The 144,179-nt window shown below is 37.5% G+C and overlaps 2 protein-coding genes across 5 annotated transcripts in view; both read left to right on the top strand.

Annotated features, from left to right (window-relative positions):
* Nucleotides 1-7,870, top strand: part of LOC113995224 (nuclear receptor subfamily 0 group B member 2-like) — a 10,918-nt gene extending 3,048 nt beyond the window's left edge. Inside the window, 4 exon segments of the mRNA XM_039379123.1 lie at nucleotides 2,391-2,442; nucleotides 2,577-2,693; nucleotides 2,696-3,154; nucleotides 7,617-7,870. Of these exon segments, the coding sequence (XP_039235057.1) occupies nucleotides 2,391-2,442; nucleotides 2,577-2,693; nucleotides 2,696-3,154; nucleotides 7,617-7,870 (882 nt within the window).
* A 17,645-nt stretch (nucleotides 7,871-25,515) lies between these two features.
* BCKDHB (branched chain keto acid dehydrogenase E1 subunit beta) lies at nucleotides 25,516-142,912 on the top strand. 4 transcript variants are annotated; one of them, XM_027734991.2, is made up of 11 exons: nucleotides 25,518-25,652; nucleotides 28,329-28,406; nucleotides 30,960-31,025; nucleotides 47,392-47,525; nucleotides 48,218-48,373; nucleotides 52,377-52,485; nucleotides 58,399-58,496; nucleotides 61,696-61,806; nucleotides 89,950-90,036; nucleotides 134,426-134,578; nucleotides 141,143-142,912. In XM_027734991.2, exons 2-10 carry the CDS (start codon nucleotides 28,343-28,345, stop codon nucleotides 134,564-134,566), a joined length of 966 nt encoding a protein of 321 aa, XP_027590792.1. In that variant the 5' UTR covers nucleotides 25,518-25,652; nucleotides 28,329-28,342; the 3' UTR covers nucleotides 134,567-134,578; nucleotides 141,143-142,912. The 4 variants fall into 4 exon arrangements, with proteins under 4 accessions (XP_039235061.1, XP_027590794.2, XP_027590792.1 ...); XM_027734996.2 differs by having other exon boundaries at nucleotides 30,957-31,025; XM_039379127.1 differs by lacking the exons at nucleotides 134,426-134,578; nucleotides 141,143-142,912 and adding an exon at nucleotides 96,130-96,195 and having other exon boundaries at nucleotides 25,516-25,652; nucleotides 30,957-31,025.
* The last annotated feature ends 1,267 nt before the right edge of the window (nucleotides 142,913-144,179 follow it).

The raw sequence follows: 144,179 nt of genomic DNA, 5'->3' as shown, positions 1-144,179 counted from the left end.
GGTGCTTTTTTTTCCTTGGATTACAGGAGCTGGGTTTCTCGGAAGTCACTTTCCGACCTAGATTGCTGAAACACCACCATGCTCACTGGCAGTTAGAAGACAGAGCTTCTTTTCACAAGCAAATGCTATGTAAGAATGATTTTTGCAAGCTCAGTCTCTCTGTCTAGTACAGCCATCAGGCAATCTATGTAATTCATGCTGAACCTCAGACGACATTAGCCCTGCAACTGGAGTTCATTCCACTGAACCTCAGGCCAGCTTGAATTTTACATCAAGAATAAGAGGGATAGGGCTATCTGGGGACTCCTCTACTGCCATGCCATTTAACCTAAAGAACTCTTCGATACCCCAGCAATGGACAACAGGGAGCTATTGAATGGATGGAGAGGTGGACAAGCAAATCCCACCAGTGGTGCTCTGCGTGCCCTGACCTTCACTGCAGTTAGTGGTAGCTGTACCTCAGCAGCACTATACTCCTAGATTGCTCAACTTTGAAGCAGCCATCTCTTCCTCCACTTTTTATCTCAGAAGGGGAAAACTTTGCAAGATAAGGTAAATATGGAAAGGAAAATAAAAATGGAAAGGTAAATAAATGAAAAGTTTAAAATGGCCCAGCGTGGAAAAAACAAAATTTGTGGCAAAACACAAATTTGTATCTATGCATCTGATGGGAGGGCCTCTAGCCAAAGGCTTGGAGATCTGGCAGATGAAGACCTTTGAGCTGTTGTTTCTTGTGGGAGTCTAGGAAACTAACATGATCCCAGTTGGAGGCAGAATCTGGAATCCTTTATTGGACATACAGGCTGATATTTTAAGGGTCTGGGGTCTACATATTCATAGGGGGGTGAGGTACTACGAACAGGGAGTTTTACAAGGAAAAACCCATGTTACACCTTTTGAGTTTAGCACTTACATCATGGGGAAAACCCACTTATCTTAGGATTACATTTTTGGGGATTTACATGGGGGAGAGATATTCAAATTCACAGAATACACAGGATACACAGGGAGGGAGAAAACAACAATGGATTTTGTGCAGAGGCTTGCTAAAATCAGAGTACAGTCTCTCTGGGTCTGGGCAGGACATTCCAAACCAGTGATATCTTGTCTGGTCCTCAAACCGAGGTTTTTCCCCCAGCTTTCGTAGCCCAAGGCCTTTTGCTGAGACCGCTCAGACTCCATTCTGCAGGTATTTGATTTTGGGATCCTACAGTTTTTAATGCTCATTTTTTGTTAAGATGTGTTAATAGCTCAGATGGTAGGAATACATAAACATTATGCTTGATGAAAAAAACTTAGTACCTCTTCCCCTATATAAAAGCAAGCAAGAGAGCGTGAAGTAACAAAAACTTGAAGTATCAATTTCTTCTCGTCTAGGCTGAGTTCCTTTTGTTCCTGCTGCTTAATGTCCCCTGATGTTTACTGAAGAGTCCTGACAATTCAGTCATTCAGCTCTCGCTTTGCTACAGAAGTTCACACATGCAACAGTACAAAATGCCATTTTTTCTTCATTGGTTTGTGTGAGGAATATTTAATTACACAGTAAGTTGGGGAGAAGTATTCTGAAGTAAAGGAGGAAACTGTACTGGATGCCTTGCATTGTCTTATTCTACATCGATGCCAGATGCCCAGGCTGCTCAGGGAAGTGGTTGGGTCACCATTCCTGGAGGTACTCAAAAGACATGTAAATGTGGTGCTCAAAGACATGATTTAGTGGTGGACTTGGCAGTGCTGGGTTAATGTTTGGACTCGATGATCTTAAAGATCTTTTCCAAACCAATTGATTCTATGATTCTAAGTCCACAAGTTCTGTGTTTGAAATTATAATTTTTGAAATGCAAGAGATAACGTCATGAGCTATAGCAGCTGACCTTCTCTGAAGTTTCTCTCAAATCTCACAGAAACATGAAATAATTCCTAAACATGGGATTTCCATCCCTGGGACACAGGTGTCACACATCCTGTTAGTTACGGTGTAAAGAATGAACACTGTTAAGTGCTCTATGAAAAATAATGGTAAACATCCACATCTTCAGGTGGCTCCTTTAAACAAGAAACAGAAGTGCCTGGTGACACAGCATCATTTGTAAGTATAAATGCATTCCTGTGCCCTCAGGAGCATTAGTTAGTGGGCAATGTCAGTGTACCAATAAAAACATAGACAACTTGCTCCTTCTTTACTTTTGGTGTCACAGTTTTTCCCAGGCTTCCCCTCAGGGGCAGGTTGTATGTGTTATAGAGCTGGCCTTTGGCAAAAGGCCACTGCCTGGTGGCAGCAGGCCAGGCACAGTCTGCCTGCACTGGGGCACCGTGGTAAGCGATGCCTGTGCCCTCGGCAGGTGTGAGCCCTTCTGCTGGCCCAGGGTTATGGCAGCCCAGTGTGATACCAGCAGCCGGCAGCCCCGCCTCATTCGAAACAGACTGGTGCAAATAAAGTTCAAGGTAACTTCACAGATCAGGTCATATTACTTTTCAACTGCCTGTGTATATAAAAACATGCACTGCCTCACTGTGTGGCAGAAATGCTCTCTCCTGCTGTTGATGCATAGCTCCCCACATGCTGTTTCCTGTCACAGGGAACTCTGGCTCTATGGCTACCAAGATCCCAAATAAGAAATTTAGGAAATGTCAGTGTGAGACACACCATACTAAGAGCATCCTGTGTCAGATCCTTAACAAAGATCATGGAGGTGAGACCAGCAGCATCACAGTCCCCACTACTCCACAGGAATCAAGGACTGCTCTTGCTTGGACAGGAGAAGAGTTGTCCTGAAAACACCAGAAGCCATGTGCAGAAGAGCTTCTGGAGTGCTCTTGAAGACTTCAATTTTTATTAGAAACTTACCTTCTTTTTATCACATGCCTTTGGATGATCAGCTTGTTCTCATACAGCAGAACTGGGCCCCTCTTTTTGTCCTGGGCATGGCACAAGAAGGGGTGGATTTTGATCTGAGAGAGACTTCAGTCCCTAGTTTATTGAAAAAAATCCTCCTCAATCAGTCTTTGACAGCTAACAATGATCTGGGCAGCTCATCACCAGGAGCATCTTTGACAAAAGTTCAGAAGATGAAGAATCTCTTGTGGAAATGCTGGGACCTGGACATAAGTGCAAAAGAACATGCCTGTCTTAAAGGAATTATTCTTTTTAATTCTGGTGAGTCCTCCTGGAAACTACATAGATGATTATGGGCTTAGAAAGACATTTGGCATTTTCATTTGTATATAGACAAATGTTTAGTTTTACTCTTGCCTATGAATACAGCTAAATTTCTCAAAAATCCATATTCCACAATTTAATGACTTTTCTGCTTGAAGTGGTTTATTTCAGTACCTTGGCTGTGTGCAGTAGGTCACCCACTGTAAGCCAAAACAGCTTCTATTAGACAAATTTTAAGTCATAAATAATTAACAGTGTCACTTCAAACTGATTTTCAGTTCAAAGATAATACAGCAGCCTCATCCATGGTACTGCAAAGGAGAGATGGTACATGGGTATACAATGTGAGTACTGGAGGTATTTTAACAAAGACTTCCTCTGTAACTCTGGAGAAGATAAAATAATCCTTATCAATTGATTTTCATCAATGAGGCAAAAGGATGCTGTGTTGATGTTACACAGCTTTTATTTGTTTATATTATTTATTTATATAATTTAATATCACTACACTCAAAGCCTGCAACAGCAATCATGGAGCAAACTAAAACTAGTGGTTGCATCCTCTCATTTCAGATGCCAAGTTCAGGCTCTTTAGGAAGGAAGGTTTCCTCAGTCAGCACCATGGAGTGCATGAGTCATTAAAAGCTCAGCTCTAAGTACACTAAAGTAAATGGAAAGACTTACTGACTCCAGCCTGCTCTGGCTCAGATCCTCGGCTCCTTCCACAGCAATCACTGCTGTTGGCTGCACTGTCAGCAGTGTGCTGTACTTCAGACTGCACCAAAAGGATACATGAATGCTTCAGTTATTCCATTATATTTCTTGTGGTGAATGGTTTATAGGCTGCTCAAAAGCTGTATGACTTTATATTTGTTTCCAATGGGATTCAGATTCTGACTCTTGAGGTGTAATGTCATCCAGATGTTTGGTATTGCCTTGTGTGTCTGTGCTGCAGCATCGAATCAGTGGAGTTTGTTTCAGTGCAAGTTATTTTGTTGTTTTTTTCACAGTAAAATCAGGCTAAACGAAACCTCCAGTTATATCTAGGGGGATGCTAAGAAGAGAAATGCCTCATCTGCAGCAGCTTACACAGTTTAACTAGTAGGCATTTTTATTATCTCCGTGGGTAAAATGAGATTTTCACTTGAGGAGAAAGCAGCAGAAGCAGGGTTATGTTCTGGATTTCTGCCTTCTAAGGCCTGGTGCTTCTCTAGGGTGCTGCATGAGAGGGCCAGCAGCCTTGAGGCTGTCTGCAGACACATTCCAGTGTTTCAGGAATGTCGCCTAGCTCATAGGTGGGATGAACCTGTTCTCTGGAATATTTCCCCACAAGCTGACGAAGGCAGCCTAGAGAACTTCTGGTGAGCCAAGACTGACTCCAGATTAAACAGTTACAGTCTAACTCTGAGTTGAAACGGGTACTCAGGGCTTATGCACAGCCCCAAACTGCCCTTTGCTGCAAACAAATCTGTACAGCTGTTATTTCACAATTACTATTTTTAAAAGCTTTTTAATACTTTCCACCAAACTCAGAAAATATTTTCTACATACATGCAGCACATTTTCAAACTTTTCAAGTTTTGGTGTGATGTTTGGCAAAATGTTAAAATTCTACAGGCCTCAGTTCTAAGAGGATTTCAGGGAGCCACCAGCAGTGACAGTGGTAAACCCTTTCTTGGATTCTGAAGTACCTCATGAGGGCTCCCACCCTGAATGTTTTACTTCTGTTAGGACCACCAAAACTGATTGAGGCAATGGGGAAGGGCCAGGTACAGAGCAGCTCAGAGCTGGGTTATGAGTTGGAGTTCAACAGGGCATCCAGGCATGCAGCTGTAGCAGCCATCACTTGGATAAGAAGTGTGACAGGTACGACAAAGCTTTGCTTGTGCTCTGGCTGATCTCTTGTGTTACAGATATTGTGCTTACTATCATTAAAAAAATTCCTTTGTTGAGAGAGTGGCAGGTAGCATGATGGAATGTAGGTTCTACACTAGAATGGTTGGGGTTGGAAAAGACCTTAAAAATCATCTAGTCCAACCTCCCTGCCATAAGCAGGGCCACCTTCCACTAGATCAGGTTGCTCAAAGCCCCATCTTGGCCTTCTGGTCAACTTCCAGGGTTGTGGCATTCACAACATCTCTGGGCAAGCCGTTCCAGTGCCTCACCACTCTCATAGCAAAGAATTTCTGCCTAATACCTAATCTAAACCTCCTCACCTTCTTTCAGTTCAAGGCCATTACCCTAGTCCTATCACTCCATGCCTTGTAAAAAGTCCCTCTCCAGCTTTCTTGTAAAGCCCCTTTAGGTACAGGAGGGCTGCTATAAGGTCTTCCCGAAGCCTTCTCCTCTCCAGTATGAATGATCCCAACTCTCTCAGCCTGTCGTCATAGGAGAGGTGCACCAGCCCTCTGATCATCTTTAGGGCCCTCCTCTGGGCTTGCTCCAGCAGGTCCACATCCTTCCTATGTTGAGGGCCCCAGAGATGGAAATAAAAGCAGACTGTGCAGCACCTCTCTGCAGGAGGCTCTGGCTGGGTTACTAACTGGCCTCATGTGGGCCTGCAAGAACCTGTAAAGAAGAAAGCGTGCGTCCAGCCCCTGAGGAGAAACAGGCACATTGCATCAATGGAATCCAGACTCTCCAGAACATATTGGCATCCCTGCTTTTCCCAGGGGAAAAGCTAGGTGGCTTCAAAGAGGTCACAGTTTCTGTGGGTGAAAGGTCCAGCTGCAAGGCTTTCTCTACTAGGACACAGGCAATAAGTCAAAGGAAGAAGCAGGTATGACTGTTCTGCCACACAGGAACAGCTCAGAGTGAGGTGAAAATGTTCTTGTGCTTTTGCAAATTGTCTGAAAAGCTATTGGAACTGCACAGTGAAGGGACAGGAACTGTGAAAAACAATGTTTCTAATTAATCAGTGCCATATATAGACGTATTTTTGGAGTGTTTTCTATACATATATATATATTAAAACTCCATCAAGGCTATGACAGGACTTCTGTTAAAAAGGATACTCTTAAGAGGTTTATAGTTCAGCTGGAAACATGTGTTTGACTGAGTATTATTACAACAGATCTCAGAACAAGAAGTGTCTCATTATATGTAAATTAAACCCAGTGTTTCATTACACAGAAAAGAATACCAAATAGGGAAATGAAGCATATTTGAAGGGATATAAACAATTGCAATTTCATTGTGAATATACAAAGTCCTGGCAATTTCCTCTCCATGAAAAATCTAACACTTGGAACCATCCTCACAGCTTGCAGCTGCTGGTAATCCCAGAGGAGATGACGACTTTTCCAAAGTCTCCATTTCTGGCTAGCCTTGTTTCAAGTTTGGCTGAGACTTCCTCTCCTCTGGCAGTGATATTTAGCAAGAGAGCTGCTGAAGGCCAGCAAAGAGCAGCCAGTTACAGGTTGAAGAAAACTCAACCAGGTTGGTTTTGCCCTAGTAGAGGGCACTAGGCAAGGAGCAGAACCTCCCATACTTAAATGAATGATCTTGTGTGAAACGCTCCCTGTTGTAAGCTATTCAGATCCCATCCCAGGGAGGTATGGAGTCAGTCACTGTAAAAGATGCCAAATAGGCCTAGAGTGTGTGCTACCTCTGTCCAGGCTGCAGCAATTCTAGGAAAGAAAAGATGTTGTTGTCCTTAGGTGGTGAGAACAGGGGGCAACAGATCACTGATAGCTACATGACAAGGCAGTCCCTCCAGAGGCAAAGGATAAACACAGGGTGTTCTTTGAACTGAGCCCTGGCACGCACAGATGCCCTTGAGCCAGCAGGTCACATGCTATGGGAGGTATGTGAGGCTCAAGACAATGACTCCATAGGACAGAGACTTCTCTTCTTGCAGAAATGGCTGAGGAAAGGGAAAACAAAACCAGTTACCACTCCTGTGGGTCGTGATGCATCTCACAGAGAATCTTTATTCTCTTTTTAGACTGTAAATGAAAGTGTCTACATAGCATGGTGAACCATAGTTCCCCAGCTTAGTCTAGTAACCAGAGGCAACAACAGGGTGGAGATGGGGCTAGGTAGACTGGAGAACCATGTTTTCAGGCTTCAAGCCTGCTCTCTGCTCCAAACCACCATCTCTATCTTCCTGATGTTACCTACCTACTGTAGATTAGAGCTGGAATTTTTCCACCTACTCAGACTTTGGTGGGTAGACAACACAATAAAGCTTCTTCTCCATCTGTACCGAGTCATTTACCTGCTGGTACTATTGCAAAGCTGGATTTTAATGTAACAGGCCAGATTCCTATGTGCTTACAATGCTGCTCAATGCTCCTTCAAATTATTGAACGACATGTATCTTCTTTTATGAAAAAGTGTATTTAGGAACTGTTTATTTTTCTATAGAGAAAGTAGTTCTATAAGCCAGAAATCCATTGAAGGGCTTAGAACAGAAATGTATACTCAAGATTTGCTATTTTACTTTTTGTTTTGACAGGATGCTGTGTCCTAAAGTGTCCCCCATATGTACAAACACTGCAGCAGGAAGCCCAGCAAGCCTTGATGGAGTTTGTCTCAACAATGTTCCATGGAAACCTGGGCAGGTTTGCTTCGATTCTTCAGCTGATCGCCTCTCTTCGAGACATTGATGCAGATGCTATCGAAGAGCTCTTCTTCAGGCCCATTATAGGAGAGGCCATCCTAAACGTATTACTTCCAGAAACACTACATATCAAGCCAGACTGCCTTTGAAAACAGATGACATCTGAGCTCTCAAATACCTATTTTTGAAGAGATGAGAGGTTATTATGAACTAAATAAACACATTTCAAAACAATCATTGATGCATTTTTGTAAGCCATATTTTTTTTTTGTACGAAGTATTTTTTTAACATTTTAGAAATAAAGCAGAGAAATCTAAGCATTTCATGATTCTGTGTGCTTTCAGAAATCCTTAGTTTAAAGTAGTCAAAGACTGTCTAGGAGCACCAGCATACTTTCCAGTTGTGCTAGGTTCAACCATATTTTTTCTAGTGAGCATTTTTACAGCTGTTTATACTATATGCTTTTGGCTTTCCAGACGTTTTGGCTTTCAGGAGCAGGGGCAATGGTAAATTTTATTCAGTTGATGTTGAATAGATACATAAAAGGTTGGTCAATGGTAAAATCAGTAAAAATCCTTCCTTTTCTTGGGATGTCAGTCCCTGATCCCAATTCCCTTTTTGTTCCACTGAGAACTCTAGTCCCTTGGCTGTAATTGCTTGATGGACCTCCCCCTTACTAACTGCTTTTTATATGTTCTTTTCTAAGTCTTGCAGTAAACTGTGGGCATTAAATCCCTCTCCCATTATTTACAAAGTTCTTCCCTAAGTAGGAAACTGAACACCATGAATAAAAAATTTGTTGACTAGACAAAAGCCGTTGCTCAGGATTGTTTCCAGGATAGCAATAACAAAGGCTGAAAGTTAGTGTGTCATGCCATAAACAGCAAATCTAATGTAGCCTAGTTTCCTACATATTTAAGACCTTTTTCCTTTAGCCCTCCCTGCATCCTTTTATAATTACCTTCACTTCTCTTCAAACAGATGTCAGATGTTCCTTGGACAGCAGAAATGCTAAAATATCATTTCCTACAGATGTGTACAATCTGTTCCTCCACCTCTCACTGCAAGAGTTCCACGTCTCCACCTCCAAGTACAGTACAGCATTCCCCTTAACATCTCGCTGTCGCCCATCCATCTGGCTGGGGAAGAGACAGCACGTGTGTGCTGACTTGTCATCTGTCAGGATAAAAAAACCATTAAGCTTAAACGTAATGGAAGGTATTTGAATCCCTTACCTGTCCCATTCCTCTGCATATGGTTTCCATGAAACTTAGAGGAATTAATTTCTGAATTTTTTCAGTAGTAGATCCAATTTAGTTTTGTTTGGCAAGGGGTGTCAAATTCACCAAATGGGTACTGACAGGCAGGTAGACAGACAAGAGGACCAAGAGTATGATAGCTTAATGCACACTGCCTTAGAATGTCAAGCTAAAATCATAAGAGAACTCTATTTATATATATGTATATATATACAAATGGACATCAACAGAGATGGATGTTCAAAGGACTTTCTTTTAAAGTCAACCAAGGAAAAAAGAAGTTAAAAAAATAATAAGAGTTTACTACCTACCAGTTTTGACAAAAGGCTACACATTTTCCCCCCACTTTGGTAATCGAGGAGTAAATTGTAGAAATAAGGGGAAAAAAGCAAACCCCAAACAATATAAACCAAGTCCCTGGGTACTTGTGATCATGGAAGTAACAACCTCTACAGTCAACAAAACTCACCTTCTTATATTACAAGCTAACCATACCTTTCAGAAGTGAAGCTTTTTGGACAGATATTTTCCATGGAAAGCCCTCAGAGTAGAAGTTTTCAGCAGAGTTTTTTGTTAAAATGGCTCAATAGTATTGCCACAGACCAACTGGTGTATCATAACAGGATATTCCATGTTTAGTTATTTATGATACTGAATTTAAACATTAGTTCCAGACATTTGATTTTTGTCTGTTCTTAAAATTTAACCAAGCAGTATACATCCAAAAGTGGTATTTGTACATTTGGTATCAACAATATCATTTGGCAGTAGACACACAAATTTCTCTCTCTCAAACACCTCCCAAGTCCTAACAGCTTCTACCTCTACAACAGATGCTCCACTTGCACAATGAAAGTGCAGTGCAGGTCCGGGTGGAAGGAGCAGGACCCAGCTAGCCTTGCACATGCAGCAGCTTCTGCAATGGGAATGAGAAGAGGATCTCTGCTCTGATCTCAGTGCTCCCATTGCTATTGTGAAGAGAGCAGAGAGGGAAAGAAATACCCTCAGCTCAGTGGGAAGAGTGAGGAATTTTAGACAGAGGTATAAAACACAGAAAACATGCAACATGAGAAACAGTCATGGGGGCTTAGAGAGAGGAACAGCAAGGGAGATCAAAAAAGGCAGGAGGGGGGACAGAAGTAGCTTATTAATAGAGCTCATTTCTGTGTAGAGTCCAGCTTACTTTCATAAGCCAAAGTCCTGCTTAGTGACTCACCAACAACCTGAATCCAGGACAGGGTTCATGGTTCAGTAGGCTGAATTTCAGACTACTGAGAACATACCAGACAGTCTCTGTTCACAACTTTGCTTCTTATCAAAATCTACTGCAAGGTCTTTGACTTTATCTGTAAGATATACAATGGCTTCAATTCAACTCTCCTTGAATTGGAGGGCACAATGCCAACAAGTTCCCATGGCTTGGCTCAACTGGAAGATAGTGCTGTATTTGCTGATGGCTCTTAGCCTAGTGTGTGTCTATGTAACCAGTTGTCTGAAAAGAATGCCTAGCACTCCACAGTAAAGATCACAGTCAACAGCTTGGGTTTTCAAGATGATTTGACCTTCTACCGTGAAGGCAAACACTAGGCTTCAGAGGGAACTCCCACAAGATCTGATACTCATGGACCTCACCTCACTATTTTCTGAATACGAGATTCAGTCCTTCAACATGTCTTCAACAAATCACATCTTTAGTCCTTATGCAATGAAAAAGCTCAACAACCTTGAGCTAATGCTCTATGTAGGCGAACATTCCCCATCTCACAGACCTGATCACAGAGGGAGCATGAATTGTAATAATCGTTTGCTTGGTATCCTGTTCAAAGAGGCTGAGATAGTACTGTCTTGCTGAGGACAGTAAGAATCTGTATCTACTGTAAATAAACTGCGTATAAAGGTGGAGGCTATGCAGGTACAAGAAACAGGCAGGAACAGGAGAGAAGAGGGATCATGAGCAGAGGTTAGGAGCAAAAGCAGGAGCTCTCCCTGGAAGGTGGAAAGGCACAGCACAAGATAGCCTTTAGAAGTCAATGGAAATAATGCATTGGAATGAAGAAGCAGAGACAGAAACGAACAGAAGGCAAAAGGAAGACAAGGGAAAATCCTTGCTTCCCCCTCCCCCAGCAAAAAAAAAAAAAAAAAAAGAGAGAAAGAGAGAGGGAGAGAGAAACAATGAGGAAAGAAAGGCTTGTCACCACTTATTTTAGCTTCTGGAGTTGAAACCAGAAGCACTGTTTCTCCAGCTGTGGAATCCACCAACAAAGTATGTGTATCCATCTCCCTCTAGCGCCCAGGAGACGACAGTATCACCATCACTTAGAGTGTGAGTTTAGCTGATGGAAACCTGCCAAATAAAGTACCTAGTGCTGTTGATGACCCAGGCAGAGCTTTCACTCAGAGACATCTTTCCCAGTTGCTGACTTGTTCAAAATAGTGTACAATATTTGTAAATTGTTAGAAGAAATCTACATTTGCAAAATCAAGAATGAAAAATTAAATTCAATTTACTTGTGAAATCTTACTCCATACTTCTTCTGAATATTATCATAAGCTCTTTTAGTGACCTGATTACAAACTGCTGTGGTTTTCCCTCAGGACTCCTTGCCTTACTTGGAGCAAAGAATGGCCTGTTCTGGTGGAATTTGTTATGACTGCAATGGAGGAGGCTGCTGTCGCCTAAGGCTCAGCTGCTTTTTTTGCAGCACTAACATTGCAGAATATGGATTAAAATGGATCTACAGTGACAGAAGCAATGCTCCTACAGTTAAATTGGACAAATGACACCTTATAGAGTGTGGGCCAGCCAATTGAATTCAGGTGGCATTATTCCAGAGTGATACTGTCCCAGAAAAAGGCTGTAACTAACAGCGTTAATTGGAGTAAAAGTTTTTTGTTTTTCACAGTGGCAAACACAAGGTGTGGGAAATGGTGGTTTGCAGAAGTCACTAGCGTCTCACAGTTGCAATCCAGGTCCCAATAGGCTGTGTTTCACACTTCCAAAATAATGTATAGTGCTGTAAGCACTGAAAAATCAGTCTGTGCACACTCGAAGTTCAGGGAAGCTTTCAACAACTCTAATCTTGACACTTTCATTCCTCTTTTGTAAAAGGAAGTGGGTGTAATATTACCTTTTTTTGTGACACATCTTTGAAGACAATAATCGATGTTTGTAAAGAGCTAACAAATACTGTACTTGAGCACATTAAAAAGTCACACTGAAAATTAATAAATTCAGTATTCTATGCTATATTCAACAGCACAGACTAAAATAATGCAGAGGCTTATGCATTACAGGGAAAGGATAAAAAGAGAAGATACTGAAGAGTAAGATTCAGTAAGCACCGAGTAAAAATAACATATCATTTGCTATGGTGGCACCCACCTTGCGAGCAAGTCACTTGCACTCTCCCTAGAGCACAGAGAGAGGGGCATGCTCTGAGGGAGGTATGCCTCCCTTCTCTCGTACCTACCTTAATTTTGGATGAACCACACTACTAATTGTTTTACCTCTGCCTATTGATACAGCTAAGGAACCCACCTGACTCTTTGTGATTCATCGTCTAACTTTCAGATGGTAAAAGTGAGATTAATCCCACCTCTACAACGTACACAGAAATGATCTGGATCTGGTTTGCACCTGCAATATTAACTTCAGCATTTTCTAATTAACATTAGAAGCATGCTTGGATTTGCAGTCCCTAAACGTGTATTTCTAATTAATGAAACCTGATATAGGCTTGGAAAGAAAAATAGTTCTCTAATTTTATTCACCTGCCCAGAAATCACTAAAAAGACACATATAGGTCATTCTTAAATCTATGTCCTATCTATATCTGTATCAATATTTCTATACTTCTTCTTTTTGTTTGTTTTTTGTTTTTCCAGTGGAATGCCTTTTTTACCTCTTTTGTAGAAACAAAGCTATTTCATTCAAACCTAAAATTTCACTTTTGTTAGAAAGCACTTGTAAGTCATACTTTTAGTCTTAGACACAATTTAATTTGCAGACAAGCCACTATTGTACGTGAAAAATGCAGTTCTGTACTTCATATTAATATAGGCACACATGGAAATAAACATATGTCCCATTTCTACCACAGGTCTGTTGATAAAAGCAGTCTAACTCAGGGAAAAAAAATGGAGACAAGTTTCTATAATAAATTTATAGTCTAAAGAAGCTTCAGTTCCTTTAATGACAAAAAAAGGATCTCATTGAAGCCAGTGTTACCATTTGTACAGAAATCCTCAATCTTTCCCAGTAGGCCAGGAGAGAGGAGGGTGAGTCAGTAGTTCAGTTTTGCTTGGGCTTGTTATCAGCTGTTGTCCTTACGAGGTTGTGATTTGGAAAGTACAAGTTGTCATTCTTACTGTGTTCTCTCTCTCTCTCTCTTTCTCTGCCTGGGGGGGTAGCAGAAATGTTGCAAGACAAAGCACTCCACACCTCAGCTAAGATAAGAACATCTTCATCAAAGGAAGACATGGCCACAGCTATCTGCTAGCAGATAATCTCAGGAGCCAAGAATGCAAAACTTCAAGTAGCGTGGGAATGGTCCCATTTCAGTCGCAGCGGAAACAGCCCGACACACACACGCTCACAAACCATAGATTTTTCCTAGGAGGGCAAAATGGAAATTTAGTGTGAAAAATAAATGTCTTGTTTATGCAAATGACCACACAGTGAAGGGTCTAATAATCTTTCCCTATCAGGATCTTATTAGCAATTAAAAATAATCTGTCATATGCCTATAATAGACAAACATTTGCTTCCAAATATACAAGCATCCGTCAGTGCATTGGAATATGATGCAGTAGATGGCTGTGATCACTGCAGCATGAGCAGGGGGAGCACGACGTGAAGTATGACAGACAAGGAAAGGATACTCTAATCAGAACCATCTCCACCGTGCAGTGTTGTCTAGGAACTCAGCACAGCTGAGGGGAGGGCAATCAAAGGTGTAAGAGTAAGGTGCCACCACTGGTGACATGCTACACAATGTTGGTGTATCAGACTAGTCTGCCTCCAAACATCACATTGCATACAGGAGTAACCACAGAGATTTTACGTGCAGCTCCTGAGCATGCTGCTGGATGGCAGATGTTGCTACTACATTTCTTCCAAGATCTTGAGTCCCCTCAACCCAGCTACAGTCCCTGCACCTCTAATCTAAGTAGTTTTCACACTCCTCTGAGGCACTGAACATGTGAGCCCTGCACAGCCTTCTGAGGGTGTATGGATAGGTGGGGACTCCCTCGCCCACACCCCAAGTTAGGCAAAAGCAAGCCAGTTCAGATCTGAAAGTCATGTATTTGCACAGATTTAACAACTTGGGTACAGCCCTGGGCCACTCCAGATACACAGATTCCAGAGGTGGGTGGCATCCAATTGGCTTGGAAAGTGAGTGAGGCAAATATGTGTCTGTCTGCACCTGTCCTGGTCAATATATATGAGTCAATAGCATCATTATTAGGAAAATAAGATCAGGGCAGGGACTAGGAAGGTCCTCCTACAACATCCAATCTGGTCTCACTCATCATGGATATTGATCTTGTACATGATTGCATCCCAAAATTTATCAAGCTCCACCTGATGATAATCTAGGATGTATTTGCATAGCCTATACATAATGGGACAAAACCTCCTGATCTGATGGTTAGGAACTTTCTAATTCCAGAACTTTCTAATTCCAATTCTACGTTATTAACAGCTATTATATGCACATTCTTTCTTGTACCAACATCAATTCAAATAGCTTTTCTCACTCAATGTGTTCATCCAAGATATTTATAGACAACAGTTTTGTCCCATATCCATCCGCCTCTGTCAGCCCCTCCTGCCATCCGTACTCTGATAGTTTTCAACCTCTGGTCACATCTCATTCTCATTTTTGACTGATGATCTAATATTATGCTCACTTGACCTGCTTGAGTGAGAGGATGAATCTCTCTGTTACAGAAGCGAATCTCAGATTTGCTCCCATCTGTTCTCTCTTTCACCTGGAGGTCATTTTGTTTCCTGTTCTATGTCAGTATCATATAAGGCTTCATTGCTCTGTCTGAGACTCCACCTCTTAACTATCTCTATCATATCTTCCTCTCCTCTGTTGCAACTGGCTTCCCTAATTTTCTCTTTTGCCATTCCATCATCTACCTGCTTTTTCACATCACTTTCCATTAGCGAAAATTCGCAATTAGTTTCTCAAATTATTCTTCTTTATCAGTTAGTCTTTTTATTTTGTTCTGCAGCTTCATCCTTCTTCCTCTCTTACCTTTCAGGTTAGTTTGCTAAATTCCAGCCTTAAAGAAAAGATGAAAATTCTCAGACCTCCTCCTACAAATTGCTACACAAGCCACCCTAGCTGTTGTTTGTTTTGGGCAAGTAGAGCACTGCTTGCAAGAGTAATTTTTCCTTTGGTCTTGCCTGTAACAGTCTTTCACAAGAAGCTGAATGTGTGCAGTCGTAGGCAGTAGCTTTAACAATACATATGAAACCATCAGTAGGTCTTGTACCACCTCTTGGCACATTTGAAGGAAAACAACCCTAGGCATTCTTCTACTGCAACGTAAATCTTGCAGACCAGAGCAAAACCACTCCTGTTTTCTATCTCATCCTACTTCTTGTTATCCTCTTCTCAGCATGCTAGGGAAAGTGTACTAAGAAAGCATACTTTTTCCTTTCCACTAATCTCACTTCTGGGTGATGTGACAAGCCTAGCAGAGAAGATAGAGTAAGATGTTAGAGAGCATGAGTCTTCACAAATTCATCATATGCCTAGGAAATACACTTTGTTCTGCTGATCTCCTGAATGTTTAGACTTTTCCAACTCACCTGCTTCTACTGTCCTGCTTGAGATCTCCCTTTCAAAGGAAACTGTTTTCATTCATTACTCTGAGTTAGTTCAGACCAAGGGTTTTCCTCCTATTTTACAGTGAAGTATTATCCCTTCTTTGCATTCTGAAATATATTTAAGTTACTGAAGGATCCTCAAAAGAAAGCACTGGAGAGTACAAATTTACAGTTTATTGCATAGACATTTCAAGAAAAACAAAACCAAACTGTTTGATGCTTTCTGTAAAAAGGAGATGATGCAGAATAGAAATAATTTTTTTTTTTTGTGCTGAGGCCGATAATTTTTCAAGTTCTTGTCTTTATTACATCCACCTCAGAAATTAGATGGAAGAAAGAAAATCCTGAAAAGGGTGCTGAACTTTGTCCTTGTGGACACAGCTCAGGAGAAATCAAAGAATTGTTTGTGTCCATTCTTGCAAACAACTGTAAATTCTAAGGGGGATACAGGAAGACCGAATCTTGCTTAGGTCCTTGCATTCTTAAAATATGACAATATCTCAGAATGTGTGTATCTTCTTCTGGGGCAGACTTTCACATCTGATTGTAAAACAATGAAAGGATCAAAGGTACAAATGGAAATCTTCGGGATATGGGCCCAGCTGAGTACACAGCTCTTGACATTTCTGATAAAACTGTGAAGAACATAAGGGAAACAGACTGATAACAGATAAATAGTGTTTCCTAGCTTCAGGCATGTGGTAACCCACATTTGAATTATGCAGACTGGCAAGATCTTTCCTTTCTGAAGATCCAAATACTTCATGATACTTACCTGTGGTTTTAAAAATATAAGGCATGATAAGTGATCAACTTCATCTTTATGGTTGTTCCTTCCTTTCCCACAAAGATAAATAAATCACCTCTGCCCCAGACTGAACCAACAGCATTAACCAATGTACTGTTAGGCACTGTGAAAGCACAGCAGCAGTATTAGTGTGTGCAAGCAAAGATCATTGCATGTGCAATCCACTCCAAGGCTCACAGTGTGCTGAGGACTCCAGGGGTAAATTGTACTGTGCACACAGCTTGCATTGCATGGCACTGCACGGCACCCACCTGTTCACGGCAGAGAGCCTGCACAGCTCCACTGAACACAATCCTCTCTGAGAAACACACTTGTTTAGTGACTCCCACTTCTCATCAAAGGCAGTAATTTTTTACTTTTGAGCGGCTCACAGTGCATCAGAAAAAATATTGCTTGTTTGGTTTCACACGGGATCCAAGCTCAACCTTCTAACACACTGCAGCCCCTCTCCCGTGATCTCCAGGGCTATGTTGCATCTTTCCTGGGAGATCCATGATCTACACAGTTAAATGGTAGAAACAGGGTAGGGTGATCTATAGATTGATTGCTGGCTTATCCATTTGAAGATGACCTACCTTTCATATTGACAGCCATGGTGGCCATGGGACTATGATATGCATGGGCATGGAGTATTTATATTTCAAAGGAATCTGATTTTCTGCAATCCAAGTTAATAGAATCTGTTGCTTAAGTCATCTTGCAGTACCATCATTATTATTGGGTTTGGCATTTTTAACCATAGAAGATTCATGTTCAGATACAGAGTTTCCCACAAGATTGCCTATGTCTGAACTGTGTGGATACAACACAATGACTAAAATTCAAAGACTACAATACTGAATTCTAATTCAAGCAGACATGTAGACTTCATAAATACTGGGTTTACAACCTGTGTACTTTCTGTCAGTGTTCTCAGGCAGTGCCAGGACTGCACTGGGGGAACAAAGGGCTCCTTGCTTCCAGAGGCAATTGCCTGGCACAAAAGACACACAATGTAAGTGTTCTGTGAGTTGCTACCACACATTTTTCCATGAATAATGAATTTCAGTCTCTCTACTGTCACTCACGAAGTCACATTAAAACTGCATTGAGCTGAATTTCTCTGCATATCAGACTAATCAATAACAAATGAAGAAAATGTCCCTCCTGTGCTTTTCCTCCTTTCAAGTGTTAATTTAACAAGTGGGAATGGCAAACTGCAGCTGTATAATATTTTCTGGAATTGTTACTTCTTTCTCTGGCATGAGTTTATTACATAAACATATGGAAAAATCTGCTCTGGGACTTTCCATTTAAGCACATGTGACAGTATGGCACTGTTCCTACTGACAACACCAGAAAAGTTTGAGGGAATATGAATAAATCTCTTAGGGGCTACTCTTCCAAGGGACTTAATTCCATGTCTCTGAGAAATGCTGAGCATGGGTTTCCTTATCTCCTACAGAGTCACTAGTAGTGCAATTAACTTCCCATACATCAATCATACAGTGAGTTATTAAGCAGACAAGTCTTGCCCTGTGATTCTTGCCACCAACACTTTCACCAGTGACATCCACTGCAGTTCTAATACCAGTAACCACCTGGATTTAGAGAAACAAAAGTTGCTGGCAGTATAAATTCCCTATCTTTTTACATGAACCCATGTGTCTGTCAGACTGGGTATTTAACCCTTGTCAGTTCAATCTTGTACCTATGCTATGTAAAAAGTCTCTATTTATAGCTGGACCTAGACAAAAGCCTAGCCCTTACAACTAGTTTAGAATCAAGGTTCCCAAAAGAATAATAAACTTTTTTGCCTTCCCCAATGCCCACTAAATTGGACTAGCCTGGGGGCTAATTTCAGCAGTCAGATTTAGCCTCACCAGAAGCAGAACTAAAAGTTAGAAGTAGTGATACAACTGTGGTGATATTTAATTTGTAAAGAACTCCCAGTGAGATGAATATGCCTTGGTTTTTTTTCTCATTTCACAAAAGGATTTCACAGAAGTGAAATCTGAAGCAGTTTGATGAAAGCTATGAGCCCTGTTGGTAAGTCATTTAATAATTAACTAAACAAAGCTCTTGACAGTTCACAGTAGGAAATCTGATTCAAAAAGGGTGGAGAGAACAATCTGATAGATCTGTATTTCAAAATACGTATCTCATCAAATAAATCTTTATTGTTCCCTGCCACCTAATGGTATACATGAAAAATTACGAATCAGTAAGACAACACCCAATTTATGCTATTTCTAGTAGACTTTGATATATTTATTTAAATATGGAGAAAGATGAAGGTTAGAGATAAAAATGCAAATTACTGTTACTGGCTTTTTGTAAGATCCAGGCTGCCTAATTTAGTCTAAATCCTGGTGAAGCTGTATTTCTATATTAAATGCCCGCGCTGCCTATGGGTGCCACTGAAAACCTGTTACGAGATATTCCATTCATCTAAATTAAATTTAGGCAGAAGTTTGTCATATACTTATTTGAAACAATCTTTTATATGAAAATTACAAAATATCAATGTATAGCATTGCCACAACCTAGTTGTTTTTCTGAATGAGGCATAGAAATGTTGAATGGGTCTTGGATTTCCGCAGGGCCATATGAATTGCATGAGTATTAAGCATTCCTGCTTTTACTGGTGACCAAAAGAATTTGCAGGTACTCTGTGGTGATGAAAATCTTTAGTCAAAAGAGAATATAGAAAGATACACTCTTTTTATGTTAAAATTATAATGCACCTAGACATTTTTTGCTGGGACGAAGAAAATTGATTGGGTGAAGGAAAAGAAAATTAATAATATGTAGTACAACCAGCTGCTTTATTTAAAGGTGGCTGCAGGTGGGTGGTTGCCTTGGTGCAGACACCAGTGCCACACTGAGAGCAGCATTAGAATCTGAATATGACCTGAAACCTTTTTAAATTAGCCTACGAAAAAATACCTAGAACATCCTCTAACTGCACAGATGGTCAAACTAAAAGAAAAGTTATGTAGAAGGAAAAAACCCTACCATTTGGATTAAATTTAAGTGAACTGACAGCCTGAGTATGGGGTTTTTTGCTTTTATAAAATTAGTAGCACAGGTGTCCCTAGAGTATGATCTATTTTTGGGTAGCTTTGAATATTCACACCCTGAATACAGTTGTCTTCAACCTTCTCACGTTTGACAGCAATGAAATGTGGGTCTGGATACTGCACTGACTTGTGCAATACTGCTTCTCTGGCTATGGATACTAGTTCAACAGATGGACAGGTGAAGCAAAGGAATTGATGTCTCCATACTTAATGGCACACTTTACAATTGTATAGCAGGAATAGGACTTTCACTTGTTCACTCGCTGGTGGAGTACCAATTCTGTAAGTTTAATTTACAGAAATTATTATTAACATTATAGGGTGAGATTTGTTACTTCTGTAAATAATCACAGCTCCCACTTCTATCAGCAGCTCAAGGTCAGCTTGTGGCAAGGAGAACAGAATCTCATACACTGATTGAAACCTGTCAAACATGTTGCTTGGCACATATTTATCTCTAGGGCAGCACCTGCCAGCAGCAGGCAGAACACTGTGGAAATCTGTTGGGAACTCATGAAATCCAAAGGTGACTTCTTTAAATCACATGACTGTTACTTAAAGCCACCTAAACTGAATAAAACCGTATCTTCTGACAAAAGATAATTCATGGACAGTGCATTTTTCTTTCTATCTCCTTTTGTAGCACATTTCTAACTGTATATGTGATAGCTTTATGGGTTATTATAATTTAAATCAGAGCTGATTCTATTAGTCAGTAAAATAACCAGATAGTGATCTAATAAAAATCATAGCAGAAAGATACGGAATTATGCTTACCTATAGAGGATGAAACAGGTAGCTCACTTAAAAAGACATGGGAACTACACGGTGCTCTAGGGGAATGAATGACTATGGGGAAGCAGCAAGGTTTTGGCTCAGTATGTCCTGACATAAGTTGATCAACCACAAGTTTTTAACTTCACTGAACATGGCTATACTATAAGCAGACACCAAAATTGACCGCTGTACTGTACTATATTATCAAAATATGTATGATCTGAGGAGTGGATATGTTGTATCCTAAAAATCCTGAATACAGGACTTCTGTATATTTGCTTTTTGAACAATATATATGAAGAAACCATCACTCCACTTGTTTCTGAATCTGAATAAGATTTATTGGTGTACCTTCCTGATTGGTCAAATAGGAATTCTTTTTTGTTACTGAACAACAACAGATATTTTAGAACTGCAAGGTATTAATAAGATTATTTTAGTATGACTTCACCCAGTAGTTTTGCTATCAAGATCATAACTTTTGTTTGAGCTACAGTACATCTCCTACAAAGAAATCTAGTTATTACTTGAAGAATGAAAGCAATGAGAATTCAGAATGCTCTCAGGTAAATTGTTCTTATATTTAACTATCCCCAGGATAGAAATGTGAACCTTATTGCTTGTGAAAATTGGACTTCATTATGACTTTTTTTGCATTAGAATTATGAGCTGTCAAGTATTAGAAATCATTTCCCTGGACAGGTATTTCTTGATTGAGTCACAGTAGAAAATAGAGTTAAATATGCTCCGTGGTTTCGAGGCAATTAAAACTGATTGAATTAAATAGCGGAGAATGGGATTCTCTTCCCGTAATTATGAAACACTGAAATGTCTTATTAAAAAAACTGAATAACATCTCTATGGATAAACACTACTGTTTCTATCCTTGATTCACTTAATTTTATGAATTTCTCGTGTAATTTTAAAATAGGACTGTCTTCAACTTGAGTGCGATCATTCTGGTGCAGCGTCTAAAAATGTAAAAAGCAACTGGGGATAAAAGCCACAGTTACTATTCTAGACTGAGTGGGATGCACTCTCTTACCACAGACGTGGGTCATATGTCACAAGTAACTGGATGATTTCTGGCCTGGCATGCAAATGAGTACAAAACTACTCCATTAAAGCTTCTTTTCCTTTTTTTCCCTGCTCTCTGCCAGACTACAGCTTGGCTGGACCAATGCTTCTGGTCTGCTTTTTATGAAAGTGTAAAATAATTTCTCTGCTAAACTGCAAAAGGTTCCCTGGCATGTATAAAACCTAAGATGAAACCATTTACCTCTAAGTTCCATTGATCAAAACCATTATTGCTCTGCTCTTGTGCAGTTTGTCTTACTTGTTCTTAGGGGTAAGACAATCCTTTCTGTTCACAGGTCTAATCCGTACAGGACTGACAATAAAGCCAGCCAAGTCAAATGTTACAACTTCTTCTTTTCACGTATCCAAGAAAGAGATGACTGTCCCTAACCAGCAAAGTAATCCATTTGTCTAAGGAAGTAAGGATGGGAGAAAGCGGCTCCAAAGTACCAGTAAACTACAGAAAAAGAAGGACGAAGCAGATAATAGTGTAGAAGTAAGATAGAGGACAGCAAACAAAGCAAGAAAACAGGTGTAGTGCCAAAACATAGGGTTAGCATGACAAGAGTGCTTACTAGCAGCTCCTATAAGAGAGGGTGAATCAGCTAATCAACTGTTGGGGTGGAAACATGCTACAAAATTCTTTTAATGAACCACAGAGCAGTGAGGAAAACTTACAGCAACACTATAGCATGCCAGGCAGAATTGACAGAAAAACAACTATGCTTGAAGGAATGCAACATAAATCACCTGGATGCTTCCTCATCTACAGCAATGTAATTTAAATAAAGCAACATCCAGTGGGAAATGTGACAAGTTGAAGGTTCAGCTGCAAGCTATGTAAAAATTTTGAGAGATTTTGGAACAGAATAGTAGACATGAAGCCATATGTTTATGTCAAAATCCAATACATGCAGTTTGCTCACAATTAGATTCATGTCAATCACAGGCAAAAACATGGACTTCAAAGGAGTTACATCTGATTGATGCTGGCATAAACATGGGCATAATCTGGTCCATGTCAATGCGATCTGTGATCATCATCAGATCCTCATTAATTGCTCTGCATGATTATTCAGAACTAATAGTAATCACTGTCAGAGTTTTTAATGGTTGTCAACAACATTCAGAGTGTGCACGATGACTAATACACAGGTGGGGAATGTAGCTGATTTCAGCTCTTAAATGTCTGGTGTATAGATTTAACAGAAGTGACCCCAAGTGACTGAACAGCTTCCAAATGAGAAAGCTGACTTCAAAATGTAATTAAAGTTGCTTGAATATCATAACATATATCAGCAACAACATGGATATAATTATTACCCTATCAGAGCTGGAAAGACATGAATGCTAGGACTTATCTTTGCTAACATATTGGTCGGCCAAAGTACATTTGGATAAACCTCTTTGCCCATTTCTCTTTTTAGTACCAGTGCAAATGCCCAAGGCCATGTGGACAAATCATCTTTTGTACTCAAAAGACAATAATAATTTAGGTGTTAGTATCTCCAGATACTTTCTTCTCTTTCACCTAGGTCTGACTAGCAGGTGAACATATCTTATTTCTGTCCATCCTTCCATCACAAATGCTATAACTTCCCCTGTAAGATACTGGGCCATATGACCATTCTTTTCCTTTTCAAGTTCCATATATCACCAGGTGTAGGAGACAACAGTCACTTCAATCAGACATGAAGGAATATCCTTTATCTGCCTGTGCTGAAAACTGAAGCATCTCCTGGAATATTTGACCAGGTCATTGCTACATTTTATAAATAACACAGCATAGCAAACACTAACTGTACATAAACCGAATATATCTTACAGTTTATAGTGTGATCTTAGCAATTCACAGACAACTGACATATTAGTAATAGATTACAGACCTACATGTACAGTAATTACTTTCTATACTATTATTCTCCATTTGTAAATTTTGCAGATCTGGCCACAGCAATGTGCAATAAAGCTAAACTCCTCCTCAAATACACTGCCTTCTGAAAGAAGCACAATATTTCAAATAGTATATTTGGATATTTGTGATCTCTTCCACTATTATCCATACAAATAAATGGTTATATATCATTTGATGGTTATGGTGGTTGCTAAACTTTTTCAAAGATCTATGTTTTGCCTTCAAGTGAAGCTGGAAGCAATCTCAATATTTGATATTTATACTCCTCTTTCATTGCAAAGATTGCTTTTCTATTGCTTATTAGAATTCTCACCCCCTTTAGAAACTTAAATTGTATCTTTGTCTAATGGAATATACTGGTATATGTTAGAATTTGTTTGATCTCATGATCCTGAGTACTTTCTCAGCAGTCTTTAAGGATAAGGGGCATGTTAAACTGCAAGTGAATGGTCTACTCATTTAGCAGCAGGATTAAGCCTTTCATTTTGCACAAATCTCAATGATTAAGAAATTCTAAATACAAACAAAAAATATTTTTTCACAAAATACATAATAAAACAATAGTCTTCACTGAAGTGGCCCTGTGGTCATTACAGGGATACAGGGATATTCAGTAATGTCTTGGGACTCAGATAGAAAAAAAAGAATATCTAATTCTGACAGTAATACATATTTCATGTTAGATATGAAATCTTGTATTCCAGTATTTAAAGCAAGGCCATATTCAGGCAGGGTTGAGCCCTGTCATTTGAAAGAGGTGATGCCATATACACATCATTTGAGTTTCTAGTTTCTTTCTCTGAGGCCAGGTTTAGAGTTCTTGGAGCAAGTAAAAATTTAAGCAGTATGGTTGGTCGTATAGATAACAACACAGACAACTCAAAGGGACCTGTCATGTGTTGGAGGCTGTATGAAAGGGGTTGATGAAGAGGCATGTGTATGGACAAGATGTGAAGCGCCGACAAAAGAGAAAGGATTGATGTGGAGGCAACTAAAAGATGTCCATGATGGATATAAGGAGAAAGAACGGCTGCAGAAGTAGAGCAAGAAGATTCACCTGGATGATGGGAGCATCTGGAGAAGGAATGTGAGGTGGTCACTTTGGTAAGGAGAAAATGAGAAAGAATGCTTTTATAAAACCTGTCAAGGAAAATATGTACATATGAAAGACCATAATGTCAGTAAAATAAATAAATTCACTAAGAAAATGTAATGAAGGTATTAGCAAGAGTGTTTGGAAAATAAGTCCTTGGAAAAAATTAAAAATAAGACAGAGAGCCAGGCTGGATGTGCAGTTGAGGGAGGTTTTGAGAGACAGAGTGGAACGAGTAATATCTGCAGGTCTATGAATTCTTTTTCTCCTTCCGGGCCACCTGCTGGGGCAGAATTTGAGGATTTCAGATATTTGTGAAGGGAGCCTAGAAGAGAAATGGAGAGAGTCTATTTACAGGAGTATGCAGCGACAGGAAAAGACAGAACGGATTCAAACTGAGAGTAGTATTAGATTAGATACCAGGAAAAAATTCTTTACTGTGAGGGTGGTGAGGCACTGAAACAGGTTGCCCAGAGAAGCTGTAGATGCCCCCATCCCTGGCAGTGTTCAGGACCAGGCTGGATGGGGCTCTGAGCAACCCGGTCTAACGCAAGGTGTCCCTGCCCACGGTAAGAGGGTTGGAACTACTTGATCTTTAAGGTCCCTCCCAACTCAAACCATTCTACGATTTCTCGATTCTGGGATGGCGACGCGACAACCCCAGCGGAACGAAGGAAAAGCGTTTAAAGGGAGAGGCGAAGCCTTTGGTTTCAGCCGCAGCTGCGGCAGCACCAAAAGGGCAGCGACGCACGGCAGCGGCACCGCTCACCGCCTCCATTCCGCCTGCGCGGCGCACGCGCAGTGAAACCGCCGTGCCTCTCCCTCCCCCCTCCACCCACCGCGAGGCGGCCTCTGATTGGTCCGTCCCCCGCCCGCCGTGGCCAATCGGAAGGCCGTCCCGGGACCCCGCCTCTTTAGAACGTGCGGCGGTGGCGGCGGCCCCGGAGAGCGGCGCTGGGATGGCGGCGGCGGGGTGGGCGCTGCGCGGGGCGCTCCCCTCGAGGCTCTGGGGCCGCCTGTCCCCGCTGCCGGGCGCGCCCCGCCGGGCCGCTGCTCACTTCGCGTTCCAGCCGGACCCGGCACCCAGCGAGTACGGTGAGAGGGGACTGGGCCGGGGTCCATCCCACGGGCCGCCCTCAACCTCGCTCTGCCACCGGGTCCGCCCCGCCGCCTCCTTGGGGGACGCCTCCGCCCGGCCGCGACAGAGCGAAGGGAGGGAGGGAGGGAGAGAGAGACGAGTGGGAGCTCCCCGCCTCCGCCCCCCTTAGGCCGTGTGACCCCGCTGTGACCTCGGCGCTTCCAGCCCTCGGGTTTTCCGCGGAAATCCTGGGCTGTGGGTGGGAAGGCCCTCGGGGGCCGCTGGTGCCTCGGGTGGTGAAATGTTTCGGACGGTCAGTGCCAGAGCTGCGCCAGGCCGGCCCCTCGTCTGCTCAGACCTGCGAGGCCTTCCCCGGCCCCTCTCCCAGCGGCAACGCATCTGGCAGTAACCTACTCACTGACATCCCCCCCGAGCTTTGTATTGCCTGCTTAGGTCATGACTGTGATAATAAACCTGCGGTGAATAAAGGCTGCTGTCCGATGAAAAGTTCGAGGTCATCCCTGTGGTCACATGGTGGAGAGTAAACACAGATCACTTGGAAATGAACAGGGTGATGAAAGTTGCTGTTTTGACTTAACTTTTGAGATGCACCCCTGCAAATGACCAGTGCCATGTTCACCTGGAAGCAGCTTGGCTGCTGCAGAATAGCTGTTTCTCTCACATGAATGTCACTATCCTCTAGGTGTTACTCAGTTGGACATGGTGTTGCAGCTTCATTGTGACTAACAGAGGTGGCTGAGAGTTTTCTCGGCTTTTTCTATTAGTGATGACGAGGTACAGGTCTCCAAGGTGTCACAGCAGAAAGCTTGTGTGCTGCAGGTCGCTGCTTGAGATGATGGTGAAGAAACTCTAGTGGGGTGGACCAGTTGCTGCCATTTACTAATGGAAAACTAGTTCCCTGTGAGTTAAAATGCACTTTGAAATTGTGTGAAAAGTAGTGAAAGTGAAACAAAATTTTGCCAATACTGAACCTGATATTGCTGAGATAATACCTTTCCAACTTCACAGTTCAAATCTGAAGGGCACAATTAGTTCCCCCTTCCCTGCAAGGGCTGATACGAAAGCCTGTTTTATAAGCAGAAGAAGAAAGTCAGAACTATCTGTGTGAGAAGCTCCTGACAGTTGCTTAAATAATAAGCATTTATTTATATCAAATACTGGAAGGAATGTATCTTGTGGAAAAGGTGACCTAAGCACTGATGTGGATGACTTCAGTGATGTGGTGACTTCCCACTGATGTGGGAAAGGGAGAAACAGCTGCTGTTCCCCAGCTTTCCTACCCTTGAATTTGTAAATTTTATTTGTAGCTTTCATGTAATTTCAACAGTTCCCATAACAATTTTTTTTTACATTTTCCTCTTAAAGGGCCAGGTAAAGTGTAACGAGTTCAAGAAGCATTTGGACAATGCTTTCAGGCACATGATGTGACTCTTGGGGATGGTCCTGTGCAGGGCTGAGAGTTGGACTTGATGATCCTTGTAGGTCCCTTCCAACTCAACATATTCTGTGATTCTGTGAAGTGAAGTTACCAAGCACAGGAATGTGTAGGAATGCAGCTACTCAGCCCTGGTTTGGCATGACATGAGTCTTTTAACAAAAAATACTAATGTTAATTAACAATTTAGGAGAAAGGGAAGCTGAATGTTTGATGAGAGGTACTGTAGCTACTGGAAGAAGTATGTAGTTCTCGTTTCTGAATTCTAACACCTGTTATGTTTATCTGGAATCTTCGCCAAACCATCTTTTTTTTTTTTTATTCATTCTTTACATGCTGTGTGTGTTGATAGATAGCATTCTCCTGGGCTGTGGCTTCTGGTCATGACTTAGAGGCCTTGCTGGTTAAGAGTTACCAAAAGTCAGCCACGCAATTTCTTATTCAGTTTCTTCTAAGGCATTATTTTATTTGCTTGGAGAATGAGTTGGTCACAGTAGTGGGGACTGGCCTATTTTGTGGTCCATCTTTGCTTTCAGGCCCATTTGTTTTTCCCTGCAGTGCTGGAATGAAGAAAGGCACTCCAGTAGCCTTTCTTGGTTTGAAGGTTTTCTTTCAATTTCAGTTAAAATTCAAAGATTTGAATACAGCAGTCTAATGCATTTGCTTATTTTGGCACCAGGTTGTCTTTCTTTGAAGTATGGATTTGATGCTTCTGACACTTTCTAACTGCAGTGCAGAGAGCAGGCCAGTGGTGTAAAAAACTTGATAATGATACATGTCTGTAAATGGGAAAGGCTGGTGCTTTAAAAAATGTAACTAAAGCATGATGAAATAAGCTTAATGAGATCTGGTGAATCTTAACAGAAAGGATCCCAGTCCTCAGAACAATACTTTGAAAAGTTTCTTCCTTTGAAAAAACTGTTGTATTAGTCATTGTTCCTGGTGTTTGACTGAGCATTGCAAAGCTGCATTTTCTCTAGCTAAGAGCATAATTTTTTTAAAAAATGGTTGCATGCAGTGTAGTAGAATTATAGTCCTTGGGATTGCAAAGTATACCATACTCAATCTTGTCTATCCCATAATTTAAGTTTATTTGGGAAACGAATCTTGAGTACTCCTAACAGGGATCTTGTTTTTGATGGTTAACTAAAGTTTTTAGTCATGTTTGCACCAGTGTTTTCTAATGTACTTTGTGTTTTGAACCAAATTAAATTGCTAAATGATCACTTTCACACAGGGCAAACTCAGAAGATGAACCTCTTCCAGTCTATAACAAGTGCCTTGGACAATGCTTTAGCCAAAGATCCAACTGCAGGTATCCTATACTTGTTAGTGTGTTTTGCTTTGTATAAACTGTGTTTTGGTTTGCCTATTTGTGTACAATACTTAATGCATTTTTTATGGCCTTTAAAGTTTTCTAATAAGTTATTTCTAGATTTTGATCTCCAAAAAAAAATCTTAAAAATGTGTTGCTTTAACAGATTACTAATGGATTGTGTGATCTGAGATGCAGTTGTGTCTTCTCTTATTAGCTCTGTGCATTTTGCTTGAAAGCCAGGACAGAAAGATACATCATTTAACATACTTCTGGTACTACTGATGTGAACTGTACTTAGGGGCAACTTGAGTCCCACCAGTAGAAGGAGTTTTAAAAATGTAAATATTACTTTTAAATTTCTTAAACTTTCTGTTCTCTAAAACTGATATATATTTTTAGAGACCGTATATTCCTTGCTCTGTCCATTCTCCATTCCCTTCTTCCCCACCCTCCAAAATTAATTAAAAACTTTACTGATTTCAGTTCATCATTATGCATAAGCAATGTAAGATTTGCAAGGCTTTTTGTGGTCTGGATAACCTATAACTTTAAAGATTATGGTTCATTATAGCTGGATTAAAAGGCTTATTCTAAACTCTTGCATAAAAGTATTTATTCCACTTTTAATTTGTATACATAAGAGGAGGTCTTTTGCTTCTGTTGTCCTAACAAAGGCATGATGATTGCCAGATATCTGAAAAAGATGTTTTATGTCATGGACACAGCTGTGAAAGCTGCACCATCTTGTGTAATTTTAGTTTTTCTTTTTAGTATTTTAGTAACTCCTTTTGGCACTGCTTGAAGCACTGCTCAACCTAAAGTCTGACTGGTCGTCTAATCTGTTGGGACAAATTTTATGTTGTCTGCCCAGTACTATGCCTGTATACATTCTCTCTCAATCTACAGCTGTGTTATATTCACCTTGATTATATTAAACTTAGACAACTGAGGGTTAATTAGTGCCAAGGACAGATTTTAGATTTTAGAATCAGCCATACAGGCGTAAGTAGAATGTTAGCCCAGCAGGAACCTAGAGTCATATATAATCTTCAGCCTTTAGAGAACCAGTTACTCCAAGGTTCCAGTCTTGCTGCTCAGCTTTGCAGAGCTGGATCTTTGTAAAGCTCTTTGCAAGACCATGTTGGAGTTCTGCAGTCCAGACTGTACAGTCCAGTGAACTGTCGCTACCACTGCACTTACTGAATTAATTAGGACTCGCAATACAGAACATATCCCTCATATGTTTTTAGTTGTATGGGAATTGAGCAACTGTTGTTTAAGTAGTGGAAATTCTCATACTTGTGTTGATGAGAATTAGAATCTGTCCAGGAAAATATGTTTTAGTGACTGAACGAAATGAGTAAAGCCACACAAGTTTGTGGATACCAGCATTAAATGGGATTTTATTTTTTTTTATATGCCAACTGACTGAAAAGTGAATAGCCATATGGTAACAGAAAGGCCTTACAAAGATTTTAAGTACATAAAATCTCCCCCAAATTATTCTTAAAAATTAATTAGAGAAATAATCTGGGGACATACTTCAATCATATACTCCATGACTGCATTCATTTTACATCATTATTGAAGTTATTTTTCTTTAAATGGTCATTGATGTGACTGTCAGAAGTGTGTTAATCCCCTTTAGTGCTTCCAATCAGAAATTTATTTTATTTAATTTAAACAAGAAGGTTAACTTGTTATTTTGCATCTTTTAGAATATGGAGAGTATTGAGGAATTTGGGAATTATCAGAACTGACCCTAGTTCATGCAAGCTGCTATTGGTGGTACTGCTGCACATCTTACACGCTTAAAAAATTGAAATGGGCAATACTTATTTCTGCGAAATAAATAACAAAACTGTTTTAAGAAAAATTAGACATCATTGTTCCATAAATGCAATGGAAAACCCCCCAGATTAGCTGGTACAAAGCAAAGTTTTAAAGGCAAATACTTTTAGTGATAAAACTTTACTGACTGCAAAGATAGTAGTGTTGAATACTGAGATTTGTCCTAGTTATTAGATATTCATATTTTCTGTAGAGGAATTCCTTTGAAGTCACTCTCCAGGGATCTGGCAAGTAGGTTTGGAGAAGGTTGAAAATTTCGTGTTGGATCGGTATTTCGAAGACAACTTCAATTTGATAGTTTTCAAAACACTATATTTACTGAAATCTGTGGATGAAGAATGCAAATGGTTACCATTTGAAGCAGAAGGCCCAACTTCAGTGACTCTGTAGTGACTGAATGTAATTGCTTTTTAGAATTTTATTTATTTAGTTTTAGGTATTGTGATATTATAGGATATTTCAGAAAAATAAGTAGATTGTTTAATGAAAGCCTAACTGAATCAGTTTCATGAATTCTGTTGGTTCTTCCTTTGTTATAGTGCATGAGAGATGCTTAGGTCTAGATAAATCTTGTAGTGAAATGAAATGTAAGGTGTTACTCATGTTAGTGTCTCATATAAAAACTTTTGAAACTTGTTCATTAAAAGTAAGATACATTAGAGTAATATTACCCTCCTGTGCTGTCCTTATTTTCAGTAGTGTTTGGTGAAGATGTGGCCTTTGGTGGAGTCTTCAGATGTACAGTTGGCTTACGAGACAAATATGGTAAGTTAACTTATAAATCTGACATCAATTTCATTTAACATCTCTGCTCTTTTTTACCCCTCTGTGTTTTTTAGGAGAAGAAGACGTAGGAGAGAAGCCTTGTAAATATACTGTTTTCCTTTCTGTTGTTCTTGGAAATAGAAAAAGCTGTGAATGTGTTACCATTTCTGTAAGCTTTTCAAGCTTTTGACACTTGCTGATGTAATTTCAGGAGTCTTCTATTTCTTCAACTACCTTTATCAATGTAACTTCATTTTTTTGAATTGCTTTCCGACTGGATATTTAATATTGTGGCCCTATTACTGTAATCAGTTATAGCTTAGCAACAATACATGGTGATGTTTTTTCATCCTATCTGTTAAGAACCATAAAGAAATTACATTAAAATGGATTTAAACTCTTTGTTAAATAGTTTTTCCCCTAGCATGGCCTGGAAAGACAGTAGAGAAATTATATAGCTAGGCTTGTCCTTCATCTAGAATGTGATTGGTTTACTTATTTGGGAGACTTATGGGAAAGCATTCAGAGAAATGCTACGACCTTGTCTCAAAGAGTCTTAGAAGTAGCCTTTACACTGTAGAGAAAAAAGAGGTTTACAAAAGTATATGAAAAAATAAGATGGTACCTAAGTATCTAATATTTCAGACTGTGGAGGTGAGTTCAATGGAAGAGGAAAAATAATTAATTGCAGGAATTTTTTCTTAAAAACGTATTTTTTCTAAGTAAGCTTTAAATAGGAGATTCCTTTAAAACTTGCAGGAACTTTTAAAATTTTTTAAAATTTTAAATTTTTTTTGTGTGATTTGTGATTTAAATTAATTCATATATTGTGTTCATTTTGGAAGAAACTTGGTTCTTCCGTTTCTGTGGGACAGTCTCCTACAGCTGAGTTTCAGTGGCTTCCAAGGATGGGGGGGAAGGAAAGGACTTTAAGATCCTATATTGTTGCACAAGCATATAAGTGTTACATTCACAGTTCTTGATGGATAGAATGTAACCACTGAGTTCTGACACCTGGTTGGCAAATCTAAAGGACTTTTCCAAATCCTTCACTGCTCTTCCAATTAAGTTTCTTCTTTGGTTATCCATTTGGTGTGGTGCTATCAAAACCTGGCCATGCAAACCCAAAACACAGGAAAAATAAATGATCTTTATGCTGCTGCTGAGGTGCTGATAAGCAAACAAAGACAAGTTTGGACAGAAAGAGAAGTCTGAAGATAAAGTGAATTTGGGGCTCATTTACAAAATGATAATTTAACTTTATAAGGCAGGTAAGATGACACAGATAACTTGGCTTCTTTCTTCACTAGTAGTGAAATTCAGTAGAAAATAGGCCGTGACTGAAGAGGGAATGGCAAAGATGAACTAGAGGATGTACTGAAAATATAGTTACAGTGCTGAGGAGAACCAGGAAAGACTAAAAGTGCAAAAATTAAGGGAATCCAATATTTTGAGGGGTGTGTCTGTCTATCAGTGTTGTCTTAGAGATTAAATAAGTTCTAGGTGGAACGCTTGTTTTATGCAAAGGCTAGTCCTTGTAAAATAAGGAGGAGTTTCAGGTGGAACTGACAAAAAAAGAGCTTCATGGATCTTACCTGTAAGAGGAAGTTTACATACACTTACTGACTTTTTTTCTCCATTTTCCTCCTGCACTTATTATCAACATAATAATAGGTGATACAAGTAATATAATATGAGGTTGTTTTTATATGTTGATGTAAAATATGAAGGAATTAATGCTTTTTTCTCCTATTCTGGAAGAGAGAAGCTGATTTTTTGTTTAGTTTCTTTTTCCTTGCAGGTAATCAAAATCACTAGGTGGCAGTCTATGCCTGTAAGTAGTTATTTTGATACAAATTAATAGTTTCTTTTTAAGCACTTTATAAAGGTCAAGGTCTAAATATCACCTAAGATTATAGTAGGGAGAATTTAGTATACTAATACTCAGTAGTAGTATTATACAGATGTTGGCTGCTATCCAGAATGTCTCTCTGGAGAGACAAAAAAGAGAAAAAATAATTCTTTTAGAATAAATCTGTCATTAAATATAAAAGCTGCATTTTTTTTTTCCAGAAGAACCATCAAACCTGTGCACAGTGTAATGTGGTAGTATAAACACAGCTAGAGGCCTGTACTATTAAGTGAAAGAAGACAAGCGCATTAACTTTGTAAGGAAATAAATCCAACCTTTTGATCAGATGAATTTTTAACATGCTACCGAGAATTTTGTTTGAAAATGTTTAATTAAGGAATCATAGGTAAAGAAGGCAGAACGAAGTTTCTTTTCCATGATATCTGTGACTTATGGTGCTATGTTTGTTCCTATACATCTTATGTCAAGATCTGAAACACAATTCCAGTTTTCTGGCATCGAACTGAATACTTAGAAATCTTTTTCAGTATAATCCTCCATCCTGAAAATGAGTAGACTTTCTGAAATATTTATGTAGAGTGTTTTCCTTTCAGATAAGGGAAGGGAAATAAGTATTGTACAGTTTTTTTTCCTTTGTCCCTTCCCTCTGGTCGTGTGCAGTGGAAGGCATATTAATGTTATATTTCTTATCTGCTTTCCCACCACCCTCTGACAGGTTTTTGGTTGTCACCATTTTGCAGAGGTTACATCCTCTAACCTCTGGAGTATCTTTATTGAAATAAGGAATATGTGCTGTTTTATAGTCCTGCTGTGTGGAGATGTGTCCTATCTTTAAAGCAATGTGATGTTATCTGCCTACTGTGTTTTTATAGCCTAGGTAATGTGTGCAAACATTTTTTAAATTTTATTTTCTTAAGGGTAAGTACATTATTATTTCCATCTTTTAGAGGAAATGCTATGCAAATGAAATAACTGTACATTTGTCTTTGAGTTCTGCAAATGGATTTGAAACAATGATCTTGGATTGGGAATACATGTGTCCCATTGCTCTATCTGAAGCATGAAATAAAGTTGCAGCATGTATAGATCAGTACTATCCACATGACAGAAATACAGAGGAGATCAGAGGTAGGAATTAGATGATAGGAGGTAAAGAAATGGGAGGGAAAAACAGAAGATAAAGTAAAAATGGAGAAAGTGGACAGATGTGAAGACTGAGAAACAAGAAAGATGAAATAGTGATTGACAAGATATGCCACTCAGAAGAATGCCAGGGCAGGTTTTTTTGAGGTAACTCCAAAAAAAGAGACGTATTATTCTACTGTAGTCAAAAAACGAAGGTCTTAAGATTGTATAAACAGTGGAAGTGAAGTATATATATAATACTTTCCTTGAATGCTCCCTCTGCTGTCCTCCAAACACCTTCAGCTTGAGGGCTTCCTTATCTAAAAGTGCCTCTGTGTAGTCATTAGCCTCTGTAGCAATTTGTCTTTCATACCATTTTGGCCTGCACTTGAAGGGAGTCTGTAGTGTGCACTTACTGCCATGTCAAAAGACCGTCCTTAGTGAGGGTAAAGGTCAAGAGCTTTGTGACTATTTCAGAGCTCGATATTCTGAGAATGTGGAATGGGGTCAGTCTTTTCTCAGAACCCTGGGAATCCAACAGAAAAAAGATGGGCTTGACAGGTCTTTCCCTACAGCAGTGCTTTGGAGGAGGCTGATTTTTTTCGTGTTTATATGTTCACTTTTATAGATGACTTACTGAGATTCTGCTCAATCCCCTATTACACAGCAATCTACAATTCTCTTCCATGGAATGTCCTTCTGTTTGCCATCAAGGGAGTCTAGGTGACTGTAAATTAGATTCCCAATATTTGCAGGCCTGAATAGGTGATATTCTAAGTTTTTGAGCTATTGAAAATTATTTTTGAACTTAAAGAGTAGTGTAAATGAGTTTTTTACTTTTCAGGAGGGAAATCTTGAACAATGGTATTTCTGTTCACTTACAACTATTTGCAAATGCAGGTAGAATGTGAATACTTTGAATGGAAATTTTTATTTCAAAGATTATCTCAGTTCCTGGAGAGTGGCACTTTGGTGTATCCCATCACAAGTGAGTGCTTGCCTAGGATAGAAGAGACTTGGCCTTAGTGCTGTCCCTCAGGAGTTCTGAACTTACTCCACAGATGGTTGACTGAAATACCAAAGCTGATCTTTGTGGAGATACAGCAAAAATGGTTTTGTCAGCAGTTGTTCTTTTGAAATATTTTGGAATTATTTTGTCTTTTGCTCACGTGATTCATTAGTCACTGTTTGGGATCCTCTGTGTGGATAGCAGAGTGAACAAGAGGAAGATAGGTTTCTTCCTTTCTGAATTGATGTACTGTCGCTGATTGGAGAGTATTTCACTCATGGTTTTTATTTTTGTTCATTCTGGTTTCTTTTAGGTGTTCTGTTTGGTCTCTGTTATTGCTGTTCCCCTCTTTTTGTTTGCCCGTGCACACAGAGATGTACTGCCCACAAAAGCTTATTGTGCCCTCATACAGAGTCAATTAGAACAAAATGCTTTTCATAGGTTTCTGTGTAACATTGCTGATATGTTCTAGAGTGATATTTGCTGCCTTTATTAGCAATGCAGTGTTGACTGTCAGTTTGTGGCCTGATTTAGTCCCCAAGTCCTTTCTAATCTACTGCTTTGCAGTCACTAATTGTTTTTTTTTTCTGGGGGGACACTTGATAAAATGGAACTTGGTAGGAACAACTGTGTGTCACTCCTGTACAAAACAAAATCAATCTCAGATTATTTCCTTTCAGGTAATTCTGAGTTACATACGTGGCTAGAGACATTAATACATGCAGACAGTAGTAAATGAGGAATATGCAGCTTCAATTTTTTTTTTCTCCTTACTCATTTTTCACAGCTAAAATAAATTCCCTCTCGTGGAGCGAAAGGGTGCAATAAGTACACACATGTAACTTGAAATTTAAGTATCTTTTTTCCCTAAATATTTTCAAGCATATAGGATTGTTTAATAAATAATCCTTCCCATGCTTTATTATTTTGATGCAGCTAGAAGTGTAGGTAAAGTTGGTAGGATTTTTTTCTTTCAAACCCTATTTAAAAAAAAGGGTGAAATAGGTGGGGAGCAGATTATAAACAGTAATTACTGTCTGTTCAGTCAGTCCAGGATATTTTCTTGCAAATTGGAAAATCGCAGAACAAAAAGGAAAATCAAAAGAAGAAATAACACTTGTATTGAATCCCGTGAGAATGGGGGGAACTGAATCAAAAATTTCCCCTGTGGAAAATTTCAAACACATCAAAAAGCAAGTCACTAAACTACATATGAAACCACAGTTATAGTTGTAGCAAGAAAATAGCATCCTTATGTCAGGATGACTTAGCCACATTAGCAATCAGCTGGATGCTTTAAAAATGATTTTATTTATCACTTCCATATTTGTTTTGTTTTCGTTTCCTTTCTGCCTGCCTTACAGAATTTGGTCTCTGAAGAACAGGGTATGTTTTGGGACAGATCAACTGGCAAAAGCTGTTTTTAGCCTTCAGTGGTGGAGATTCACTGGCTTTCCTGCACACATGATGCCAGTGCAGGATTATTCTTATGGTTTGAAGCTTTTCCTTATTGATCAGTTTTCTCTGAGCTCTGGCTGCTGCAGCTGGAGGATATAAGCCATCCAAAACTGGATACTTTACTCTGTATCTTCCTGAGTAAAACCTGCTTCCTTACAGCTCTCTGTTGTTACATTTCATGATGATGCTAGTTTGTCTTGCAGCAATAATGTTTATTTACAATATCTGATCCGCTGTAATCCCTGGTTGTTATTATGTAGACTTGTGTCTAAGGTGTAAACATCTGTGTGAGTTTTCAGGGAACACTTCATTCTCAGTAAATGAACCATTTGTTTATAGTCCAGTAAAATAATTCAGGAGTTTTTGTTTATTTGGCCAGGAGATGGCTGTGCTTAACCATGCCCAAGGGACACCAGCCTTTCTAAAATAATGGTAGTCATTCTTTGAAGATAAGTATTTACTTGAGCATGATATTATTTTATGAGCTTGAGCTGTAGAAAACTCCTGAAGGCAAGTTCTCTGCTTTAGTGAAAAGCCTATGAGGGTAAACATGGGTGAGAAGATAAGAGTTGTCCCTAGGTTGTTACAGTATTTGGTGAAGCTTCTTGGCTAAAGTTTGGATATACTTGCAAAAATTGCTTAACATACTGATGGCTTTTAGTAGCATGAAATAATGGGAGCATCTTTTGAAGCTGAGCTAGTAGAAGTATATAAAATGTAGGGTTTTTTTAAAGAAAATTCTGATAGTTTGCCTCCAAAATCGATTCAATACTTTAAAATGTTTATATTGTAAATATTTTTTGCTAGTGATTTCAGGAAATTGTTTATTATCTAGACTTCACTGCATGCTACTGGTGAGGGAGCAGAGATCTGTCAATGGAGATTCTGGGTTGTTCTGGTTGTTCTTGTGTTGCCAAACAGGAACAGTGCAAAGGCAAGAAGTACAGGAACACAGTTTGGATGGGCTGTAATGCAGTATATTACGGTACTATGCTGCCTCCCAGAAGCTACTAGTTGTTGAGTATTAATTCAACTGGTGGGAAGACACTCTGGGGTTTTATGTGGGGTTTTTTAATCAATAATTATGGGGTCTTTTACTTTTTTTTAGAACATAATATGCTATTATAGGGAGGAGGAAAAACTCAGCCTAAAGTAGCATGGGTGTTAGGGGTTTATTGTATAAACAGGAAGATAGAAAATGTTATGTTGATGCTTCAGAAGCAGACTGCAAGCTTGTTGGAGAAGCACAGTGCTTCTTTCACGTAGGTGCTGGTCCTTCCTACCACACTGCATGTGGTAGAAGAAAGTACTTCAGAATTTTTGACGTGGTGGACTTAAGCTGAGAGTGGAACATTTTATTCAGTGTTAAAAATGACTAGTTGTATAGATTGAGTAAAACCCAAGTAGTCTGGGGTTTGGTTATCCTTGTTTCTTTGTGGATGGATTTAAGTGGAGAATTCTGCAGCTTACTTGCCTGGTTCTTCCAGAGCAGTTTGGCAAGACCTGGATTTTGTTCTGATTTATATAAATGCCTTTGAACAGTAACATCTGGAGAATGTGTTCCAGACTCATTACACAATAGTACATTTTGTTCGTTTTCATGTTAAATAGCCAATTCTTTTTTTAAGATTTACAGTTAGAAAAAAAGGAAAAAGTTATTTGAGAACTTGCTAAAATGTAATATGTCTCTTTACACTGTTTGTATCTGTGGGATAATGATATAAATCAGTCTGTGTCAGAGCTAAATAACTTTTATTTTAGTTTTGTTTTTATTTTTTTTAAATTGTTCTGATAGTGTGCCTGGTGTGAAAGCAGTATTTTATTTGTTTGGGAATTACTAATATTTCTTAAGTTTCTTTTTATATGTTGTAGACCTGTTTGAGGGAAGGATAAAGAATATACTTTTTAATATAGAACTTCATACTCAGTGCAGAGCTTAAGAAAGTTGTTCTAACACATTTTTAAGATATTTCAAGATACATTGCTGGGCAAAAAAAGTATGTGCTGCTGAGCTTCATAAAAATGGAATTTTCCACTTTAGAAAATACTTGCAGTGAAACATAGAAAAATAATATTTTAATAATATCGTATCAATGAGTTTAAAACTTTATGTATTAAAGACACAAGATGGAATTGATGAGCATAACTAGTCTTTGCAGTCTGTAATAATACTAGATCTGCAAGGACTTTTTAAGTACCTTGTTTTAGATGTCTGTCTTTATGCCTTTCCTATTCCTTAGGTAGAATTAAATGATTGGTTAGAATTAATTAATTAATTAATTAATTAATTAATTAATTTAATTAATTAAATGATTGGTTAGAATTAAATGATTGGCAAATCTGCCACTTAGATGTGAGCTGCTTATTGAATGTTTTGTAACAGTATGGAGCTGATCACCCACATACAAATGAACATCACTTTGAACAGCAGGGTAATCTTAATTTAGCTTGATTCAGAGCCATCTAACTTGATTCAGAGCTGTCTTCTGGTGACCAGGCTGACATAACATGCTAGTCATTATTATAAAAGATCTCCTTTCTTTTTAATTTGTAGAAACATTAAATCCTCAAAACCTGGTAAGGAGTTTTCACACTTACATGGAAACACCAAATATAGATCAATTTATTGATTTTTCTCATGCTCATGCTTTGCATGATAAAGGGACAGGAGTGGTTGCAAGTGAGATTTGTGAGATGGTTTTCGTTACTGCAGATTACTGGTCATTCAGCCCTTTGCTCCTGAGTACTTCTTGAGCAGCATGAAATCCTTGCTCTTGTGTTGGGAATAGTTGCTTTACAATTCAAGGTAGATCCAGCATGCTTTCCCATTTACTATAAAGTACTTCTACACTGCTGATACCGAGGAACGTGAGAGAGCATAACGTGTATTTGACAGTTTTGCTTATTCCCTTATTTGTCATCCAGATGCTGTACCCAGCTTATTACAGCAGAATTTTCATTAACATGTTGTAATACTTAGCTTTGGTAACTGTTCTGTGTTTCCTGTTGGATCTCTCTGTCATGTGATGTTGCAGATAGTGTGAAAATGCATGGAGCTGACCTAAGCCTCTTAAATTAAGCTGATATATTGTCCTTTGGTTATACCCACATATAAGTGTTTGGTAGATGTCAATTTTTGGGCATATTTTTGCAAGTAAGCATTCTGTCATCTGGTAGAGCTTCTCATGTCACACTTAATAGTCAGTTATGCTTTTCTGCAAGTGTGCTTCTCACACAGCAAAATTTTTTTGTGGCTGAGCAAGGAATGTTATTAGTCACAGCTGGAGGAACACTCCAATCCCTTGTATAATTAGGCATCACACTTTTTTTATTTAGGATACAACTGGGTATGTGAGCCAGATGATGATGAGGAATTCAGTGTGGTGTGGGCAACCTGCATGAATGTTTGAACTAGCAGTTCTAGCTCAGAGTGTTCTCAAAAAGTCATAGTCTTACTCAAGACGATGCATTTTTCTTCCAAGAGCTCGTTAGATCACAACTACACTTTCATCTCCTCTCCCCCAGGATTCCCTTAGGAGAAAAGTAAAAAGAAATTCTGGTGAGCAAATCTGCCACTTAGATGTGAGCTGCTTATTGAATGTTTTGTAACAGTGTGGAACTGAATCAGTACTATTTTATCAATGCCATTAAGTGCTTCCATCAACGGGACAGGTACAGGCATAAAGAGTTTGGGTAGTGAGCATGTAGCTTTGCTTGAGGCTGTCATTGAATCATAAAATATGAAAGGCTGAAAGGAAAAGACCTAGAAAGTTATCTGCTCCAAAGCAGGACTCAGAGTCAGTTTAGGTTTCCTGTGTTTTGTCCAGCTGAGTTTTGAACATGTCCAAGGCAGGAGCTTGTACAACCTCTCAGGTTTGTTCCAGCAGTTTGTTCCAGCATTTCACTACTGTCATAGTGAGGTTTTTTCCTCTTAGATAATTAGTTTCCCCTTTTGTAAGTCTTCACTATTTGCTTTAGGAAGGCAGAGCTGTTCATAAATTAGTTTCTTTGAGTCTTCCCTCATCCAGAGGGCAGTAAGCCTGACAAGTAAGTTCTCAATGTTAGAGTCATGCTGTGAACTTTTAGAATTTACTAAGTTTTACTAGAGAGTTTTCCTTCCAAACCTGAAATGTGGTAACTGTGCAGATTGTAAGAATTTGTAGGTAATTGAGGAGATTGCCCCCTGTCTGTGGTAACCTTTTCTTTGTACTTCAGCAGTTTTCCTGATTCTGATATTGTTTGTGATCTTTGAGAGTAAGGGTTAAATGAAATGCAATAGATATGCTTTCTCCTAAGGAGATCTTGGGGGGAGAGGAGGTGAAAGCGTAGTTGTGATCTAATGAGCTCTTGGAAGAAAAATGCATTGTCTTGAATAAGAGAATGACTTGTTGAGAACATTTTGAGCTAGAACTGCTAGTTCAAATATTCATATTTCTTCCAATGTATGATTGCCTTGGAATTAGTGACTGGGAGAGACTTAAAAGGAAGTTGTTCTTCACTTCCAGTTTACCTGAACTACTCCTCAGAAGTGTTGGTTATGTCAATGGCATGTATGATAAAACTGAAGAATTCCTGTTCTTATCAGTTGCTGAGCAAAACAGATGACCTTTACTACGGGCAACACTGTGGTGATTGGTGCTTCAGAAGGATACATTGTTTTGGTGTGATTTTTTTTTCCCTCTCAAATGAAGTATAATTAAGACTCCTGTAAACACGTGAAACTGAATAAGAGACGTATCTGTCATTTGACCTTTAAAACTTCTGTCTAGAATAAGAAGGCAGCTCCTTTGTTGCAGAGTAGAGCGTGATAGTGAATTTTGCAACAGCAGTATAGGAGGAAGCTAATTTAGTTTAGTGTATGCAAATCTCTTTTCTGACCATGTTGTCGGTTGCTCACAGATTTCTGTAGTATGTTTTTTTACTCGCTCCTGTATCTTACTGCTATAAGTTGACTTTCTGGAATATTTATGGAAAAAGTGATGGGAATGCCATGTAATTAGTTGCTAAGTGGTCAAAATTGGAATGACTTTTTCATTCAAAGGAACTAAATGTTGAAATTCTTTTGAAGGTATAGGCAGTGTATACACAGTGATTTGTGACTGTGTGTGGATATATATGTTTCTCCTGTAACAGACCCAACTCACTGCACTTGACTTGAGACTTTACGTTGACTTGACTGGGGGCTGAGACCTGACCACTCAGCCATGGAGTTGGCTGAGCTGTGCCAGAGGCATGGTTGGGTCCTTGAAGCCTGCTGTGAATGTCTGGGCACACAAATGTTCTTGGCTCTTGTGGGATACAGATTTGGGGAAGAAAAGGAGAGGAATATAGCTCAATTCTGTAAATTGTATTATTCTCTGTGCAATAGATAAAAGTCATCTTAAGAAGTTGTAAGCTAGTTGCATATGAAATCTTTTTCATTTCATATAGTTACTTTTCATCTGTTAGGTGGATGAAATAATGTATTTTAACATGAACAGCTGTGGAAAAAGCAGCTATTTGATGACATGGCATGTTAGTGTGCAGGAATTCAAGACTGAGAGGTGAACCATCTCTGTGTCTGTGAAACTGAGGGCCTGCTTTTGAGAAGTAGGTTTGAAATTTCTATATTCAGCTGTAAAGCTAATGTGCTTTTACTGATATCCCCTGTAGAGGAATAGGGCCCATTGCGCACCTTTTTTTTTAAAGCTTTAGAAATGTGACTAGGATGTCAGTAAACCAAAATGATTAAAATTAATCAGAAATTACTAGAGCTCTTTTGTGTTCACCCAGGAGCTCTAAAAGAGCTGAGTATAAATTTACTTAACTGCTTGCTGTTATGCCTGTCCTCTCACATAGTATCAGAGAAATGGAAGATAATAAGTGTCACCAGTTATAAAATGAGGATTAAAATGGATGGTGGGACCAAGAAAGTTTGACTGCTGGATAGACTGTCTTAATTATGTTATGAAATACAGTTAGTAGACTTATGTAGATGTATATCTGTGAAAAATCCTAGATATTCTAGGGTTACAAAAGGTCTTCAAAGGCAGGACTGATTTGAAATCAGTCACTTCTATTTGCACTTTCTACAGGAAGTCCCTGGTGAGTAGCAAAGAAGCTAATCTGCTGGGACTTCCTTTTCTTTCCAGTTATTTCTGAATGTGCAGCCCCGACTGCTGCATTTGATGTCAAAATTAGCTTCTTACACTCTTCTATTTGACTTCTAGTGGATGTTTTAAGGGGAAGTCGATGGGATCATGGAGAGGAATAAAATACTCTCCAGGTATATTGTTAATAGTCCTCCGTACTGACATTTTTTAAGATGCCTTTTTTTAACACCAGTATCTTAAAAACAAAACACAGTTCTCCTTTGACTAACTTGCCATGAGTACTCCTTAAACCACTCAAATGGTCCAGACTCTTGCAGAGTGATATGAAATTACTCAGAACCAGGGCATTGGGTGGTGTGTTAACATTTTAGGAGATTTGATATTGTTTGACCATCTCATTTTTGAAGTTACATTAAGACAGGAACATGACTCATTACAGATACTGAAATCTGAAATACTTTTTTCCTGGTGTCTTGGAACAAATAAAGATGAAGCAGGCCAAAACATTAATGCACAATAATCGACTACGTCTGTCTGTAAACATGCTCTGTTAGGTTGCTATGAAACTATTCTTGGCAGACAAGAAGATGTCTTTGAGAGTGCCTTAAAGCTGTTGTCTCTTAGACAGAGGGTCAGTGGTAACTTGAACATTTGTGGGGTAGTCTTTGTTCTGAAAATCACAAAAATCAATCTTTTTTTATTTAAGTAAAAATAGATCTGGGCAGGATGAAGTTGTTGTTTGAAAATTGAATCAGGTATTGCTTTTTTTCCTTAGTGTAGTAATTTCAGATTTTCCTTATTAAAGAACACTTCTAGAGTGTTTATTCACTTCCTTAACAGGCATCTAGTCTTACTCCTGAGTTGTTGGGATTGAGAGATGAGAATCATAGAATCAGCTGGGTTGGAAAGGACCTCCAGAATCATCAAGTCCAAACCTTGATCCACTACCGCCATGGTTTCTAGACCATGGCACTAAGTGCCACATCCAGTCTCATCTTAAAAACCTCCAGGGACGGAGAATCCTCCACTTCCCTGGGCAGCCCATTCCAATGCCTGATTACCCTCTCTGTAAAGAATTTCCGTCTAATATCCAACCTAAACCTCCCCTGGCACAGCTTAAGACCATGCCCTCTTGTCTTGCTGATAGTTGCCTGGGAGAAGAAACCAACCCCCACCTGGCTACAACCTCCTTTCAGGGAGTTGTAGAGAGTGATGAGGTCTCCCCTGAGCCTCCTCTTCTCCAGGCTGAACAACCCCAACTCCCTCAGCCTCTCCTCATAGGACTTGTGCTTGAGCCCCTTCACCAGCCTTGTTGCTCTTCTCTGGACCTGCTCCAGCACCTCAGTATCCTTCCTGAAGAATCATCATCTTCTTTTTTCACATAGCCCTGTTTGCCATATTGCTTCCTTCACTACTTGGCAAATGGCACTGACCTGTTCAGGTGGCTGAAACGAGGGATGTTTATAGAGCTAGGCAGGTTAATTGAAATGGACACCAGCATAATGTCTTTCTTCAGAGGCTGATGCACCTGGCTCGGATAATGTAGAGGTACTGCTTTACCTGGAATGATAAGAGCTTGCAGAGTTTGTGCTAGCTTGTTTTGAGCTGTGTAGCTGACACAAATCATAGGAGAAGAGTACATTTTAGGAAATGTTTCTTCATTGGTAAGGAAATGAAATATGGAAAGACAACATATCTCTGGGTTATTTGTCTTCTTCAGTCATATTTCAGCTGAAATCTGACTCAGCTGGTTTGCAAAAGATGGTGTAAATGGCTGTTTATCAAAGTCACTTCCTTTTCACGTTTAAAAAAAATGTGAAAAATAAAAACCGGTGAAATAAAATAGATAAAAATACATAGGCTTAATGCATTTAAATGTTAAGAGTTGAAATATTTTGTGTTAGTTTTTAGTAATGATTTTCATACTACATCAATAAAAGTAGGAGGTTAAAGCTATACCATACAATTTTTAATATTCAGGTAAATAAATTGAATTTGTTTTATCCTAATGATGTGTATATCTTTTTGTCTTAAAAGGCTAGATTTTATAAAGAAAACCTTACCCCTTGAAACTCTACCCAAGCTTGTTTTCCCATCTAATGAACAGTAAAGTACTTTAGGATTTACTTTTAAGGGATCAGTATTATTGTTTTAATGGAACAGTCAAAACCATTCCTGAGTAATAAATCTCATTAATTGAATTCCCTCGCTCAGTCTTTACTGTTTTAAGCCTTGGTACTTCAGAATTGTGCCTTTAGTCCTGAAAGTCCAAATTAGGTGCTTCAGGCTGATCACATTACAGCTGTCATGTTACATTTCACTTTTGCTTCATTAATTTTCACTTCATTTATTTCATCATACTCCATTGATGGCAGCATGTTGCCTCTAATTTAATATCTCAATGGTATTTCAGCAGTTTTAATAGGATGTATTTTATATTTTGAATTATAGAGTGACATACTAGTGTGGTAGAGCTAACACACTTTTAAATTCGTTCACCTACCCCAAATTGATATTAAAGAACTAACTTTCAAGTGTGTAGCAATTATTATTTAAAAGCTCATTTTACAGGGTTGTTCAAATACATTTCAATTTTTGTGTGATGATATAAAATTATTTGTGGAACCTGTGCATTAGGCTATTTCGGTGTACTCTGAAAAAATCTGTTAATAAAGAATACGGTTAGGTAAGCTATAAGTCTTGTATCAAAATATCCTGTAAGCAAGTGAAGTGAAATATATTGATCTGCCAGTGGACTTTTAAGAAGTAGGAAAGAAAATTACCAACATTACCATATTCCTTCATAAAGTTAATAAATTTTTAAAATGAGATCTGTTTTAAATTAAAATTTTATATGCATCATTGAAAGAGAAGGGAAACAAGATGTCTTACTCATGGTACGCTAGATAAATAAAAAGGAGGGAAGATGTTTGCTAAGTGTTGGTAGTGTTGCAAATGGATACGAGTACAGGGACAGCTCTTGTGGTTGTATCTAAAGCAGGGCTTCCACACTATCACAATTGGCAATAAGACCTGGGGCAACTACAAGTTTGCATGGGGAGTTTATGTTCCTCTTTCTTTGACCATGATGCCTGTCAGGGGAGAGTGCACCAGAGGATGCTATATAGGAATGGAGATTATAACTATCTCAGAAATGAGAACAATTTACACAGTATACAGTCTCTTTAGGTGAAAAAATAATCTTTCATTCTTTGTTTCCACTGTCTTGTATGAAAAATTGTGGAGTGTCCTGCAATTGTGGTAGCTCTTTGTAGTTGGTGTTGGCTTGTGTAGCCTCACTGACATCACCAACATTGAAGTATCATTTGATGGCATGTTTTTTTTACTTGCTTTAAATGAATGGTGTCTTAGTCTTGTTCCTAGTGGAGGGAGAAAAAAAAGGAAAGGAGAGAGGAGAGCCAAAAATTTATATATATATAAAATATGTCCCCCCCAATAAACAAACAAAACCCCCAAAACAAATCAACCGTTGAAGTAGAAAACTGAAAACACCAGGTAAAGCACAAAGACAGGGTACAAGGAGTGACAATGCTGTGCAGGGTGATGTGTGAAGATGAAAGATATGTACTTTAAAGATCTGTAAAACTTGCCTCCCTTTCGTGTATGGTAAATACAGCCTTGGGTAATGGTTTCTCCCTAATCATCCGTTTCTGAAAACTTACGTTAGCTTTCCTGTTTCTAATTTAACTTACAGCTATTGAAATTAGGAATCTTCATAGTAACAACTTTCTGACTTATTGGTTTAGTCTCTTTTTTTTTGGTTAGTTATTTCATGATTAGTTATTGTTTAATTTATTTCATAGCCACTGGTGTGCACGTTTTTTTCCATCCAGTTTGAAGTCTTGGCATTTTCCTGCATGATGGACTCTTATACAGTCTATTTCCCAACGTTCTAAAGGGAATATTTAATAGCATACGGAGATTCTTCTATTGTACTCCCTTGGCAGAAAAGTACTGCTGGCAAATATTGTAAACATATCTTAGAGGATATTGTAGTGGTGTTTCATCTCTCTCCCACTCCTTTTTTATAATTTCATGAACTGAACAATTTTGTCTTTAACCATCTATTAGATTTATGCATATTTGGGATCTGAAATTACTGTAGCACAGAAATATGTCAGGCCTAATATAACCTTTTGCATTTCCACATGGAAGATACAAAATCAAATATTTTAGGTTTGCAACATTTTTTTCTCTTGCCTTGGAGACAAGGCAAATTCTTTAAATGTGGCTTTACCTTGTGAGAGAAGACTGATAAGAATGGGCACTGCTGATGGGGAGTGTGGCAAGAGGCAGTATGCTTTCATACAGACTTGTAGAACTGTGTGCCTTTGGGTAGGGGCACTTATTTTTGACTGCCTGGAAAAAATGGAAGAAACAACACTTATCTTTATTGTAAGCTTTTTAAAATGCTTATAAGTATTCTTTGCTCCCAGGTAACCATGAAGGCTATGCATGCTTAACTGTATATACATCAGAAAAGATTATTTTCCTTGAAGTGTTAAGAACACTGTAAATTACAGAAATTGTTCTTATCTTTCATTTAGTTTCTCCTTCTCTTCCTCTGAGTTGTTACAAGTTAGATTGAAAGTATCTGTACCTGCAATGGATGGTTATTGTTTCTATACCTAAAAAAAAGCACATCTAAAGCACAATATGTTTAATTGCATGTGACTTGTTTATAAGTCAAATATTTCTGGGGCAATATTTTCCACTTAGAACTAGTGTATTAAAGAAATTGTGTGTTGAAGTCTTTTTGTCCTTTTCATTTTTTTTTTAAATACATAGGTAAAGATAGAGTTTTCAACACCCCTTTGTGTGAACAAGGAATCGTTGGCTTTGGTATTGGAATTGCTGTTGCAGGTGCTACAGCCATTGCAGAAATTCAGTTTGCAGATTACATTTTTCCAGCTTTTGATCAGGTTAGTATAAATAAATTTGAAAGAGGTTAAAAGAAATCTTATGACTGTTTAAATTATTCTTCTGTTAGCATTAGTACTTGGTTTGATTATGTAATTTTTGCAAATATATCCACAGTTGCATTACTAATGTTTATGCATGCTTTAAGTAAACAGGAGTAAACTGCAAACAGTATCAGTACTGTACTGTAAACAGTAAACTGTACCAAGACCAGTTTGAAGGCTTAATAAGTAATGGAAATTAAAGATGTTGTTTGAAGCAAATGCCTCTCTGTTTGTTTTGATTTTTGGTTTTGTGACTGTGTTGGCTTCAGCAGCCTTAAATTCATCAGCTGTGTCTTCCCAACACAATTTCTCATTTCTACATTCAGCTGCAGCTGGCCATGTATCCACAGGACAAACTACAGATTTGAACTGGGGTGACTGACAGTATGCAATGAGGAAACAATAAGGCTACCCTTAGGAAACAATAAGGCTTAGACATCTAACTTGAATGCAGTAAATTATTGTTTCATTTGCCTTGAAAAATTTTTGTCTTTGCACTGGCTTACACTATTTCTTTGCTTCTAATTTGGTCCTCTGAATCCCGTGTGTGGTGCAGATGATGTGGTTACATCCCATGTATTGAAGTGACTTAATGATGCATAACTAAAGGTATTGGACTGAATGTTACTTTTGTATATAAATCTTCCCAGATTGTTAATGAAGCAGCAAAATACCGTTACCGCTCTGGAGATCTATTTAATTGTGGAAACCTCACCATCAGAGCACCCTGGGGCTGTGTGGGTCATGGTGCACTATATCACTCTCAAAGTCCAGAAGCCTTTTTTGCTCACTGTCCAGGAATAAAGGTACAGTAACTCTTATTTTATGAAGATGAATTTTATTTGTTTGTTTTGTAATGGACTGGACTAACAAAGAGTCTAGATGCAGGCAGGGGAAGAAAGGATGTCAACAAAATATCTGAATATGTTAATTAAAAACTATTAGAAGTTTTCAGTTTATAAAACTTAAACTGTGTTAAGTGTTTGAGAATTTTTAGCCATTATTGAAGCAATCTTAGGTAGACATAGCGTTTTTTACTTGTCTGCTTTTTGCACTAAAAACATACATTTTACACTGTTGTGTGTCCAGTATAGTACAGAACCTAAGAACTTTAATAAGTAGTACTTTCTTTTTTTTTTCCTTTCTGTATCTATCTTAAGTGCATTATTGAATTAATTTATATAAATGACAGTGCCAGGCAGTGGGCACAAACTGAAACACAGGAGGTTCTGTCTGAACATGAGGAAGCAGTAGCACAACTTGCCCAGAGAGATTGAGGAGTCTCCATTCTTGGAGGCATTCAGAAGTTGTCTGCACATGGTTCTAGGCAACTGGCTCTGGATGGCTCTGCTTGAGCAAGGGTGTTGAACCAAATGATCTCTGGAAGTCCCTGCCAACCTCAACTGGTTGGTGATTCTCTGGGTGATAACTTTAGGCAAGCTTTCCACATGAGGTGGTGGCATTCCTTGAAGCTAAATTTGCTAATGATTAGAGAAGAGGGAGCTGCAGGATCTAGTCATCTCAGATTAAGAGAGCACTTTTTGCCAGCTCTCCATTTTTTTCTGAGTAAACTTTTGTCTATAAACTTGTACTTCTGGGTTAGCTGGCATCCAGACCATTGAGCAATGACTCATAGCTGATTAATGTGGAAGACTTAAGCAGAACTGGTTTTTGCATGCTAAAGACACATGTTCATTGTTTATCTGTTGTTTAAACTGTTGACCATGTATGATTTTGGTATTCTAAATCTTCAGATATAACTCATCAACAGAGAGACCATAGCCATTTCTCCTTCTTGTTTGTCTTTACTTAAATACAATCCTTTATATTGTTCACATTTTATTTCATGATATTTGAGGAATGAGGATACATTTTTGTCTCTGGGTGTTCTTTATGATATTTGAGGTGTTCCTATTCTGAACTTGAAAGTATTTCCTAATACAGGCAAAAGCAATCTCCAAAATCTTTTGCGAGGTAATTGAATCAAATGGTTTCTTGATCTTGTTTATAAACTAAAGTAGTTTCTTATCATATGAAAGCACAAGATGACTTACATGATTAAAATACTGATGCCAGGTCTATATTTCTACTGATCTTGTTGGTCGATCTCAAATTTTTATATACTGAACCAAGTGCTGAAGTTTAGTGGTCCACTCAGGTGATTAAAGCTCTTTCTAATTCTGGTACTACCTAGACCGGTGCATAGTCTTCTCAATAAGTTAGTAAGTCAAAATTTTATTTAGTCATGCTCCCACCTCTGATATTTCTTCTTATTGGTTTTTCACTTCCTTTCACTTCCTTTCACTTTTCCTTGGGTAAAGTGCTAAAATAGATTGCTACCACTAAGAGCTGTCATCTCAGTTGAAGATAAAGGGCACATTAATTGGGTGGAACTGATGGAACAATATACTAGTTTCTGGTGCACAGAGAAGTATTTTAGACTCCATCTTTTGAATATTGTTGCTTTGTGAAAACAGTGTTGTCCCTTTAATATTTTTTGCAAAGCTGTTTGTAAATGCAATTATAATATTTCAAGATTGCAGATATTTTTGAATGAAACCAAACCTAGCCTTTAACATGGGAATCAAGAAGTGCACATGAACTTGTGGTTCAGATGCATTCTCAAACATCCTGTGTCTATGCGTATTTTCTCCATTATTACAGAAGGAAAGGCGATGTCTTACAAGCTGAGAAGGGTAGGATTTGACCTTTGGGAGAGTAGTCTTCATAACCATCCTCTTACTGAACTCTGTGGAAGGTTTTTGCCCTTCTATTTTGTGTTTTTCTTAAGTGGTAGGTGAGATTTGGATTTCTCAAGCCAACGGGAGTTTGTACAACTTTGGCTATTCAGGGGAAGAACTGCAGTCATTGGTACTTAGCGCAAGTCTTATTGAGGCGACAGGACACTACTGAATGGTTGTATCTTTTGTCTGCTGTTGTGAGGATGTACTTCTTAATGGATGGAAGATAATATTGATTCTCTGCATTCCATTGTAAGAATATTTGCTGTCGTGGCTAGAAGCTTTCTTTTAATTTCCAGCCTAAATTTGTTCCTGACTAACTTATAAGTTTAACGTATCTCTTCTTCACCTTCCGTTTCGTATACTAAAACAGTTGTATTCTCTTTAGTCTTCCTTTTGTTAGACTAAACAAATCAAACTACTGAAGTAATGTTAACAATTTCTGGAGCTCTTTTGACATCTGTTTCATTAATTTTTTTTTCCAAAGGGTTAATATAGTTTAAAGTATTCCAGTCATAAAGTATTCCAGTTAAGTTTCTAGCACTGATTTTTGCAATAGCAAGAAAAGTTCCTTGGCTATGTTATTATGTACTGCATAGTGTCCTCGTTATGCTTTGAGCAGATAATAAATTCAGATCTGAATTTCTGCTGCTGAGTTCTAAATTTATAACAAAAATGTGGTCGTTAAACATGACTTTTCAGTATGTATTTTTCTGTTTGCTATTGTCAGTCATGTCCTCAATGTGAACTGGGTCTTTTTGGTATCATCCTCTGTAGTGGTAGTGACTCCCAGCTTTGGAATAGTTTTCACTACTATGTTCTGACTTAACATCATTAGTGAATAAGGTAAATAAAGTCTGTCCTAAAAATGATCCCTAATGAGCTGTACTAGTAACATCCATGGTTAATTTCCCATGTGTCTGTTACCAAATGCTTTGGTGAAATATGATAGACTGCTTCTCCCTTGTTTAGAAAAATCACTTATCAAGTTAATTTGATGTAATAACAGATTTAGATTGTGTTTTGACTCTTTTCTATTACTTTAATATAAATAAATGTTATTACTCTCAAAACATATTTGAAGCCTTGGAAACTCCTGTAGGCAGTAAGTTAACATGACTAGTAAACATGGATTACTTTTTTTTTTTTAACAAGTGCTACAACTAATGTTTTCAGTCAGAGGGGGCCACTTCTGACTCCACAGCTATAAAAATGTAGACTTCATGCAGCATGTGCCAGTTCTTTGAAGTCTCTGGGATGTAAATTAGTTGGTTCTTCTGATTTGAGGGAGTTGAACTCTTGAGTTCTACTTTTGTTTAAACTGTGATAATTTGCTAATTTTCTCTTCGTAACTAGCATTCTCTTAGATCATCCAAAATTAACTCTTCTGTTGGCAAATATGTTATACTTTTTTCTTCTGAATATTCAGATTACATTTGGAGACTTTGCTTAGTTTTCTGTGCTTGATATTTAAGGTATGTATTAGTGTTTGTTCATTTCCAAAACGAACACATTTCAGGCTTCCATCATAAACAAAGAAAGTCAACTTTAAATAGCTGTTTCCTTTTTCAGTCTTCAAAACTTACTGGACTAAGTCTGAAAATCTTCTAGGTCTGTTCTGATCAATCTTTGCCCAAGAAACCGAGGATCACTCAGCTGAATTTTTTTAAACATCTACATTAATTTTACTAAGTTTATATATATGTGAATATATATATGAAGTATTATATATATTTTATATATATTTTAATCTGACTGACTTTCTTCCGTTCCTTTTACCCCAAATGTTGTTGTTAAGATGTTAGTTCTACCTTATCTGAGAGGAGTCCCTTAGTGTTTAAATCAAGATCTAGAGGGGAGCTTTTAAAGCCTCATCAATGAAAAAAATGAAATTAAAAATTTAGAATGTGTGTTAACATCAGTGCTGCATTACTAATTCGGTTTGTAAGAACTGCTCAATCTGTACATAGATTCATTTAAAGCAAATAATTGCTTAGTTTTAAGTGGTATTGAGGAAGTTTCTAGCAGAATTTCAATATAAATAAATTATATAAAAATGTTTTTACAGGTTGTTATTCCAAGGAGTCCTCTTCAGGCCAAAGGATTGCTGCTGTCATGCATAGAGGACAAAAATCCATGCATATTTTTTGAACCTAAAATACTTTACAGAGCTGCAGGTAAAGTTTTGTGTATTTTCCAATAAAACTACTTTTTTTTTTTTGCACATATATGTTGATAGTCACTGCTAAAACAATATTTCAGCAGAAGTCTTAACTTGTTTGGTCTCTAGCTATGTTGGGCCTTGGGTTTTTAGAGGAATTGTGAAAATCGGATGAGATATCTAAATCTGACTGCAAGGATAAGTGAACATTTACAGTCTGATTCATGCTCAATTAACTTTGGAAGTGGAATGCTTTATACAGTCTTGGGTTAAAAAAAAGAAGAAATAGAACTAAGTGGCATTATTCCTTATCAAACTGCAGTATAAATTTGACAGAAATTAAAGTACTTTCTTGTGATAACTCTAGATACTAAAATAAGTTTCCAGATCAAAGTTTGTTTCCAAAAGAACTGAACCCCACCATCACCATTTTCGCAAAGTATAGAATTTCTTTGAAATGTGTAATTTCTAAAAATCTTGAAAATCTTCCCACATAGATTTTAATCTTATTTGAAAGGAAATGAGATTGCCATTTCTTTTTTCATTTGTTTTAGTCATAGTGAACGTTTTGGTTCAAAGAAGCTTTCACAGCTGTCTTATGTGTAACTTATTGGAACATAGTAAGTTGAAGATGATGGTGTTTGAGTTGGTTCTAAAAATTAGCTGGTATTTCTTTAGATCAGAGAAATTGGACTGAGAACAGAAGATGGATGAAAAATTTTGCATGTGGCAGGGTAATTGGGTGAGCAACCGAGAAAATAGAACTCAAGCCATCACTTTAGTGTTTCTGTGTCCTATAACTTTATATGCAAAGTATGCTGGGATCCATCTATCTAATTTATAAGTTGACTCTGTGTGGCCTGAAGTTGAGTGAAGGACAAAGTGTTTGTATTTTTCTTTTAGCAGCACTTTTCTGTCAGTACATCCATTTTGTTAGTAAATTTATCCTCTTCTTAGAGAAGAGAGACAAAGGATACCAAGGGAAAGATTTAGAAAGCAAACATCAAAGCTACAAAAAAATAGCAATATAGCTTGGGAACAAATAGGATATTTACTGGTGAAACTGCTTATTTGCTTTATATTTTAAAAAAAGACTCAGAAATCTGATTAGCAATATAAATTTAAAAGTGCAGCTATTTTTAGTGTGGTGGGGTGTGATACACTCAAAGGGTGTTGCATTCCTTAAGTTCGGTGTGTTTTGAGAGCTTACTAAAATTTAGCAGAAAGATTTCTGCCCATTCAATTTAGAGTATTTAATTTGAAAAATGAACTTGAGTCTGAGTTCTGTTAAGCAAAGAAAAAAAATTGTCTTTAAAACAACCCTTTATTTCTTCCCCTTTCTACCAGTATTTACAAGTCAAAAATACAGACTGTAGAGTTAATAAAATACTTGCTTTCATACTGGCATGAATGGCTGCACATCAATATCACGCAGCTTTTGAGAATAGAGGGAGGTTTTTCTGTTTGAGGAAATGACTTGTAAAGCAATTGCTGGATCATCTAGTGAACATAAATCAGTCTTGTGATTGAAATCTTGAGTAAAGAATGTGGTGAAATACTGGTTAATGTGATTTATGTGCTGGTCAATAACCAACTGCAGCGTTGGTGTTGTGGTAGTTTTCTGAAAGACTGTGATTTCTTCCTAAATTCTGGCCTGATTTTCAGAGACATTACCTACGTATTTTTTGTCTTAAAATTTCTAAGAACATCAGTTTAACTATGTAGGCTGAAATTTATAGTACACTTGTGTCAACATGTGACAGGGATGATTTTAAGAGGTAACTTCTTTTGTATACATGGACATTTTATTGTTTCTACAATGTAAAGTATGAACATTTTATTACGTGAAATGGTTTTTATGTTCCTTTTATTTTCATTGCGAACCTCTCCCTCGGTTTCATAAGTTCATCATCCCAACTGTTAAGCTCTCCTTTTTGGGTCAGCTTGAACTGGAAGGTGACTGGATCTTAAACTTTGCCTGGGTATCTGTTAACAGTAAATTTTAGAAGTTACAGAAGAGCACTATTTTGTTTGAATGAAATACAATTGATAAGTTTCATATTATGCATTAGCTCTAGTGTGCAAACAAGTTGAAATAGTCCCCATATACAGATGCATGATTTTATGTATAGGTGTATATATATTGTTATCTATGTGAGTATATGTATAAGTAGCTATATGTGTATGTAAGACTTATATCACAAAGCAGTAGCTAGATCAGAAAAGAAAAAGAAGTATATTTACCTTGCATAGTTTTAGCTAGTAACTGCAGATTTGTACTTCCCATACTGTGAAGCAGGACAGTGCTGCATTTGTGGTTAAACCCATATGCCTATTTCTCTAACACAGTCACCCACTTTGCTAGCAGTTTGTTTAGCAGAGGACTTGCTGTTCCTCAGTGTCCCTGGGCTCTTTGGAGTGCTCATTGTTACTCTTTGTTGACTTCCCTGGACAGATATGGCAGTGTCTTTAGCTTTCAAAACTCTTGAGTGAAGGATCTTAGCCAGTCTAGCAGCCCTTTGTGGTTCCCACAGGACCTGGTAACTCGTGTTTGGGCCACATGTTATTCCCAGCAGCTGGTGGCCAGGGCCCCTACTGGCTCCTGTTGGTCACACCACAGGCTCAGGGTTTCTGCACCCTGGTTTGTTTCCACTTGCTGGCCCAGTGTCTTGTCTTCTCATATTTGTCTCACCAGCAGCTGCTACTTAGTCCTTGCAGCACACTGTCCTTGCACTGGACAGGATTTCCAAAGAAGCTGGGACTGACCACCATGATGAGGCACAGGGCTCAGTCAGGCAAATGTGCTGACCAGCCCTGTTTTATGTGCAATTGACCCCTTCTATAACCCTTTCTGTTTCTTCCCCATTTTGCTCCTTGTCAACCCCATTCACCTTCTTATGCCCTCATCAGCTGGTCTAGTTCCACACTTGCTCCAATTCCCTGGACCCTCAGGTTTGCATGCTTATCAGTTGCAAGTTCCTGGTATGCCCATTGTTTCTCGATAGTCCTTCACTGAGTGTTCCTGACCAAATTTATTTCTTGTCTTTGCTGTGTTTATTTTCAAGTTTGTGTCTTTATATTTTGTTTAGAGCTTCTTCTTTTTCTTTATCATCCTGTTTGGCAAGGTCCTCATAAGATAGTTTTACTGAAAGAAACACTCCCATATTCCTCATACCCTTATCAGTAAGTGGGACTGAGCAGGTTTGGCTCTCCTAACTGCCACCCTCATCCTTTGGTGGTTAGGTTTGTGTCCCTGTGTGTTCTTCCTTATGGCTTCTTCCTCTTCCTCTATACCCTTTTGCATTAAAAAGTTCCTTGTCCAGACACCCTTAAAGGAGCAGATGCTATCTTCTTCCACATCACCATACAAGTGTTCTTCAGAAGTTTTGTGTATGTTAGTTGTCCTTCAATAATATTAGAAAGGAGAAAAGAAACGTAAGCCTTTCTGGGTAAAAATAGAGAGTTAAGTATGCAAGTACACATATATAGAGAGAATTCTGTTGCTATTTAACTTACGACATAATGATGTTATTGAAAGTGCTGTAGTGACGTCCCCGTAAATGTCAGAGATACTAAGAAAATATCTGAATTAAAAAGAAAAAGGAGGCTTTGATTTATGAAAAGTAGTTAACAGCCTGTGCAGTGTCAAGAGCACATAATGGTTGTGAATCAAAGGAGAAGATGAGTCACCTTGACATTATCAGGTTTAGACATCTTGTGGAGAACCTACTCTAATGTTTTTTGACCTTTTCAGTTTCATTTAATTGTACTATATATGACATTGGTGGTGTAGAAATAAATACGACTTGCATCACTGGTTGTTATAGAGACAAGACAGGTAAGATGAGAAAATGTGTTTTCTTTTGCTGTTCAGACTGCTCCTTTAGAAAAACCAACAGATGTTGGAGCCTCTTAAAATTAATGTGATGGCCCTTTTTTGCTGATAATTACAACTTTTTATTAGTTGCTCTATTTGAAACATGACTTAAAATACTTTATTTCTTCAGTAATAGGTGATTGGACTGCTTTGTATGTAAACATTGTCATCCTGGTTTAGATAGTTATTATGAAAGAATATTCATAGAATAGTTTCATATGCTACTTTTCATCATTATTAGTGGGGAGAGGAGTTTTTGCAAAGGCATATAAAGAAAATCCTGCCAAATCTGGACCTCCCTATAAATTTTTGACTAAGCTGAATTTTGCATTTAAAATTGTCAGGAATTATAGGTGAGCTCATCTAATGGACATCTTGTTGCAGAACGGTTTAGCTATCATAAGAAACTCGTTAATTTGTGTAATTTTATGTTATATTTAATTTTCCTGAGTGGGTAGAACCATTACACAGAGAAAAAGCTCTTTTTTGTATCATGTACACCTTCCAATTCTTCCTCTTGTGCATCCCACTGACTTCAAAACCTTCTCCTTCATGTCAGTTGCCTGGGTTTCCATTCGAGGGTCCCATCGCATATTTTTAAGTTTCTTGTTCTCCAGGTTTCATGTAGATGACCATCTCATGACAAAGACAGTTATGCAAAGCCAATTAGTACAGTTGTGGGTTTTGTTATCTTTCAGAACCTCTTTCTTTTGCCTGGGGTTTTACCATGTGCAAAATCCATAGAAACCTGGTTTGCTTTACTGTCAACCAGTAAAATGCAGTGAGCAAGGGCTTCTCTTTCTTTCCCAGCCCTATATTCATTTAACCACTTGTTATTCAAAGAAATTAATGCAGAAAGACACTGATATTTTAGTACATTAAAATTGTTTGCAAATAGATCTGTTTTTTTGCTATATTGAAAAGCACCTTGTGTTTAAAATACATTTTAAATTTTTTTTTCTTTGATTAAATGAACATATGTTGTTGAATTATGCTGAAAAAGAATTTCCTGTTATATTTTTAGAAAGATTGATTTAGTTAGTATGTATGTCCCTTCTGTGCCTGTTCAGGTAAAGTGAGATATCTCTAACGTAAGCATAGACAAAAACATTTTTACTGTGAGGGTGATCAAATACAGGACCAGGCTGCCCAGAGAAGATGTGGAGTCTCTGACCATGGAAATACTCAAAACCTAACTGGACATGGCCCTGAATGACCGGTGCCGTTGCTCTGAGCAGAGGGCTTGGCCTAGGTGATCTCCAGAGGTCACTTGGTACCTCAGCCCTTCTGTGCTTCTCTGAAATATGTGATATTTATATATCATTACTGACAAGGAAAAAAAAATCATCTGCTGTAATTAAAAAAAAAAATAATTCCTATTTCATAGAGAAGACAAGATGCCTAATTTTTGTCTACTCTCTCTAATTTTGGTCTATTTTTGGTGAATAGATAACCTGTTTTTAAAGCAAAAATGTTTTGACTAATTTAAAATTGCTATAATGAGAAGTTTTTGCTGACCCTTTATGTGTAGGTTCTGAAAATTTTTCCCTAAATTTAAACTTAAAAATGTGGAGCATTGTTCTTGGCAGATATCAGAAGGGTGCTGGCACAGCTGTTCCTTTGTTCCTCCTTGTCTGAGTATTGAAGCATAATTTCAAGACTGTCTTGATGATTATTAGAATTTACCACACTGGTTATTTGACATTTTTTTATCAAAAGTAGCAGTGTCCATCTCCAAATCTGATGCTGATATTTTGACTTGTTATACACCAGGACTTATTACTGTCTTTTGTATGTGTATATATGCGTCTTATTGTGGTATATAACATGAATTAAACTCTACAGTGAATGTATTTTTAACAGTGTAATTAAAAATTATTTGAATTACAGCTAAACCTTTGAAATGAATGCTAATACTTAATGTTATTTTGATCTATTTTTTTAGATGGCAGTAACACTGAAGAAAATTTTTAGTGTATGTTTTTATGGGGTAATATTGAACACTAGAGGAATCTAATGCTTATTTTCCTCTTCTTTAAAAAATTTATTCAGTGGAACAAGTTCCTGTGGAGCCCTACAACATTCCACTGTCTCAAGCTGAGGTGCTGCAGACGGGCAGTGATGTGACAATGGTTGCTTGGGGCACACAGGTTGGTAACGCTCTTACAAGCTATTTGTCACCCAGCAAAGCCTAGGCCATGGGTCAGGTGATGTTTGAATTCAAGCTCACCTGCCAGCTAATAAACTGCATGCGTCTTCCATCACTATATGCTTGAATAAACGTTTATCAGTGTTTGTAGTTATATGAAACCTGCTTTTTATTGTGCAAGTTATTAGTCATTTTTGCTTGAAGATGCCTCTGGAAATGTGGAAGAGAGCCTGTGCAGGAGGTTAATGATTTGTCTATGATTATGAAAGTGACAGATCTAAGAATGGGGCAGTGAGATGTGACTCTGAGGAAGGTGGTGGGAAAGGAAAGTTCAAAATAGTATGCCGAAAGAAAAGTATAGATTTTTACTGCAAGATTGAAAAAAGTGCAGTCTGGGGTTCCCTTTACACAGAGTTAAAAATTCACTGAACCTGTAATACAAATAGGGATTGCTATAGTTTTGATTCTAACAGTTACATTTCAAAGCTGTTCAGGAACATGATTGGACTCATACAAACATTGCCAAATTAAGATGTGCAAATATTGAAAAATCTGGTAAGAAAATACACCTTCATTTTCCAGAAATATAGAAAAGAGAAACTTCAGTATAGTTTGGAATTTCTAGAATTTGCTGTTTTCTTGGCCTGATTGTATTTGAGAAGCTTTTAGAGGTGAGAGCGTTAAACTTTCATCACAAGAATATTGAATTGATCTCTGGGGTTGTGCCTCCTTGTTGTCAGTTTCTTTGTTGTTTGGTTTTTGTTTGACTTTTGTTTGAAATTTGTAATCTTCCGTGCTTTTCTGTGGTAGTTTCCTTGTCCTCAGACTACTTGATCTTCTTTATATCTGTGGTTATTCCTATTAGCTTCTGATACTTTGCACTAGTATTAAATTGTGGACTTCTTAAATATCTTTACTTGTAGCATTTCTCTCAATTGGATATTGATGAAGTAGTGGTTTGGAAGCTGGCTGTGGAGATTTAATAATATCCTTGATTTACACCATAGGCAGTAGTGCAGAGAGGACTTGGAATAACACCCTTCAAGAAACCTCTGTACTTTGGTGCTTGGAAAAAGATAAGACAGGCATTTCTTTTGATGTGAATAGTAATAGGGCAGATGTGCAGCCCTAATACAGATTTAGGAGCTGACCAAACCATGGGTGTGGCTGTGTAATACAGCTTGGGGACAGAGGTTTCACACATATGCAGTAAATCCATCTTGTTCTGGATGTGCCAGGGTTATGCAGGTCAAATATGTTCAGTGAGTTTGTGCAGAGAATGTTTGTGGGTTGTGTACCTAAACTTTGATTGCTAATTGTGCTACCAATCCTACACTTACAGTCAGTAGGCAGAGTGATTGCACATACTCACTGGTAACTTCTCGTATGTTTTTGAACATAAGGGTGTTGCTTGGCTGCTGCTCCAGTGGGGTTCCCTTATGCAAACTTTCCTGGGTGATGCTAATGAAGGACAGCAAAGGCTTTTAGTTCCTCTCCAGTTATGCTCAGTCTTTTATTGTCTTTAGCTAATCCTTATCCTCTGTGAGCTAGGTGTTTTCCCTTTTACATCAGAAAAATGGCAAAAATATCCATCCCATGTGCCATATTGAACATTCTCAAACATTCTTCTTACAGCTACAGATGTATTAGAAGTTTAAACAAAAATACTGCAAGCTATATTTCCTTTCTATTATTACAATACTTCTATTGATATACCTTTTAAAACGGTTCTTTGGTGTTTAGCTGTTCATATTTGCATGATGTAGTTGTGTGTTTAAATCCTTAATCATCTTGTTTCTGTGTATATTTTTTACCCCGTGTAGAATTTATTAATGCTCTCTGACCCTCAGGCAACTGACATGGCCTGACCATGTCGATGTTGTTAAATTCTGTTGCCTTCAAGATCAAGATGACCTTATCCAAATTGCTTGTTGGGGATGGTGTTTGGCCTCCAACCCCTTACTATGTCTAGAAATTGCTTGATCGAGGTCATCTGCCACAGTCCAAAACCTATATTATGAAATGTTCGAACAATAAAGAGAGCCCCAGAGTTTATTGGCAGCATCGTATCTAGAAATATTTTATCTTCATATCTCATAAGTAAATACTTCGTGCTGAGGTATTTGTGGAGGATTATCTGAGTTATTGTCGTAACAGTTGTTATTTTCCATGTTGGAGCATTTGCTTGCAAATATTTGTTTTAGGGAAGCCAGTGCTTGAAACACATTTTATTTAAGTGTTTTATAACATAATGTCAAGATACAATTTTGAAGGTATGTAGTATTGCTTTCATTTCCACTCTTTTATACCTTATGAAAAGGATGGTAATAGATGTGGATTGTTTGACATTTACTGTGACGCAGTTACATATGCTACTGAATAGATTCCTTGACTGGAGGAGGGTGAATAATCTGTATTCTGGTTCAGTAATAGCCTCTTGCTAGAGGGGAATACTTTTTTGTTTTAGTAAAGTGTTAATTACAGTAATCAGATAATGCAATGTTTGTTATGGTGGTATTAAACTATTTGCTGGAAGACCAGTAAATTGTTGTATTATCATACTAATGCTCATAGCCTGTGATTGTGGGGGTCAGGACTGGATATTTACAGGTAACTTTATGTGGTGTTTACTTTCTCTCCTAGCCGTTTGTAAGATAATGCTTTGGAGATGATCAGTCAGTTATCTGTTTCAGTGTTGTAATAAGTGTAGTTACTGGGACTACTGGAACCGTCTCTCGGCTTTGTGGCTGAGATCAAATATAGTGCAGTGTAGAATTTTTGAATGTACGTAATGCTTCCTGGAGGATTGCTTGTGACTGCTACATCAAAATGCATTACTCTGAAGTATTTGGGTCTTAGCTTAGTTACAGTCCTAATAAAAAACTTCTAAAACTTATTCAAACTAACTACAAATATAAAACAGTGAGGCCTGATACTCTTCACTGAAAGATACTTTTCTAGAAAGCAAGAATTTTGTTCTCAGTGATTCTTTGGTGAAGTTAGTTTTTGAAGTGATGCTAAAATGCTAGGAATAATGTAAGTAGTAAATAAGAATGAACTGAGTAATAAATGGTTTTTACTGAAGAGAAAGGTCTCTGCTCAACATGCAGATGATATAATCACTGCTTAAATATGCATAATTTAGAACAACTTAAACAGAATTTACATGTGTATTTGGTGATAATACATTGCTTTTTCAGGTACATGTGATCAAAGAGGTGGCAACAATGGCTCAAGAAAAACTTGGTGTGTCCTGTGAAGTTATTGATCTGAGGACCATCTTACCCTGGGATACAGAGACCATTTGCAAGGTAAGAAAATGGTGCACGTTAATTAAACCACAACAAACCTAAGCTTTTTTTTAAAGACCTACATTTTTTTGCTTTGTATTACATGTATTGTTCTGTATCATATATGCAGTGTAAATGCACGTTACATGGACCAAACATTGTTTCAGGATTCAAAATATTGTCAGAATTCATGTTCTTTGCATTGAAACAGAGGGCAGGATTTAATCAGACTTCTACTTGAAAACTTCTTTTCCATGATTTCTGACTCTCTGTATTACCTTTGCCGTCTTTAGGTCTGAAAAGATCAGGAGAAATCTTTATCTTTTTTTCCTGCTGTTTTAGTCTAAGACCTTTATCTAGTTTTAGGTGTGCAATAATGTACCTTGGTTTTGTTTGTCTGTATTTCTAGAAATAAATGTTTTGATTTAAGATATGTGAATACTTGGGTTTGGGAGAAAAGGCAGCATTCTCAGACTATCTAGTTTGAAATTCATGGGTACTGTGAAGTCCTTGTCTTCTTGTGGAAGTCTTTGATTTTGCAAAGCATTTCTTTCAAAACACTGGGCAGCTGAAACTGGAATTTGAATTCCCGTATACTGCGAAACCATGGGAAATGGTTATTGTACTTACACATACCTTGGTCTGCTTACCTCTTTCTTCCCTCCTCCATACTGTTTTCTCTTCAGTAGCTAAGAACTTTTGGGATGAAAGACCTTGAATTAAATGGAAGGGAAAGTATTTTCCGAAGGTTTTTGTAAATGTAAGTAAGAATCCAAAGGCACACTTTTAAAAGTGTCATTTGTCAAAATGAAAAAAAACCAAACCCACACTAAAACCTACCAAAGAAATTTGAGGCCATTAGAACAGAACTTTATTAGGGAAAACTTGATTTCTCCTCTCCCAATGATTATCTTTTTTCACATTGTCCTGATTTAGCAATTTGGACATTATTTTCAGTTTCTGTAATCTTTTTCCTTCATTTTTCACCTAACTGTTTGGTGAGGTACTTTTAACATTACAAATGCATTAATAAACTTAGATTCTGCAAATTAAATGTTAGTATTGTTAGTCATGAAAATTAGTCTTATGTCTCTTCCATGAAACCATGTTTTGTCAAGCTACTTGAGAAATCAGAGAACTACTACCTGAGTGCCATCCAGCAGTACCAATGCTGATGAATGTGCTTTTGGACTGTAATGCTCTGAAAGGTTCTGCAGGTGCTTTTCTTTCTGCATTATTTACAGCATTAACAATTAAAGCATAGCCAAAGGTTTATGCCTCAGCTTGCAGTAATGGCTCCCTTGGTGTAAACTTGGACAAGGTGTGTGGTTAGCACGCTAGAACTGTGAGCTTCCTACAGGACCCTGGCTATCAACTTGTTGGGTCCTTATTCAGTCTCTGTACACTAGCTCATTTGGTGCTGCTGAACAAATCACTCAGAAAACTGACAGATGTCTGCAGCTTTGTTAACTCAGGCTTAGTAACTGTAGTGTACCGAGTTAAGATAACCATAGGGATGAGAAGAGCCATGGGATTGAAAAAGGTGTGTGATTCCATCAAGTACTTTCTCTGCCTGCAGTTTCTAATTTAAGGCATAATGGTATCATATCTACAACTAACTCAGATTGTAGAGATATTTAAATGGGACAGGTCACGAACACCTCCTCATCTGACTCTCTCTATGTACTTGGGATGCCTTAATTGTGTAGACAAGTGTTTTGTTATTCTGTGGTTGCGCAGTAAGGGCCTTGCTTTTGGTCAGGTAAAGCATAAACATATCAAGTGTGAAAAAGGGAAAGATGAGCCATTGATCTGCTACTCTGTGGCAAACCTTGTATTTCTCCACAGTTATAATTACCTGAGGGACTGGGAGGAGCAGATTATGGGAGGAAAGATCCATGTTGGAAATCTGCGATCAACAGTGTCCTGCTGCCCGGTTGTGGATGTGTAACAAGTTGTGTACTTGCATGTATAGCTATGAGTTGCTTCATATAAATTTCCTCTTCTCAGTTGAAGTGTTTTCCGTGTTTGTTTGAAGTGTGTTTCATGTTACCTGGATGTACTTTCTAGCTGTAAAAAATGAGATGTGTTGATTTAGTCATCAATATGAAGAGAAACTTTGGCTGTAATAAATCCTTTACAACCTCTTCTGGAAAAGTAAAATAATTCAATTTTTTTAGCTTTTTTTTTTCCTTCTTTAAAGATTTGAGTTGTCATTCTTTGAAAACAAAGCATCTCTTTGAATTAGCAGTTAAGTCTGTTTTGTTTGGTTAAAACTGCACTGAAATGCTGTCAGGAAAAAATGGAGCTGTGCATAGGAAGTACAGAGCTTTAACTGTACAATATTTTGCAAATATGTTCTTTAAAAATAGATGCTTCATGAAGATTTTCAGCTCCTGTTCCATTCTAGACATCTTTTAAGGTAACTGTAGCGTAAGTAAAAAGATCACAGAGTCATAGAGTGGTTTGGGTCAGAATGGACTTTAAAGATATGTAGTTTCAACCCCTCTGCCGTGGACAGGGACACCTTTCGCTAGACCAGGTTGCTCAGAGCCCCATCCAGCATGGCTTTGAACACTTCCAGGGATGGGACATCCACAACATCTCTGTGCAACCTCTTCCAGTGACTCACCACTCTCACAGTAAAGATTTTTTTCTGTTATCTAATCTAAATCTACTCTCTTTCAGCGTGAAGCCATTCCCCCTTGTCCTATCAGTACATGCCCTTGTAAAAAGTCTCTCTCCATCTTTCTTGTACACTCCCTTTAGGTACTGAAAGGCCACAATTTGGTCACCCCGAAGCCTTCTCTTTCTCAGACTTGAACAATCCCAGTTCTCTTAGTCTATCCTCGTGGGAGAGGTGCTCTATCCCTTTAAAAGATGGAACAGATGGACCTGTGGCTTTAAATCTGTTTACCATTAAGAGGGTTGTTTCAAGAAAAGTACAGTACACATTGGCTAGGCAGTTCAGCTGTTTATTATAATGAATACCAAATAGTAAATGTTTTTAGCATTGCTCTTATGTTAGTTTGGCTGCAGACTGGTCAGTCCGATGGGAGAAATGTTAAATTCTCTTCTTCTGTAGATCTTGTCTGTTTTGCTCAGCTGAAAATAATTAGTGGTTTGCATTTGTGCATTAGTTGGTTACATTATGCAACACTGAAAACTTTTTAACTTAATTTGCATTCTGGACAACTTTTAAGGTAATTGCCAATGTAAACAGAAGGTTGGAAACTACAGTTCTAGGTGCTTGTTGTTGCCTCATCCCAAGAGGAATTGCTTGTGTCAGCTCTTGCAGTTGACAGTGGCTTACAAGGGTCAGTTTGTGTGATGGGATTTGTTATTCCCTTCCTGAGATGCCAGTGTCAGGGGCCAAGAGAGCAGTTGAAAAGTTGGCTGTGCCAGAGGAAGTCCTCAGCTGTCCGTTGGTCTGCTTATGTTCTCTTTGCGGGCTCTTAAATGAAAATGGAATTGCTTTTACTCCAGCCCAACCTATAGGCAAATTATAACCTGTTACAGGCTGCCCTTTGCCTCAGGCTATTACTTACATCAGCCTCCATAAACATTTTTGTTTTATCTTGTATGTCTGTATTTGAAATACGTCCAATGTCTCTTTGTTGTGTTGGATGCAGAGGAAAAGGATGGTGCATGTGTTACACTGCAACCTTATTGCTCTTCTGCTGGTGTGGGATGCATGGTCCTTGGCTGATGGGAGTCTGTGTGGTGTTGGAGAGCAGGACTTTGGGTTTTGCTATAAAAACACGTCTCTCTGTTTTACTGCTGAGAGGGGTTGTCCTTTATGATCAGTAAAGGCTGTTATTTTAGTCTTAGCTGGAAATATATGCAGCTTTAAGACTAATTTGACATCTGCTGTAGACGTGCAGAAGGGTAGGTTGAAATTGTTAGTGCCTTGGAGGTGAGGAGTCATATGTCAGAATTTTCATGACAAACCTAACTGCTTAATCTGTTTTCTGTAGCTTTTTCTATAAAATCCATATTTCCTAGAACTATGAACTGTACTTCACAACTGCCACCAGAGGCCTCTTCTCATCAAGTTAAGCATCTGCTTTGACTTTGCATTGCTCCTATGAGCATGTTTATGAATATATAGCTCTGAGTGAAACATAGATAAACATAAAGAATAAATATAGTGAATATAGATAAAATTGCTACCTAACTTAACTGATATTTTATTTGCATTTTTAAGATTTTGAGATTATATTCAGTTTTGAAATGGCTTAGCATTTGTCTTCTGCATAAGGAGATGAGGTTGCACCTGCCTGGAGCAGACTACTATGGGCTTTGAATGGATCCCAGGAATAATTGTAACTTTCTTTTTGGTACAATTCCTGAGATTGGTGAATGTGCAAACAGGGGCTAGATTTTTCTTTTGTCAATCTTCAAATGTCTAAGGATGAGTAATAAAGTTTGAGTTAGTTACAGTAGCTCATAGAGCTGTTCTAGAGAATGGATATCTCCTGAGGGTCATTCTTCCCAGCTGTTTCAGCAGTCTGGTTTTGGATGAGATAAATTGGCCTCTGGAAATGTCATGGTTTACAAGTTTGATCTTAAAAAAAAAAAAAAAAAAAAGGAAGCCCTGACTGAGTGTAATGTAAAGTTAGGTGAGATAACTTGTACCCTCATTGTATAGCTCATAGATGACATCTACTGCTGACGTGAGTGGTTGACCTGTTTAAAAAACATATCTGAAATCTCTTTGCTTGGATAAAAAGAAAGAATCTGTGTGTGTGTTTTATATATATTTTTATACATTAAAACACATGCTGATCTGTAATCTTTCTAAAGTCTGTTGCAAGAAAAATGGAGTAGATTCTACAGGTTGTATATGCTCAGAGCTCTGGTGTATTGCTTCTGAATGAGACATGATGCAATTTCTTGTGCTTTACCCCTAGAGGATTGAAAGCATCAACTCCAAATATGTAGCTGTATAGATCAACATAAAAAGTTGTGTTATGTGTCAGAAAGTGACACAAGCTTGTTGAGTATGTGCTGCCTTTGGTGCTTCCTTAGGACATGCAACAGTTCTTAGATTACTGAGCCTCTTGTCTATATATACATTTTCAGAGCATGATGTCATTTCATGGGCCAGTGAAAAATTTGGTAGGTCTCGTTTATTTTGACAATCTTCACTGATTTTTGACTAAAGCTCTTGCTTTTTTCCCTAGGGCTGGAGTGATGCAGTGGTTATGATTCAAAGAGAGAGGAGTTAGCTGTCCATGGAGTTGATTTTTTTTTTTTTCCTGAGGGAGAGAATGCATTCCTTGTGCTTATTCTAACATCAACATCCTACATCTGTGTGTTTTATTCATGTATGAGTGGACTGGGATCAAGAGAGATTTCTCTCTGTTATACCTTCACCTGTAAACAGGAACACATGAAATTAATGTGTTTCTCAACATACCCTGCTGATAATGAAACCTCTGCCTTGACTATACAGTGCTGACTGCCAGCTGTTGCTTGTGCGTGCAGACATCTGCATTTAGTGCAGGAAAGATGTCAGTTCCTAATCCAGACATTTTCACACTACATAATTGATTAGCTGTGTTATTATTGAAAGACTAAGCTACCATGAAGGGTGCTGCTCAAGAAAATGAAACATGAGATGTATAGATAATATCTATAAAATTTTTTTCTTTATAACGTCTGAAACTGTTTAAAGATACTTTTTCTCCCTTTCAGAAATAAAGTTTTCGAACAAGGTTTTATTCTCTTCTGTACACTTAACAGATTAGCTTGGAAGCTTTAAATAGATTAGGCTGTGTGGATTTTTCTGTGTATGAACTGTTGGATGATGTGGTATTGATTAAAAAGCCAGTGGCACACTTCCCAGTGCTTCACTGGTCACATTCGGGGTAAAATTCTGTAGTTGTGGTTTTTATATTGAAAAATATGCTTGTGTTGCTGGAAGTGGGAAATCTAGCTCAGGATTAAGTATTCTAAAGGGATTCTGCAAGTTACTGTTTTTTTTTTTCACCCTGAATCGAGCCAAGCGTGTTATTTAAACTTTAAACTGATTAGTATCCATCTGCCATTTTTACTTTTGCAGTTGAAAATTTGCGAATGCACATTTCTATGCTTTTGTATTATTTAAAAGACAAGTATTTGCCACACATAATGATAAAAATTTGGTTTTATTACCTAATTAGTCATCTTAACCTCCTCTGAACTGTTGCTGCTGTAGTGCAAAGAAATGTGGAAAATTATTCCTTCATAACTTAGTAATAAAAACACTGTAATCTGAACTGCAACATTAAGGGCTTGTGGATTACTGTGAGCCTGGATAGCTTGGAATTTTGCGGAGAAATAGCGGTGCCTTTGCAGGAGTGTAGTTTATGGATTGACATTGTTAAGGATAGTAATTCTGAAGTTGCTTCTTTAGGACACTATTACAGACAGGGGAAGGGGTGTATGTAGTTCTAGGGACTTGGTGTTGCTTTGCTCTTCTTTAGGCAGGGTTCTGCAGACCTCCCCATTGAGGTCAGCACAAATTCTTGTCAAGCTGCAAAACCATCTGCTGCTCATTGGAAGAGCAAATCTGAGCAAAAGAGAAAGCAGAGTTCCACAGAGGGAACAGCACTGGGGAGCAGATCAGGGGCAAACTCTGAGTCTGTTTTCCATCAAGGCTTTTTGATGGGAGCCATTTTTACAGCATGTATTAGAGCATTCTCCTTAATGCACAAGTGGCATTTTAGTCAGACATCATCAGCAATTGAATAATTTTCAATAGTAGATCATTGGTGTCATATACTTAAGAGCCAGCATGTCCTAGCAGACCTATTGGTCTACCAGCTTGTTGTTCCCATTCCTTTAAGTTTACTTCATCTATTTGGACTGTGAATAAAGGAAAATCAAGATCAGCAGGCCTGATGTGGTTTTTTTACGCATTGAATGCACTCACCAGGCATCAAACTGTATAGTTGTAGCACAGGTATCCTGGGATCAGATTTATGTTTCTTGGCTATCTGTTCTTGAACTTTTGCCATTTTACATGTTGCTCCTTGGATTTCTTACTGAACGGATCTTGTACCTATAAAATATGATTAAAGTTGTACTGCTTACATGATGACAGTTTGTCACTGTTTCCATAAGAAACTTGTGTCTTTTGGTCTTGTAGTTTCAGGTTGCTAGAGTGTGCTGTGGACTGTTCGTTGGCTTCCAGAAGCAGAACACTGGAGCCATGCTTGCAAGCAGTCATTTTTAAAGTTATGAGAATATATACATAACCATTTTAGAAACTAATTATTCATATCTTTACTCATCTATATTGCAAGAAAACTTTGAATGGAACCCTTGTTTTTTGTTCCTATGCATCTTGTTTCAGGAAAGTACTTCAGTGCTGAGGTGTTCGTGTATATACAGTTCTGTTTTCTCCTTTCTCCCTCCCAATATAAAAGTAGTTTTCAGTCTTTTTACATATGTATTCATAAGTGATACTTGAGAAAGAATCTGATTATAGAAAACCTTGAATAGAGAAAAGGCATTTGTGTATAGTTTCTGTTAACATTGAGTATAGTGCTGATGATACCATCCATGAATTCTTCATTTCCTTTTTGCTCACATTCCATATTACAAGCTTCAAATCTAAAGGCACTTGTGCAAGTAAATGAGTAGTGGTACATAGTCTATAGTTAAATGTAGCTCCAATTTTTTTTTTTTTTTTTTTTTTTTTTTTTTTTTGCAACTGATGCTGATTGAATGCTAATGGTAGTTGAGATGAAGCTCCGTGATGGTAATCATATATGAATCATTATTCCATAGAGATAATTATTGCTTCCCTACAGTATTGCCCTGTAGCTATTTATCCTGCTATTATCACTTAGTTGAGCCAGCTGCTCTTTTAAACTGTTTTGTTTGTTTGTTTGTTTTTGTTTACTTTTTTTTTTTTAGAATTTGGATGCTGTAGATTCTTATTATTTGTGCTTTATTAACCTTTACCTCATGGGAATGTAGTTTTAAGTATTTCTGCAATGATTTTAAAGATAGTGTTGAAATTTGTGATGCCAATATTTAACCTGCTTTTTAGTGAATTATTGTCTAACAGCATATATATTTATTAATAGCAGAATGCATTGTATTTGGCTTCTTGTAAGTATTTTTCTATTCACAGTGAGCTTTCCGTGAAGGCAATCTGAAATGCTTGTAATACAAGCATAGACTATATTGACTGCAGAGATTTCCAAGTGGAAACATTGTTAGATTTTTTTATGGTAAAATTTTTTTTTCATTAAGATGTTTTCCAAAGGTCTTAGAACTATACCTGGTAGGATGACATCTTAAACGCTGACGTGATAGATACATTGATTAGACTTAGTTTTCATTATGCTCTTGTCTTCTCTGATGCTACTAATGTGGGACTAGATAAACCATTTACCATCCCTCTTATCTTTGTTTTGTGCTCAAGAGTCCATACTTACAGGCTGCTTTAATTTTTGGTCTACCATGCAACAATGCTCACTACAGTTGAAGGGTTTCTTCTAAATAAACTCAGTATATTCTATAGTAACTTCTTCTGGCAATCTACTATGGACTATTCCTAAAATCCCCCAAATCTCTTGAAATTCTTTAGCCTGTTTGACTGATCCCCCTGCAAATTTGGTGAGCTGAATTAATGCATAAAATCCTGAATGTCTAATTACTTTCTTGACTCATTATGATAGAAAACAGCAATTTTCTTGTTATATGTATTATATCTTCTTGTTATGCAATTTTTGTTGTCTCTGACACACGTTAAGAACTTTACCATATTGATATATAATTGTTTTGCTAGTTTATTTTATTTAAAAATAGGTAAGATTTTTATTTATAAAATTATAAAAAGTCTTTAGGGGGAATTAGTTCAAACTGTTTTTTCTTCTCGAAATGAAAAATGATGTATAAGAAAAGCAGCCAGAAATTAAGTTAATAAAGTATGGAAAGGTCTTAATCTGAAACAATCTAAAATAACCATGCTAAACATTAGAATAATCTTAAGCATTTTTTAAAATAATGTGGTGTGAGGGGAATTGTTCATTCAACCTAAATTTTTTGAAGAAGCTGACAGTATTAGAAATGCTTACCATGATATAATTTTAAGATCAAGCAATTCATTCTTTTTTCCCATTTGATACATGTGTGAAATATTTGTCCACTTGCCTGAGCAATATTCTGTTTGAACGGTAGTCGCATTACTTGGATCAGCAGTGCAGTGTGCTGTAAGTTGGAACTGTACTTTGGTTTGTGTCTTGTAGCTTAAGACTTGCAATTGTTTACAGAGAATGCTAATCAAACTTTCCGGGTGAGAAAAACAGTAAGTGGTAATTTAAAATCACTTGGTTACAGTATAATGCTTGTGTTGTAGGTGTGCATTTTGATTTCTCCATCCAGCTAAAAAACCCCATATTGCCAGTTTCATGAATTTAGTTTGTTCTGCATATGACAAAACTATAAAACCACTCTTTTGACATGTGGTCAAACCTTACCACTAAGTATTAATCTATACTACATTATCATATTTGGCACTTCTGATGCTTTTACTGACACGCTACCTAGACTTAGATGTTCAAAACAGTGCTGCGATTTAAGGCTACAAATTTCTTAAGGAGGAAGGGCTTAGAAGGCTCTATTGCAAAAGGGGAATCTATTTTGTATTTAAAGAGTATATGGCATCTATTGATCATTTGACATTAAACTGGTACACTATTTTAGCACTAAAGGCAAAAGTTGATTTATTATTTTTTCAAAGTTTTGAAAGCTTTCTTTTAGAAATTTCAGTTTCTTTATTAAATTTAGAATGTGTGTGTTTTCTGTCTGCTTCTCCTTACAGGGAAAATGGAGTTAGCGTTGAGAAGAAAAAAGTAAATTTGGATTATTAAGCACAGTAATGTGATTTTTGTTTTCCACTTGTTTGTGTTGAAGTATTTGCAGTATGATGGCAACAAATGTTGTACTTTAAAAAGCCTGTGGAAACAATTAATTTCTGATTACCAGCTATGTTTTTTTGTTCATGTTAAAGAAATCTCTTGATGCTGTCATTTTTTTTTGGCTAAGAGCTTAATGGTGTTTTAAATAGTGGATTGACTAGAGGAAAATATGATTTTTAGATCTTAAAAACTATGTCAGCAGTTTATTTTAATATAGTTTTATTTTCCTGTGAAAGAAAATAAATCTTTCAAAGGAGTTGGACTTGATCCTTGTGGGTCCCTTCCAACTCAGCAGATTCTGTGATTCTGTGAATCAGTCTACATAGTCATTTGTAAATTGTGTTTTCTACTGGACAATCAAAATGTATTTGGAGTAGTTAATGCATATGTTACTGGGTATGTATGCATCTGGATTTAAAGGATCATCTACGTCATTTAGGTTTTTAAGTACCATCATGATTGATATATCTATTTTGAAGTTAAGCCTGTGAAAGATATTGGTTGTTAGACCTAATTACACTTACTTGCACTGGTGAAATGTTGCAAAATGTAGAGGTTTTCTAGGGGCAATTACTTGGAGTGATTTAAAAGCTAATATATGGACCTTTGCTTATTTCAGAAATGACTTAGTAGCACAGTGGAATTTGCCCAATACAGAAGATAAATTTAGATATATATTTTTTTTTCTCAGTGACTTCAATAGTTGTTAAATATTTAATAAGATTGTAACCTTTTTTGCCTAAAGCAACATAGTGTTAACTAGTTTTCTGACCTGTAGTAGTCTATAATAAAATACCTTTTTTTTTTCAGTATTGGGAAAAGATCATTATAAAGGTCGCTGTGAAGCAGAAGACTCATATTCTCCCTCCCTCCTGTATTCTTTATTAATTTAGTATTAATTTCATTATCATCTAAAGTAATGTCAGAACCAACATGATTGTACAGCTGGATTTGACAAAGTACTGAGGAAATTGCTGATGTGATGAAGTTTTAAGCTTTCTCCATGTGTTCTCAAAATATTGAGCTGTATACACTGGCAAACTTCTAAAGAAATAAAATATTTACTGATAATACAGAAATGATCGTCTTTAAATAAATAGGAGACTTTGAGCAATCTAAAATTACATAATTTAGAGGCCCAATGCTTTTATAAGTAAACATAATTAGAAATGTGAAAGTATAAAGGAAGAGATTGTGATTTGCATTAGTCAGTGCTTTACAGTTCCTTCTATCACGTGCTACTTAAGATATTTGTCAAATTACTCAATTTCTTTGTGGCATGGTCTTGCCATCTATAAAACTTGTATTAATCTCTCCTTTTTCTGGTGTTGTCTAATGTAAATACATTGATTTGTTTGGGCTTCCAGTAAATTTTAAAGCCTTAGATATTTTGTCTAATTTTCTTCAAGGCATGACAATACAGCCCCTTAGTCCCATTTTGCAATTTTCTGAATTCTGCGTGCCAACCATTTAGTATGTGCTTAACCAATTCCCCTTTGAGGAAAATAAGTGACAACAAAAGCTAAGCAACAGTCTCTCTCTAAAATGAATACATTCCACTCAATAAAATTTTACCTGAGAAATCTAGAAACTGTGATAAACCTGCTCCTGAATAGCTTTTTGCAAAGAGTATCAGAGAACACAGAATTTGTTATGGAGCAGTAAGCTGTAGAGCTTCTGTAAGATGGGGTGGTTTTCTGTAAGCAAATGTTGCTCAGAGTAGGAAAATGGAGAGAACTAGTAAACAACCACATTTTGTTTACTACTTACGGTGCTGGGTAATTGGTCTTCCCTCTGGCCTTTCCACTAGCAAACCAAATTTTTTAGAGATCTGTAACAGATCTACAGCTCTGCTAGTTATTGCTGTCCAAAAATGAAGTGACACTCTGGTCAAATATAGTTTTGCTCCATTGACAAGTTTGGTTATGCTTCTTCCATTGTCATGCTCTGAGATGTACAAAGCTCCTTGGTATTTCCATGGATCTGTGTTTAACGTCTTTCCTCTCTGTTCCTTGCTTATGTAGAGGATGTAACTGAGGAGATCTCTACAGGCATTTTAATGAACTCAGTGGTGTAGAATTAATTCCTGACTTGGAATGAGTGTTATTCAAAAGCATTACATTAGGAAATCAAAGCTTCAGACAAGAAGGGCTCATTTGTGCCTTGTATGGTTCTTATGCCGACTTTGTGATTTTCTGTCTGCATCCTATCTGCTGCATCATAACTGCCTTAGTGATTTGGGAGAAAAATATTCATGTGACACATAGTCTAGGACTATCACATTTCAAAGTGTTTAGAGTAAACACTGTGTCTCAGATATGTTAACAGTATGAAATAAGCAGAAATAAGGGAACAAAGACTATTCAGCAATATTCAGAACTCTGCAGTGAATGAATTACAGGCTTTGCGTATTTATTCTGTCATGGATGAAGATGACTGCTGTCTTGTTGATAAGCATGTAAAGGGTTCAGCATGTCTTTTAAGCTGCTAATCTAAGTGAGAAATGCAAATGTCTGTGTATCATGTTGAACAGAAGAAGCCAGATAGTTAATTCTTTTAGGAGTATACACTAAATAGATAAGGAATATTTATAAACTCTTATTGCTCACAGTGCTGACTCATTTTGATGCTATGGTGATCAGTACAATAAAAAAAATCTATATCAGTTAATGGAAGCAGGCTGTTTTTTTCGCAGCTTACTTTCACAGTTTTTCAGCTCATCAGGAGAGGCTATTTAAAAATAAAGTGTATTTCTTGGTCTATAGATAGACTTTCTTTTGTGTACATTTTGAAACTGCTATAATTAGTGATTTTTGGGCTAATGTGTGTTTAAGAGTTCAATGATGATGTGTTTAAGAGTTCAATGTAGCAATGAAATGTAGTTCTTGTGTGTCAAAAAATATCTGTCTCAAATCTGAGGCTTGATTTGGTGTTTGAAGAGTTTTCTATTGACATCAGTGACAAATGCATGTATTTTGTGACAGTTTTTATGTATATTAATGCTTTATTGTCCTGTGCTAACCCAGCAAATGTCATTGTCTTACTATAGCTCTAAGAAGCGTGTCACTTTTGCACAAAGGCTGTTAAAATTAATGGAAATGGATAATTGGAGAATGAATTTGATCGAATAATGTAGAACTAAAAGGCATATGATTGACCTTTTTAATGTCTTTGAGCATTGGAAGAGGTTCTTATTTTAGTGTAATTTAATCTTTTTATTAGTTTTATCTTGGCTATGGAAGACTTCGATGGAACATGCTGGAAGATTGTAATAGTGGCATTTGTCAGAAAATAAAGTCATAGATTATAAAAGTCAAATTTACAACAAAGGAAAGATTGCTGAATATCAACCTCTGTTTACATCATAGAGTTTCAGACTTCTTGTCACATACAATTAGTCCAGAAAACAGGAATAGTAGCAACTGCAAATTTATATAGACTGAGTCATCATGTAATCTTAATCAGTTGATATCAAGAGGTAGTGTTTTACCTTTATTCCAAGGATTGTACCTGTAGTAACTCTTCTGGGGAAAAAGAAGTTATATCAAAATTACTGGATTGAGAGACACACATCAAAAAGATCAAACTAATTGTTGCAGAAACAACAGGGTTACTACTTAAATAGAAAATAATTATTTCTCATGTTTGACGGTATTTTTGTGGAAACTGAAATTAAGAAGTTACAGGCAAATTACTGAGGATGCTGTGTTAATGATTTAAAAATCCCAACAGCATAGTAGGAATGTTCCATTAAATGAAGGTCTGGAAAAAAAACCCGAACAGAACTCTCAGATATATGTTCCATGGATTTTGGATTTGGCCTTACCATCTCTTCTCTTCCCATGCAATGCTATGAAGGGATAGAAATTAATTGATTGCTTTACTTTGGATAACAACATTGTGATAAAAAATGAAAAATAATTACTGTGTGAGTAGTAAAGCTTAGTTTTATATGGATTCATGTTCCTGCCTTCCACCATTCCATATTCTCCATTTATCTATATTAGGATGCTCAACTCTTCTCTGAAATGGCTGGCTAAACAAAAAAGAGAATTTATTGATGCATACTGGTTGCTGAAAGAGCTGTGGGAAAGATAGTGTTAAGTGCAGATTGTCTTTTGTTAGTTTACTAAGTAGGAGTACTAATGTCCCTCAGAGAGGCTGATTTTTACCAAGCTTGAAGGAACTCAATACTTTAAGTCTTGCTGCAAAATGACTATTGGGACACTGACAAATGGACAGAAAAATTAGGTCAGGTCACAAACCCTCATTTTCTTGGCTGACAGGCTGAAAATTAATATATACCTTGTAAATGACTATTCATTCTTCCATAGGTTGAAATAGGTCAAATACAGAGAGTGTGTAATGTAGAAAAAATTGAAGATTGTTGAAGAAATGACACAAGGATTGCTTAGATGGTTTTGATGAAGAGGGCACAAGAGATAGAGGGAGAGTAGGACAAAATATAACAGTGAATGAGTGAGAAGAATTGGTTGTTGCTTTAGAAAAATTAAGTTGTAAGTAATACAGAAAAAATATATTAAGAACATAAACAAGGGATACAGTAATTTTTAAGGCATAAGCTTGCAAGGTACTTGGCACAAAATTCTGTAAACAATCTGTATCCTTCAAATAGTTATCACATCTATTAGATACCTACTAAAGTTTGTTTTTTAAGGGGTCAGAGATGGCACAGCTCTCATTTTCAGACGTCTCCCTGACCATCCTGGTCTTCTTCATATTTTTCTTAAATTATTTAGTGATTATTTTGCTCAGATCTTTCCACTGTATTGCCTCTTGCTTTCCCATAGTTTTAGTAATTCAGATTCTAAGTCCAATAAGTCCTAGGCATAAGCGGGTTCAACAGCTGCAGTGAAAACGATTCAGCTGTCTGTGAAGCTGTATTTTTGCTATCAAAATTGGAAGTAAGTTCAGGAAACTGGAATGAAGCAGATGCTGGATTCAGAGGTGCTGAAGCTCCTGCTTCTTTGGGAGTTTGGGTGAATTTTTTTTAGAAGTCTAGTGTAAATTTTCAAAATGGTTTTTCAGATTAGAAAATGCACAAGCTTTCAGATTTAGCATATATGCTCTGGTCTTCCTCAATATGATTCTTGTGGTGTTACTTGAAAAAGACAGTTGCTGACATGAAATCTGTCAACAAAGTGGTTCTTTCCCCACCACACACTTAAAAGACATCTTCACAGGTGTTTACTGGTGGCTAGAAACTTCCTGATGTTCCCTTCTTCTGTGTCTAAAACGTTTTGTGAACGTGTGGCAACTGGAGGACACTGAGTTAGTACTGAGTACATTATTTTAGATAAACTGTATCTGTGAAAGTTTGACCATTTAGAACATTCTTTTTAAACATCTATTTTCATGCCATGCCAACATCTTGGTAAGGATTAGGACAGAATTTCTCTATTTCTGTTTGTGGTTTTAAAAAAACCCAAACCCTGTTACCCAGTTCTGAAATGTTACACTTGATTAGTTGTGTTATCAGATGTTCTGGCTGGCATGATTAGCCTACAGATAGATGATGTTTTATTAGAGTTCAGATACTATTTATACTAGTCTTACAACTTGATATTCAATCTTTTTCTGTTGAAAGTTTGGTCAGATCAGTTCAATATAGTAGCCTGAGGAGGCTTTATGTCTTAGAAGGGAATCTTCGAGCATTGTGCATGGTTAGTTTTGGTGTTTTTCCTCCTGAAAGGGAAAAGTAAACAATTATATTTGTGGTTTGGAAGACTCTCAGGGATCCTAAGTCTTAGAATGGGGCAGAAATAGATGAGAGTCTTTGAAGGCACTGTATAGGGATAAAGAGCAAATTGCACAGATCAGGCTAATAGTGAACTGTCATGGCCTGAACAAAGTCTCACTGCTGTCCTGGTCATGCTAGAATGCCCAATATAAACCAGAGTGAAAAACAGACAAGGAGTATGCCACAATTGGTATTACCAGCACTTTTCTCAGTTCCTTTTTTCATATCTTCTAGAATCTAGGTATTTTCTTTCAAAAACTTGGCATCCCTCCTGCCATGGCCTTTTCTTTTTTCTTGTTGTTCTTTTCTTCATTGACATTCCTGCACTTCTCATTTTTCAGCATTCATGTTTTTCTTCTGTCCCGCCCTCAAGTTCTTACATTCATTTCACAGTCTTTTTATTCATCTACAGCTTTAAGAAACATCACTTTCATTTTAATCTTTCTTTTCAGATCAAGGCAGGATTTTTGCTGGGTGACTCTACTTTTTGTCTTACATAGTTATTTGAATTGTGTTAGAAGCTACTGAGTAATTCAATAGGAGAAAATAAAAGTATTGTTGTGTTCAGCAATAAAATTTCAGGCTGTTTTACTTATTTTCCTGGTGACCTGATGCGATTTTGTTTCTTTTAAGAACAGTTGTTAGTTTTTTTCAACTTCTCTAAACCTATAGTTAGCCTCAATAAAATTATTCTGAGGAGGCCTATTATGTGGGTCCTATCTGGCAACACAGTGTTTTGCTTCTGGTGAATAATGCTAAAATTTGTTCCAGACAGTGTTTTTATGTGTATAATGGGGTGTGAGTATGGCAGTGAATTAGTTGTCCCATTCTTAGATCCTCCAAAATAACTGGAGAGGTGTTCAGAAGATTTGCGAATCTTACAAATAACTGAATTATCTGTGGGAGCTCTTTAAGAACTGGCCAAGATCCCATCTGTTTTTCAAGAATAAAAGAATAAATTAGGAATTTACCTGAGGCACTGTTCATCCTCTTAAAGTTTTATGACTCGTCTTTGCTGTCTGACTTTTCCATGTGACTCTACATGAGAATCAGAGCACCTGAAAGAGTGAGGGTGCTGAGCTAGGTGGTTATGAGGATGGGTGATAAAGCTAGCTAGATGCTCTTAGTGTCTCAGGGGTTTAGGTACTTTGATAGTCCTGAGGTAGATGCCTTAGTGTCATGGTCTACTAACCACGGCGGTGTTGGATCAAGGGTTGGACTTGATGATCTCAGAGGTCCTGTCCAATCTGGCTGATTCTATGATTCTATGATCTTATGGAAAGTGGGTGTTTTCCCTGCCTTTTTGATTTTAGAAGACTGCAGTTTTTCCTTAAAAGATTAGCTTGGAGGAACCTCAACAAACACTCAAACTTAAAAGCTTGGATTTTATTTTATTTTTAATAAAGAATTGTTATAGTGAAGAGGAGATGTACTATTACAGCCTGATTATTCCAGGAATTTGAGTGAGAGATGAAATTTTCACAACCTGTGACTTTTAATAAGCACTATGCACATAATTTCTGAAAGGCCAAAGGGCTAAATAATCCTAAATTTTAACTTACTAATAGACTTATAACTTCTAAGACCTAAAATAAGTGTTAGTTCTAAACATGAGTATGGAAAAACTGAAGAGGCAAATTAATTTATGAATACTCTAATTTGTGTTCCTTAGTTTATTTTTAGGTTAAGCAGGAGAATCCATCTGCACAAAACATAACTTTACTCCATTGTCCCTACATTCTATGACCGTTGTTAGCAGCTGCTGCTTTTTTAGCAATTAACTGTTTTAGGGTACATAAAATGGTGTTACAAAGGTATTATGAGAGGGTTTGTAGCAGTATTGTTTTACAAGACTAAGTTTACTGAAAGGCATTAGAGGGTTAGTCACTACTTGATAGAATATCAATCCTTTTAATCTGCTTTAACACTCTTCTATTAAAACTGAAGCATCCCAAGCTGTATTGAGATGCACCCTGCTGTGTGTTATACCTCTTTTCTCTTTTTACAGTCTCAGCTATTTAAATTGCAAGCTGCTGCTCTGTATTTTTATGGTACCTAACACATTGGAAATCTGTTCTTGGGTCTTGACTTTGCAGGAAACTTATAAATCTCTCTGTTGATCATCTCAGCCATACCCTGACAGTGTTGTGTTGGATCTAAAGGGCATAACTCTTTTATTATTGTCTCTTCATTGCTTCTTCGGATGCTCTACCTAGTCCTGTAGCCAGCCCTTTTGGTTTTGACTGTAATTTTTAAAATTTTTCATGTTACTTTGCATTATTCCTGTGCTTGTTTTCATTTTTCATTATCTCAGCACCACCATTTTCATGCTACAGCATTATATTTTTGGTGCTATGCAGAATTATGCAGGAATAATTTCAGAATTATTTTTGGCATTTATAGTGTAAAATGATACATACTGGAATATTAAAATCCTGGTGTGTCGAGTCAGTAAGTTTTATGGTTGTGTTAACATTTCTCTGCAAGATGTTCCATATGTGCATCCCTGCTGTGGTCACATTAGTTCTTTATGAACTGTTCCTGCCATGCATACATTTTAAACTGGGGAAAAGATTCATCCTGATGAGGATTTCAAAGTGGTGAGGCTTAGCCAGTGTGTTATACAACATCAGCATAATAACAAACTATGCAGTGCAGTCACTGGACACCACTGAGAAGAGCCTTGCTCTGTCTGGTTTGCACCCTCCCTTTGGGTATGTATATACATCGATGAGGTCCCTTTATCCCAGACCCTTAATCATCTTTGTGTCCCTTTGTTGGACTCTCCAATATGTTCATGTGTCTCTTACTGAGTGCAGAACCAGACGCAGCACTCCCGGTATGGCCGTATATACCAATGGTGAGTAGAGGGGCAGCATCACCTCCCTCATCTGGCTGCAACAGTCCTAATGCAGCTCAGGATACCATTTGCCTTCTTTGCTGCAGGGGCACATTTCTGGCTCATGGTCAGTGTGGGGTCCATCAGGGCATCTGTCTGCCTTTCCTGCCAAGCTGCTTTCCAGCAGTGCAGCCCCAGCATACACTGGTGCCTGGAGTTGTTCCTACCCAGGGACAGGACTTTGCGCTTCCCTTTTTGAGCTTTGTGAGGTTCCTGTCCGCCTGCCCAGGTCTCTCCGAATGGCAGCATAGCTCATCTGGCCTATCAGCTGCTCCTCCCAGTTTTGTGTCATCTGCAACTCTGCTGAGGATATATAGTCTACCCCAGATGCAACTGCAGAGTTGCTCGAGGAGAAAACAACAATATTTTCTAAATAATGTTCTGCAAATGTGTATTGAGATTGCTGAAGTGCTCCCAGCTGTGGGTCACCTCACTGTCAGCACTCAGACTGCTCACAGATGCATGTCTTCTACTTCTGTGACCACTCAGTTGCCTTTTTGTGATCAAATTTAAGAAAATGTTATATATTTCATGAAAGAATTATCAGTAAATGCTTTGAGGCTGTTTTTAATAATTAAAACTAGTGTTCTTCAGACTGACTGCAAATTTCACATAATTTCTGAATGTATTAAGGAGAAGATGACGAAAAGTAAGCATGACCTTGCTGAGGCTAAATCTGTGATAAGTGTCTGGATCTGTGACAAGGGATGAGCAATGAATGACACTTAACTGCAACTAAGCTTTTGAAACTCTCTCTCAGAATACTCTTGTATCCAAGTTAGTGTGTTATGCTGTGCTCCAATGGACAGCTGGATAGGTAGAATGGTGTTTGTGTGGTCAGGCCTAGATGGTCATGGTTAGTGGGTAGAGTACGGTATTCTGCCAGGAAGGCAGTGACGAGAAGGTTCTGTGCGGGTCTGTACTAGAGCCTGTCTTTCCTCTTTTATTCTGCTGGTAGCATCCTCTTCTGCTTCTGCCTTTGCCATTGTCAAAAATGTAGTCCAGCTTTTCCCTGTGCTCTAAATTGTTTGCTTGTTCCTTCTCCTTCCTCTGGGCTCTCATTAGGATTTACATCCAGCTATATTTTGCTAATACTATGGAGATGGTAAAAGTAGTAATCAGGTGGAAGTACAGCTGGACTGATTGCTTAGGGAGAACAGATTTAAAGTGGCCATGTAACATCAACTTAAGTTCCTATTTTTGGAGCTTTACTCCTTGTTAGAAATCAATATACAAATGCACAGTAGTAACTTTGAAAGAGCTGAATGGACAGTATGGCAGCTGTCTACAACATGCTGCAGCTTAGTACATGGTTTGATAATTTATTTGATGAAACATTAATCATTTGATTTCAGGTAAACATCTCATTGGGCAGCAAATACATTTCTAATACTTCTCTTAATTTTCCCATGTTTTTCTCCATTACTGTGATAGAGTTGTAATGCATTTTACTTTTAGATCTTTTTTTATTTTCTGTAATATCTGGTCTTTTACTGTGATTTGAAGTTAACTGGAAGGGAGGTTAGACAAAATTTCTAGGTGGTGGGTGGTTTTTTTTGTTTGTTTGTTTGTTTTGTTTTGTTTTGTGTTTTTTTGTGTGTGCGTGTGTGTGTATTCTGTCTGTTTTCATTTTTTGCTGCAGAGAAGGCAGGTAAAGTTATAGGAACAGTGTCATAGGGTGTTTGTGCAGCAGGACAGCCTGTCTTACCACCCTGATATGCGAAGATTGCTCTAGTTCAACATCAGCAGATGGCTGTTCTCTGTCTTTCTCTTGTCCCTGATTCCTGTTAGTTTTGTTTCTTATGTTTTACTTCTCCTTGACAGAAGCCAGAATCAAAGCCTCTTCATCTTTGTGTTCTTTCCAGTCTCGGAGCCCTAAAGGATCTGCTCATCCTTGCCATGTAAATTTATTATCACAGATCTTTTTGCTTTGGGGAAACTCATTCTGAGCTTCCAAAGCTGGCAGTAGGTCCAAGCCTGCCCCAGCAGCCTCGGCTATGCCATCTGCAGTCAATGAATTCTAGACTTGTAGGTCAGAAAGCACAAACCTCAGCTGCATCAGATGAACGAGCAGGCAGGAGTGGATTAGAAGCCACCGTTTTGATTAACTACTAAGAGCAAGACTAAGATTTGTGCTCTGCTAATGTGGATTAGTTAAAATTGGCAACTTTTTAGCTCTTTGTGTCAAGTTAGAAACATGTTGGACCTATTTTCCATTCCCTGCTGTTAATCAGCATACTCAGCTGTTACAGAATTGCCTGTTTTTTCATTTTATTGTTTGAAAAGTTTTGGTTAGAGATTTTTGTCCAATGGCCCTCATAAGTGATGAAATAAAAATGACATCTTTTCCAAGTAGCTTATCTTTGATCTATGTAGATTGTTGCCAGTGTTCAGCTAGGATTGCCTGCTATACAGTTGCAATGCTGTGATATGTTTGTTATACTTAACAGGATATTAGCAGAAGGAGCGTAAGGCTGACTGTCTTGTCAGTAGTTGAGAAATCTCATTCATGCTTTGGGCTGTTGACCTGTATGTTCTGAAATAATGGTTTTTCATGTCATTTGTTTATTTCTGAATTGTCTTGATTTTACTGACAAATGAGTAAATGAATTTCAGTCAACTTTTGGAAGTGATAGAGTGATAGAGTACATTTGAAGCCTCTCTCGTTTTCCTTCTCTGAGAATTTAGTTCAGTTGAAATCCACACCAGATGTTATTTTATTTTCTTTTAAGTAATTTTTTCTTCAGTGTGAAGAATTGGGTTTTTTTGGTTGGTTTGAGCTTAAAAAAATACTATTTCTAGCTTTTCTTGCTTCTAGGACAAGGCAGTCATGGGCAACTGGTGGCTAGAATTTGCAAACTAGAACATGATCGTTTGAAAGCTACAGCTTTCTTGTGTCCAGGCCAATAGGATACAACTTATTCCCCATTCCTTCTCTTAGGACCCTAGTAAAAAAAAAAAGGTGCTTGAGGATCTGGTTTTCCAGAGATCCCACAATGGGATATCTGCAAACTGGGGATGGAATAACTGCATTCGTTAAGATTGTCAGTATATGGGATGTGTCATCCTATGGATCTGTGTGTGCTAAGTAAATGTAATCCTCAGTGATACATCTGGCAGGTTATGTTACATATTTCTCTGTGGGAAGTGCTGAATAGAAATTTGGGCTCTTATTTCTATTCCTGTGGTTATGGTGTTCAGTACCAAGAATGCTGCTATGCAATTTAATTTGTTATTGAAACATTAAAGGAAAAGTAGAACTAATGGGTTAAGGAAAGTAGCCTCCCTCAGGTTTTATATTTTTCAAGTAAAGATTCATTAAAGCTGATCTAAAAATGAAAATGAAAAATGTTTTTCAAGGCATTTAATGAAACTTTACTGTCCTTTTTTTTTTTTTTTTTTAATGGCTTCCATATTCTGATTTGTTTTTGGTAAAAGCACATATCTATTAATATTCATTTTTATACGTTTTTATAATTGCTTCATACATGTTTAGTGCAAAATAGGATACAATACAAATGCAATTTCAGTACTTTTGCTGGCTTTTAAAAAATTATTGTGGGAAGCTAGTTTTTCAATTATGCAGAAAGTTTTTATAGTCTTTAAAGAAAACAATCAAAAGTATGGAAAAATTTAAATGGGAAAGCGAACATCAAAATAATTCCTTTTCTGTAAGAGATGGAAAATCTTTCTGTTCTGAGAACAAGATTTTCTTCTTAAAGAAAATAGGCAACTTGCCATTGTGACAAAATAACAGCCATTTATAATAAAATTTTGACTTTGATAATTTCTTTAAAGGCAGTTGCTGTGTTAGTGAAGCAACTGGTTACGCTGGCAGTAGTAGTGTTGCTATGTGTGGAGAGTAGTAGTGTTAAATGCAGTTTACCATCAAACTCATTTTGGTTTGACTGCTTTCTCCTAAGTAAGGGCAGAGAATGTTATTGGTAGTGTCAGCACTTAGGTTTCAAAGTGCTTGGAAGTGCCACGCTTGTGTTGGTTTTTTTCTGTCATTGATGCCTGTAGGAAGGGAGAAAACAACTAATGTGATGAACTGAGAGTTGAACAGAAAAGTGATTATAGAAACACTTGGATTAAGAGTGCGGTCAGGGAAGTTGAAAATGATTTGCTGAGCTGCTTCACTGCAAAAATGCTGGGTTGCAGTTCAGAAAACCTTCAGAGTGCACCTCAAAAGTATTTGTTTTGCAGAGGTGTTAGGTTTTTTTTTTTACATATCCTTATCAGAGTGATCATTAGCCTTTTGCTCTGATGCAATGTCAGTTGTTGTCCTTGTGAATGACACCAAGGTAAAACAGTCATGGCAATTAAATTGAGGTGGAAAAGTATAGTCAATATTGGTGTCTGGTTCTGTTTTAGGGTTGATTTAATAGTATAAAGGTATAGAGTCTCTTCTCTAATGACTGGATATAGCAGAGATGAGTGATGTGCCATAACCTGGGTCTCTGTTGCCTCCTGGAGTGAGAGAGCACTACTGAAGGTTTCTGTGAGTGAATCCTGATCTACCTCCCATCTCTACATCTGTCTCTGAGGTGGTGTTTGCTGCTTTGTGCTAACTGTACAGCACAAATCAGCTGGCTTTCCCGATAGCCACTTGGGTGTTGAGCAGATGTGAGGGATGGGCTGGGAACAGGAGGTTCTGAGCAGGGTAGGACCTTTCCCTTTTGAAAACCCAAAGTTGCATCATCTGAACTTGTCTCTGAAAGCGCAGAGTGGCCATGACACAAAGGGGAGCTGTGCTCTCCAAATGCCTGAATGTTGCCTCTGACTTCCCTTTATGGTATGTTACTAAAGATGGCCAAAAAAAATTTGTTTTCATTTAATTTGAGACAATAATATACCTACAGAATCTCTTAGTGCCCTCAGAAGTATATCTGGACTTCAAAGATCAGAAAGCAACAACTTCTGGTTGTGGATGTACGGAAGGAACATTTTTATCAGTGCCAGTCTTAAGCCATACCATATTCTTTGAAAATACATTTTCAAAAGCACTCTACATGAGCTGCAGAATTTCAAAATCTTAATGTATTTCAAAATTTTCATCTTTTACTTAGGTAAGAAAAAGTGTAAAGACTGGGGTTTTGGAAGACAGAGGGGAGATGCTGATGAAATGGAGAATCAAGCCCTTACAGAAATGCAAGTGTCTGGTTGTAAGGGGACAAAATACATTGTTCTTTGAAAGGCTGTCCTTTTCTCTTGGTAATCCAAACAAAAGATTACACTCCTTTTTAAAAGAGGATAAAGCAGTAGGATTCTATGCTGGCCAATTTGTTACACTGTGCTGATTTAGCACTGTTTTGTCCAGTTTTATTGCAGTGATATTTCCCATTAACTCTGAAAGTTGAGGACACCATTACCTGATGATGCGACTGAGCTACAATTATTTGGACTGTAAATAGTTTTCTGAACATTGGGCTTTGGTTATCCTGGAGGTTGAATTATGGCTTCATTTGAACTAACAGGGACTAATGTTTTGCAATAGAGTTTAAAAATGAAATTAATTCTTTATATAAGAGCATTGATATCTGCAAATAATCATTAACCATGTCTGCTGTACTGTATAGAATGCATAGCAGCTAGTTTTGAAATTTTCACTTTCAACTGATTAACTATTTTGCTTCCAGGAAATAATTTTCATTTGAAGATACAGAAATTGAATAAGTTAGCCATTCTAGAACACTACCAGTGTATGAAAATGTTGGTTTTTTTCATCAGGCTTTCTTCTAAGTTGTATGGACTGAAACGCTTTTAAATGGTAATATATATTTTTAAAATTGTAATGTATATTTTAAAATTGTGTTTAAAAAAAACACATCTGTTGCTATTGTCTGCTGTTATTAATGTATAGTACTTTCATTTTTAAGATAGAAAAAAACAATAACATAATTAAAATTAACAGGTCATACAAAGACCCAATGTTTGCTAAATGAAAGTACCTCTTGGCCAGGAATTTATTAGTCTGATACCTTATGGAACAGTTTTGCCACAAAAGAAAAACCTGTACCAGATTAGTTAGGAAGAATGATCCATTAGGAAGAAGAAGTTATCAAAGAAGAAGGAACTATTCAAAAATAATTAGAAATACATGACCTACAGTTCATGATCTACAGTTGTTTGAGCACTGACAAAACAAATTAACGTAGTTTGAGAAGTAGGGCATTAGTGCTGTGCTGGCTTCAACTCTATGGCATAGAAGGGCAGTGTTTGTGAATGGAAATAGTAAACTCCCGAGGTCCTACAAAGTTGGATTTTGAACCTGTTTTTTTAATATTTCCATCACATATATGGAAAACATTTAAAACTGTTACTGATAAAAGATTAGAGACAACAAACAGCTGAATAAACAGATAAAATAGTCACTCAGTTACTGATAAAGAGAAGATAAGCTCATTAACTGAGCGAGGCTCAGACACACAATGTATTTTTCAGCACATCCGAATATAATGGTGTGTCTTGAAATAATAAATGCACACTATATTTCCATCTTTATTCCAGGAAACAATTATCCTTTAAGGAGAAAACCCTCTGTCCCAAGAACAGGGAATCGCAGTTGTTAGTTAAAGCTGGACTTGTGTTATTATGCTTTGGCCGAAAGGCCTCATACATCTAAGAGCTGCAATACTGAGGCTGTATTATCTCTGTATTTGGTGGTGATCTGAGAAAATCTGGAATGCTGGTTCCAGATGGGTGTGCTTCAAGAAGGACATAGGAAACTGGAGATGATTCAGGGTAGAGTAAGAATGATGAAGGAATTGGAAATGTGCTGTTTGCTGAAAGATTTAGAGCTCAGGCTGTTAAGCCGATCAAAATTGTGGTTGACACCATATGATCATAGTCTTAACATGTTCATGTGGGAGCAGAAATGTGATCATAGATAGGGTCTCCTTCTAGCAAACAGATATAATAAGAATCAGCAGCTTTGTAGTTGATGTCAGCCAAATTAGTTTGAAAATAAGGTGCAAAATTGTACAGGGAAGGGAGTTAGAACTTACCAAGAGGTGTGATGCATTTACAAACACTGGAAATACTGTAATTAAGATTGCATGTCTTTCTGAAAGACTCACTGTAGTTTAGGAACACGGTGTTAATGCAAAGTAGAAATTGATGTGGGGAGCTTGTAAATTTAGTAATCACAATACTCACATCCTTACTTAAAGTCCGCAGCGCTATTTGCAGTGCAGCATAGTGGTTCATTTCTGCTCACTTTGAATCTGGTTTAACCATTAGAAGAATTTTTTTTTTCAGTATTGTGCAATGTGATGCAGGTACCTATGCTGTCCCTGAACAAGCTGGGGTGGATACTAAAAGCACTGAAGCTATGATAGCATGGTTTTGTATCAGGAGTCATATATATATATACTGTGTTCTAGCAGGGCTGAGCTATTTGTATGCATGGCTTGGTGATCACAGCTGCTTGCTCTCTCTTAACAACCTCCTGCAGGCAAGAGGTCCTTGAAGACCTTGGGAATCGTATATAAACCCCAGGATTTATCTTGTAGTAGAGGCAGGTTTCCAAAAAGAGATTATTTTTTTACTCTTTTGTTGTTGTTGTTGTTGTTGTGTGGTGTTTGGTTTTTTGCTATGTTTGTTTTTTTGTTTTGATTGTACACGGCTCCAGTTTGAGAACAGTTGAAATAAAAGTTACAAGTTATTTACTGCAAGAGACCATGTTGGATTCAGGAAACTGGTGGTGTGAAAATAATTGGAGGCAGAGACATAGTGAAGGAACACACTGAAGGCCCTATTCTTACTTTTCCCTAAACACTGAGTTATCTCCAGAGATAAGATGCTGGACTGCTGGATTACTGGTGTGATCACATGCGAATTTTCCTATATGCTTTCTAAGAGTGTCTGTTTCATACTACTGTATTCTGAAAAATGAAATCCGTAACTTTAAAGACAGTTTGTAACATATCAAAATGTGAACCTCTTGGAATAAATACATGCAACAGAATCTTTCTTTAAAATGATAGTAGGAGGATTTAAAAACAAACAAACAAAAACAACCCCCCTGAACTTTTACACTGATTAGTTGTATCAGTTTTACCATAGCAACTTGTACTTGATTGTATCAGTTTTATCATATCAACTTAAAACTGGAGCATAAGTTTTGTTCGTTGAAGTGTTTTGATGTATTGGACAGATTTACAGTGCAGGTAATGCCTCTGCTCTTTCGGTTTGAGTTTCCAGTGCTGGCAAAAGAAAGAAATCAGCCTGTGTAACTGGATTACTTTCCAAGTGTTGAAATGCCTTTTTCTGTCTTGTTTAGCTCTGAATGTTGTCAAACCACTTCATAGTACAGTATATGGATCATGTTTGTAGCCTGTGAGTTGCCAGCACATCTGTGGATGAGCTGCTCTGAGCCACTGATTGAGTCATTGTTAGAAGAGCAAAAGAATTAGAAAAATATTGAATCAGAGGGAAAGCTGCATTATTAAGGCATTGTCTTTATGTATTCTGTTACACATATAACACAGGGCTGCCCAACTGGAGACTGTGCTGGGGTAGACATTAAACTGAAGATCACAGTATTCAGAAAATCTAAGATAGTGCTGTCTTGGGCTTTTCCACTTGATGACTAATGGTGCACCAGCAGTACACTATGTACTTATCTTAAATATCAGACTGTAACTGTTCTTGAAAGATTAACATACACATTAATCTGATTTTTTCTGATGTGCATGTCTAAAAGTTTATGAAAATTTTTAATGCACCTTATTAGTATATTAATTTTAAAATACATATTATGGAATTGGAGACTTTGCTGCCGTATTTCTGACCAAAGGTATCTGATACTGTTTGATTCTAGGCAATTTAGTGTGTAATTGCAATAACCATCAAGATATTTGAGTGTGGTGAAGCTTTATATTCCCATCAGATTAAAAATATTTTGCTTTCATTGTTATGTTGCATAATGGACGCAGATTTGTTTTTTGATTAAAGATGCTTAGATCACCTTCTATATGCTATATATTTATTTGTAAATTATATCACGTAAAGATTGTACAAACATTGAGATGTAAAATTAGAAAATGTTGCTTCTAATTGCCACGTAAAACTTAAATAAGGAGCAGTAATCCATATATTTTCTTGCTGAATTTTTTATTTAACAGTTTTACTTTCTGAATAGCTACAATTCATAGGAATATAGGAACTGATTGTGCAGAGATATCAGTGAAGGATTTCTTTGTATGTGCATCTTTCAGTATTTTCAGGATTCAAGTTTTTATGGACTACTTGTTAAAATTCTTTATTTCAGGAATGTTACAGTTTGCATTAATAGTGTAAATTTATATACAGTGGATTCAATTTTTGGTTTTGATATTTGCTTAAAATTGAATGGAAATTGTAAACATTTTTTGTAGTAAATATGAAACCATCCTATTAATTACTCAATTTAGTCTTTTAGGATAATTTTTCTTTCACTGGAAATGCAAGAGTGGAAAAGTAGCTATGTTCTAACACTGCTAATAATGGACCATATTTCATATGTTCCACAAATAGAACAAGTAAGAAATCATAAGAGTTATAATTTGATGACATTCGGGGGGTTTGTTTTTCTATTTCAGTCAGTGGCGAAGACTGGGAGATTGCTGATTAGCCATGAGGCTCCCTTGACAGGAGGATTTGCATCTGAAATCAGTTCCACAGTTCAGGTACAGAGGTTATTTGTTTTTAAGTGTTCTGCATGGCTGAATGTGTTTACCTATAGAAGAAATGCTTATTATTACATTAAAAGTTTTGCATTTTTATTAAATTTCAGTTTTGTGGATGCCTACCTTGCTTTATCTGAACAGCTGAGAAATCATCTACCTACCAGGCACTGTGCACAGTGCCTGCTAAGCTACAAATTTAACTTTCATTACAAAGCAGGGAGAATGCACTGTCAGATGTGGAGGAAAAATCTTTATGTATAATCTGGTTTTAATTTACTTTTCTTTTCCTGATACGCTTATCCCTAAAGCTTCTTAAAAATACATTCTAGCAGTGTTGAAATCAGACACAGAAAAAGCACTCAGATCCAGTACAGTATAACGTGGGGTTACATCGTGTTCAGAGACCCGATTAAAAGAAAGGAGTCTGCAGAAGTTGTTCATGTGTAGTTGAGGTGCTGACACACGTGTCGAGCTTGTATGGTCCGAACAGGTTTGAAAGGCTGTACATCAGTACCAGTTACATCTGGAGCATTAGGCTTCCTTAAAAGTCCTTTTAAACTTTCTGTTGTGTTTTATATTTGTACCAGCATACAGATTTTCTCCTTACCTTGATTTTTTTTCTGTGCACACCAGTGACACTGGGTTATAGAAACATTAAACTAAATGTGCCCGTCACCACCTGATAACTATTTTCTGAGTATTCTCTATAGGACTAGAGAGACATGAGATTCTAAAATTCATAAAATATAAACTGTATGGTCAGTAATTAAAGCTTAGGAATCAGCCTTTTTGTAGGAAGGAATAGCGTTAATAATTTCAGCAATGTAATTTTAAATTAAATGTGCATAAGGAATCAGAAAACTATGTTTCTTGAGCTTTGTGGTACAACTTTTTTTAAAGAGTAGTTGTACTAATTTTAACATCATTATATTAAGGTAATTAATTTTTTCTATCAAAATGTTTTTCTCTGTTAAGAACCAAATATTGTTTGCATGGAGACCTCATAGCAGCCTTCCAGTAGCTGAGAGGGACTCTTCATCAGGAACTGTAGTGACAGGACAAGGAGTAAAGGGTTCAAACTGAAAGAGGAGAAGTTCAGGGGAAGAGGGGAAAATAAGTTAGATATATGGAAGAAATTTTTTACTGTGACGCTGGTGAGGCACTGGCACAGATTGCCCAGAGAAGTTGTGGATGCCCCATCCCTGGAAATGTTCAAGGCCAGGCTGGATGGGGCTTTGAGCAACCTGGTCTAGTGGAGTTGTCCCTGCCCATGACCTTTTGACCTTCTTTCTTTAGTACTTATTCTCTTCGATTAAACTGTGATTAATAAAATCCCAAGGTACTGCCAAATGTGAGTGTAGAAAGTGATAATATTTTAAAAATTCTTACAAAAATGTGAAATAACCGAAAGAGGCTGTCTTTTAGTGTCTTATGTTATTATTTACACTTGAGGAGAAAACTATTCTAAGCCCTTTAGTGATGTCATAATTTACTGATATAACAAAAGAAAGCATGTATTCAAGAAAAAAGTGAGCTGAAAAGAAAAAAAGCTTATCAGTAAATATAATTGGAAGAGCATGGGATGCCCAATATATTGCTAAACTACAACATGAGTTTTTAATCTCCTCACACCTCCACTGACAAAGCTGCTTACCCAGTTGATCCATCTTGGTGTTGTTTTTCATATCAGAGATATATCTTGGCAATTATCTCTCATTTAGAAAACAAAGTTTAAAATGCTTTAGTAAAGAGCTATTTATTTCTGTCAATATTGAAAGAAAATATTTGTTTTATTACAGTTGCTCATAATTTTATATTCATATTTCTTAGCAAACTAGACTTTCTGTCTTGAGAAATATTAGTTAATCTATCACATGTGCTCAGAATAAACTGGAATATAACTCGTTGGGATTGAATTTATCCATGACAAGTTTCTGTCATACAAATGGGTTGACTTGAGTCTGTGTTTTGGTTGCATTCTCGTTACTCTGTATATCCATTCTTGAAGATTCTATCATCCGTACTAAAATTTTGATATGAATTACTTTAAAGACAATACTGCAAAAGATATTAGAATAATATTTACAAAGCATTACAACATTTTAAAGAACAGTATTGCTTTAGGCATAATAAAGACCTTGCCTTTCCTGCTCAGTTAGAAAACTTGATCTCTAAATGGTCAAGTCCATATGTCTAATATCACTGTGCTGTAAAAATAAAAACAAAAAGTGAAATTCTCTTTTGCTGGATACAATCTATACTGGGAATGCCAAAAATTGGCGACTGCACTTGGCTTTAGTTTCCTCTTACACATGGAAGTAATAGTACTTCAATAAAGTGTGTCCAGTTGGATTAGATGGTTAGTTTCCATATTGTTATTCCATCCTTGCTGTGAGGTCTCTTGTCGTAGAAATAAGGTGAATAAAAGTACATAGGTTATTTTAGAAGTTAATAGTCACAAACACTTCATGGTGATGTACACTTCAAGGAAAAGAGTACAAATGGAAATGATGGCTTTCACTCATGAACTGTAGGAAAAAACTACATGGAATAGTTTTCTTTTTTCTTGTGTGAGATTAAAAGCAGTGTTTGGAGAGCATATTAAATCAGATTTGTTTTGTGTTGAATACAGAATATTTTAAAGGGGCATATTATTGCACTAAGTAGTCTTTACTATGCTCAAACACATGAAACTAAGAACAAGATGAGGTGGTGTGGTTAAAACTCTACATGATATGACTTTGCCCTTTGTTCCGGTGTTTTGTATGTGATCTCAGCAAGTAGTCTGAAGTGAGCAACAAATGTTAGGATAAATTCAATACAGCCACAGTTAATATTCCAAATTGATTGTATTCTGTATAAAAGCTTGCAAAAATGTCATGTTCAACAGAGAAGCCATTAAACTTTTGCTTAAGGCATATGGTTGGAGCACAGTTTGAGAAGCCTTGGGAGAAAGGCCCACTGACATGTTGCTTACAAAATAATGAAGAATCGGGTGTGGAATTCATCGGTACATTAATCACTTGTAATACAAAGGAGCATAAATCCAGTAATTGTGTCCGTTTTAAAAAAAACAAAAATAAAAAAAAGGAGGGGGAAAAAAGAAACAGGATGTTTTCGGAGAGGGATAAGTGGGTGGAAAAAGGGAAGCAGGAGTAGACTGTGTTGTGTGATAAAAAGCTCAGCTGCCCGTGCAGATACACACAAAGGAGCCCAGTGGCTCAGTAGGCAGGGGAACCCAAATAACTCAGTCTGGGAAATGGAGCCCCCAGCTCAACTCCTTCAAAGCCTGTCACCAGCCTCAGCCCCATGGGCCAGGGTGGAGACAGCCAGCACCAGGAGTAAGGGACGCTTTGATGACTCTGCAGTCTGAGTAGGGTTGCTGCCTGCCAGCATTTGACACTTGATATGGGGTGCAGGGGAAGAGTTTTGGAATCATGCAAGACTTCTGGGATTTTTAGAGGAGGAACCAAAACTGGGGAGAGGTGGAGAATCGAGGTGGTTTGGAGAGGCATAGATATGGGAAAATTGAGATATAAAGGGATAAAAGGGAAAGTTGTGTTATGGTTACAATAATTTGTTGGTTACTATTTTCTGTTAGGGCTGAGATAAATGTAGGGAATTAGCACATACCCTTTAGCATTGATCTTGCAAATACAGAAAATATATGTCACAGAAAGGTCTTGGTGGTTTCTAGCCATTCTCTACAAATAATGGATAAAATATTGAAAGATAGAAAATGCTTTAATAATTTTTAATGTTTTCATCTAAGGAATTAAAAATTTCATTGAGGAATTTTGATTTTTGTGTACATCGATGACATAATAGCAGAATGCACCATGGAAATATATGCTGTTATTAAAATACAAGAAATGCACATGATATAAAGTTGATAGCTGACCTGGTAAAGGTCATGGCTGCCTATAAATTAGCTAGTCAACACATTGTTTTTTGTAGAGGGTTGCACAGATGTGAAAAGGAACATTTTGTCATTCTTGCAGGAACAAAGCAATTTTGATTTAGTTGTGGGTTTCTGTCTTAGTGGTGTAGTTTCTTTTCTTATTGCCTGGTAATTACTTTGTCCCTTTGAGCCCTTCCAGAGGACTCAGTGTGCTTCTCAGAATTATGCAGGGGTATCAGTCTTCCAAAAGATTGGTATGAATCAGATGATAGGACCAAGAAAATTCAATAAAATAACCTGTGTCTGAGGCTGAGTTACATGATCTTATTTTTTCAAATCTTGGGTTCTGTATCTAAAAATTGAGTATAATAATATTGGACTGTTTGATCAGTGGTGCTTTAGATTTCCTCCTCCTGCAGCAAAATAAGGCCTAGTTTCCAATAAGTGGTGTAATTTTCTGCTGGATTGTGACATTAGGGGAAACTATTAGATGAGCTGGTTTTGTGAGAAGCATTTCAGGAAGAGGAAAAGTAAGTGTATCTAGGAATACCTTTCAAAGACATAAGAGTTTCACAGCAGTTTTATTACTACAGGGCAAAAAGTACCAAAACAAAAACAACAACAGTAACAAAATTCAGTAATTTCATCAGTATGAACATTTAAAATAAAATTATATTGGACTGGTATTGGCTGAAACTGTCTTAAATAACTATTATTTTATGGAGTTCTAGTGAAAAAATTTCACTTTTCCATCAAAGCACTTTCAGAATGTTTGTCCTGAATCGTTTTTCATATGTCCATGAAAAATTATTTCTTTAAAGGCATTATATGTCTTTAGAATTTGGGATGTTGAGATATTCCAAATAGTTCCATTATTTCAGTTTTCTTGTGAGCAGAAATTAAGGTGGAATTTCCCAATGAACCTGTGACAGTCCTCCATGGCTCTCTGCAGTGTTTTGAGGAAGTGAATGCAATGCAATACTCCAAAATATTTGTGAGACCAGGTTTGTGTTTCAGTTTGTCTAGCAGAGGTGGCATTTTTCTCAATCTGTGTCACTTTTAAAAGGAAATAAAAATCTAACAATCAATGCCTTTCACAGGATGGTGCCTGGACTTTCTCCACACTAACTCATTGAAGCCAAAATTGGTTTGGATGTTACACAAAAGTCTCTTATTATAGTTTGACTCACTGCACAGAAGTATATTAATTTTCATTTATCTCATGTTCTGATACTATGACCCATACTGATGTCTTGGTTTTTAACTGCAAAAAATGCAGCACAGGATGAATGGACTTTTAAGACATTTTGTTTGATGTTATCATGTCATAAAGTCTGATTTACCCATGAGGCTTTCTGCATGCTTATTTAATTTTTGTGAACATAAGGAGGAACAAATTTCTCTAAAATGCAAACAGAAAATTATTATAATACTGGCATATGTCATCAGTTCAGTCTACAAGGGAATGTTGTGTTCCTCTATTTTGGAATAAATTCAGTACTGAGCAGAGAAAAATGATTTAATGAATTCAATATAGCCAAATATTAAACGGGACACACAGTATTCTGTACTGTGTAAAACCCCCAAATACATTTATTTAAACAAGCAAACAACCCCCAAATCCTAAAACAACATTCAAGTTGGAAAATGAAGTGCTCAAAAATTGTGGTGGATTTTCATAAAATCAGCCCCAGAACACACTCTCTAAAGTTGTAAACACTGAATGTTTACATGTCCAATTAGTCCAGTCTCTAGACATAACAAAAATCAAAATGTCCTATTCATCTGCAGCTCAACTTGAAGTCTTTTCAGCTTCTGTGAAACAGTTAATGAAGAGGTCCATGCAAGAGTGGGCATGTGGGCTAAGACATGTCCCAGCCATGGGGCTGCTCATGCACATTTGCTCCTCTTGTTTTTGGGGACAGTCTCATCCTCTGGTTGAGAGGGAACACGAACCAATGCCCTGCCTGCAGGTGATGTTTCAGTCAGCTACTTGTGGCATGTGCTTCTGGTAGCAGATTATTAACCCACACATGAATCCCAGTGGCACTGATTTGGACATGGGTTTCTGCACAATGAGAGTGTGCCTTATCTACTTGTCTTTGGGTGTGTTCTTTCTAAAAATTATTGGAGTTGGAGTAAGCTTTTCCCATGTGCTATGAGAGCTAAAGCTGTTTCTTTTTTATCACTAGAGAGGTAGAGGCAAAAATGAGACAGGAGCTTGGCAGTTTCCATAGGCACTGAAAGGAGAGGGACACGGTAAGTACTGTCTCATTAGCAGTCTTTAATAAGTGAGAGAACAAGGCAAGCAGTAAGGTCTTGAGGGGCTGTTCCCACTGTATGGAAATAAATGCTGGCTCTTATGGAGTGTGCTACACTTGCCAGCTTTGCTGCTACGGGATCAGAGTTCACTGATGGAAAGGGTGGTAGGATGACAGGTGTGTGCCAGTGAATACCTCACCATGGATGGAGCAGTGAAAACTCAAGGCAGTGATCAGCTTGAGACTGCGTGCTTCTCCAGGAAGACATTTCTGATAGGCAATGACCAGCAAGATAGACACCTTTTAGGAAAGCATTCAACTGAGAAAAGAACATTTTTAAAGCTAATGGTTAATTTACATGCTTTCTATAGAGCTGCTTATTTTCAGGTAATGTATTGAAAAATAGCTTTTGGCACTGAAGCAAAATAACCCTTTCCTGTCCCACTTTCAGCTGTACTGTGTGTTAGGCAGAGGGCAGCATTTCTTTGAGATGCATCCAACCCTGTTTGTCTTCTCCTGTCTGAACTGCTTTTCCTTACATTGGTGGGGTACACAAGTATGCAGCCAAGTACTTTTTAATTGCTTTTAATGCAAATTCTTGAAGAGGCACAAGTTTATCCCAGGGCAATACAAAGTGGTAAAGTGGCAGAATATGCTGAGAGTCATTGTGGTTCGGTGAAATCAAAAGTTTTAACTACTGAACAAGCTCAGCATTTGATTCACCTTAATCAGTCAAGTGTATAGTGTTAAGTATGCTCTTAGTGTATTCACTGATGACATTTTTTCCATGTTGTGATATTCAATTTGGCATACAAATGTTCACATGCCTGAGGCTGGACCTCCAGCATCATTGTCCTGCTGATGCACCCCTGTTCATTCGTTGTAATTTATAACTTTGAACAATGTGTTTGGTCTTCCAAATGCTAATTCTGAAAAAGACCAAAAACATGGTCACTGAGGCAGAATTAAAATTTTCTCTTTACTGTACACTCTCCCCCATTTGCATTTTCATCTTTCTAGCTGTTAGGAGTTGTTCTTCTAATGGAAGGAACTTTTTTGTGTTTATACTTACTCTAAGGTACAGTATACATTTACAATTGTAATTCAAACTGCTTTAATTAGAATAATGTTGAGATTCTAACATTTACATTTCTGATAGCCCATGGAGCTGATAGAAATGAGATGGTTTTATTCCACATTGTGAGGAGAGCAAAAAAAACCTTCTGTGGACTGTATATCCAGTGTTTGTTTTCTGGTCTGTGAATGCAGTGATTTGTTATGTAAACATAACAAATGATGATTTAGGAGGACGTCAAAACTATGAACTTTCCTACAGCAACTTTGGGTTCATGTTAAAGTTGTTACCCAGCAGGCCTTTTTATTATACCATGTCAAATCACCAGCTCATTGCTTAATGAAAATTAGTAAAAAAAAATACCTTTACAGTTCTTTGAAATTCTCACTCTAGTCTGATAAAAGATGATCTGTGGTAGGACTCTAGAGTAAGGCAACTCTGCAAAGCAACTACTAACTCAAGGATATTTAACCTCTCTTCGGCTTGAAAACTGAACAATACTATGTTTAGCTTGCTTTATTTTGTTTGGCGTTATCTGTTCCTCCCAATAAATTATGAGTTGCTTTAGAACTCCAAGTAAGTGTTTTGAACAGCAGTTTAGCAGGAGTCCCCTGTAAAAGTGTGGTAATGACATTTCTTCTATTTTCCAGTGCTTTAGAGCTATAAAAACCTCCTTGGGTGGTTGAATTCACTCGGCCTTTGGCATCGTTTCTCAAAATGCTTCAATGGCATGCTAGAATCCTTATTAGCCACAGGTATAGCAACTTAATATGTGCCAAGGCACCCTGGCAAGCCAGGGTAAAGAATAATGTGGAGGTTTTTATTTGCACTTTGTGTCAGGTTTACTTCTTTGGAGCAGACAGTCAGTAACTTGTCTTATTTACTTAAAAATTTGTTTTAGTGGGTTGGTTTGGGGTTGTAGAGTGCTGATTCATGCACATTGTTCTGTATTTTCCCTGGCCTGTCATATTTTGATATGGCCATTGGAAATGGTCTGGCTAGACCATTAGTTTAGAGAAAGAGACATAGTTCAGAGTAGTGTGACTGGAGAGGAGTGGTCTGTGGCATATAAAAATCTATGAGGAAAAAGGGAAATTTACAGTATGAAACAGAAAAATCTATCCTTGCATGGTAATGGCTCAGTGAAGTTTTCAAAATACTGTATATAAGGAACATTGCTTTTTAAATTTTCTTGAAGGTTTAATTAAGACATAAAAGGCCTGTAAAACAGTGTGTATTTATTGATGTTTTATGTATGCACGCAGGATCAAATTATTTCAGTTCTGTGGTGAATGTATTTGTAGGAGGGAATGTGAAAAGAGCCTCTTGAACTCTTGTGTGGTTCTGTGCACTTCCAGAGCACTGTGAATTTTATACTGTTGCTGTTGGCTACCTTAAGATCTTTAATAAAGAAGAGAAAATGGAGAGTGCAGTTTTACTACCTAGAAGAAGAACTACTCTAGGAGCTTCCACTGCTTCCTTGAGAAGGGAACTGCCTGCTCTCCCTGGGGAGAGGCACAGCTAGTCAGTGCCCACTCTGGCTTAAAGCCTCAAGTCTGGACATATGACTGTAGCATAAGTTATGATGATGATGAGTTTTGTTATGATATTTTAGGTAGGCACAGATTAAATAATTGTTGAATAGTCTTTTTTGTCTGATAGTCCTTTTGAATGTAAATGGACACATATTCAGTGCTATCATATAGGGATCTAGCAGTTAAAACACTACAATTAGAAAGCTACAAAGGTGATTAAAGTAATTTAAGAATTCCTGATTAGTAGATATAAGCCTGGAATTAGTTCCTGAGAAAAAGAAAGTTGCAGTCAGTTACATGAGACAAATGACAACACTAGGACAGAACCTTCCATGTCCCTCTGTTCCCATGGCCTTATCTGAAACAAGGCTTTAGACTGATAGAGAAAGGTCTATTATATATGTAACACCAGCATAAGAGAATGAACATGAGATACTCCTAGTTGTACATATAATTAATATGCTGTATATTGGCAGTGCCTGTGATGCTTTATGTAGTTGTGCTGTTTGCTACCACAGTGGGATGTTGAACAGCAGCTTTATTCCAAGAGCAGTGGCAGTACTGGCATCTCTCTACATCCCACTGGAAATGTTTGTTACTCCTACCATGTTTAACAGCGAACATCTAAGCAAAAAAAAAGTTCTAGGCACACATAGTGCAAATCATTCTACAGACAGTTGTCTCACAAGGAGAGAAAGCTAGTGAGGATTTAATGCTGGACATGACTGAGTGAGGAAGGAAGGGCTGCTTCCTCTGTACCAAACACTGAAGCAATCATTTTATAAAACAACATTCAAAATGGTGAAAAAATTGCTCTACAAAGAGCCAAACCCATCTTTTATGAATCTTCATATGGAAGTTTCTGACTGTGGAAAAGTTGGTCTGTGTAGCTGTAGCTGAAATTCTTCCTAAGATACATTTGCTTGGAAATAATATTTTGTTCCTTATCGTCGCTGAAGAAGTGCCTTTTGTCCATGTTACAGCAAGTGCTGTGCTCATCACCCAGCTGTGTTTTGCAGAAGGAATAAGCATGCACAAATGACTAACACTTTGTCTGATCTCGGATGCGTATTTGAAGCAGGCGGCACAGAAGTGTTTCACTCTTTCCCATCATCTGGTGAAAAGATACCGTTTCTTCTGTACTTTTTAAAGAAACTGCTGTCCTACATTTGGATTAATGGAGATTAGGAAGGAATATAGATAAAATGTGGGTTTTTACTCAAAGGAATATTTAAAAAACCCCCTAACTTGTCATCTGGGAGGTGATAGGAAATGCAAGTTGCAGAGATTTCAGAGTCGTTATCTGGATACCATATCCCCCACTTCCCATGTGTCTCTGGTGTTATCAACTTGGCTCTAAGTCACCCATGGTGAAAATAAAGGCCCTGGTGATGAAATCTGTGGAATTAAGATTTCATTCTGAATACGTCTTTTTTTTGTATTCCACTTCTTTTAGATGACAGTGTGTGGAGAGGATAGTTGGCCCTAAGAGGCACCTTTTTTTGTTTAACTGATTGCACATGTGTAGAATTGGAAACCTCGAGTTCTTTACCTTCTTTTGTTCAGGCAACAGCATTAGTTGTCCTGTGCATTGATGAATAACCTTGCAATGAATAAAAATAAAAAGTTCAGCATCTTTAAGGAAAGAAAATGCCAAGACTGTATTCTAATATTACAGTGTTAGGAATAATATTATCGATAGATTATATATAAAAAAATGTCACTGCGTGTTCTAGAGAGGGAACTTTTCTCTAATTTTGTTGATTTCAGCAATATTATATCAGAATTCTATATGGCTTTGTACTTCATATTACATGAATATCCAGTGGTTATTCGGAGACCTAAATGAAGCTATTTAGCAGCCAAGTATTAGAGTAAATTTGTAACTTGGACACACTTATTTTAAGCTCTAGTAGTCAAATGCAGTGCATTTTTTGAGAGGACTCAAGGTTCCTCAGCACAATAATTCAGTTCAAAACTGCACCCATGCCTCATGAAAGGATAAAAGCTGCAGTAAAGATGGAATCTTCATTATCATTAGCAAAAATACAAATTAACAATTAGAGGTGTGTCTTGCATTACTAGAGGTTATGAAAGGCAATGCAATGCATTTCTGGACATTGCATAACCCTCTGAAAAATATGCCACAATTATGATGGGTCTGTCATGAAGAGTCAGAAAATATAATTTTATTTTTTTAACCTTTGGTTTTAAAGGCTATTCGTGAGACTCTGCAGTCTCCCTTTTTCAGTCCTTTTTCTATGAGCTTCCTTATTAAAGTTGTCTGGTTTGGGGATTTTTTTCTTTATAAGGTACATGTAGTTAGACTGAGAAGTCTGTATTTGGTTACCTAAATATATGGACTGACTTAAAAAAAAAAAATCCACATCTGTCCTGAAGCTTAATGAAATGTTCCTGCTGGCTTCTTTCTCTTAGAACTTCTCATTAATGAAAAACAGAGTGATTATGAAAAAGTTAACCTAAATATCTCCTTGTTCTTCCTTTTAAAGTTGATGCTCCATAAATCATCTGCTTAAGAAATAAAGAGAAAAATGCCATAATCACAGCAATACTTTTTCTTAAGAAAGTACTGAAAGAAAAAGGACGGGTATTGAAGTTTTTGCGTCAAGGGTGATTGAACCACTGAGATCAACAAATCCTTAGTTAACTTCGGCAGAGCCAGCATTTCAAAACTCTATAAAGAAGCTTTTCTATGTTTTGAGAGAGATCTGGATTTTACACAGCAGCTTTGCCCTCATAACTGTGTGACTGAAAAGGAGTAAGGTTTTCTGTGCATATCTGCCCGTTAATTTACTGGTTTGAGAACATCTTTAAACTTAGAGTGCTTTAAAAATAAGAAAATATGAAATTGTGTGGTTTAAAGGGTTCTCTTAATATGGGTTGTAGATTTGGGAGTATCTTATTTCTTGAGGCAGCAGCATTTTCATGATTAACAGTGGTGTGTATCATGGTTTATAAATTTAAGTGACAGAATTCGGCTCCCCAGGGACAGAGATTGATACTTGTCTTGCACATGTATAATGCTAATAGATGCAGAAATCTATTATGGTAATGTATTGAGAATTTATTTTGAAATAAGGATAAAATTAACATTTGGAATAAAAATTACTTTTCATGTCCTTCCGTCTGATTTATTTCCTTATCTGTGGGCTGAACTTACCACAGAGCAAGTATTATTGATGGGTAGGATGCCTTGCAAAAAAAGATAGCTGAGAATTATTGCAGACTATGTTTCAGTCATCTTTTGATGCTGAGTTCAGAGTTTTCATGTGTCAGAGATGTGCACCTTTTAATTGCTTAACTTGCAGAAAGTTGTCTGACTTCTGTGATGATGTGAGTACATAATTTGGGCCTCCTGTGGTTAAAAACATTGCTTTTTCAGCAATTGATTGAATTAAAAGATGCAGATGTAATAATCTCTACCATGCACATAACATTTTTTGGATGGAGGAATATCCACTGTGATAAAATAACAGACTTCTTTTTTTTTTGTTAAACTGTTCATATATTTTGTATTTAATGTGTGCAGACAGTCTAACAAAAAGTAAGCAGAAATAATTGAATTATAATTGGTGAGGCTGTTACTCATTATTGCTTTTGCTGAACATCACAGGTAAATACATTCTAGATGACATAATAAAATTAGCTGATATTAATTTCAAAGAAAATACTACATATCACTTTTAAATACAGGATTATACTGATACATACAAGAATTGTGCTATGAAAACTGTTGAAACTCTTGCAGCCAAGTGACTTCATATTGCAGAAATGTATTTCTGGTCTGAGTTGTGGTAGTACATGCTACTACTTGAATTAAAGATGAAAGAAAATTCTGCTACTGAAATTTGCATTCCAGTGCTAGTACTATGATCAGAATAAATTGTATTTCTAAGCATACAAATATGTATTGCAAAAGAAAATATCTTCTCTAATCTGACTGAAGCCTGGTAGTTAAATAAAAATGTAGAATATCTTAAATAAAATAATTTTAAAATGTTAAATAAAATGGAATTTTGGTTTGTGGTTGAAGCTTTATAGGCTACACAGTTTTATAATTACGGGGGTAGTTTTCCTTTAATCAGCCCTTAAGTATTTATTGTGCTTATATTTTATATTATTACAAACAAGTCCTCCTCACTGACACTTTAAAATATTTTCTGCAAAAAAGAAAAAAAAACCTGCTTGTTTACATATGTTCTAGTGCTTTGCAGTGGGATGTGGTTCTGCGTAAGTTAGTCCTGCTCTGAGTCATGAGCTGGGTCTGTTGCTAAAAATACGATGAAGATCACTTACACCTGTGGAAGTAAATCAGAGTAACCTGACTTGAAAAGCCTTTTGCAACATTTGAAATGTATTGCAAGTGTGAGATCCCAGTCCTTTATTAGCATGCTAACAGGTATCGTGTCGGCTTCAGTCGGGAGCGCAGCGCTCTCTGCCTTGCCAGTTACCTGGCACTTCAGAAAACAAGAGGTATGAGTGCTAATTATCAGCACTTGCACAATCTGTATCTTAATGTGGTCCTGCTTTGCAGTAGTTAAGGTTGAGTAGCATTGAGGCATATAAATAGAGCCGGTGACTGGCAGCGTTTCAAAACAAGGCTGAAATAAATTATGAAACACATAAGGGCCAATGTATAGGTGACTTCTATTCCTGACTGAATGTGACAACATTACTATCACAGCCGGTATCACGGTGAAAGTAAACACTTAAAACGCTGATTGAAACCATCAGGAAGAAAGACTGAAAATCTCTGACTGTGGGATAACGTTAGGAAAGGCCGTGTTTCATGGTTTACTGGATGCACAGATCTGACAAGCTATTTGGTTGTGGTGACTGAGTTAAACACATGTATGTTTCCTTTACTTTCCCCTTCATCACAAGCAAAGGGAGGAAAGCATCTTAAAAATGCTGTAAGTTTATTCAATCCATAGGGAATGATATGAAGCATGTTGTCCCTGAGAGGGGAAAGTACAACCTGAGCAGCCACAGATGCCAGGACAAAGAAGGTTGTTCAAAGTATAAAACCACCCCAAACCCTTCTGTCAGAACTAAAATCTCTTCTGGTACAAATTTATTGGCTAGAGTGGAGTCTTACTGGATATTACAAATGTGTTAAATATGCTCTTGAATAGAGCATAACAGCATCATTTTGGACAAAACCCAAACGTAGTATCTTTTCCCTCTCCCCCTTGATATCTGTTGAGGGCTTGAAGGAAACCCCGTTTCTCTTTCAGAACTGTCATTTACACCACTTCAATTGCTGGAGCCTTACAATTTGCTTGGAAATAGCTGCACTGTGCAATAGTTTTATTCCTTGAAACTGACAGTTTCTGCAAAGGCACAGAGACAAATTCCTGGCTGTATTCCAGGCAGCCTCACTGCTTTCTCCAGTCAGTTGCAAAATATTCTAATCTGTGTTTGCTTTTAATTCTTTTACAATTTACTAACAGTAGATATGTTAAAAACACAAAACAGTTGAGGAAGAGGGCTGAGATAAGGTTTTCAAATTACTATTAATTTTGGTTTTGCAACTGAAGGGATTAAAATCGATTATATTGTAACATGCCTTTTTATCTCCTCTGAATGAAGAGGCAATGTTTATTCTTTCTGAAACCTTAAGGTACACAAATCAGAAGGAGAAAAGAATGGAGAAATATGGGTGCAGATTTTACTGACAATTTTCAAGTTTGAAAATCAACAATGAAATAAATATTGTTTTGATATGCTTCCAAAATGGAAGAGTAACTCCTAATTTTTTTTTTAACTGTAAAATTTTTCTCTTGTTTTTTGGGGGAGGTTTTGTTCTTCCTTAGATTTCAACTGGACTAAGTTACATGAATGATGCTGAACTGCTGGTGTACATCAATCATAAATAATTATGGCAAGTCATCACATTAAGTTTCCTATATAAATGATTTTTTTTTCCTGTCCATTTCAACAAAATATTTTTTTAGATAGTAAAAAATTATAGGGAAAACTAATTTTTGGAAGATGTGTGCCAACATGCTGCTTTCATACTCTTCTCTTACCGTGCTTACAAAAACCACAGGGTTAGGGTAGCCTGCTAAACTGTCATATCGGTGCTTGCAAAAACCACAAGTTTAGGGTAGCTATTCTGCTAAAGAACCTGTGTTTGGTGCTAAAAATCAATATGAATTGGATATTATTGCTTCATAGCTTCTTTTGGGCTGAAAAGGGTGTGTTCATGCTGTTGTTCTTCTGGGCCATTTTCACTGCTTTCTCATTTGTACTTGATAATGTGAGCTGTAGCTCTCTAGAAGATCATTAGCAGATCTTGGGGATATTTTCGCAGCTGTGGCCACTCTTCCTTCTAGTTTTGTGTGCCTTGCCGATGGGCATGGGAGAGAAATAATGGCTTTTGATTAACAAAGGAATGCATAATCTTGTACTCTGCATTTATGGGGTTTAAAGTATCGTATCTTGAAATTCAAGAGTATTATGTTAGCAGAAGGCATGAATGTTTGGTGCCTCTGTCATGCAATGCCTGGGACTGTGCCCATCATAGCAAAGAATGTTAATTAGAGAAAGCAGGGCAGCGAGGGCTTAGATTTGTCTCAGTTCTCACAATAAACCCATATCTGTTATTTTAGAAAGTTTTCAAATCATAAAAGCTTTTTGCAAAAGGTTGTCCAGTGTCTAATAACCCTACAGTCCTGATGTCAGTGACTACGCAAGCAGGCTTTCTGGTTTACTTTGCACTTCCCCATATACAATGCAAACAGATAGCTAATGACTGGGTAAATACAATGGGAATGTACTTTGTGCACTGTGTGTTCTGAGCTTGAGTGTTTTGGTCTTTATTTTGTTTGCCTATTTTTATATTCTTTCACAAGCACATTTTGTAATGATGGAATATTACAGAGTTCCTAGTACAGTACAGAGGCATAACACAAGGAATATATTGTGCTCACTCTCTTTAAATCCAAAATCTTTGCCGATGCCAATTATTTTTGGCTTTTATTCTTTTGAACTAATATAGATGAACAGGGGTTATGTGTTATGATTCATTAGCACAAGAGTGTTCATTTAAAGCAGAAAAAAAAACCAGACAAAAATGTATCTGTCAGACTTTAGCCTATCTGTTTTCTTTTCCTAACCTTCTAAGCTATTTTTTAAATGAAAATCCATGAAGAGTCTAAATATGTGAAAGAAAAGACAGTGAGAGCTGAGGAAGAAGTCATTAGATGAAAACTACTACCAGTTGTAGTATTAACCCACAAGGATTATATTTGTGTCATGTAAGAAATATGATTTACAAAGCCACAAGAAAAAAGACATTGAAAGCAAAGTCTTTAAAACCAGTATGATCCTGGACTTTTTAGCACTGTGCAGCTCATTGCCCAGCAGGATTTTTAGCTTCTTTTGTGCAGGGCTGCTTTCTAGCCAACTGCACCCAGCTTGCAGTGGTGGTCAGGGTGCTTGGGTCCTGGGTGCAGCACTTGTTGTGCTTCATGAAGTGCTTGTCGTTCTGTTTCTCTGTCATTCTCTGCTCCTGTCAATCTCACGAGGTGCCTCTGAGTAGCTGTTCCATGTCCCAGCTTATCAGTCCTTTCTCCCCCTAGTTTGGCATCACGTGTAATCTTGCTGTGTGCGCTCCATCCCGTCGTGAAGGTTGGTAATAAAGCTGTTTGTGAACACTGATCCCCGAGGAATATGTCTACTAATCAGCTGCCAATTGGATTTTGTCCCTCTAATCCAGGTTCACTTTGAACCTGACTGATCCAGACAGTTTTCAACCCATGCTCACTTTTTCAACATGTTCCTTTATAGGAACTTGATGTTAGGCTGACTGGCTTGCACTTGCAGAATCACGTTTCTGTAGATTTGCCTTCTTGCCCTGCCTAAAAGTGCTTACATTGCTATGCAGATCATATACCTGCTGTGCCTTATTCCTGCAATCATACAGGTTTTAAGGAAGAAATAAGCTTTTATAGAACTTTCTGTGGTACTAGGGAGTCCCTCTAAGCAAAAAAAATCAACCCTGTGTTAGCCATTTCATTTAGTTTAAAGGTCGTGCTGGCTTTTTTTTTATACAGTACTCAGTGGCCTGAATGAAATGTATTGGCAGAAGTGCATAGGCTAGTCTGTTCTTACGTAACTAATTTTCCTAATTAATTTAGAATATTATGGTGGAAAGAAAGGAAAACTAGTGATAGCATTTCTGAAAAAAACCCCACCCAAATCCAACTCAGTGCCTACCAGTTATTGTGTCAATATGAAAAGCTACAGTGACCATATGAGACTGGAATGCTTTTGCTATGTATTGTGTTAACATCTTTCACTACCTAAATTAACTCTCAACTGGTCTGTCAAGGCCAGTCATCATCAAACAAGTCAATTTGGATTTTGTTTGAATATTCTTCTGACATACTTATCTTTAAGGTTCAAACAGTGACACTTTGATATATTTGGAAAAGATAAGCTAAATGACTATTGTATTATTTTTGAGGGAAGGAAGGTATTTATTTTGGAAGTTTGGTAGGCTTTTTATCCTGCAGGGATGCATGGTTTTCAGCATCAGATTTCTCTGAAGGTTTTTTTTTACATTGCATTCCTTTGCAACAGCTGGAATTGGTCTCAGAAAGTGGACAAAGCGAACAGTTCTCTGAAGAAAATTTGGAAAAATTTCTCTCCTAGATTCCTGGTTTGTATGTTGTTGGCTGATTTAGATAAAATAGAACTTTAGTTTGGAAAGTTTGGGAGCCCATGATGTGTTTGTATGGGAATAATTATCATAAAAAGCACAGTGTTGTAGCAAGGGTGACCATCTGGTATCTGGGATTATTTGAACATATTTCTCCTGATCAGTTCCTTGATGCTGGATAAACCTTGGCTGCCACTGACAAACAGCTTTCACTTTGTCCCTTTCTTTCTAGTGTCAAATAGTTTCTATGGAGTTTTAGTATATGAATCTATTTTATCTTTGGGATAACTGGAAGCTATCTGTGTGAAACATAGTTGTTCTGTATGGGGCAATGGATTAGATGTTCTGGAGAGCACTTCAGATCTCCACGCTATCAAGTTATATGGTTGTGTGACATAATTAATGATTAGATTTTATTTTGTTTTCTTACTTTCTGTTTTGAATGTGCCTTTCTTATTTTCATTTTTGCCTTTCCTCAAATTCATCACTATTCAGTTATTTTAGAAGCTCTTTCAAATATTCTTGGAAGGAAAGCAATCGTATGGTCTCATTTACAAGAAAATATTTTAAAATGATCTAAGAAAAATCTGTAATGATAAACTGATTTGTTTTTAACTCAGGCTATAAAAAATAATTAGAGAATTATTTTGAAGAGGCAAGTAAAACTGTTACTGTCTTAAGATGAATTGCAGACTAAGGAAGTGCACTTTGTAAGGGATTTTGCAAAATGCAGCCCAAAATCTTTATGGAAGTTGCACAGGTTCTGTGACTTAGAATGCAGGCTACACCCCCTAAACCTTGGCAGTATTGGCAAGCAGCTAATTGGTCTTGCTGAGACTTCTGCTCTGGGTGGGTGCTCATCAACAATTATTGTGTAGTTGTATTGAATTAGTGCATAACTGAGCTTCACTGCTCATGTAATTTACCTCCACTTGACATCAATGCAATCAATAAAAATGTCAACAATTGAAAACAAGTTCTTTAAACTCTGAGTTGTTATAGAAAGCTTACAAATGCTAGCGATATATGTTCTTTATAGCTCGGCATAACAGATGTGTTATGATTGGTGTATTTACTTATTTTGCTTTACTTAAAAAATGGAAATAAAATTGTTTAATAACAGTCAAAGCAAATGTTGAATTTTTTACATTTGTGACTATTTAATACTCTTATGCTTACATATATCTATGCTTGAATGGGAATGTTCACCAAAGGCAAATGTGCTGCTTCTGTAATTGAATATTAGTCAATAGTTTACAGTTGTATTGTGGATAGACAGTTTCTTAATGCAAGCTACTTCATCAGACAGAGTTTGAGTCAATTAACATCAGATTTGTCTCATCTAATTTTTTTAATAGCAGATGAAACAGAATTTTACAGAGAAGAGCTGACCCTTTTCTAAAACCCATTGACATATGCAGAAGGTGTTTAATCTCTGATGTGTCTTATATTTCCTTTCTAGAGTACTTTGATGCTAGGTTAGTTAGGATGCCTGACTTAAGCTGAAGTTAGGGAGAAGTTCTACCCTTAGAGGGAAGAAGAAACTGCATAATTTACAAAAGACGATTTATGAGTTCCATGTCTGATAAGAATTACATGTTGAAAATCCCTAATTTTGAGTAAGGAGTGCTAATGTTATCTATTCAGACAGTTCATAAACATTTTAAAGACAGCACCTTGTTTTCAAGAGTATTTTGCTTGGTTTTACTGTTGAAAGGAGACATTAATAATAAATTATTTGTGACTAGCACTTGAAGACACTCAGATTTGTCTATTCAGAGTCAAACAATTTGTCTTCAGAGTAGACATTCATTGCCCAATAAAGGACTATTACACTATTTCAAAGAACAGTTGTATATTTAGGATAATCTCAATGTTTTTAACAAGATAAAGAATGCATTTAGAACCGTGATTAACATGTTTATCTCTGAAGACCAGGTGTGGAGGAGATTAGCTTTAAAATGCAGAGGAGGTTAAGAATTTTGCACTGGGGGCAATATTTATTAGTAGTATGATATGAGCTATAACCTGAGAAACAGCATTTGTGAGCACAGCAGTGGGAGGTGCACCCAGATAGAGGAACTGCTCTGCTCCATGACAGAGCTCCAGGAGAAGGTGAATGGTTAAAGAATGTCAGGGAGTCAAGAGAAAGAGTAGACTACTGAAACTGCACCCTGCTCTTCCCTGAGCTGTGCCCAACAGGCAGACAGGACTCATGACATGGAGGATTCCCTGTCCTCTCTTTACCTGGCTGAACGTGATGACTCAAGGACAGGAGACAGTGGTGAGAAGTTCCTGCCTGATGCAGCAGCTGTGTCTCCTCTGTGACTGCCCAACCTCCCCAGGTGCTCTGACATAACAGATGTGGGGCTCTGCAAGTGGAACTGATGAATAATGAGGATGATGGTTTGTCTAGAACGGAGGTGTCACAGAGATTAGTCAGTCTATGCTCCATGTCAAAACTGCTTTCATAAAGAAAAAAAGGTGGGTCATTGTCATAGGAGACTCCCCTATGAAGGGAACAGAATACCCCATATGCAGACCAGATACACTTCTTAGAGAAGTCTGCTGCCTCCCTGGAGCCTGGGTTAAAAATGTGATGAGAAAACTTCTTGCCCTAGCACAGCCCTCAGATTTTTTGTCCACTGTTGGTTTTTCAAGTAGGCAGCAATGGAGTTGGAACAAGAAGACCAAGTGCAATCAGGAGAGACTTCAGGACCTTGGGACAACTGGTTAAGGGATCAAGAGCAGAAGTAGTGTTCACCTCCATCCTTCTAGTTGCAGGGAATGATGAAGGAAGAAAAAGGAAGAGCCAACTCTGAGCCTGGAGTCACTGGCAGAATTTCAGTGGTTTTTTTTTGATCATGGGTTGGTCATGTGACCTGTCTCTGAATAGAGAAGGACTGTAGGTGATATGATGAGTGGAGGCTGTTTTGGGCACAGTGATCACAAAATAATCATGAAGTTTTGGTTCTTGAAGAAGTAAATAGGGGGAGTCAGCAGAATGGCTACCTTGGACTTCCAGAGGGCAGGTTTTGACCTGTTTAGGAGATGGGTTGAGAGAGTCCTTTGGGAAGCAGTCCTGAAGGTCAGAGGGGTCCAGAAAAGCTGGATATTCTTCAAGAGGGAAACCTTAAAGGTGCAGGGGCAGGCTGTCTTCATGTGCTGAAAGATGAATTGGTGGGGAAGAAGGCTGGCCTGGCTGAACAGGGAGCTTTGCCTGGAACTTAGAGGGCAAAAAAAAGTGTTTATGACCTTTGAAAGAAGGGGCAACAGCTCAGGAGGACTACAAGGATGTAATGAAATTACGCAGGAAGAAAATTAGAAGGGTCAAAGCCCAGTTTGACCTTAATCTGGCTACTGCCATAAAGGACAATAAAAAACGTTTCTCTAAATACATTAGCAACAAAAGGAGGGCTAAGGAGAATCTCCATCTTTTATTGGATGTGATGTGAAACAGTGACAAGGGTTGAGGAAAAGACTGAGGAACTTAATACCTTTTTTTCCTAAGACTTTAATAGTAACACCAGTTGTTCTCTGTGTACCCCTGAGGTGGAATATGGGGATGGGTAGCAGAATGAAACTCCCATAATCCAAGAGAAAATGGTCAGTGATCTGCTACACCACTTAGACACACACAGAGGTTTATGGGGCTGGATGGGATCCACCCAAGGGTATTGAGGGAGCTGTTGAGGTGATCACTGAGCTCTCTGAAACCTTATTGCTCTCTACAAATGCCTGAAAGGAGGTTGTAGCCAGGCGAGGGTTGGTCTCCTCTCTCAAAGTAACAAGTGATAGGACAAGAGAAAATGGCCTCAAGTTGCGGCAGGGAAGGTTTAGGTTGGATATTAGGACACATTTTTTCATGGAAAAGGTTGTCAAGCATTGGAACAGGCTGCCCAGGGAAGTGGTAAAATCACCATCCCTGGAGGTATTTAAAAGATGTGTAGATGTGGTACCTGGGGACATATTTTGTGGTGAACCTGGCAATGTTAGGCTAATGGTTGGACTCAATGATCTTAGAGGTCCTTTCCAACCTTAAATATTCTGTGATTCTATGAGCCTATTAATAAAATGTAAGCAAAGCAGAAGGAGGAACTACCCTTTAAATATATATACCTTTTAATATATCTATGTAGCTATAGTTTGATATAAAATAAGGACTCACAATTATAAATCTCAATGAGGGGAAAATGCTCTCATGTGTGATTGGTGTGTGAATAGGTATTTATGGTACCAAACCCTATTTAATCTACCATAGTGTCTTTAACAAAGTTACATCCTGCATGACCTAGCAAGATACAGTTTCCCAAGTATCTAGAAGCGATAATTTTATATGCCTAAAGCTCACTGGATTGTAGGAGGACCTTGTATGTGCCTGTGAAAAGGAGGAATTAAAGGCTAAATATGTACTTCTTTTCCTGAAGACAATTGCAAAAACAGCCTCTTACCTTATAGTAGGAAATGTTCAGTGGGACATTTGTAGGTGATATCAAACTAAATTTTTAAATCCCAACCTTAAATTATTCTCAAAAAAAGGGATAGTGTACCCTCTCAAACATTACTTGCTTGATGAATGACGGTTTTGAAATCACACATAAAGAGTAAGCAGTAGTGTTTTACACAATGCAGCTGAGAAATGTGAGGATTATCATGGCTGGGCTTCGCGAACGAAGATTTGGGAAGGGCACTACCCATGTTTATTACAAGCGCGCTTGTGGCTAAAAAGGCCAATACGAGACAGGCACGTCCGGTTGCAAAAGGCACAGCAGAAAGACTCCTTGGATGGTATATTCTGCAGGGCATGATTCTTTCTGCGTTATCTTTTCTTCTTGAGAGTGATCCTGTGTGCTTTCTCAAAGGCATCAGCAGCATTATAGATGGTGTGTCTCCAGGCCTCCCAATTGGAGGCCAGAGTAGACCAGTTATGTTGATCAATATGGCCAAGGCTGAGATGTTGTTTCAGGGAGTCCTTGTATCTTCTCTTTGGGGCTCCTCTCTTGCAGCAGCCGGTGACAAGTTCACCATAAAGCAAGATCTTAGGGAGGCGGTGGTCCTTCATCCTGGAGACGTGCCTGCCCAGCGCAGCTGTGTTCTCAATAACATGACCTCAATACTTGTGACTGCTGCTTGTTCTAGAACAGATGTATTGGTCACATAATCTGACCAGTGGATGTTTAGGATTGTAAGAAGGTAGCATTGATGGAAGCATTCTAGGAGTCGCAGGTGGTGGCGGTAGATGACCCATGATTCGGATCCGTATAAGAGAGTAGACAGCACAATGGCTCTGTAAACACTGATCTTGGTACTTTTCTTCAGGTGTTTATTTCACCAAACTCTTTTATGAAGCTTTCTGAAAGCACTATATGCCTTTGCCAACCTCTTGTCTAATCTCTCTGTCAGTCTTACCATGCGAGGAGATGAGGCTACCTGGGTAATTAAACTGCTGGACTGATTTGAGCTCTGATTGGCCAATGGTGATATGGGGATGATGGAAGACTTCCTAAGGTGCAGGTTGATAGAGAATTTCTGTCTTCTTTAAACTGACTTCCAACCCAAAATGCTGAGCAGCGTCTGCAAAGCAGGATGTTAAACGCTGCAGAACTGCTTCTGTGTGGGCAACAAGGGTGACATCATCAGCATAAAGCAGCTCCCGGACAAGATGGTTTAAGGTCTTAGTGTGGGTCTTCAGTCACCTTAGGTTGAAAAGGCTTCCATCAGTATGGTATCGAATGTAGATACCGTCCTGATCCTCGAGGTCTGCCGTGGCCCTTTGGAGCATCCTGCTGAAAAAGACTGTGAATAGAGTTGGTGCGAGAACGCAACCTTGTTTCACACCATTCGTTATTAGAAAGGGCTCAGAAAGTGCATTGTCATATCTGACTTGACTGTGCTGGTCCTCATGGAGTGAGATGATCATTTTGAGGAACTTGGGGGGACAACCTACATGTTCCAAAATCTGCCATAGACCTTTCCTGCTCACAGTATTGAAAGCCTTGGTGAGGTCAACAAAGGTTGCATAGAGACTTTTGTTCTGTTCCCTACACTTCTCTTGCAGTTGTCAGAGAACAAACACTATGTCTGTGGTATTCCTGTTGGCTCTGAAACCGCATTGACTTTCAGGTAGAATTCCTTCTCCTATAGCGGGTATTAGTCTGTTCAAGAGTATTCTTGCCAGGATTTTGCCAGCAATGGAGAGCAGAGTAATACCATGGTAATTTGAGCAGTCTGATTTAATTGCTTTCTTCTTATACAAAGTGATGATGACTGCATCATGAAGATCTGATGGTAGTTCGCCTAGTTCCCAACAGCGCAGTACGAACTTGTGAAATTTAACATGGAGTGCAAGACCCCCATGTTTCCAGACTTCAGGTGGAATTCCATCAACCCCAGCTGCCTTGCTGATTTTCACCTGCTGTATGGCCTTGAGGGTTTCTCCTAAAGTGGAGGCAGTATCCAATTCATACTTCACCAGTTGTTGTGTGATGGACTGAATGGCTGAGTCTTGGACTACACGGCTAGTACTGAAAAGGATCTGAAAGTGTTCAGAGCATCGATTCAGAATGGAGGTTTTATCTTTCAGAAGCGTTTGACCATCAACGCTGAGTAGAGGACTTTGAGCTTGGTATGTAGGCCCGTAAGCTGTTTTCAGGGCTTCATAGAATCCTCTGTGATCACCCGTGTCTGCGCATAATTGTGTTTTTTTCACTAGATCGATCCACCACTTGTTCTGGATGTCACGGAGTTTCTGTTGGAGCTTGCTGCATGCAAGACAAAAGGCTGTTTTTCTTACGTGACGGGAAGGCAGTGCAAGGTGTGCTTGGTGGACGGTTCTCTTCTTCCTCAACAATTCCTGGATCTCTTGATTGTTTTCATTGAACCAGTCCTTGTTCTTCTTGAGGGAGAACCCCAAGGTTTCTACAGAGGACTGCAGGATGCTGTTTTTAATATGGTGCCAAAGTGTTACAGGAGAAGTATCTGTAGAATCTATGGAATGGTTATCAAGCCTAGTTTGAAGATTAACCTGGAATTTGTTTCTCACTGTGGCTGATTGGAGATTGTTAACTTGAAGTCTTCTCCTTGGCATACTGCCCCTTTTAGGTTTGAATTTAAGATTGAGGTTAAGCTTACAGCGCACAAGCCGATGGTCTGTTTGGCATTCTGCGCTGGGCATCACGCGGGTATGGTGGACATCGTGGACATCTCTCCGTCACACCAAGACATAATTGATGAGGTGCCAGTGTTTGGATCTGGGATGCATCCAGATTGTCTTCAGACTATTTTTCTGCTGAAAGATAGTATTAGTGATGGTGAGCTGTTGCTCCGCACAGAATTCTAGCAGAAGTCGACCATTATCGTTGCAGGTTCCAACACCATGCTTGCCTAATATTCCTTTCCAGGCTTCAAGGTTCTTTCCTACTCTGGTGTTGAAATCACCAAGGATAATGATCTTATCATCTGCAGGAACCTTCTGGGTAAGACGGCACAGGTCGGTGTAAAATTTATCTTTTTCGGCAAGATCAACTTGGAGAGTTGGGGCATATATACTAAAGAGGACAATGTGTTGCTTGTTGTTTAGTGGAAGGCATAGGGAGATAATGTGGTCAGAGCGACCTGTCAGCAGATTTTCGAGTTTAGGAAGAACAGAGTTTTTAATCATGAAGCCAACTCCTGAGAGATACTTTTCGGTTCTGGGCTTACCTGACCAAAAGAGGGTGTAACCGGCACTGTGTTCTCTGAGGCTGCCTTCCTCGTGAAGGTGAACTTCACTGAGAGCAGCAATGTCGATGTTGAGACGTGACAGTTCATGGGCAATCAGTGCAGACCGATGCTTAGGACATCCGCTATCCGCAGAATCGAGCATGGTTCTGATGTTCCAGCATGCTAGAGTTAATTTGGGTATACCTTTGGAGGCAGGTGTATATGCCTTTGTCTTTTGATGTTTGTGTGACTGCATTTGTAGAAGATGTTGCTACAGGGCTTTGCGAATGTGGGTAAGGCCTTCGAGCCTGCACAATGGATTTTTTAGGTGAGATGCAGTGTGCACGGAACTGAACCCACCCTTTAATCCTAAGGTTCATCTACCAGGGCTGAGCGAACTCGGACGGTGGCAGCGAGGTCCTCAGGACGTAGGTTTAGTTAAAGTGACCTTCTCTTAGATGGATGGCCTTACAGGGCTGAACGAGCTCCATCTGCCCGGGTTTAGAGTTGTCCTCTTCTGTGTGTTCCGGGCTCCTCCTCTCGTCTCCCACGATGGCACAGTCCGCACTGGCAGAGCTCCCCCTCTCTTGCTCCTTTCCATGCCCGAGGCCAAGCCTGAGTGCCCGGGGCCGGGCTGCACCATGCGCACCCGTTCCGGGGCCAGCTGGGCGTGAGGATTAAAAGATTTTGAAAATGACAGATAATAATTCTTTCAGATATTGAAATACAAGAAGCTGAAATAGGTCTGAAATAGTCAAAAGTCTCACTTGTTTAGTGTAATGCTATAGACAAAATGACACTTTACCAAATGAAAGTAAGCAGAAATCACTTGAAATTTTTAAATATTAGTAAGAAATATACTAACAACATGAACTTTATCAATGGTGATGCATTTGCCCAATGCCTGAGTTTTCAAATATCCTGAAACAGTGACAGAAATCTGAATGTCTGTGCAAAGCAATTGCTCTAATTCTAATCCTCTCACTAATATTACTGGAAATAAATAGTATTGGAGTTCAGAATGGAGTCCAAAAGGAGAACTGAGTTCAGGGGATTTCAGGAGTGTTTGCGAAGTTCAGAATTCATAAAGAGAAAAGGAGGGGACATACAATCAAGATGATAGTCCTGAAAAGGACAGATAACATTGATTCTGGAGGACAGGCATATGAAGCACAAGAAAATAACTGTGAGGCAAGCTCTGATATAAAACTGACTCTACCCTTGGTTTACTAGCTTTGGTAATTGTGCAGATTGAGAGGATTACATACATAACAATATTCACAAATTGTATTTAAAAATGCAAGAGGACTATATCAGGAAAATATATTCTGTTGTTGAGAGGTATTATTCCATGTCACTGAGGCTTTTCCACAAATATTTTGTTATGGAAATTTGCTTCATATGGTTTTAATTATGTTGACAGTTTTCTGGACTTTGAAAAGTTTTTGCTTCATTGAAAGCACAATTTCTGGACAATGAGAATAAGATAAAGCATACTTAATTAAAACTTTAAAGGCTGGTCTTCATTTTTTGCTCAGGTTTGTAAGATCTACATTGTTCTGTGGGTGCCGGATTTTACAAATGAGCAGACTTTACAGTTCAGCAGACTTAAGAATGATCTTCTGTATTTGAATTCTTGAAAATCATGATGTTTGCAATAATTTGCTGTGCAAATGCTGTTGGTGCTTTGATTTTATCATGTGCTGTAACCTCTAACTACTCAGCTTGTTGGAAAAGCTGATTCAGACTTAGCAGAGCAAAGCACTTGAGCTTATTGGAACCGCTGATGGTTTTGTTTCTGTGGCTGGGAAATGGTGAGCGACCCATTACTTATGTTCCTCCTCCAAGTCTTCACCCTTAAATATTAAGAAGACACAATTCCTTCTCAACTCAGAGGTGCTCAGTATTTATAAAAAGAGAGCTGAAAAGTAGGATTTTCAGCTGCAAAATATGGGTATTTATGTTTTAAACTGAGAGAGGCCAGAGTTGTTAATCCCAGTCATCTAGGCACTGAGTTGTGTCATAGAATGGGGAAGTCCTGGAGCCAGCATATGACACTAGAGAAGTGGGAAAAGGTTTGATCTTCAATGTAAGACAAGTAGATTAAAGGTGCTGTTGTGCAGATAACCGTGCTGATAGTCAAATGTGTTATAGTGATATAAATTGTTGAGCATTTCCACACCACGAAAGTATTTTTATACTTTCCTTTTCATGCTGTAGCACTTTTTGTCATGTGGGAGATTTTAGTACTGGTTCTTTGCAGTTCTTTGGCTGGACAGTTTTTAGGTATTCCTCCGTGGCACTCTTGATTTAAGACATGCTCTATGGTGACATCTACCAGCATGTATTAATTTATTGCCCTATATGAAAAATAAAGATTTACTTCACTATGTAGGCAACTGTCAGGATGACCAGGGCTCATGTAATTGTATACAGTCTGTATACATTTTTGTATGTCCTTTATGACTCAAGTAACTTAAATTTAGTGTTGGTAACTTTTTATATAAAGGGGACTTAATTTTGATTTGGTTGTTTCTTGACTGTACAATTGCTTGGGAAAGGATAACTGAAGGACTGGGAAGCTTTGGGGCCATAAACTTCCTCTGCAGTCACAAAGCAAAAGTCTCAGTCACGCAGAGCACCCGGGGTCTGCCGTGCCCCCAGGGGGGGCCTGTCTTCTCCCTCAAACTGTGAGGAGGCTTCAGACAACTAGCTTAAACCAGATGCTGGCTCTAAAATAACCAGTTGAGGTTAGAAACTGCCCACTTTGTTGGACAGGTTTCAGACATTTTGTTGACAAAACAGTTTAAAATTAAATATTTTACTGTCCAAAGTGCATTTTGAAATTCTTTCAGGTAATACTCAGCTGCGGTTGCTGCCATTCCCCTCTGGGTAGTACAGTAACACAAATTTATTAATTGGTTTCTGAGTAACAAAACCTGCTTTTAGATGACTTAAAGCTGCCAAAATGGGGGTTCAGTGCTTGCTTTGTGACTTGAGGGACTGAATTGTGCTACCCAAGGCTGGAGGGTGATCACTATGCCATCTCTGCCTGCTCAGTGGAGGGGAACGCTCTGTCCCCTCAAAGAAATGTGAGAGATGCTCCCTGTGGGGTATCCACCCTGAGGAGCTTTGCCAGTAACTGTAGTGGTGCGCTTCTTGAAATGTGTCCCAAGCGAGGTGGAAGTTTTGGGTCTGGAAGTTGCCTGGAGAATTTGAAGAAGGTCTTTGGCTTGAATTCAGAAATAATTTTGGAAGAGGGCCCTCAAAATTGATTTTATTGAAGCAAGCTTTTGATGAGTGGAGCGGATGGCTTTTCTCAGGGGCTCTCTTCCAAACCAGCGGGCGAAGCTAACCTGTCGCTGTATTAGAATGAATTGAATTACAATAAGTGTAAAGCAAAATCTGTTGTCTCAGCTTTTACAGTTTTTGACCAGATTCACAGAAATGTGAATATTTGATGGTGTGTATGTCTGTCTTCTTCGATGGCCAAAATACCCATGGAGCTGAACTGTGTCCTACCCGAGGGCAAAAAAAACCAAACCAGGGAGCTGTTTTACAAATGAAATGTTTCTTGCTTTTTCTTGCAGTTTTATGTGCTGTAACATGTTCGATCAGTAATATAAGTAAGAGAGTTTAGTGCATTAACATGTTTTGTACTGTTTCTTTCACAAAAAAAAATTCAGACCTAACCCTTCCTGTTGTTTGTTGCTGTCATCTCTGACTTAGGTCCGAGAGTTTTAAGAGAACATGGAAAGCATTTTCACGGCTCACAGAGCTGGAGTTTTTCATCTCTGTACAACATTAACTTTTTTTTGACAATTCTGAGCCAGTCCTTTTGTTTACATTGTCGAAAGAATTCAGAATGGTAATTAGTGAAAGTAAGAATGAAAGAATTCAATGTGTTTTTCTGTATGAATATTAATAATAATTACAAAATATATTCTAGAGAAAATGTATGGGTTTGTTATTACCTCATTAATATAGTATATTTCTTTTCATAGTTTGATACTAAAAAATAATAGATTACCTCTAATTCTCTTTATGTATACACCAAGCATATTTGCCAACTATCACCATTTCATATAAGTATTTTTACACCTAATTTTCTATAAGCACAGTGTAAGATGATTGCGATTTCAGTTAATTGCTTCCACGTGCTCTGGTTTGTAGTAACACTACAGCTTTAAAATCTGAAGGCCATTCTCATGCCTATTTCATAGCATGAGATTTTACAGTAAAATATGAAACGTAAATACAGAACTTAAATACAGGACTGTAATGTTAAATATATTCTTTCTATACTACATTGATATGTTTATTATTTATTACTTTTACGAAATTTTTAAATTTCATTCTAAAGATCAGAAAAATGTTGAACATATTAGTATTAGCTCTTTAAAAAAAACCCACATAATTTTTGATTCTAAAAGACCACTGAGCAGAACACTGTAACCTTGAAAATAAGTTTTCCACATCTAAAAATTATGATAATAATTATGGTATTGTATATGGAACTCTGTATGTTTAATTTTTTTATATTTTAACTTTTTTTTTATGAGTAAAGGAAAAATTTTCCTTTTTACAGCTGTTCATAGGTTTTATAGTTAAAAGCATTTTTGAGTAGTACAATGGAAATTTCATGGGGCTACATTTGTACTTTTGCCAAAAAATGTGATTAATTCAGTGTAAAAATACATTAGAGTATAATATAATTATAAAAATACACAAACTTTAAAATTAAGTCCAGTCATCTATTTTAAAACTATTTACTGGGTGTGAATACTCTGTTAGTTGAAGCTGAAACACAGGTGGAGTTCCACGTGCTGCATAATCTGATCTCAGTGTACAAAATCTTTGGAGCAATATAAACATATGTGTAAATGAATTATTTTAACATTCAATTTTTATAATATAATTGCTCTGAATCATGAAACCTCAGACGTAAGATGTTCCATCAGGGAAGCAGAAATACTGTTAACAGTGAAATCCAAAAAGCATACAAGAAACAGTTTATGAGTCCAAAGACAACTCACGTGGTGTTCCTGCAAAAACTTAAGGGGGGAAAAAAAAGGGCAGAAAACCCCATTCCTTAAATCCTGCATTATAATGTGAAAGCTTCATGCTTTTGTTGGACAACTGAGATGGATGAATTGTATTTTAAGATTGGCTGCTGCTCTGAATACAGTCAAACTTATGCTATTCGGTATTGTCATAGAAAAAAGCTATCTGCAGGCCCAAGTTTCAGTAATTAAGTCCTGGAAGGCCCCTTGGGTGGCTAGCATTGACTGGTGTTATTCCAGAGAAACAAGCATTGCATTTCATTTATAAAATACTCAAGTAGAAATATGATGTATCTGTCCCTTGGCCTAACATAGTTTCAGTATTTTCCTTTAAGATGAACTGTAAAAGATATGCAGACTTATGTTTGAGTATGTCTGCAAGTCATGGGTAGATTCAAGACATTAATGGTAGGGAAAGAAGAAGACAGACAAAAATTGCTGAGGACCTGGAGGAGGAATAACCATCCAATTCCATTGTTTGGGGGCTGCTAGTATTCAGTCCCTGCAAATCTATTGTTTCAATCAGGCAGGAAGCTAATTACATGCAACACTTTCATTCTTTAGCAAAAAAGATAAAGTGCCTCTATTTTAGGACTGACTGTGGAGTTTTTGACAAAATACTGTTCTGTCAGAAAATGCCAATGTCTTTTTGCCAGTTTTACCAGGAGGATTTTCAGGGAGTAGTAGTTCTATCTTTACAGGTGGAATTTTTTACAAACTTGGTGTTCTTGGTGTTCTTTCATGGGCTGTTTCTCTGTTTTGCATCCTCAGCCATTGCATAAAATGCCTTTGTGAGAAATAACAGGAGTTGAGGAGCTGCCGTCCCTGAGATGAGCACCCTGGCAATGGGCAGAAGTGCCCCTTCTGTTCACTTGTGCTCCCTTCGTTGCTGTTCAGTAGCACTGTGACTTTTGGGATGCCACAAGAAGGATGCTTCTTGTTATAATTTTACCCCTCTCTGTGTCTGTTTATTAGGGAAGTTCTGTATTCATGTGAGTATGTGAAAAATTAGTCTTTCTTGTTTGTTTGTTTATTTTGTGTTTGATTCTTGCAGATTAGCTGCAGCCATCATACCTGGGGATTAGGTTCCAAATGTCAGATTCTTGCTGGCCTGTGTTGGGAATCCTGTTTGGCTGAGAGTAAGAAATACTGAGTATAAAAAGCTAACATTGAATATTCTTCTGTATGCTGTAGGTGTCAGGTTCAAGTCTGCAGTATATGCATATGTCTGAATCAACCACAATATATATTGATATTGATGGAATTAATGTGATTCTAAGCTAATAAATATATTGAAGGGGTTATTTATGCTCTATTCAGTCCTAAAGGGCAGAAGTGATAGGAGAGAAAATGTCTCCGAAATATAAGCTGTAACACCATATGTTGCTATGTGCTGAGTCAGAAAATTGTTCCCATTTATCCAGAATGCTTCAGGTAAGACATTTATGTTGAGAATGTATTGAGAATGTTTCAGATGAGCACGGAACCTGTTAAATAATACAGAAGAAGCAATCCATTAAAAAATGAAGTTACATCATCAGTGTTGCATTTACAAGACCATTTTAACAACTTCCCTTAAGAGGAATCCTACTTGGTTAAATAAAACCTGATAAATCTAATTTCCTTTGAGGCAAAATCATTTAATTATTGTGTATTTAATCACTATCTGTATTCAGAATACTAAGAAAAGGATTTCTCATATAAGTACACATGATGGAATTAAGTGACTAAATGTGGATGTTGCCATCCTTGCAAAAGTTATGAAGAAATTTTGACTGTTCTTTAAGGATAGAAGTTCTGATGTAGCTTTGAGTAGAAAGATCTGAACTTTTCCCATATTCATATGGAATTTTGAGCTACTGGAAGTAAACATCTGGTTGTAAATACTACATGTAACATTATGGATGGGTTTAGAAGTTTTTAGAGCAAATGGATTAACCCAAAATAAATTATATTTTATATTTTTAATGATATTTTTATATTTTCACCATAAAATAAATTATAGGAGCAACTTCGGAAGTTATTGAATTACCTAATGAATGGCTTTTTTTGGATATTATGCCAACTTTGAATTCCAGCAAGTAGCCAAGAAAGTTGGAAGATCTGAAAGCTTTTCACCATCTGTGTACTGACAGCCTATGTTGTCTTATACTTTATAGCCATAAAGAATTTACCATCCTTGGCAGTGGAATACGAACTGGAAAGAGAGGGAAATGTGGGTGGATTTTTTAAAGTATTGTTGTCTCTTTCACTGTTATGGACACTCGCTAGGTACTGCAGATTTTGTATTGATCCGACTTGGTATTAAATATTTTCCACAGTGATTCCATTTAACTGTGAACATTTGTCTCATATCTGTAACTACCTGTGTAAAGACAGCTGCTGCAATGAGGTGGCATGGATTCAAATTTTTCTTCTTACTTACTCAGGTGGGATTAATCTAAAAATTGCATCTCTAATCTATTCACTCCAGGCCTCCTTCATAGTCAGTAAGAGTAAACATCTTCAAAGGGTGGCACATTTCCTTTTAGGGTAAATCTCCCTATGGAGAGATCTGAAACTTTTTAGCAGTGCCTCAGAATTAAAGATGCTGTTGGTTGTCTCCTAAAATAACTGTCTCCCTTATAAGAATATAAATAGCATTAATTGTCTTTTTAATGGTAACAAACCAATGAATTATACAGAACTGACTGTTTTCCACCTAAGTAATTCTTCAGCTGGGGAGGAAATCAGAAAGAAAGAAGTCTTGAAAACAACTGTTTTCAGATGCAAGTAGTGATCATTTAAAAAATTATACACTGTTTGGAGACAGCTGCTTAAACCTCTGTTTTTCTGGAGCATTCAAAATAATACTGATTTTATGATGGACAGGAGACTATACAGCCAACAAAACCCATAATTTCTGGAGTATCTCTGATTTCATAGCAGCTACAAATCTTGATAATAATGTTACATGTGAACTTTATTTTCTGTTTTTTTTTTTTTTTTTAACCAGCCACAAAAGAAGACATTTGAGAGCATGTTTCTTGTCTTGTTCAAGAAAAAGTACAATGTCAAACACTTAAACTGGACTTTAGCAATATAAACCCATGACTGCAGGATTTATTCTTATAGTTGATAGCAGAATTGTTTGACTGGGTTTCTACTGGCTGGCAAGTGAAAAATCTCACCAAATACAGTGAGAAAAGCTCCATAATAACTTCTGTACCAGTTGGATTTTTCTCAACACTGGTATTCTGTCTTCATAGCTCTGAATTCCCTCCTAAAAGCATGCAGGTCTGATTTTCTTCAGCTCTTGTGTTCTCATAAAAATGTTTGTCAGGCTGATGTTTTTTGAAACTTAGTTTGCCACTGAATTTGCTAGGCTTTATACAGCAAGTGTAGGTTGTGCCAGATTAATTTAACATATTAGATCCTGACATTACAAAATCTTGTCAGTACAAGAACTGCAAGATATATGATGTGGAGATTGCAGTGTGCTGGGCTCTCGAAGTTATGAAGTTGTAAGAGTAGTGTTTCTTAAGACTTGGCTACATGTTAACACTCTTGGAGTTTCTTAGTTGCAAAACCCAGAACTTTTAAGTCATAAAGTCAGTCTATTGTTGATATACTAAAAATTAGAATCCTATAACGAACCTGGATGATGTTGAGGGTCTCAGAAACAGAGTTCAGTCTAAGTTGCTACATGGCTAGGAACTAATAACTTTTTTTAGTATAAGCTTGTAAATGATTATTTGGGCGAAGGAGGAAGACCTGGTGTATCAGTTACCTTTGGCTCAGTTGGGTATTCTGCAGTTGGATAAAAAGACAAATGTGTTTGGAGAGGCCCTTACAGTAGAAACAGTAAGGACTTATTTTGTTGTCGAAGACAGCAGTATGGTCTCATGTGGAATATTGTATGTAAGTGTGGTCAACTAGTTTTTAAAAAGACCATTGAAATCAGACGATGTGAGTGAGGAGCTGCTAGGGTCATCAGAAGCTGTGGAGAGCCTGCTGTATGATAATAACTTAACAGTGCCTGCCTTCTTCCCACTATCAAAATGAAGACTATAGTAATGTAAGTGCTGTTTATAAATTTCCTGGGGAAATGAGGAAAGGTAAACAGCAGAAGTAATTACTAAAGTAATTACGTGGAAGAATTATGTATGAATGACTTTGAAATGAATGGTTTGAAATTAGAAAAAGGGTTTCAAGATGGCCTGTCACACAGGAGTGTGGCTAAAAAAGCCAGTAACTGCATTATCACCACAGCACAGTACAGTACAGTCAAATATAAGCAATTTGTGATAGAAACTGTGATCTTCTGTGATGGCGCTGACAAGACTTCTGTTCTGAGACCTTCCTAAGTGTTGTGTCCTTTATGCTTTCTTAGAAGTCTGTGGAAAAAAAACCCCAACCTTTAGCTGGACATGGCCTAGTGGCCTGATTTATTGAGGGGAAATCGGACACATGGGCTGGTGGGCATAGGAATTTCCATGTCTGGATAACTGTTGTTTAGAAATGTGTTTTGGTTTTGTGGTTGCCCAGGTGGAAGAGCACATTAGTGTCAATGCACCTAAGCCCTGGCTTCTGCCATCAGTAATGACTTCATGTTACAGGAATTCTGGTTTGAACAACGGTGAGTTTGGCCACCAGCAAATGAAATGGACGTAAATAAAAACTCTGACTTCCCAAGAATTCTGCTTTTTGGTTTATTCCTTTGTGCTTCCTCTTGTATTCCATATATCACAGTCTCTGTGATTGCAAGAGGCTAGAGTTTATGCAACTGTACAGTTACAATACTGATACAGGACAAAACAAGAAGCCCAACATGCTTTAAAAAGTATGTTAAATATTGAAAAAAATCATCTGACATAGGGACCATTTATTCTCAAACAATGCTGCTTTACTATAATAGTTGTGGATTTTTTTTTCAGGTAGAGTAGAATTGCTGTTTACTAATTATCTTAATAGAATCAGACCTTGTAAATAATAAATTAATTTCCATTTGTACTGTAATTCTGTTTTATATTTATGATATTGAATGCCATTTTTTAGTGATATCTACTCTTGTAGAGTCCTGATAGATTGAGCTCTGCAAAAATTTTACTTAGTGAATAAACTGAGAAAGAATTTCTTAAAGTATTTACATGAGGGGAACATTTTTACTTTTACTGTTTAGGAGTCATATGGGGGAAAAGAAAATCTCAGCTTGAACTGTATTGCAATTTCCTCTTTGCAATATTACCAATAGCTTATTTTTACATTTCATTCATGGCAAGTGTATGTTGAGTGCTAACTCTGTGACTGAAAAGAAGAAAATTATGCGAGGTGCTTCACAGTAACTAAGGCAGCTGTGTAGGTATTTTGTTTCTTCATTAAGAAATTTTGCTATACAATTGATAAAATTGGTGGAAGACATAGGTTATGTAAAAGATCTATAGTTTTGACTTTAATACAGTAAGTTCATTAGTGGAGTGAAAATTAAAATTGTATAAATGATATAGTGTAAAAGTAAAGTTCACGTAACTATTCCATGTATGAAATTTATTTAAACAGTCAGTTCTAAAACATAGACCAAGTTAAATACTTGGGCTTAATTCAGTTAAAACTTCAGTGAGACTCCTAGAATATGCAGTTAACTTCTATCGTTTTAGTTCTCTGTTCTGTAAAAATAATTAATTCTGTTATCTCTATTTCTGTTTGTAATGTTGCTGGATATATTTCACTTCAAAATCAGGTCAATAATTTTGAATCGTTTGTTCTGGCATAAAGGTAAACTAAAAACTTCATTGCCTCTGAAATATGTTATTCCTCATCTTCGTTTTTAGACCAGTTCTTAAATTAAGAGATGTAATGCTAACTGTTTATGGTTTAAGTAAGCATTTTAAAATGAAAGTGTTTCATTTACAGCACATTCCTTGATCACTTGGTGCAGTGACTACTTATAGCTAAATGCAAAAACTAATGAAGTATTAATTTCTTATTTTCTTAGAGGTCTTGTTTTTGTTTGTTTTGTTGACAACTTTATAGTGGAATAGCAATGTAGCCTGTTTGAATAATAATTTAGGAAATGTAGTAAAAACTGAACAAAATTATAAAAAAATGCATCTCTCTAGGAAAGAAGAAAAGGTAATTATTGTAAAAGAGTTGGTAAAATACTTATTTCATGCTTTTTAAGTCAGCCTGTACCCAACAGTATGATTCTTTTAGTGTTTCTAAGTATTTTTGCATAAACCTTTATACTTTCTCTAAAACCTCATTGCATTTCTTTCCATTCAATTTTTTACACTTTTCCCGTAGAATAAACATTACCTCTCTATTCTCACCAGTCAGCTTTCGTAACTGTTACTTTTGCCTTCATATGAGAGAATATTTATTATAAGAGTTTAAGCTTTGCACTAGAAGTCTTCTACCTGTGGGTTTGAATCATCAAGCAGCTTCCTATAAAATAATTATGTAAGTAAAATGACAGCTTGGTTTAAAGAATACACTATAAAATTCCTTGTACCTTTGTTTCAAGTAATTTAATAATTCCCTCCTGCTCTGAGCCTGTTTTACAAAGAGAGTAATGTTAAAAAATGTTTTGAAAAAATACTAGGTAAGCCCCGACCTTTTCATGGGAGGGCAGGATAGTTCCTTTGTACTTGTCTCTCCCTGGCTACATGACCAAACTTTGAGTTTGCCCTGGTGAAGGATTTGGTGACAGAGTGACAGCATAATTCTCATTGTGCTGCCCAAAGATGAAAATGCTTTGATATAGAAAGGGAAATAGGCTGGTTTAAATTGTTTAGTAACAGCAGCTGAAATTACATTTCCTTTGAATTTCATTAGTGTGTGTTGAGTGAAGTACTTCTATTAGGATTTTACTGAGCCAGATACATAGACTGACAAGGCTGTCTTTGCAAGACTTTCAGCTGTCTCAACAGCTGTAAAAGTAAAAATACCACTCGCTGACTATTAAAACTCTTGGCAGCAAATCCTTCCAGTCACTTCTGGCATGCTGAGCTTAACCAGGAAATGTTTTTACAAAATACTTAAATAATTAGAATGGTGGGTGATAAATGATGATCTAAAAGTATTAAGTCTCATTATATTGGTAGGATATTTCTATCTTTGTTATTAAAAGGTGTAGGATGTAATTAGAAGGATAATCTTCAATGCAAATCTTAAAAAGTGTTTGTTACATTGCTCATTCATGCAGAAAAATGACCTGTGATCTGCAAATGTTTTCGCATAAGAATAATTTTATGCAGGCACTTTAGCTCCATTGGTTTCTCTTGGATTATTCACCCCTGTTAACATATGTGTAGCAGTTTGCAGGACCATTTACTGAACTGATGAGTTAGTAATGCCAAGTAACTAAATAAAGCAAGAATCTTCAGATACTTATGGACCTGGGAAATCATTCTAACTGTGGGGCTTTGGCCATGCTTTTAGAAAATATGTGGGTCCCGGTGCAAATATTCATAATTCTACTTAAGAGAGTGTACGGGAAACTTGGAATATCATATAGAATAACATAATTTGTAGTGGATGTGCTGTAAAGCAGTTTACTGCTATACAGAAGAAATAAATTCTACTTGAATAATTTTGTCATATAATGGGTATATAATGTATAGTATATATAACTTTTAGGAAAGACCTTAGACTATTTCAGCTATGGTGCAGCAGTAATTGCCTAGAAAAAAATAGTATTTCTAGTACTTGGGGTGAAAAGATAGGGAGTGACCATTTAGTGGATTGAAAATAATTATCAAAAACCTGACTTCTGAAAGAGCATTGCTATGGTTCACTTAAGGCAGTAGCATATTCTGTAATCTGGAAATCCTCTTACATCCTCTTCCTGAGCATATTTGTCTTGTGTTATTTATTTTGTGGAGAAGAATTGTGCTGGCTGCTGCATCTCATACCCTAAACAATGCAGATTATATATTTACTGGGAAGAAATGAATTTCTGTCAGTGTGTTATTCTGAATTGAGTATATTTAAATTCTAGACCCCCATCAGAGTGGATTTAAGTTATGTAAAATTTTCATGGAAAATCTTAGCCTTTTTGGATAAAACATAGGGTAGATTGGGAAGAAATAGAAATTACTTTTCATTCGTTTACCTCTTCTTGTGATAAAGATAAGCTATTTGACACAAATTGAATGGTGTTTTTGTTTGTTCTGTGAGTTTGTTTTGTATTGTAAACACCTGGGGAACATGATTTCTTTGTGCGGTTCTAACACCAAGAAAATTAAGCCAAGGCTCTAATCCCAGCAGCTTCTTTCTGTGAATGTTTGTTGGAGTGGTTGTGTTGTTAACTTGATAAAGAAAATTTAGGAAACAATACCAGTCTTACATTGGGTTATTAAAGATTGTTCTGTTAATTTTTGAAGCTGGCTGAAATGAAATCGAAGGCAATCTTCAAACCTGTGTATGAATGAGAATTTTTGTTCATTTTATGTTAAAATACTTTATCTTTTATATAGTAAATTTGACTTCATCTATAAATATTGTTTTATGTGATTTATTACTCTAAAGACAATATTTGCCATTAATTGGTTTTTAATGATAACAAGCCAATGAATTACACAGACCAGACTTTTTCCTCCTAAGTGCTTCCTTATTTTATAATTACTGAAGTATTTTTTAAGTAAAAATATATCTCTTTTTGCAATCATAAGGTAAATAATTTTAGCAGAGAACTATTCTTCTGTATTTGACAAGATATTAATTATGTTAATATCAAAGAACTGGTAACAAATAAAATGAATCATTACTAATCTGTGCTAAGTTATAAAGAGGTAGTTTTAAAGTGATTTATAAAGGAAAACCCTCTTTGATAAAAATAAAATATTTAAAACATATAACTGCAGAGTTCTCAAAGGAAAAATTGTGTCACTGTTGTAACTATCAAGAAAAGATTTATAAAAAATATTTTAAGATGAAAATGGCTAAGCTGTTGGAAAAAAAGTGTTCCTCTAAAAAAAAATAAAAATCTCTCTCTCTCTCTCTCTTTCACTATCTATATCTCCAGACAGAACTTAAAAGTATCTCGTGAGTGTATTGTATAGTACTTACGTAGCCCATAGAAGGAACTGTTCATAAGAGTGTGACATATATATGTTGTCAAAGCAAATTATGTTCGAAATGTGTAGCATTTGGTGCTTGCAACTGTGAAGGAAAGTACTGTACTACAATTGAGAAACATATGAAAACTACAGATGCTTCACTTTTCTGTTATTGAAAGTAAATTGTTCAGAGTAGGCATTCTTTTTAAGCAGAAACCAAAGAAAAAGACCTTTAATCTTTGATCTCAGCTTTATTGCATGAAATCCACCTTTTATAAAATGGGGTTTGATCTACTACCTCTTTGGAAAGCTTCTTTTGAAAATCTTTATCTAAGCTGTGAGATAAAGAATAGATTTTCTTGTAAAAGAGATTCTCATGTTTGTTATTAACCTATAGTAGGTTTCATCTTATTCTTACAATAGTAGGTAATTTGCAGTTAGAAATCCATATGGGGAAGTAATAGATAATTTAGTAGTGGTAATAGATTTCTATAGTAATAGATATTACTATTTAAATAGATATTACTATATAAATAATTTCTATAGTAATACATAACATTCATCAACAAAGTGATCTGGAATAAGTTTTCTTAACTATTTGAGCCCCACACTTTAGTTTATGGCAACAGCTTGAATAAATCAGAACAAAAATACCAGAACAGAAAGTGAAACTCTGATGTGATAAGAGTTTTCTCTCTTGAAAAGTTCTTCAAGCATATATGTGTTTTTTAAAATTTTATAATCAATAGATGAAATTGCAAAATTCAGAGTTCTCATTGACAGAACTGACCACAATTTAATCAAAAATTTGCAACTCGTCATGTGAATTCCTGACTATAAATTTTGTAGTTATTTTCAGCAAAAGAAGAAGTAGTCTTGTATGAAAAATGTTCCTATGGTTTGCCTTTTGTAATGGACTTTAACCTTATGTTTAGTCTTCTTTTTGTTATAATAGCTATAATACCAAAATAAATATTAAAATAGTATCAAACTCTTCCTATTCATATTAGTCTTTAGTATCAACTTTTTGTTTATCATCCTACAGAAAGTAAATTCCTGTACTGAAAAAGGAGTTGTAAAATCAGTGTTCTTATATAGTCGTCATCTGACATTCTTGTAACTGTTAATTTTTTGGGGTACTTGTAGTGTTGCAAAATAAGAATAATATGAGGGAGACCCCTGGGACAAAAAATGCTGCAGAAATAATTTATTTTTAAAGAACTTTTTCACTTACTGAGTATTCTACAGAGCAGTAGAAATAAAAAGAATAAAATATCCATTTTACTGATTTTAATCCATGTCAGTTAGAGGGGAAAAATGGAATAGACTCCAAAAACATGGAAGTAAGGAGGGTAAGACTAAAATAGGGGGAAAATATGAGTTTGAATTTGTCTGACTTGCTAGGTATGCATTAATAGTCTCATTTACCAGTACTTACTTACCAAAGTGTTTGCATTTGAAGATTTGTTTAGTATGACTGTGGAATGCTAGAAATTCCCTTCAGAGGAAGGATGGTCTGGAGCAAGAAACTCTTTAACTATTTTCTTATTGGCCATATGCCTAAAAGCATCTAGACTGTGTACTGGATTGCTTTGTTTTTCTGTACATTGCAGAAGGATGAGTAATGTTTTCTTCCAGTAAGGCCCAATAGTGGATTTGTTTTTCTTACTTTAGCCTTTTTGTACGAATTTATATCTCTATAAATGTCTGCAGTTCTCAGTCGTGAGTTTTACACTCGGAACCCTGATTTAGCAGTGAGTACCTGAATCTCTGATAAGAGGAAAAGATGTACTTAAATAAAGCTAAAAAAGGCTTGAGTAGAGCTTTCTATATTAGCATACTACAATATTATGATTTGGGGAAATACAGGGAGTGTACCCAGTACTGGAGGATCCATTTCACATACGAACATGCAACATCCATCAAGTCCTTGCTTTTAGCATCTATTCTAAAAATCAAGGCATGAGAGTGTTTTGAAGTGGTGTGTGGGATACATTTGAGTGATTGCTATGACTTTTAAGAAGAGATTTTTAGTGGGACTTGTGCGCTTAAGTTGTTTTGAAAGGTCTTCCTAAGTGTGTGTTAAACATCAAATGTTGAGAGGAAATAGTGTGACCAATTAAAATGCCTTTGTAGAATATAATAATGTATATTCCAGGAAGCTTTGGGTGAAAATCAGGCAAATGAAGGTAACTGGCAAAGGTCATATTGAATAACTGAGGCTAGAATTTGGCCTCTGCACTTAGGAAGCAGAGCAAGAAGAACAGCAATTTAATGTTTTGTCTGATCTGTTTTTATTAAGAAAATTTAGATTTATTAGACTAATAACTGTATCTGTTGCCTTGTAAGCATTTAGTTTTCTAACAATATTTTTTTACTTCAGTTGAATTTTGGAAGTTATGGATATCTTACTGAATATAGTGATTTTCATAGTGATATTCAAAACTGAGCTTAAACCATTTTACTCTGAATCAGAAATCCCATGCCTACTACTTTGCTTCCAAAACCATTTAATTTTAAAGTTTTTTTTCTAAGGTCTTTCCTTGAAAGATGTCAGATTGTTTAAACAGTCTCTCTGAAATATGCAGGGACTTAGTGAAGGCTGTAAGTTTCCATTCCTCTCTTGTGCAAGAGTGCTTTGGACTAACACCAGCCCTTATAAGTGCAAGTAATATGGAGTAAATCCGCTTATTTTAAAATTTTGACATTCTATCACTTTTAAATACTGTGATAGGCCTGTTCTAGTAGGCTTGTACAGTGGATATCTGCTAATTAGTCTTAAAAAGAGCTGGGAGTTCTGTATAATATTCTCTGTCACGTTTCTCTACAATGTGGCTGCACAGATGCAAAAAATCTGGCACAGCAGTATGAACAGCAGACGGGGAAGTATCATATTTGGGATGAAGTGGACTCTTGTCTGTTTGGTGGGCTGATCACTTGACTTTAAGCGCTTTTTCAGTGCAAAAAGGAAGATTAGTTAGAAATACGTCCATAGATTATATAATTTTTTCTATATCAAAATATGTATCTTGCTAACACTATGATTTTTCGAAGCATGATGGCATCTAATGAAGAATGTAATTTACTCAAATTACAGTTGTTAAGTTAATGCCATCAAGCAGGCAGTTTCATATTCTGTAGCATTGTGAAAAAGCTTTGTTTGATTTAGATTTAAAGGACACAATTGAATATATTGTCCCATAAATTAGAACTGGTTCCAGAGGTAAATCAAACCCCCATGAACTGATAAGGTTTATTAACTTTATTAGTTGTATTTTAAAAAAGATGGTAGTAATATACTGTGAATATTGCACTTAATATTTTCAGTGAAACTAATGAACTTTCCAACCTTCATCTGGGATGGACTGAGCTGGTTATAATGTAAATCAGAAATCTCTCCTAGGCAGTGGTCTGTGTCGGGTACTTGGAAACAGCAGTGCAGGACTGGGAAGCTGTGGGTCTAGAATACACTTGCATGTTTTGTGGTAATGCAACTTAACTGATGGTCTGGGCAGTCGGTTTTGGGATGGTCCAAAAGCTATTGCCTTGTCTTATTAGTCAGTTGCAGCATGGGAATCAAGGACTGCTTAGTATCAAAAATACCCTTGCCAGCAGGTTAGAGTAGGACATCATGATTTACCTCGTGCACAGGTAAAGGATTTAATACTCTCTACTTCACAGCATTTTGTACTAATGTGAATCTTTCATTTTACAAAGAAAAGAGTGCCTGAAAATGGAGCTCAAAAATATTTGTGTTTGCATATATTTTACCTCAGATCTACTCAGACTCTGAAGTTTTTTAGGTGAATTAGTTCACTAATAAATGTAATGACACTGTATGCAATCACACAACTTCTTTGGCTTTTTTATTTCCATCTGTCTTTCAGAAATATCCACTTCACAATGTACCAAAGTGGTAGCTGTAGTGAAAGGTTACAATCTTAGTGTTTTATGAATACCTCCTATACTGCCAAATGTCGTGATGTGTAGAAAGTACAGTAAGTAGAGTTGGACTGCTATGGACTGCAAGGCAACGTGCATTCAAAACAGTTCATCAGTCTGAGAAAACACTTAACTCTTTTCTGTAGAAAAGCATAGCTCTTTAACTGTTTTCCTTGTGGACTGGTGGAAAAGACCAGTAGATAATACTTCATCTTCCATTTTACTGAGCCAAGTACAGGGGAAGTTGGCCAGGACGTCTCAGTTGCTGCAGTCCATAAAGTGGGGGCCAGGATGAGACATATTTTGTCTCTTGGTTTGTCTGCTTCGGAAAGCGAATACATATACTAAAGATATTAGGAGAATGGGAGTTGATAATTAGCGTCAACATCAGTTTGATCTGGCAAAGTTATTTCTACATCTGCTTCTTGCACATTATTGTGGTCCATGCCATCACTCTGGTACTTGCGAGTAATAAGATTGAAACTCCACTATTTATTTGGTTATTAAGGCTGATAATGTTACAGGTTACTTTCAGATTACTATGGTGTATCTGTAATATTTTGTGCCCTACTAGATCAAATAATGAAACTCTTGCAGTTGTTATCAAATCTGATCTCCAAGTAGAACACAGGCTGTGGGGTTTTGTGTAGAGCATGTGTGTGACTCAAAGGTTGGTGATATGCGAATCCACTGGAGTTCAAATTCATAATTTCCATAACTTCTTATTGCTTAGACAGAGTCTTAATGATTTTAGAGTTCAAAGAAGTTTGAATATGATGTTCATGTATCCAACAAATAATACACACTCTTAGATCATGTAATTTTTCTATATGTTTAAAAGTGACATAGGAAAGAGACTCTTACTCCTTTGTTCCTAAAATATTTGTTTCTTGGCAGCAGGTGTCTGGATGTATAGCAGATGTACTAAATATAACCTGCCTATGATTTAATGCAGCACACATGTAGAAAATGAAAATAACATTAATACAAGTTGTTATTTTAATATGGACCTTTGGGCAAAAGGAAGCACTATTCTGGTCTCGACTACTTATTCAGTGATATAAATAGAAGATTGGAGTTTCCAGGACTGTCAGTCTGGCAGAGTTCATTTGACCTCAATTTGTGAAGCAAGACTCCTGAAAATAATGGCCTCACTAACATTTATTCTGTATTTCTGTTAACAGGAGGAATGCTTTTTGAATTTAGAAGCTCCTATTGCAAGAGTATGTGGCTATGACACTCCCTTCCCTCACATCTTTGAGCCTTTCTACATCCCAGACAAATGGAAATGCTATGATGCTCTTCAAAAGATGATTAACTACTGAGCAGTAGTACAGGTGAGAAATAACATCTTATAACTGACAGCTTACCTGGAAGGTAACAGACAGAATAACTGCAAGGTTTGGGGCTATAGTGCTACTCTTTTATTTATTTATTTATAATAAGAATTGCCTCTTATGGCTTTGGGCCTTCAGTCTTAAAGGTGTCTGAATATTTTTAAGTGCTGCCATTGAAGTCAGTGTTTAAAATTAATTACTTGCTTAATCAATCTTGAAATTAAATGTCTTGAATCCTGAGAAGTGAAAAAAAAATGCAAAGGGAAAGGTGAAAGGAATACTAACGGAGAGAATATATTTTCATCTCTGTTAGAATACTGAGAGTTACTTCATAGGCAAACCATTGTGTTAAATTTTATAATTTTTTACTCTTCAGGGTGGCCTGTAATCCTGCAAGGTACTAATAATGCCCAATTTTCCCTGAATATTGGCTCTGCATTGCAAACATACACAAACCATTGAAAAGACATGAAGTATCTGTAGCATCTTACAGTTCTGCTCAAGTACAATTATAAGACTAATATTCAGTATTTAATCTAAAAATAATTTTTCTTTATAATCTTTTAGGTAATTTGATCATGCCTGAAGATTTGTTTGCAGAGTACCAGGACTGTGGCGTAATATATATTTCTATGACATGTCTGTTAATCACAGTCTGTAACATCTTTCGTCTGTTTCATTGTAATGTAATATTAAGTAGCATTTGACCGTTCAGTGCCCAACCAGGACTTAGTGTTGTGCACCAAAACTTCTGGTGTTTACTGACCAAAGTTTAACAGTGTAGAAAATGTGTCAATACAATTTGTTCTCTACTTCCTTTAGTTGAACCAACTAGCCTAGTTTTTGAGATACAGTCTTGATGGATCTTGTACATCTGAACTAAAAAGAAAAGAAGAAAACAACTGGCCTGTTTTTCTTTGGAATAAGAATCTGTAGTGGGCAGGCAGGGGATTTTTAAGCTATTGACACCAAAGATGGGAGGGCCAAGGTGGACCCTATTTTAGGGGTACCATCTTCTGTCCATTTTACCTGTACATTAAACTGTGAATTAAATTTAGGGCTGGGGATAGAAGGTTGTCAATACCATAATGTTAATATCCTTTATATGCATAGTTACTTTCAGGAGACATTTTTACATTCCACCCTGTTTGTTTTCCCTCAATAGGTGGTAGTGGAATGACTATATGAGAAATGGGAACAGTACCAGTGAGGCAGTGTCTCCAAAAAATACTATAGTTCCACTTTTCTCAAAAATCAGCTGTTACTGACGTATAAGAGCATTTCATAGAATCATAGAATATGCTGAGTTGGAAGGGACCAATCAGTATCATTGAGTCCAACCCCTGGCCCTGCACAGGACACCCCATAAATCACACCATGTGCCTGAAAGCGTTGACCGAACACTTCTTGAACTCTGTCAGGCTTGGTGCTGTGACCACTTCCCTGGGGAGCCTGTTCCAGTGCCCAACCACCCTCAGGGAGAAAAACTGTTTCCTGATATCCAACCTAAACCTACCCTGACTCAGCTTCATGCTGTTTCCTTGAGTCCTGTCACTGGTCACCAGAAGAGAGAAGAGATCAGTGCCTGCCCCTCCACTTGCCCTCATGAGGAAGTTGTAGACTGCAATGAGGTCTCCCCTCAGTCTCCTCTTTTCCAGGTTGAACAGACCAAGTGACCTCAGCAGCTCCTCATACGGCTTCCTCTCAAGGCCCTTCACCATCTTTGTTGCCGTACTTTGGATGCTCTTTCATAGCATAATGTCTTTTTTATATTGTGACACCCAAAACTGCACACAATATTTAAGGTGAGGATGCATCAGCACAGAGTAGAGCTGGACAATCACCTCTTTTTGAGCAGTGCCTAATGCCCCCCCTATTTCCTTAGAATTAAACAAAAGCTCTTTTCTGATCTGTGACCTTTTTTGTAGATTATGTAGTCAATGCTCTCTTATTTCTTTTTTGTTTGGCATCTCTGTAACAAAGGCAGGGAGGCTTTCCTAAAGAGAATGGGTTGGTTGTATCCACTCCTTGAGGCGAGTTACTGGTTGTGCTAGGTAGCCTCTGATCTGTTCCTTTTCAGAGGAAACCAAAGGACCAAATATTCTTACCTCTGTAAGAAAAGGGAAACTAACCAAAGACATTTGGTGGTTCAGAGACTTAGCTAACCCCCTGTTCCTCCATGGGTTGCTGAAGTGAGGGAGTTATGAGGAGAAAAAAGTGGATTCTGAGATTGCATTGAATTTGCATACAATCCAGTTTCCACACTGGAAGTCCACACTAAACCTGGTCTAGATAGTGGAAAAGCCATCTATGGGTTTCCCTCTCCCCATCCACGACGTGGGGGAGCCCAGCTCTAGTTCCTTCTCCGTCTGAAGAACCATTTCCGACGTCTTGTGGGACGGGGAAGGGGAACTCCAGAAACAGGGTTTTTCAGGCCCCGAGCCTGGAGGGGAGAGGTGCCCTCCCCTCCCCCCAGCACCCACGTGGCTCCATGGCAGGCACAGAGACAGCACACCGGGCGTGGAGAGGAGGCACGAGGGAGTTTATTGTTGGGAAGGGGTTTATAAGGCTTTTAGGAGGGTCAAAGGGGAACCAATCACAAGTTCAGGGTCACACAAAAGAAACCATCAGGTAAAGGGTCAACAGCCAATAGGAAGGGGTTAAACAAAGGACCAATGGGACGCCTCGGGACATCTTCCCAGGACACTCCTGCATGGGAGATAACAGTTGCTGTGGGGGGGTATTGGGAAGAAGAAACACGTGTTTGCAAAGGGACCACAAAGAGCCATTTTAAGACATGTTTAAACAAGTTTCTCATCAGGTATAGTGCTACAGCCATCTGCATTCATACTTACATTTCTCTTGTGGGCTGGACCACACACGAATATCGGAGGAGGTTATTGGCCAGCTGAAAATGTGGATTTAGCATATCAAGGAGCAGGTTTATTAGACGTTGTCTGGAAAAGAGTATAAAGACACAGAAAATTCTGCTTTCTGGTTTGTCTAACAAAACATCTAGATGTTGGGGCCCATAGCACCACATCTTTTGATTGGTATGACTAGATATTAGTGTCACAGAATGAGCTGCTCAGAGTTTTTTCTACGAGGGAACCTTAATGTGCCTTTTTGTAAGGCACATTTCAGAGGAGTATTCCTTTATTTTTTTGCGTGCTACACATTGGCCTTATGTGCTTAGCACAGTAGTTGCAGTAGATCTCCATGCTGCTGTCGACTCCACAGTTTACCTATAAGGCAGTACATTTCTGTTTCTGAGAAATTGAAGGATTGCTTTACATTTGCTTCTTTTTGTACTCATGGTAACATTTATGAGTGATATTACTTGCCATTGATACGGAGTGATGAAGTTTATGTGTTCCAAACCACCTCATGTGTAGGGAGAGCATTTCTAAGAAACAGTGTTACAGTTTGTGTGGATTTGAGCACAGTCAGTCTTCTGGATGTTAGAGTAGTTGTGCCCCTTCTTGTCCTACTGCTGGAAAGGCAGAGGAGCTAGCAGTTCCCTGTGGTGAAGAGGGGTGTAGGTTAACTTCTGAGTTACAGACATGGTCAAGCTGGTGTCATGGTTTAACCCCAGCTGGCAACTTAGCCCTGCACAGCCACTCTCTCATTTCCCCCTAGTGGGATGGGGGGGAGAATTGGAAGAGTAAAAGTGAAAAAACTCATGGGTTGAGATAAAGTTTAATAAGGAAAGCAAACGCTGTGCATGCAAGCAAAGCAAAACAAGGAATTTATTCACCATTTTCCGTGAGCAGGCAGGTCTTCAGCCATCCCCAGGAAAGCAGGGCCTCATCATGCATAACAGTGACTTGGGAAGACAAATGCCATCACTCCAAATGTCCCCCCCTTCCTCTTCCCCCCAGCTTTATATGCTGAGCATGATGCCATATGGCATGGAATATCCTTTTGTCGGTTGGGATTAGCTATCCCAGCTATGTCTCTTCTCAACTCCTTATGCACTCCCTGCCCCTCCTCGCTGGTGATGTGGGGTGAGGAACAGAAAAGGCCTTGATGCTCACCAAGCCCTGCTCACCAATAACGAAATCAACACTGTTTCCAGCACAAATCCGAAACACAGCTGTGAAGAAAATTGACTCTATCATAACCAAAACCGACACAGCTCACTAAGGTGTTGCTTGGCCTTCAAGTAATTTCTGTTAGATGCAACCTGGTGGTGTGGCTGGCTGCCTTCCTCTTTTCTCTCTTAATTGACAGCTTACTAAGAATTACTTCATCTGTGGCTTTAAGGTAGGCTGTGGGAAAAAAGACACAAGTGGTAATTGTCAAATATATCAATGGTATATGTCAGATTGTCCTTTCTAACATGTCCTGAAATCTCTGTATTTTGAGTGAGAAGCTACCTGAAATGTCATTTAATGAAATCTGCAGTGATATGATTCCCTCCTCTTGTTACTGGATAGCACCAAGTTTTATTTATGATATTTCATGTTCTACCATTGTTTGAAAGTTGTCTTTAGACCCGGAAACAGTTTTTATATTAAAGCATTGACATGCCAATTCCAAACTTTATTTTACTTATACTTTTAAGGTATTGGTGTATCAAAGTCTTTCTACCGTTACTCACCAAGTAAGAATTTCTCGCTTTACAAAGAAGAGATCTGCATCTTAACAAACAAAATTCTTCCTGAAATGTATTCATCTGTGTACACAAATGTACCTCAACCCAGAAAGGATCTTCTCAGACACCTGAATTAACTTACTACTTCTTGTCTGAGGCTAATGCAGGGTTTCAAGCTGGATGCTGCAGTTAATGATTTCTAAAGTCACCCTTATTATCTTAATGTACATTTGTTTTATTCAACCTGTGTTGACAGCATCTCACACATGGATGGTTGCTTATCTTGAGATTGACAGCACAAATGGATTTCCTGCTTAAAGGCAGCATTTGTCAATTCATCCTGTATACCTTACTGATGAGACAGGCAAGAGCAAAGTCTCTATCTTTCAGCAGCTTCTTAGTTATTAAATTTTGTAGCTATGTTAGCTATAAGAGAAATAGCTTCCAGGTAGACAGCTGTGTTCCAGATAACTCTCTGTAGTTGGAAAACAGATAAAGATAAAAGAAGCAGTGAGATTAAGATGGATATACATTTCCTGTGTAAATGGGATGGTGTCTAGCTGTTCATTTGAGGGAGAGGAAAAACCCTAAAAGAAGAAACAGAAGAAAATAACCACAAATTTTATGAAATATACTATTATGATACACAAATTTGTTGAGGGGTGACTGTAGCTTAGAAATGGCAGATAGCTAAGTGCTTTTCTGTTATCTTTTGCAGCTTTTACTACCACATTTGCATATTTTGTTTTCTTGTCAAATTCTGAATTTTAAAGCTGTTGCTTGGCAGCTTACAGTTTACCTCCATGATGGTGTGTGTGTTTATGGAGAGACATAATTACTGTTACAAATATAGTCTCTTAAAATGCAAAGCTATCACACTGACCGTCATTACGGAACTGTTTTATGGAAAGTTTAATCTTGGTGCTTAGAGGTTAGGTGATGTTAGGGGATGTCAGGTCGTTGATTTAAATGTAGTTTTCTTTCCAACCACGTATTTGAAGTCGGTTGTGCTGGGAAACAGGAAGGGACCTGGCAGGTGCTTTGGTTCATAATTGTATCTTCCTTGTACTCCTGGCTATTCGTCAGGACTTTATTCAGGTTAACTTGAGGTATCGGAAAACTATAATTCCTCTCCCTGTTTGGTAAGTAAGGTATGAGAGACTGTGCAAGATCTTTTTAACCTGAGACTAACAACCAGCTTTTTTTCAACACAGAAATTGCAAATGTGGCAGGCTAGAATGCCTGCCTAATAATGCGCTGTCTGTAACCCAGGCTGTCTGCAGAGGCTTGAGTAGGACACAGCATTTCTGGTTTATAATCTTTTCCTGCTGGATGACAAAAATCATGCAAATAGCCAGTGAATCATGTCTTATTTACAACTAGTGAGTAGTCCAAATATAAGATAACAATCTATTAGAGCTATGAGTTAGTCTTTTAGTATGGCTGTTACAAGTCTATTACTTGCATTCAAACCTTGCTGAGAATTTATGCAAGATCAATAAGGAAATTATCTTAAAAAAACAACCCTGTAAACAGGAAAGGTATTGCCTATAATTTTTTTACAAGACCCCTCTTCATTGTAATAGTAGAATGATAGTATATCTAGTAGAGCTCCAGAAAAAACACATAACACTTTGCTTAACATTCTAGAGTGGTATGGAAGACACTTCATAAAATTTTTGCATACATGGCAATAATTAATGTTGTGTTGACACTAGACATCGGTCACAGCATTTCTAATTTCTGTGGATCTACCTTGGCACCTTTAAAAATAGTAACTAAATAGTATAGAATTAAATAGTATTTAATAAAAAATGAGTAAGTATTTTGTCATAGTTCACAACCTTGATGTTAAGACATTATGAATTTAATAAGTAAGATTACCGTGGAGGGCACTGTGTCTTTAAGGTGTGGATATTACTTTCAGCCTTGAGACTTATAATTTGTTTTGTCATCTTTTTCTGCAGAGATGAGAACAACAGGGATATACAGAAGCTACCTTCAAAACTCTTGACACTTTATTCAGATCTTTCGGGTTTGGAATTTACATAGCAGACTTTTTTCTTTTAACTCGGCTATCCTTAATATTCATCTTGGCTACTCTTCAGAAACTTCAAATTTTCCTTAATTTTGAAATCAGTGATGGGCAGGTGATTGCTATAATAAGTAGTTTCAGATGTATTTAAAGATATTCCAGATGTCATATGTATGTTACACATAGCCATGCTTCACTAGGTTACATCTCTAGACTTCACTGTGTAAATATTAGAAGCAGAATTTTATTCAATAAAACATGTTATGCTCATGTTGTCTCTTAGTTTTGCTATTGTTTTGGAAAAACCCAAAGAAGTGATTTGAATGTGACTGTATTTTCAGCAAAATAAATCTTAGACAGCCAGACCAAATTGTGTGGTGGAGACCTGCTTTAACTACTGGCATTAACTGTCTTTCAGTTGAGTGGCTTCATGCATGATAGTCTGTAATACTTAATTTTCCTTTCTGCAAGGGGAAACTCTATTTTTCTTGAAAAGGGAAGGGAGAGTTTTTTGCTTTGTTGCTATAGGTGAGAGGCTTAATTGGTACACTCTTTCTGCAATATCTTTGTTTAATTATTTTTCCTCCAGATATGTGATGTGTCTGTTACTAAGCAGTTGTGCAAAAAGCACTTCCCAATTTTTTGGTTGCTTTGCTCTCTGCACAAACCAGTGTCATGCTGCATGAGCAAAGGGGTTGGGGAGATGTATGCCAGTAGCCAGATAATCACATTTCCATGATTATACATGGATATTTTCAGGGAGAAAGAAGAATACCTTTGTACACAAAGCTGCTCGGGACAATCCTCAAGGTGTCAGCTGAAACATGCCAGAGAGGAAGCTGAGGGGGATAACTTCACTGTGGATTTTCATCCCATGCCCTTTTATCACCCATTTTGATCACATGGGAGGTTGTTAATTGAGCAGATCCACTGACATCCAAGGGAAATCTGTCCTCAATGGATGCCAAGGTGCACACGCCAACATCTCAGTGGCGTGCGTCTCAGAGCTCCTCGGCAACTCTTATCTCACTCTCCCAAACCTCAAGAGCAATCCCTGTGGCGTACTTAATTTTTTGTAATATGTGGCAGTGCTTGCCCTCAGCAGAACTCTATTCAAAAAGTCATGTTCAAAGGACTTGTATCTATGGAAAGTGCTAAATGATAATCTTTTTGGGTCTTACTACCATTTTGTGCAATATTCTGCATTCGTAGTTTGTGCATTCCCTGAAGAATCGCACAACTGATAGTGAAGCTAGTTGTTAATGTCTCCAATCAAAATGAGATTGTTAGTGAAGTCTTGTAAGTCTCCTGTAAATGCCATGTATAGAACTTGTTTATTGTTTTAAATAAAATAGATGCATTATGTATTTTATATTTTTTTCCTGCTGGATGGAATCTATTTTGGTTGTATGAAGTAAAATGGTTTTAAAAATTATTTCTGTCTTTGTAGAACATCAATAGATATTTTAGTAACTGTCTTCTAAAAACATACTGTTACTGTATTTCAAAGCATATAAAATAGATGCAATTATATTACTGCCATAGTAAAATGTATTTGGTAATTAATAGCCTTAATACAATATACTTTGTATTTACAGTTTTCATAGATAAAAGCAATTTCTAATTTAATACAAAGCTTAAGTTCAATTAACCTGTATGGAAATATGGAATAATATATTTCTTAATAAACACGTAGAAAATATTTGCTCGTAATGTGGACTGTGACAATGTGGTTGAGGGACAGGTTTTGTATTTTTGGTGACTGGCGATGTGTTGGTTTTAATAGTATGAAAAAAACCGTTCCTTTCTCCTCTGTTTTGGATAATAGAATATTTTTCCTAGGCAGAGGTGGATAATGTTGTAGAAATAGGTGCTGCTCCCAAAAGCCTGCCTAGATGGCAGTATTCACTCACATAACCTGTGCTCAAGGATGGAGACTGTTTAAACTGCGTGTTATGGAAAAATGACTTACAGTTCTAAATTGGACAGGAAGGTGTATGCTAGTACATACAAATTTTCATTAAGTTCCTTAATAATAAAATCCAAAGACAAATCATATTTTCTGGTTTTTCACCACTTAGGTCTTTTAATTAGATGAATTAGATTTTGCAAAAAATGTGTGGTGGAATATTCTCAAATTTAACCTGGCTATTGGTTGTTTCACTCTAAGTAACTCCTCAGGGAAAAGTCATGTCACTACCCCTTACTGATAGTCCAGAAAATTATTAACCTGTCTAGCCATGCTCATGTAACACTAATTGCTGGAAATACTTATGGTAGCTAGTTTAGTGCTGGGTTCTGAGATCTTCGCCAAAAGCATTGTCAAGCATGAACAGGCTGCCTAGGGAAGTTGGCAGAGACACTGTCACTGGAGGTATTTAAAAGATGTGTAGATGTGACATTAGGGACATGGTTTAGTGGTGGACTTCGCAATGCTGGGATAATGTTTGGTCTCTTTGAGGCCTTTTCAAACGTAAATTGTTCTGTAATTCTTTAAAAGACATACACAGCCTTCATGGGACCCCAGATTTATTAACTGCAGATGAAAGACTTGTATACTCCTCTGCTGTCATCTAGCTCCATTAAGACTGTAGTGCCATGACAACTGCACTGTAATAAACAGTGCACTGATTAATACAAATTGGATTTAAATCATTAGAGGTATTCCTCCTCGTGGCAGTGCACGTGTTTATAAGAGGATTAGTCAGCAGTACATTCTTACTGCAGTAGCCAGGAGTCTTGACACAATGACCTTCTGCTCCTACAGTCTGATAATCAATTCTGAGCCATTAATCTTTTCTGACAACTTTCTTGCTCCCGAAGCTAAAAACTGATGTTTCTGTTGCACTGGTATACTGCAGAAGCTCTGTTCTAGCCACATAACTTCAGAGGCAGCAACTGAAAGGAATCCATTCAGCAAGCTGGCAGAGATTGTTATCACAGCAGCTCATGGGGTTCAGTGAGCATTA

The sequence above is a fragment of the Pipra filicauda genome, unplaced genomic scaffold (assembly GCF_003945595.2).
Source record: "Pipra filicauda isolate LSUMZ 115617 unplaced genomic scaffold, ASM394559v2 scaffold157_size4220110_pilon, whole genome shotgun sequence".
Classification (NCBI taxonomy): Eukaryota; Metazoa; Chordata; class Aves; order Passeriformes; family Pipridae; genus Pipra; species Pipra filicauda.
This window is presented reverse-complemented; position numbering and strand designations above follow the sequence as displayed.

What these genes read in the sequence shown, in the direction of transcription:
- BCKDHB (XM_039379127.1), top strand. Translation starts at nt 25,517, where the DNA reads ATGGCGGCGGCGGGGTGGGCGCTGCGCGGGGCGCTCCCCTCGAGGCTC. An exon ending in TGGCTTACGAGACAAATATG is followed by an intron (nt 31,026 to 47,391) that starts GTAAGTTAACTT and finishes TTAAATACATAG; the next exon opens with GTAAAGATAGAGTTTTCAAC. An exon ending in AAATCAGTTCCACAGTTCAG is followed by an intron (nt 90,037 to 96,129) that starts GTACAGAGGTTA and finishes TTTTATCACTAG; the next exon opens with AGAGGTAGAGGCAAAAATGA.